We start from the raw sequence: 144,179 nt of genomic DNA, 5'->3' as shown, positions 1-144,179 counted from the left end.
GACTGAGTGTCCCAGCACTGACTGTGTGTATAACAGGACTGAGAGTCCCAGCGTTGACTGTGTGTATAACAGGACTGAGTGTTTCAGCACTGACTCTGTGCATAACAGGACTGAGTGTCCCAGCACTGACGGTGTGTATAACAGGACTGAGTGTCCCAGCACTGACTGTGTGTATAACAGGACTGGGTGTCCCAGCACTGACTGTGTGTATAACAGGACTGAGTGTCCCCGCACTGACTGTGTGTATAACAGGACTGACTGTCCCAGCATTCATTTTGTGAATAACAGGACTGGGTGTCCCAGCACTGACTGTGTGTATAACAGAACTGAGTGTCCCAGCACTGAATGTGTGTACAACAGGACTGGGTGTCCCAGCACTGACTGTGTGTAGAACAGGTCTGAGTGTCCCAGCATTGACTGTGTGTATAACAGAACTGAGTGTCTCAGCACTGACTGTGTGTATAACAGGATTGAGTGTCACAGCATTGACTGTGTGTACAACAGCACTGAGTGTCCCAGCACTGACTGTGTGTATAACAGGACTGAGTGTCCCGGCAATGAATGTGTGTATAACAGGACTGGTTGTCCCAGCACTGACTGTGTGTATAACAGGACTGAGTGTCCCAGCACTGACTGTGTGTGTAACAGGACGCAGTATCCCAGCACTGACTGTGTGTATAACAGGACTGAATGTCCCAGCACTGACTGTGTGTAGAACAGGTCTGAGTGTCCCAGCATTGACTGTGTGTATAACAGAACTGAGTGTCTCAGCACTGACTGTGTGTATAACAGGATTGAGTGTCACAGCATTGACTGTGTGTTTAACAGGACTGAGTGTCCCCGCACTGACTGTGTGTATAACAGGACTGACTGTCCCAGCATTCATTTTGTGAATAACAGGACTGGGTGTCCCAGCACTGACTGTGTGTATAACAGAACTGAGTGTCCCAGCACTGAATGTGTGTATAACAGGACTGGGTGTCCCAGCACTGACTGTGTGCAGAACAGGTCTGAGTGTCCCAGCATTGACTGTGTGTATAACAGGACTGAGTGTCCCAGCACTGACTGTGCGTATAACAGGATTGAGTGTCCCAGCACTGACTGTGCGCAGAGTGCAGATGGTGTGTGGGAGGAGATAAATGGGTGGGTTCGATTCCATGATAGGGTGGAGTGACATGGGGTTGTCGGTGGAGAATAAATCGGTTGGAGGAGGTTACAGAGATATGGAGAGGGTGAGGACCATCGAGGGATTTGAAAACGAGGACGAGGATCTTAAAATCGAGGCATTGCTGGACCGGGAGCCAATGTCGTCACACATGAACAGAAACTTGCGGTTCACTGCCCGGCAGACAGGTGGAGAAGACATTGATGTCCACGGGGGAACAGTCAGGGTCACAGCAGCAGTTGAGGTCGCAGACTCCGCCAGTCAGGTCACAGGTACAAATGGAAACGGCTGGAACAAGACACACACAGTGAGATCTTACAACAGAGCACGGACGGTCTCAAAGACCACCTCCCTCCCTCGTCTGAATCCACGATCACCGTCTTCGCCATCTCCCAAAATCAATCTGCAGACTTATCCTCCCTCTGCTTTCTACTCACCGAATTACAGCTTCCAGATACCCAGCACAACCCACTTAATAAATAATAATAATTATGAGGAGAGAATAGAGAAGCTGCGATTACTCTCTTTGGAGCAGAGAAGGTTCAGGGGAGATTTACCAGAATGGTCCCGGGGATGAGGGACTTCAGTTACCGGGAGAGACTGGAGAAGCTGGGATTGTTCTCCTCAGAGCAGAGACGGTTAAGGGGAGATTTAATGGAGGGGTTGAAAATGAGGAGGGGTTTTGATGGAGTCGATGGGGAGAAACTGTTGCCACTGGCGGGAGGGTCGGTAACCAGAGGACACAGATTGAAGGGAATTGGGAAAAGAGCCAGAGGGAGATGAGGAGAATGTTTTTCGGCAGCGAGTTGTTCTGATCTGGAATTCACTGCCTGAAAGGGCGGTGGGAGCAGATTCAATAATAACTTTCAAAAGGGAATCGGGTCAATCCTTGAAGGGGGGAAATTTGCGGGACTGTGGGGAAAGAGCAGGGGGAGTGGGACTAATGGGATCGCTCTTTCACAGGGCCGGCACAGGCGCGATGGGCCGAGCGGCCTCTCTCTGTGCTGTTTGATTCTCGCTCACTTTTGGGCTCCGACCCACGGCCCGTTTGACGGGGAGGCGGGAGAGTGACTCCCCCCCGAGCCCAGCTCGACACCGGCCGCTGCCAGAGTGGAGATTCACGGGGCCCGCAGGAGGACCCGAAGAACTCAGGCGGTCTCCCCCCCCCTCCCCTCTCAGGCCACTCCCGGGTGCGGGCCCTCCCTCTGTCGGCCTCGCCCCCGCCCACAGCAGCGCCGGCCCGAGGCCTGTTGCTGAGGGGAACGCGGCACAGTGACAGCGCGGAGCATTCGCGGCGTCCCTGCGGCCGGTGCAGCACGTACGCGTCGTGACATCAGCACGCAAATGTGAGTGACGCCGCAGCGTGTCACGTGATGTGAGTCAGCCCAGGAGCATGGGGGGAGGGGAGAGCTGTCAATCAAAGGACTCGGAGTCAACACTCACAGCGCACAGAATTTGTTTAAAAATGCAAAATCTGCAAGAATGAAATCAAAATAGAATTGAACAATAAAAGGAAAAAACTGTAAATGCAAAATTCGGAATTAAAAGCAGAAATGTCCAAACTCACGTAAGGCTGATGGTCTGGCCCCTCCCGCCACAATCAGTCTTCTTAACCTGAGGCATCGGATGAGCAGAATGTTTGAATGTAACTTTTTTAATGCAGAGGGTGCTGGATTTATGGAATGCACCAGCGAGGGAGGCAGTGGGGCCTGATTGTATCAGCAAATTCCAGAGAGTTGGCTAAGCACCTGAAAGCGGGTACTTTGGGATATGACAGCCGAGAAATTGGGATCTTTAATTTTTTTTTTGAACATGTGCACTAGTTTTTAGTGATTGGTGCACCTGGCCACCCAAATCCCTTTACTCTTCTACGGTCACTAGATTTTCACCATTAAGAAAATACTCCTATTTCTCACCTGGTGCCTGCAATAGATGCTCTTTGTATAACTCCCCACATCTTTACTGTCCGGCTGTATTTCCACTGTTCACTGTCCAGTACAAACAGCCACGGTGAGACAGTTTTTTTTTGATATTTCAAAATAGTCTTTATTGCATAAAATTTATGGATCCACACAGTTCAATGTAAATATCACAGTTACAATTCAAAACAATACAATACAGATCAGACACACTACCATTCCATCATTACAATTCAAAACAATACAATACAATACAGATCATACACACTACCATTCCATTATTACAATTCAACACAATACAATACAGATCGTACACACTACCATTCCATTATTACAATTCAAAACAACACAATACAAATCGTACACACTACGATCTCACCATTACAATCCGAAACACAATACATATCTTCAAATACGTGCTGTACGATACAAGGTGAAATGGCCTTACACAGTGGCCTTTCCCCATAGAGCCTTTGTTGAAGCCGGAGCGTGCCTCAATGCGTCCCACAGCTTGTCCTCCTGGACCTTGGAGTGTGCCAGTCGGCAACACTCGGTCGTGGATAGCTCCTGCAGTTGGAAGACCAGCAAGTTTCGGGCCGACAAAAGGGCCTCCTTCACCGAGTTGATGGTCTTCCAGCAGCAGTTGATATCTGTTTTGGTGTGCGTCCTGGGGAACTACTCATAGGGCACAGGGTCCTGTGTTACCAATCTGTTGGGGATGAACTGGGACAGATACCAACGCATCTCTCTCCACACCTTCTGCGCCAAGGGAAAGTCCACCAGGAGATGGACGATGGCCTTGTCTCTGCTGCAGCCTCGAGGGCAGTCCACGGTGGTGATGAGATGCTGTGCGCAGGAAAAACTGTATTGGGATGGCCCTTTTCACCATCATCCAAGCTACATTCTGGTGCCTGTTAGTCAGTTCCGGTGACGTGACGTTCCACTAAATGGTTTCGCCCGCCTTTTGGGGGAACTTCCCGATTGGATCCACCCTCTCATTTACCTGCAGGAGCCTCAGAACATTCCGTGCCGTCCACTGTCTGACGGCCTTATGATGGAAAGGGTTCCCCTTCAAGAACTTTTCCAAAGGTGGTGGGGTACGGGCCAACTGGGCGGGACGTCCTGCATCTGCTCGGCCAGCGTGGCCAGACACAACCTTCTCAGTGTGGGGACTGTCAGTACCTTTAGTATCAAACCCCAAACTTGCTCCATTTGATTACACGGTTTGTGGGTGTAACAGACAGAGCTGCAGCGTTTCGATTTACACTCATCTGAAGTTCCCTTGAACCACCCCTTTATATAACTATCTTGGCTCAAATTTAGAATCTGACTACTTTCTATGAGATTTAAACCTTTGTTGATCCGGGTCAGTAAAAATTCTCCGAACATCTTCTGCTGGTGGGAACTCGAGGGTCTCGGTGGACAAGGCGGCCAATCAGTGATTCGGGCCAATCAGTGATTCGGGCACGAGACACATTTCCCTCTTTAATTCGGTCTTTTGTTTGGAAGAGCCCTGGACTGTGATGGGCGTAAACCTTAACCTTCTGACCTCCAATGATGTGGAGGGACTTAGAGAGGGCGCAACACATTGGAAGTACCTGCCTCGCTCATTCTGTGTAGTTTTGCTCAGCTCCCTGGAAAGGAGTCGATGTAAACTTAATGGGATTGGTCTCAGCATGATGGACCCACCCAAGCATGGCGACGGAACTCGCAGATCGGGAACGGGGATAAAGGGCACAGTCCTTTGTATAATGGGGGCGGCAAGCATCGGACCAATAAGAAGTCTAGAATTAAGGGTGGGGATGATGTTGGGGTGGCTCTCTGTCACTGCCGTTCAACTCCCGCTCGAAGTAGCCCATACAGGGGAGCGGCAATTTCCATTTAGTCAGAGATAAAATCCCCACACAACCTGTCATACCCAGAAAAAAAGTGCAGGGAGGTCTCATCTGTGGGCCGTGCTAAGGAGGTGATAACCTTGACTTTATCCTGGTCCACAGACCCGGACCCTGCCTCTGGGATGACACCAAGTAACTTGATCTGAGATCCCAGAACCAGTTCCAGTGAGTAAACATTGCTGCACAGCAGCTCAGAGAGGGAACGATCTCCGGAATTCCCCACTGGAGTTTGAAATTACATTAATATTTTACCAGTTAGTAACGGTCCGGGTGTTGGTCCATTATTATTCTGTTCTGGTCAAAACAAATGTCCCAATGAACAGGACACTGTCTGACCCTGACAGCTCACCCTCAGTCCATCCCACCGGGCAGTGTGTGTGATTGGAAATAATCATCAACCGAAAAGGAGGATTTGATTTTATTCATTTCAGGATTAAACATTTAATGTTGAAATCATATTATTTCCAGACTAATAACAGCAAATAATTTCATGTTCGAGTCACATCTTGTATCATTTCACAACACCGCATTTGTCGGGTAAAATATAATTCCTGTCTGGTATTTCCAAATTTATTTAAATTATTGGATTGATATCAGTTACTTTAGTGAACACATTGATCTCAATGGATAGTAAAATCAATCGTAGTGAATAACACGCGTCAGATCAGCTACCGCCCGTATTACACCACCGCCAAACTGGAAAATCTACTCTAATTGAATCTTTATTTAATTTGGGTTGAAAAGTCTTGAGACGTTTCTATGATTTAACTAATGTAACAATTAGATTCAGTGGGTATTTCATCCCGTTCTTCAGCTCCTCTCTGAATTTAGTCTGGGTCACAGCATAAATACACGTGTTGGTGCAGGAACTGAGAAGTTGAAGCATGAATCCGACTGACTCAATGTCCGTGACCGTATAGAACTGGACGTTTGTGATACGTGGAGAGATAAAATGAAAAACTAATGTGCTCCATAACAATATAAAACTGCCTGATATACTGAAGAGTAAAATGATGGATTTCCTTCGGTTCTCCATCTCTGGATCCTTGTGATTCTCTCCATTGCTGCGGCCCTGGAGTCCCCTGCGGACTCTACTGGCCGCTAAAATGTGCCTGGCGGTGAGAACATTGGAGAGCAAAATCAGAATGAATGGGAGACAAGGCATTAACACAAGATGAAACAAGTCAAACGCTGCCCATGCGGGTGAAGTGAAAAAGGTCGGTTTCAAGACACAACCCCGGGGTACATTGTCCATTATATATTCCGGATCAAATAGAAAGTACAAGGGAATGTTTAGTAAACAGCTCAGCGCACTCACCACCCCGATAACAACAGCCGCCGTTTTCTGGTTGCAATATTTTGTTTTCAGCTTCTGACAACAAATGGCCACAAATCGATCAAAGGTGAAAACCACTGTGAACCAGACAGAGGCCACTGTGACTGCAAAACTCAGGGTGACAATGAGACGACACACGGGGGTAATGGTCAAGAATGAAACTGGGAAATAAATCTCAACAATGCGCCACATTACTACATTGGTAATAACGACCAGGAGATCGGCCGCCGCCATTCCCACCAGGTAGCGAGTGATACATTTGGAGAGTCCGCACTTTCCTCGGGACAGGATCACAATCGCCACCAAGTTAACTGTAAGAGAGAGAAAGGAAGGAGAGAAATTACTGATCAGACCTGGAGTCAAAGCAACAGTTTGAGAGGATCTGGGGTGAAATTTCCAGCTTTGTTGCTGCATCAAACGGTGGAAACTGATTCACTGACCTGGGCAGCGCTTTCGGGCAGAGAAATATTTTTAAACACAATGATCAATAATGACTTGGGAATTTGATACAGAAAGTGAATAAAGTGAGCACCGGATCAAATGGAAGGGCCGAGTTTGGGCGCATTGCCGGTGGAGACGGGACAAGGGTATTTTTCTGAGCGGATATCCAACGGGTTAAATCCAGGTTTGGGCTCCAGATGGAGGAGAAAGTGAGCGAGGGCCGGGAAGGTGAGGGGACAGGGGGAGGTGCTGCTGGCTTGTTGCTCTGGGTTAAGAGAGCCGACAGGGGCTGGCACAAAACGAAGAAGACCGTGATCTGCGGCGGTGAGCATGAGGCTTCCGATCGGTGTGTGTGTGTATGCATCTCTGTCTCTCGCTTTCTCGCGTTCCTTCTCCTCCCCCGCTCTCGTTTTGCATCTCATTTACTTTCTCTATCGCTCCTCTTTATCTGTCAGCACTGTCTCTACTCTCTTTCTCAATGCCCCATTTCAAATCCCAGTAAATCCTAACATCCTGCGCCTGCTTTCTCTCCACCAGCCCCGTGTTCGAACGAATGTATTCTTCGTGTCAATGTGTTAAAATGGTGAAGTATCTGTGAATAGTTCAATGTTGCGACAGATCATCCAATTCTCCACCTGCACACCTAGATTGGAATAAAATGAATCCAATACCTCATCCAGACAGCTCACAATAATTGAAATTCCTTCTCCTGTAATTACAAAGGACAGCGTTAAATGGCGACATTTTTCAATTAACAAAACGTCAAAATCACCGCTGCTGCTAAAAAAATCTACAGATAAATAGAAGGGCTCATGATTCCAACAGATAAAGTGCAAACTGATACAACATAACCTCAAAACATTGCATTTCACAGTGAATTCATCCACAGTGAATCAGAGAATGAGGTGTGAAAGAATCAGCAACAAACTCGGTTCAGTCGCTTGACATCTGAAGCGGTGTCAGATACACACACAATGAAATTATCTTTCATAACAGCGGTAACCAATAAATACATTGAAATCCCTGTTAAACCGTACCATGTTATCGGGGAGGGAGGACATTGCGCCGCCTCCTTGTGACACCGTGACCGTGAGCTGTCTCATTATCAATCACTGAAAACACATTGATGAAAAAATATTCCAGGACAGGTTAGTTCCACAACATGAAACTGTTCACAGCTCCTGATGGTCTGAGACCAGCTCTTAGTCCAGACACCTGATTCCAATACATTCAGTACAGAGAATAATCCAGTAACAATGCCAGGGTTGGATCAACAAGATCATAACGCGTATAATGCAGCTGCTACAAGACCAAAAGAGCATAGATTTAGGACAGTCGATCAACTGATAGAACAGAACAGTCCACTGTATAATACACGATGGGAGAAAAATAATGCCAAGTACAGCAGCAGAGTTAATACCGATTTACACCATGAACAGCTGAGATAATGGCTTACCTGGAACTCCAACGGTTGCTAGAACAGGATAATAAATACATTCTATCAGAGACATTAATGAATATCCCATTTCTGTGAGAAGCAATGATTTCTGTTGGCCTGGAAACCGCAGCTCCGGCAGGCAGTCTGTGTGGATTCATTACAGCGATCCCTGATTTATAAAGAGAGTGAATCTCCGCTGACACGGTTATACCCCTGATCATTGCTATTAGTTACAGTCATTTGAACTAACACATTACATCAGCAGCATTGCCTCCATTTAAATGATGACGTGGATAGATCACAAACATCTCAAAGTTCACAACCTTGTCTTAATGAGACCTCTCTCAGGAATAAAGTTAAAAGCTGTGCTCAGAAAGGACTGGTCCAACAATGATCGGCTTCATTTACAGTTTTCATATAATTGTATTGACCATGTTAACTCCTGCCCATTCATTGATAAATTTTACAGATTCCTCCACATTGTGCATTGAATCCAGGGACACAAGTAAACCCGTTTCACTCTGTTCCTGCAGTGTCCCAGTTAAAGTATGAATTTTGAGTCTCTGACACGAAGGCAGTCTCTAAAAGGGACTCCATCCTTTCAAGCAGTGCTTAACAACCCTCTGTGTAAAAAATATGCTCCTCATTTCCCCTCTTGCTATTTTGCCAATTATTTTAAACAATGACCTCTGGTTTCCAATCCAGTTCCAGAGAATGCAGTTTCCATTATTTGCTCTAAAAAATCCCTCATTATTTTGAACACCTCTATTAGGTTTCCCCTTAACCTTCTCTGATCTAAGGAGAACAATCCCAGCTTCTCCAATCCCTCCACATAATTGAATTCACTCATCCCTGGCATCACTCTAGTAAATCTCTTCTGTACCCTCTCCAAGGCCTTGACATCCTTCTTAACGTGTGGTGCCCAGAGTTGTACACAATACTCCAGCTGAGGCCTAACCAGTCTTTTGTAAAAGGTTTAACATGACTTCCCTATTTGTGTATTCAATGCCCCTCTTTACAAACCCATGTATCCCATCCGCTTGCTTAACCGCCTTGTCAACTTGCCCTGCCACCTTCAAAAATTTGTGAATATGCGCCCCCATGTCCATCTGCTCTTCCACCACCTTATTGGATTTATTATTGACTATCTGATATTTATGGCCTCTAATTTTGGACTCCCTTACAAGTGAAAACATTTTCTCTACGTCGACCCGACCAAACCCTATCATTATCTTAACAACCTCTATCAGGTCACCCATCAGCTTTGTCTTTCCAATAGAAAAGATATGCAGCCTGTTCAGCCTTTCCTGATGAGGATATCCTCTCAGTTCTGGTATCATCCTTGCACTCTCTCCAATGTCTTTATTTATTTCTGTAACATGGAGGCCAGAACGGTGTGCAATACTGCAAGTGTGGCCTAACCTAGGCTCCACACAAGTTTAACATAATTGCTTTGCTTATCAATTCTACGCCTCTAGATTTGAAACCCAGTGCTTGATTTGCCTTTTTTAACCTGTGTCGCTACTTTTCGTGATTTGTGTATCTGTGCCCCAAGATTTTGTTCTTCCGGTACATTCTGTACAATACAAGGTGAAATGACCTTACACGGTGGCCTTTCCACATTGACCCTTTGCAGAGGCTGCACCTCGCTTCATTACATCCCTCAGGACGTACTCCTGGACCTGGGAGTCTGCCAGTCGGCAACACTCGGTCATGGACAGCTCCATCATCTGGAAGACGAGCAGGTTTCGGGCGGACCAAAGGGCCTCCTTCACGGAGTTAATGGTCTTCCAGCAGCAGTTGATATCTTTCTTGGTGTGCGTCCCGGGGAACTGCCAGTTTAGGATAGTATTCTGTGTTACTGAGGTGTTGGGGATGAACTGGGACATATACAAACGGATCTGTCTCCACAGTTGCTGCATCAAGGCGCAGCCCACCAGGAGATGGGCGACGGTCTCCTCCCTGCCGCAGCCTCGAGGGAAGCTCACGGTGGTGCTGAAGACAGTGAACCTACTGCTGATCGGTGCAAACGTCGGTGACGTCGTCCATGTGTTGGGAGGCCTGAACCTGAGATCATCCGCTGCCTCGGATATTCACTCCCCTGATACCTGCATCCTACCTGATGAACGCAGCAAACTGCTCGATGCAACCTATGATCAAGGCCGCGGAGAGAGGACAGACCTGCCTGACTTCAGATCTGATCAGCGAGCTCTCCGACTCCTGCCCGTCGATTAGGACTGTGCTACGGATGTCTACTTAGAGCAGTCAGATCTAATCGCGGATTCCATCCCCAAAACACAATTTGGAGAGCACATCCATCAGGTACTTGTAGAATATTCAATCGAAGGCCTTCTCGTGGTTCAGGCTGATGAGGCAGGTGTTCAACCCCCTCTCCTGCACGTAGGCGATCGTAACCCTGAGTGCCGCAAGGCTATCAGAGATCTTCCTGCCGGGTACAGTACAGGTCTGATCCGGGTGGATCACCAGCTCCAGAGCAGACTTGAGCCTATTGGCGATGACATGACAGAATCTTGTAGTCGACATTTAGCAAGGAAATGGGTGGCCAATTTCTGATTTCTTCTCTCTCCCCCTTCTCCTTGTAGATAAGGGTGATGATGCCTTTCCTCGTGGACTCTGACACGCTGCCTGCTAGAAGCATACTCCCATACACTTCCAGCAGGTCTGGGCCTATCCAGTCCTTCAGAGTCGAGTGCAACTCAACCAGTTGTCCATCGCTCCCGGTAGTTCTACTCTTCTCGAAGGACCAGACAGCCTTTGTCAGCTCGTCCAATGTCAATGTTGGATCCATGCTCTCCCGCTTGCTGTCCTCTAAATCCTCCGTGATAGAGGCAGGAAGGACTTGGAGGCCGTGCTGTCTTTGGGCTTTGGGTCGTACAGCCCACCATAAAAGGATTTGCTGATCCTCAGTATGTCTGCCTGTGAAATCGTCACCGAGCCGTCTTCCTCCTTCAGGCTGCTGATCACAGAGGTCTCTCTGTGCAGCTTCTGGAAGAAGAAGCGCGAGCTCTTCTCGCCCTGCTCCACGGAGCGGACTCCTCGCCGGAAGATGATCTTTGAGGCCTCGGAGGTGAAGAGCGAGGTTTGCTGGCCCTTCACCTCTCTGAGAACCTCCCCTACATCGACCCCCATTGACTGCAGCTGAAGCAGATTCTGCATGCTTTTCTGGAGTTGTGACACTTCCCTCTGTCTCTCTCTCTCGCCTTCTAAACACCTTTGAGGATGAAGAACCTCTTGATATTGGCCTTGATCGCTTCCCACCAATGCATCGTGGAGCCGAAGAGGCGTTTCACCTCCAACCTGTATAATCCTTCTTTAGATCCTCGATGTTCTCCAGGGTCAACAGTGTCAAGTTCAGCTTCCATCGCCCTCTGCCCGCCCTCTGGTCCTCCTGCGATTTGCAGTCGGCCAGTAGGAGGCAGTGGTCAGAGAGAAACACCGGCTGGACGTCGGTGGATCTGACCTTGAGCGTTGGGGACACAAACAGGAAGTCTATCCTGGAATGGATGGTCCTGCCGACCCTGACCAGTTGTCAGGGTTGCGGAAGACGTTGCGAAGCTTTGCATCTTTCACCGCTTCGATCAGGAGTTTCGACGTGGTGTCCAGTATTCCGTAGCCCCCGCTGGATCGTCCAGCGGCATCGATGATGCAGTTGAAGTCTCTGTCGAGAACGACCGACCAAAAGGTCGCCAGCGGCATCGGGAAATGCTGAAAGTTCTCCAGCCGTTCGCTCCTGAGCTTTGGGGTGAACACTTTAGAATCACAGAAAGGTTACAGCATGGAAGGAGGCTATTCCCGATGCTACCGGGACTTGATGGTTTGACTTATAGGGAGAGGTTAGACAGACTGGGACTTTTTTCCCTGGAGAGTAGGAGGTTTAGGGGCGATCTTATAGAAGTCTATAAAATAATGAGGGGCATAGATAAGGTAGATAGTCAAAATCTTTTCCCAAAGGTAGGGGAGTCTATAACGAGGGGGCATAGATTTAAGGTGAGAGGGGAGAGATACAAAAGGGTCCAGAGGGGCAATTTTTTCACTCAAAGGGTGGTGAGTGTCTGGAACGAGCTGCCAGAGGCAGTAGTAGAGGCGGGTACAATTTTGTCTTTTAAAAAGCATTTGGACAGTTACATGGGTAAGATGGGTATAGAGGGATATGGGCCAAGTGCAGGAAATTGGGACTAGCTTAGTGGTATAAACTGGGCGACATGGACATGTTGGGCCAAAGGGCCTGTTTCCATGTTGTAACTTCTATGATTCTATGATTCTATTCGGCCCATCGAGTCCACGCACATGCTATGCAAGAGCAATCAAGCTAGTCCCATCCCCCGCCCTATTCCGTAGCCATGCACATTTTTTCCTTTCATGTACTTATCCAGTTCGCTTTTCAAGGCCATGATTGAATCTGCCTCCACCACGCCCTCTGGCAGTGCATTCCAGATCCTAACCATTCGCGGTGTAGAAAGGTTTTTCCTCATGTCACCTTTGGTTCTTTTGCCAGTCACCTTAAATCTATGCCTTCTGGTTCTTGACTCTTCCGCCAATGGGAACAGTTTATCTCTATCTACTCTGTCTAGGCCCTTCATGATTTTGAATACCTCTATCAAATCTCCTCTCGACCTTCCCTGTTCCAAGGAGAACAACCCCAGCTTCTCCAGTCTATCCACGTAACTAAAGTCCCTCATCCCTGGAATCATTCTAATAAATCTCTTCTACACCCTCTGTAAGGCCTTCACATCTTTCCTCAAAGTGCAGTGCCCAGAACTGGACACAATACTCCAGTTGTGCCCGAACCAGTGTTTTATAAAGGTTCATCATGACTTCCTTGCTTTTGTACTCCATGCCTCTATTTATAAAGCACAGGATCTCGTATGCTTTTTTAACCACTTTCTCAAATTGCCATGTTACCTTCAACGATTTGCGCACATATACCCTCAGATCTCTCTGCTCTTGTGCCCTATTAGAATTGTGCCCTCTAATTTAAATTGCATCTCCTCGTTCTTCCTACCGAAATGTATCACTTCGCATTTTTCGTGTGTTCACTTTCATCTGCCACGTGTCCGCCCATGCCACCAGTTTGTCTATATCATCTTGAAGTCGATCATTATCCACCTCACTGTTCACTACAGTTCTAAATTTCGTTTCATCTGTAAATTTTGAAATTGTGCCCTGTACACACAAGTCCAAGTCATTATTATGTATCAAGAAAAGCAGTGGTCCCAGCACCGACCCCTGGGGAACACCACTGTACACCTCCCTCCAGTCTGAAAAACAACCCTTCACCACTACTCGCTGTTTCCTGTCACTCAGCCAATTCTGTATCCATTTTGCTACTGCCCCCTTTATTCCATGGGCCGCAATCTTGATGACAAGCCTACCATGCGGTACTTTATCAAACGCCTTTTGAAAAGCCATGTACACCACATCAACTGCATTGACCTCATCTACCCTCTCTGTTACCTCATCAAAAAACTCTATCAGGTTAGTTCAATACGATTTGCATATAACAAATCCGTGCTGGCTTTCCCCAATGAATCCACGTTCGTTCTAGTGACTGTTAATTCTCTCCCAGGTTATCGTTTCTAAAAGTTCTCCACCACTGAGGTTAAACTGACTGGACTGTAGTTGCTGGGTTTATCCTTACACCCTTTTTTGAACAAGGGTGTAATATTTCCGAATTCTCCAATCCTCTGGCCCCATATCTACGGATGTTTGGAAGATTACGGCCAGTACCTCCACAATTTCCACCCTTACTTCCCTCAGCAACCTAGGATGCATCACATCCGGACCGAGTGTCTTATCTACTTTAAGTACAGCTAGCATTTCTAGTACCTCTTCTTTATCATTGTTTAGCCCATCCAGTATCTCAACAATATCTTCCTTTACCGAGACTCTGGCAGCATCTTCTTCCTTGGTAAAGTCAGAAGTAAAGTATTCATTTAGTACCTCGTCCATTCCACTGCCTCCATTAGTGGGTCTCTTTTATGGTCCCTAATCGGCCCACCCCTCCTCTTACCACCCGTTTAATTTTTACATGCTTGAAGATGACGTTTGGATTCCCTTTTATGTTGGCCGCAGTCGGAGCGGGGCGTTCTTGTACAGAACGTCTGCTGCGAGCAGGCGGCAATCCACCACCTCTCTAACCTCGGTGATGGTGAATTGGTCACCTCACAGCAGAATCCCCAGGCCCGAGGAATGGCTATTGTTGATTCCAGACCAGTTCGATTGCTACTGGGTCCACATGCGTGACCACTGCCAGTATTTGCTGAGGTTCAGGATCCCGCACTCCTGCAGGAACAGCAGGTCCCTCTTGACCCTGGACAGGTACTTCAGGGTCACAGCACATCGTGTAGTCGCTTTAACACTACGCACGTTTATGGATGCAATTCTGAAAGCCGTTTTAAAAATACAAAGGACAACCATTAACGTTTTCTAATTGCATCAGTCCAGGTTCTACGTTACTGTCCATTTCCAACCCGCGGTCCAGACTTTGCATTGGTGTCGTGTGCTGGAACTTTTCAACGGTCCTTGGGATGAGGAGGGAGGCCTGTCCTCCGTTGATGGAGGGTCAGCGTTTGTTCCTTCTCCAGTGGGAGTATGAAGAGCGGCTCCTCAGTGAGAAGTGATAGCGGCCCTCCCTTCCCTTTCTCCTTGAAGGCCTGGGGCATCGTTTGCCATCCTGAGACATCCCTAACGGCCACTTCCACGTATCTGCTCCTCGGGAAACCCTCATCCATGCTTTTGCTACCTCCAGACTCGAAAATTCCAATGCTCGCCTGGCCGCCCTCCCATCATGCAGGCAAAAGATGTCCGCGGTTTTCAAACCTTAGGTTTCGAGAAGAACCTTCTTCAGGAAAATATTTCGTTGCCATGACGAGGTTCCTTCACCCGCCCTCGCAGTCAGTCTGACAGTATTTCACACCCCGGGCCCAGGTGCTCGGGGAGCCCTTGTCACCACGTCCGATGCAAATTCGTTTTCACTTTCCTGGAGAAAGGTGTTTTACCGGGCTCCGGCCAGCATGAGGATCCATCAGTTCATCAGCAAAGCTTAAACTGGTAATAGCTGATTCTACTTGATCTGGCGCCTTCTTCATAATGGGATCTCCCCTGCCAGGTAAGTAGTTTATAAAGCACCTTTCACTACCTCAGGACGTCCCAAAGCGCTTTACAGCCAAAGAAGTACTTTTTGAAGTGAAGTCACCTCTCCTCTTCTCCATTGTCCAGCTGGGTGGGACCGCCCTCACCTGGTTTATTTCGTATCTATCCAGTCGTAGCCAGAGAATCACATGCAATGGCTTCTCTTCCCATTCCCCCAAGGATCTATCCTTGCCCCCCTCCTATTTCTAATCTACATGTTGCCCCTTGGCTACATCATCCGAAAACATGTCGGATTCCACATGTACGCTGCCGACACTCAGCTCCACCTCACCACCACCTCTCTCCACACCTCCATTTCCTCTGATTCATCACACTGCCTGTCTGACATCTAATAGCAGATGAGCAGAAATTTCCTCCAATTAAATATTGGGAAGACCAAAGCCTTTATTTTCGGTCCCTGCTATAAACTCCCTCCCCCTCCCTGGCCAATGTCTCAGGCTGAACCAGCTGGAGCTGCGGGTGGACTCACTGTGGAGCATCCGCGATGCTGAGACGATCGTGGATAGCACGTTCAGTGAGGTGGTCACACCGCAGGTAAAGACTACGCAGGCAGAAAGGAAATGGGTGACCGCCAGGCAGAGTAAAAGGACTAGGCAGGTAGAGCAGGAGTCCCCTGGGGCCATCTCCCTCTCAAACAGATATTCTGCTTTAGATACTGTTGGGGGAGATGGCTTATCAGGGGAAAGCAGCAAGAGCCAGGTTTGTGGCACCACGGGTGGCTCTGCTGCACAGGAGGCGAGGAAGAAGAGTGGCAGGGCTATAGTGATAGGGGATTCGATTGTAAGGGGAACAGATAGGTGTTTCTGAGGCCACAAACGTGACTCCAGGATGGTATGTTGCCTCCCTGGTGCTAGGGTCAAGGATGTCACGCAACGGCTGCAGGGCATTCTGGAGGGGGAGGGTGAACAGCCAGTTGTCGTGGTCCATATTGGTACCAACGACATAGGTAAAAAAAGGGATGAGGTCCTGCAAGGTGAAATTAAGGAGTTAGGAGATAAATTAAAAAGCAGGACTTCAAAGGTAGTGATCTCAGGATTACTACCGGTGCCACGTGCTGGTGAGTATAGGAACAGGAGAATAGACAGGATGAATGCGTGGCTGCAGGGATGGTGTAGGAGGGAGGGATTTAGATTGCTGGGGCATTGGGACCGGTTCTGGGGAAGGTGGGACCTGTACAAGCGAGACGGGTTACACCCGAGCAGGACCGGGACCAATGTCCTCGCGGGGGTGTTTGCTAGTGCTGTTGGGGAAGGTTTAAACTAGAGTGGCAGGGGGATGGGAACCTGAGCGGGGAGTCAGAAGGGAATAAAATTGAGAGCAGCAAGAGAGGGGAAGACCCAGGGGAAATCTACAATACAAATAGTACAAACAGTTGTTCAAGAACAAGTGAAAGGGAAAAGCGTAGAGCAGCGGAAAGAAAGTGTACTTTAGGCACGAGAGATAAAATAAAAACTAGAAGGAGCAAGGCGATTAACTCAGCATCAAAGCTGTGGCAGGGGGTTGGGAACCTGAGCAGGGAGACAGAGGAAAGCGTGTCAGGAAGGGACAGAAGGTATGGAGTAAAAGGTAAAGTGTTAAAAAAGGAAAAAGCAGGAACTAAGTGTCACAAAACATATTTGAAAGTTCTTGATCTGAATGCACGTAGCATTCGTAACAAAATGGAGGAGTTAACGGCACAAACAACGACGTATGGGTATGATCTTGTGGCCATTACAGAAACATGGCTGCAGGTTGAAAACGACTGGGAATTAAATATGCCAGGGTATTTAACAATCAGGAAGGACAGGCAGGAAGGAAGGGGAGGTGGGCTGGCTATGTTAATAAGGGAAGGAATCACTGTAATACAGAGAAAAGATATTGGGATAAAGGATCAGGATAACGAAACAGTTTGGGTAGAGATAAGGAATAATAAGGGGAAAAAAACACTCGTGGGCGTAGTATATAGGCCTCCTAATAGTTGCAACTCTGCTGGAAGAAGTATTAATCAGGAAATAGTCGGGGCATGTAATAAGGGAACAGCTATAATTATGGGGGATTTTAACTATCATATTAACTGGACAAATCAAATTGGGCAGGGCAGCCTTGAGGAAGAGTTTATTGAGTGTATTCGGGATGGATTTCTTGAGCAGTATGTAACTGATCCTACAAGGGGGCAGGCAACCTTGGACCTGGTCCTGTGTAATGAGCCAGGATTAATTAATAATGTCCTAGTTAAGGATCCCCTTGGAATGAGTGACCATAACATGGTTACATTCCATATCCAATTAGAGGGTGAGAAGGTTGGTTCTCAAACAAGCGTACTGAGCTTGAATAAAGGAGACCATGATGGTTTGAGAGCGGAATTGATTAAAGTGGACTGGGAAAATGGATTAAAGGGTAGGACGGTACATGAACAGTGGTGTTCATTTAAGGAGTTATTTTACAACTTTCAAAAAATATATATTCCACTGAGGAAAAAAGGGTGTAAAAGAAATGACAGCCATCCGTGGCTAAGTAAAGAAATTAAGGATAGTATCCGACTAAAAACAAGGACATATAAGGTAGCCAAACTTAGTGGGAGGATAGAAGATTGGTAAGTCTTCAAACGACAGCAAAAAGTAACGAAAGGATTGATTAAGAAAGGGAAGATAGATTATGAAAAGAAATTACCAAAAAATATAAAAACAGATAGCAAGAGTTTCTACAGTTATATAAAAAGAAAAAGGGTGGCTGAGGCAAACCTAGGTCCCTTAGAGGATGAGACCGGGAAATTAATGGTGGGAAACATGGAGATGGCAAAAATGCTGAACAAATATTTTGTTTCAGTCTTTACGGTACAGGACACTAAGAATATCCCAACAGTGGACAAACGGGGGGCTCTAGGGGGGGAGGAGCTAAATACGATTAAAATCACTAAGGAATTGGTACTCAGTAAATTAATGGGACTCAAGGCGGATAGATCCCCTGGACCTCATGGCTTACATCCCAGGGTCTTGAGGGAAGTGGCAGTAGGGATTGTGGATGATTTGGTAATAATTTTCCAAAATTCTCTGGACTCGGCAAAGGTCCCGGCAGATTGGAAAACTGCTAATGTAACACCGTTATTTAAAAAGGGTAGTAGGCAGAAGGCTGGAAATTATAGACCAGTTAGCCTAACATCTGTGGTGGGTAAAATTTTGGAGTCTATTATTAAGGAGACAGTAGCGGAACATTTGGATAAACATAATTTAATTGGACAAAGTCAGCATGGCTTTATGAAGTGGAAGTCATGTCTGACAAATATGCTTGAGTTCTTTGAGGATATAACGTACAGAGTGGATAAAGGGGAACCAGTGGATGTAGTGTATTTAGACTTCCAGAAGGCATTCGACAAGGGGCCACATAAAAGATTATTGCTCAAGATAAAGAATCATTGGATTGGGGGTAATATTCTGGCATGGGTGGAGGATTGGTTATCTAACAGGAAGCAGAGAGTTGGGATAAATGGTACATTCTCGGACTGGCAACCAGTAGCTAGTGGTGTTCCGCAGGGGTCGGTGCTGGGTCCCCAACTCTTTACAATCTATATTAACGATTTGGAGGAGGGGACCGAGTGTAACATATCAAAGTTTGCAGATGATATAAAGATGGGAGGGAAAGTAGAGAGTGAGGAGGACATAAAAAACCTACAAGGGGATATAGACAGGCTGGGTGAGTGGGCAGAGATTTGGCAGATGCAATACAATGTTGGAAAATGTGAGGTTATGCACTTTGGCAGGAAAAATCGGAGAGCAAGTTATTATCTCAATGGCGAGAAACTGGAAAGTACTGCAGTACAAAGGGATCTGGGGGTCCTAGTGCAAGAAAATCAAAAGGTTAGTATGCAGGTGCAGCAGGTGATCAAGAAGGCCAACGGAATGTTGGCTTTTATTGCTAGGGGGATAGAATATAAAAACAGGGAGGTATTGCTGCAGTTATATAAGGTATTAGTGAGACCGCACCTGGAATACTGCATACAGTTTTGGTGTCCATACTTAAGAAAATACATCCTTGCTCTCGAGGCAGTACAAAGAAGGTTCACTCGGTTAATCCCGGGGATGAGGGGGCGGACATATGAGGAGAGGTTGAGTAGATTGGGACTCTACTCATTGGAGTTCAGAAGAATGAGAGGCGATCTTATTGAAACATATAAGATTGTGAAGGGTCTTGATCGGGTGGATGCAGTAAGGATGTTCCCAAAGATGGGTGAAACTAGAACTAGGGGGCATTATCTTAGAATAAGGGGCTGCTCTTTCAAAACTGAGATGAGGAGAAACTTCTTCACTCAGAGGGTGGTAGGTCTGTGGAATTTGCTGCCCCAGGAAGCTGTGGAAGCTACATCATTAAATAAATTTAAAACAGAAATAGACAGTTTCCTGGAAGTAAAGGGAATTAGGGGTTACGGGGAGCGGGCAGGAAATTGGACATGATTTTAGATTTGAGGTTAGGACCAGATCAGCCATGATCTTATTGAATGGCGGAACAGGCTCGAGGGGCCGATTGGCCTACTCCTGCTCCTTTTTCTTATGTTCTTATGTTATGTTCTTATTACCTCGGCGTCTTTTTTCACCTTGAGCTGAGCTTCAGACCCCAGATCCTCTCCATCACCAAGACCGCCTACTTCCACCTCCGTAATATCACCCGTCTCCGCCTCAGCCCATCTGCTACTGAAACCCTCATCCATGCTTTTTTACCTCCAAACTCGACAATTCCAAGGCTCTCCTGGCTGCCCTCCCGTCATGCACTCTCCATAATCTTCAGCATATCAAAACTCTGCTGCCCATATCTTAACTAACACAAAGTCCCATTCCACAATCCTTCCAGCTACTGAAGAAAGAACTCGCATTAATATAGCGCCTTTCATGACCGAAGGACATCCTAATGCAGTTTTGAAGTGTAGCCACTGTTGTAATGTAGGAACCAGTTTGCAGCCAATTTGCTCACAGCAAGGTCCACAAACAGTAATGGTGTATTAGGCAGATAACCTGTTTTAGTGATGTTGGTTGAGGGCTAAACATTGACCAGGAGACCTGGGAGAATTCCCCTCATGTTCTTCGAAATAGTGTCATGCGATCTTTTACATCCACCTGAGATGGCAGGCGGGGCATCGTTTTAATCAGTACTGCAAGCCTAGATTTTGTGCTCCATTAACTACGTTATTTCAGCGACTATGCCGAATCAGTTCAGTGCAAACTCTTACTGATGAGTTCAAAACCGACAAAAGGAGGGGAAAGCAACAGATAGCAGCACGAGTTCGGTTGAGATGGCAAAGATTTACACTCTCGCTAGAGAGAAACACCTGCCAATACAAAATAATTGATGGATAAATATTGCTATATTTGAGCTTTGAAAAGACTAACCACTCAGAATGTGCTTCCTTCTTCCACACTAAGAGATAGGAACGGTCATCAATGGTTACAAGCGTTGGTATAAAGCAACACTTACAATCAACTTCACGCTCAGAAGGAAAAACTCTATCGCCTCATCGTGGCTTGTGAGACCAAACACTTCAAGAACACATTTCTCAAGCTGACAAATTATAAAGATGATCCCTAAAAGTATAGCCATACAGAAGAAACGCCGCAACACAGCTCTCGAACCTCAGCGAGCCCCCTTTAATATAGGCTTGCCCATTTCTTGACCATTCACAGCACCGGGTAGGGACTCGAATATTAACACAATTAATTTACGCTTCACCCTTTGTAAACTTATAATTGTTTGGAAAAGAAAAACCGTTTCTGTCGGACTGCCATTACCCAGCAGGTACTAATTTGCATAAAGTAGATACCAGTCTCCAGCAACTGTCCTGATCATAAGAACATAAGAATATATGAAATAGGAGCAGAAGTAGGCCATCCGGCCCCGCGAGCCTGCTCTGCCATTCAATCACATCATAGCTGATATTCGACCTCAACTCCACTTTCCAGCCCGATCCCCATATCCCTCGATTCCCCTCGAGTCTAAAAATCTATCCATCTCATCCTTGAATATATTCAACGACTGAGCATCCACAGCCCTCTGGGATAGAGAATGCCAAAGATTCACCACCCTCTGAATGAAGAAATTCTTCCTCATCTCAATCTTAAATGGCCGACCCATTATCCTGAGACGATGCCCTCCAGTTCTAAATTCTCCAGCCAGGGGAAACAACCTCTCAGCATCAAAACTATCAAGGCCAAATGATGCACACAGTGGTTGGATGACCCAGCAATGTGATTGTTGATTCACACAGTGGGTGGATGACCCAGCAATGTGATTGTTGATTCACACAGTGGATGGATGACCAAGCACTGTGATCATTGATTCACACTGTGTGTGGATGACCCAGCACTTTTATCATTGATCCACACAGTGAGTGGGTGTCCCAGCACTTTTATCATTGATCCACACAGCTAGTGGGTGTCCCAGCACTTTGATCATTGATCCACACAGTGAGTGGGTGTCCCAGCACTGTGATCATTGATTCACACATTGGGAAGGTGACCCAGCACTGTGATCATTGATTCACATAGTGGGTGGGTGACCAGGTACTGTGATCATTGATTCAGACAGTGTGTGGGTGACCCAGCACTGTGATAATTGATTCAGACAGTGTGTGGGTGTCCCAGCACTGTGATCATTGATTCACACAGTGGGTGAGTGTCCCAGCACTGTGATCATTGATTCACACAATGTGTGGGTGTCCCAGCACTGTGATCATTGATTCACACAGTAGGTGGGTGACCCAGCACTGTGATCATTGATTCACACAGTGGGTCGGTGTCCCAGCACTGTGATCATTGATTCACACAGTGGGAAGGTGACCCAGCACTGTGATCATTGATTCACACAGTAGGTGGGTGATCATGTACTGTGATCAATGATACACACAGTGTGTGGGTGACCCAGCACAGTGATCATTGATTCACACAGTGGGTGGGTGACCCAGCACTGTGATCATTGATTCACACAGTAGGTGGGTGATCAGGTACTGTGATCAATGATTCAGACAGTGGGTGCGTATCCCAGCACTGTGATCATTGATTCACACAGTGAGTGGGTGACCAGTTACTGTGATCATTGATTCAGACAGTGGGTGGGTGTCCCTTCACAGTGATCATTGATTCACACAGTGAGTGGGTGCCCCAGCACTGTGATCATTGATTCAGACAGTGGGTGGTTGTCCCTTCACAGTGATCATTGATTCACACAGTGAGTGGGTGTCCCAGCACTGTGATCATTGATTCACACAGTGAGTGGGTGACCAGGTTCTGTGAGCATTGATCCACACAGTGGGTGGGTGTCCCAGCACTGTGATCATTGCTTCACACAGTGAGTGGGTGACCAGGTGCTGTGATCATTGATCCACACAGTGGGTGGGTGATCCAGCACTGTGATCATTGCTTCACATAGTGAGTTTATGAACCTGAAACTGTGATCATTGATTTACAGTTAACTTCTGTCCCACCGGCAGGACAGACGAACCTGGGCTTCGAGCACACTTGTATATTGTCAGGGGAATGGCTCTGGGAGCCATTTCCATTGACTCTGGACCCCAAGAAGTCTCATGCCATCAGGTCAAACATGGATAAGGAAGCCTCCGATTGATTACCACCTACCACTCTCCCTCAGCTAATCAATCACTCCTCCTCCAGGTTGCGCACCACTTGGAGGAAGCACTGAGGGTAGTAAGGGCACAAAATGTACTCTGGGTGTGGGACTTCAATGTCCATCACCAAGAGTGGCTCGGTAGCACCATGACTGACCGAAGTGGCCGAGTCCTGAAGGAGATAGATGCCAGACTGGGCCTGTGGCAGGTCGTGAGCAAACCAACACGAGGGAAAAACTTACTTGACTTCGTCCTCAACATTCTACCTGTCGCAGACGCACCTGTCCATGACAGTATTGGTAGGAGTGACCACCACACAGTCCTTGTGGAGACGAAGTCCTGTCTTGACACTGAGGACACTGTCCAACGTGTTGTGTAGTACTACCTCCGTGCTTAATGGAATAGATTTCGAACTGACATAGCAGCTAAAAACTGAGCATCCATGAGGCGCTGTGGGCCATCAGCAGCAGCAGAATTGTATTCCAGCACAATCTGTAACCCCATGGCCCGGCATATTCCTCACTCTACCAATACCAGCAAGCCATGTGATCAAACCTGGTTCAATGAGGAGTGTAGAAAAGCATGCCAGGAACAGCACCAGGCGTACCTAAAAATGAGGTACCAACCTGGAGAAGCTACAACACAGCACTGCATGCATGTTAAACAGCGGAACCACCATGCTATAGACTAGAGTTTAGCGATTACATATCCAACGGATCAGATCAAAGCTCTGCAGTCCTGCTACAATCATTGTGAATGGTGGTGGACAATTAAATAACTAACGGGAGGAGGAGGCTCCGTTAACATGCTCATCCTCAATGATGGCAGAGTCCAGCACGTAAGGGCAAAAGACAAGGCTGAAGCGTTTGCAACCATCTTCAACTAAAGTGCCGAGTGGGTGAACTATCTCGGCCTCCTCCCAATATCCCCATCATCACAGAAGCCAGTCTTCAGCCAATTCGATTCAAACCACGTGATTTCATGAAACGGATGAATGTACTGGATATAACTAAGGCTATGGGCCCCGACAACATCCCGGCTGTAGTGCTGAAGACTTGTGCTCCAGAACTAGCCACGCCTCTTGTCAAACTGTTCCAGTACAGCTACAACACTGGCATCTAGCCGACAATGTGAAAAATTGACCAGGTATGTCCTGTTTACAAAACGCAGGACAAATCCAATCCGGTCAATTACCGCCCCATCAGTCTACTCTCAATCATCAGCAAAGTGATGGAAGGTGTCGTCGACAGTGCCATCAAGCGGCACTTGCTCACCAATAACCTGCTCACCGATGCTCAGTTTGGGTTCTGCCAGGACCACTCGGCTCCAGATGCCATTACAGCCTTGGCCCAAACATGGACAAAAGAGCTGAATTCCAGAGGTGAGGTGAGAGTGATTGCCCTTGACATCAAGGCAGCATTTGACCGAGTGTGGCACCAAGGAGCCCTAGTAAAATTTAAGACAATGGGAATCAGGGGTAAACTCTGCAGTGGCTGGAGTCATACCTAGCACAAAGGAAGATGGCAGTCGTTGTTGGAGGCCAATCATCTCAGCCCCAGGGCATTGCTGCAGCAGCTCCTCGGGGCAGTGTCCTAGGCCCAACCATCTTCAGCTGCTTCATCAATGACCTTCCTTCCATCATAAGGTCAGAAATGGGGATGTTCGCTGATGACTGCACAGTGTTCAGTTCCATTCTCAACCCCTCAGATAATGAAGCATTCGGTGCCCGCATGCAGCAATACCTATGCTGAGTTGTGGCAAGTAACATTCGTGCCAGACAAGTGCCAGGCAATGACCATCTCCAACAAGGGAGAGTCTAACCACATCCCCTTGACGTTTAACGGCATTACCATCGCCGAATCCCCCACCATCAACACGAAACTTAGAGCAGCCACATAAATACTGTGGCTACAAGAGCAGGTCAGAGGCTGGATATTCTGCGGCGAGTGACTCACCTCCTGACTCCCCAAAGCATTTCCACCATCGACAAGGCACAAGTCAGGAGTGTGATGGAATACTCTCCACTTGCCTGGATGAGTGCAGCTCCAACAACACTCAAGAAGATCGACACCATCCAGAACAAAGCAGCCCGCTTGATTGGCACCCCATCCACCACCCTAAATATTCATTCCCTTCACCACCGGCGAACAGTGGCTGCAGTGTGGACCATCCACAGGATGCACTGCAGCAATTCGCCAAGGGTTCTTCGACAGCTCATCTCAAACCCACGACCGCTACCACCTAGAAGGACAAGAGCAGCAGGCACATGTGAACAACACCAACTGCACGTACCCCTCCAAGTCACACACCATCCCCACTTGGAAATATATCGCCGTTCCTTCATCGTCGCTGGTTCAAAATCCTGGAACTCCCTTCCTAACAGCACTGTGGGAGAACCTTCACCACACGGACTGCAGCGGTTCAAGAAGGCGGCTCACCACGACCACCTTCTCAAGGGCAATTAGGGATGGGCAATAAAAGCCTGCCTTGCCAGAGACGCCCACATCGCATGAACGAATAAGAAATACTATCAGAGAATTAGCACAGACCAGGGTTCAGGGCCTTTACTGATTAATCCCTCAGAGAATCAGCACAGACCAGGGATCAGGGCCTGTACCTAATAATCACTCAGAGAATCGGCACTGATCAGGGATCAGGGCCTTAACCCAGTAAACTATCGGAGAATCATCACAAACCAGGGATCAGGGCCTTAACCCAGTAAACTATCAGTGAATCAGCACAGACCAGGGATCAGGGTCTTTACCCAGTAAACTATCAGTGAATCAGCACAGACCAGTGATCAGGGCATTTACCCAGTTAACTATCGGAGAATCAGCACAGATCAGGGATCAGGGCCTTTACCACGTAAACTATCAGTGAATCAGCACAGACCGGGGATCAGGGCCTTTACCACGTAAACTATCAAAGAATCAGCACAGACCAGGGATCAGGGCCTTTTCCCAGTTAACCATGAAAGAATCAGCACAGACCAGGGATCAGGGCCTTTACCACGTAAACTCTCAATGGATCAGCACAGACCAGTGATCAGGGCCTTTACCCAGTTAACCATGAAAGAATCAGCACAGACCAGGGATCAGGTCCTCCCAATTTTCCAGTAAAATTTATTTGCATCAACATAAACATGAAATCTTCAATAAAGCAGCGTGATCGGTCAGCATGATACAATGCATTAATTTTTTAAAATGTTCTTTCCATTAAAAAGTATTGCTTGACGTTTTTAGGAGTAGTAACCTGGTGCAGTTTTATTAATAAAATTAATAATGGGGATTATCACCAAAAATAAGCATTTTTAATAATAAGTTGCGTCCTTCACCTGTGAGTAACCTGGCTTATAATAAATGAAAAGGACTTTAAACAGCTAAACCATTTACTTGATTCATTGGTGTACATCAGTCAATTCCCTAGTAACAACATTTTTGACGTGAAGAACATTTTAAACAGTGCCCACTAATTTCTATGTGTCTAAGAAAATGAGAACAATTTGAAGAGCTTCCCGAACCAACGCAATTGGTGGAGTCTCACAATGTCGACGTGGGGATCTGGTCATTTCTGTGGGCGAGACGTGATCCTGGACAATTGAATCTTCAACCAGCTTAAAAGATGGCTGAAAATACCAACCGAAGTGGTTTTGGGTGCAACTCCCTGACGTTTAAAATTCCCCCAATCTTTTGCCCAGATTCTGACGATTCCACCCGGATTGAACTGATATTACTTCAGTAAAGAAACGCAAACCCGACCCCTACATTTCATATTCTCCTTTGTAATCTACCCTAACAATCCCTCTCTCCCACGGTATCTCTCTTCCTGTCTGCATGCTTGATTCTCTCTGTTTTATTCTCTCTTTTACTCTCATGTTTTCTCTCTCTCACTATCACCCTCTCTCTCTATCACCCTCTCTCACACTCTTTCACTCTCTCTCTATCACCTTGTCTGACGCTGTCTCATTCCCTCTCTCCCTTTATAAACCTCTCTCAATCTCTCATTCTCTCTCTGTCTATCACCTCTCTCACTCCCTCTTATTCTCTCTCTGCCTCTCTCTCTATCTCCCTCTCTCACTCTCATTCTCTCCCTCTCTATCACCCCATCACCCACTCTGAATCTGTTCATCACCCTCTCTCACTCTCGCTCATTATCTCTCTCTCTCTCTATCACCCTCTCTCCCTCTCTTTCAGTCTCTCTCTCTCTCTCTACCACCCTCTCTCACTCTCTCCCATTCCCTCTCGCTCTCTCTCTATCATCCTCTCCCAATCTCTCCTATTTTCTCTCTCTCTCCATCAACGTCTCTCACTCACCCTCATTGTGTCTTTCGCTCTCTCAACCTCTCTCACTCTCCCTCATTCTCTCACTCTTTCTGTCTCTCTATCACCCTCTCGCACTGTCTCTCATTATCTCTCTCTCTTATTCTCTCTCCGTCTCTCTAACACCCTCTCACACTCTCTCTCATTATGTCTCTCTCTTTCCCTCTAACTCTCACCGTCTTTCACTCTCTCTCATTCTATCCACTTCTGACAAGGCATATTGAAGCAAAGTTATGAAGCTCTGGAGAAAACTGATTTGAATTGAATATTTAATCCCGTATTAATTTGTGGCACAGTTCAGCTCAATTCAACATCAATGTGCGTACAAGAGACACGTTTCTCCTGACTGTACAGTCTGTGTGTGTGTGTGTGTGTGTCTCAGTGTCACTGGTCCCATAATGTAACCAAAGGCTCCCCCTCATAGCCTGTCTCCCGCTCCCCCTGTGCCCCATGTGTCTCAGGCTCTCCTGGTTCAATAACGTAACCCTGTCTTCTGTCTCTCTGTCTGTCTTTTTATCGCTGTCATTCTGTCTCTCCATTTATATAGCGTGAAACCATTCTGATCAGATGCACAGCAGTGACTGTGATTTCCAGGTTTGCCCATTTTGTTATCGGTGAAGGGCGGCCATTTAGTTGAAGTCCAGCTGAGCTCTTTGGAGTGGTCTTTTTGAACAAAAATTCAAGTGTCGCCCGCAGAACAAACCCTGCCTAAATAGGTCAGATTATCAATAAAATATAATACCAAAATCAGATTTAAGATCATTTCCCGGCTCAGTGCTGCTAATATAAAATGTATTTTCCGTCTAGTGGGAAGTGTAGGGGAAAGAATATGAAATGGGATTTAGTTCCAGTGCTTGAAACCCTGCAGCACTTACTATAATTTAACTAATTTAACAATTAGAATCAGTGGGTATTTCACCGCGTTCTTCAGCTCCGCTCTGAATTTAGTCTGAGTCAGGACATAAATACACGTGTTTGTGCAGGAACTGAGAATCTGCAGCATTCCTGCTATGTGTACTGTGATATAAAGAGGGTCAGTGGGGGAGTAAGAATAACTGTTTGTAATTCGCTGATAGATGGAAATTACAACCAGTGTCACCCATAACAATAAAAAACTGCCCGATATACTGAAGAGTAAAATGATGGATTTCTTTCGGTTCTCCATCTCTGGATCCTTGTGATTCTCTCCATTGCTGTGACCCCGGAGTCCCCTGCGGACTCGGCTAGACACTAAAATACGTCTGACCGTCAGAACATTGAGCAGCAAAATCAGACAGAACGGGACACAAGGGGTTAAAATGCGGTGAAACAACTCAAATGCGACCCATGCGGGGGAAGTATTGAAGCACACAAAACCAGGGAACATTATCAATTATAAATTTAGGTTTATATATAAAGTACCAGGGGAGACTCTCCAAACAGCTCAGCACACTCACTGTTCCCAGAACCACAGCCGCCGTTTTCTCGGTGCAATATTTAGTTTTCAGCTTCTCACAACAAATGGCCACAAATCGATCAAAGGTGAAAGCGACTGTGAGCCAGACAGAAACGCCGGTGGTTGCAAAAAACAGGAAGTCAACGAGACTACACACGGGAGTAATGTCCAGGAATGAACCTGGGAAATAAATCATACTCGTTTCCCTCAATATCGGATCAGTGATAACGACCAGGAGATCGGCCGCCGCCATTCCCACCAGGTAGCGAGTGATACATTTGGAGAGTCCGCACTTTCCTCGGGACAGGATCACAATCGCCACCAAGTTAACTGTAAGAGAGAGAAAAGGAAGGAGAGAAATTACTGAACAGATCTGGAGCCAAAGCAGCAGTTTGAGAGGATCTGGGGTGAAATTTCCAGCTTTGTTGCTGCATCGAAGCGTGGAAAGTGATTCACTGACCTGGGCAGCACTTTCGGGTAGAGAGATGTTTTTAAATACAATGATCAATAATGAATTGGGAAATCGATATAGAAAGTGAATAAGGTGAGCGCCGTAACGCCTGGAAGGGCTGAGCGAGGGCGCAGTGCCGATGGGGAAAGAGAAGGGGTTTTACCGATCGGGATTCCAGCGGATTAAAGCCAGATTTGGGCTCCAGATGTACATGGAATGAGAGCGAAATGTCGGGAAGTTGAGCGGACGGGGGAGTGGGGGTGCAACTGGTTTGTTCCTCTGGGTGAAGAGAGCCGACAGGGATTGGCACTAATCAGGGAAAGGCAGCTGGAGACCGAGCCAGTAAGTGAGATTGGGAGGGAGACAAGGAAAAGGACATGTAGGAGGTGGAGGGGAGTGAGGAGCAGATGGTTTGTGAAAGCGGATCAAATGAAGCAACGGATGACGAGACAGAGGATTCATTGCAGTGGGAGGAGAGGCTGGGATTCACAGGGAGAGACTGCAGCAGAGTGTTAGAGGAAATCTAATCTATAGGTCCCAATCACACAATCCAAACAATAAATTCAACCATTGATTTCTGTCGTTATTGGTGTCAGGGAACAGCTCGTTTGTTATAAAATGGGTTCAATAAATTTACTTTGCACATTCAATTAAATTAAAATTTAAAAATGTATTAATTAAATCAACCTCGTTGTTTATTAGATTAATCTGACAGACAGCTTTTAGAATACAATATCGTAGTAATTCATAACGGTTAAAAAATGACTGAGTCTATTCTTTAAATACATTTCAATTCATGTTTACTTATTCAGTAAATAAGTAAAAGGAATATTCACCTAAACAGACTGAGGATCTGATAGCGATAAACACACCCGGAGGGAGTACAATAAAACTCTTACATTCTGACAACATCCTAATAAAACATTCCAGTCACATTTCCTATTCATAATTGTACTGAAAGTTTCAGCAGTTCATTCCGAACAATTGTTCACCCTGCTGTTTCTTTCGCTCGCTCTCAGTCTCTCCCTCTCTCTCTGTCTCTCCCCTCTCCATGTGTCTCTCGCTGTTTCTCTCTCTATCCATCTCTCTGTGCCTCTCACTCTTCTCTCACCTCTCTCTCCCTCTCTCTCTTTGTCTCTCCTTTTCACCCTCCCTCTGTGTTTATCGCACTCTCTTTCTCGCGTTTCTTCTCTCCCTTCCCTCTCGTTTTTCGTCTCAGTCCCTTCCTCTATCTCTCCTCTCCATCTCTCCGCACAGTCTCTACTCTCTTTCTCAATGCCCCCTTTCACATCCGATTCAATCCTAACAGCCTTTGCCTACATTCTCTTCACCTGCCCCGTGTTCCAACGATCCTATTCTCAGTGTCAGTTTATTAAATGATGAAGCCTCTGTGAACAGTTTAATGTTTCTACAGATCATCCAAGTCTCCACCTGTTAACCTACACTGTTCGTTTCATCTACAATGCGTGAAATAAACAGAATCGAATGCCTGTTCCAGATACACCTCAAAATAATTCAAATTCTTTCTCCTGTAATTATAAAGTACAGCGTTAGATGGCGGCATTGTTCAATTAACAAAACGCCAACATCACCGCTGCTTCTCATCTTATTTTCTTATCTTCTCATCTTACAGATAAATAGAAGGGCTCATGATTCCAACAGATACAATGCAAACTGATACAACATAACCTCAAAACATTGGATTTTACAGTGAATTCATCCACAGTGAAGCCGAGAATGAGATGTGAAAGAATCAGCAATAAACTCAGTTCAATAGCCAGACCGCTGGAGATGCGTCAGATACACACACACACAATGAAATAATCATTCATAACAGTGATAACCAATAAATACATTGAAATCCCTGTTAAACTGAAGCATGTTATTATGGAGGGAGGACATTACGCTGCCTTCTTGTTGCACTGAGACCGTGAGCTGTCTCATTATCAATCACTGAAAACACATTGATAGAAAAATATTCCAGGACAGGTTAGTTCCACAACAGGAAACTGTTAACAGCTCCTGATGATCTTATACCAGCTCTCAGCCCAGACACCTGATTCCAATACAATCAGCACAATAATCCAGTGACAATTCCAGGGTTGGATGTACAAAGTTCATTAAAGATATAATACAATTGCTGCACCCTCGAACGTTTAGAAGTTAAGGACATCCCATTATTCAACAATACATTCAATACAGAGAATAATCTAGCAACAATCCCAGGGTTGGATACACAAAGTACATTACATATATAATGTAACTCCGACAAGACCGAAAGAGCTGAGACAGGACATTCCATCAATTGACAGAACAGAACAGGCAGCTGTGCAAAACACATTGGAAGAAATGAAGTGCCCAGTACAGCAGCACAGTCAACACCGATTTACACCATTAACAGCTGAGATAACGGCTTACCCGAAATTCCAAGGGCCGCAAGAACAGGATAATAAATATCTTCTATCTGATATATTACTGGATATCCCATTTCAGTGAGAAGTAGTGGTTTCTTTTGGCTTGGAAACCGCAGCTCCGTCAGGTACTGTGAGATGATTCATTCCAACAAGCCCTGATTTATACAGTGGTTAAATCTTCACTGACACGGATATACCCCTGATCATTGCTATTAGTTACAGTCACTTGAACAAACATATTACATCAGCAGCTTTGAATCCCATGTAAAGAATGACTTGGATATAACAGAAACATCTCAAAGTCCAGGACATTATTGAATCAGACCTCTCTCAGGAATAAAGTTACGTGCTGTGCTCATACAGGACTGATCCAAAAATAATGAGCGGCTTCATTTAGAATTTTCGTATAATTGAATTGACCGTATTCACTTCTTTCGATTCATTTATCAATGTTAACGATTTCACTGCAGTATACAGAATCATAGAATCATAGAAGTTTACAACATGGAAACAGGCCCTTCGACCCAACATGTCCATGTCGCCCAGTTTATACCACTAAGCTAGTCCCAATTGCCTGCACTTGGCCCATATCCCTCTGTACCCATCTTACCCATGTAACTGTCCAAATGCTATTTAAAAGACAAAATTGTACCCGCCTCTACTACTTCCTCTGGCAGCTCGTTCCAGACACTCACCATCCTATGAGTGAAAAAATTGCCCCTCTGGACCCTTTTGTATCTCTCCCCTCTCACCTTAAATCTATGCCCCCTCGTTATAGACTCCCCAACCTTTTGGAAAAGATTTTGACTATCTACCTTATCTATGCCCCTCATTATTTTATAGACTTCTAAAGATCACCCCTAAACCTCCTACTCTCCAGGGAAAAAAGTCTCAGTCTATCCAACCTCTCCCTATAAGTCAAACCATCAAGTCCCGGTAGCATCCTAGTAAATCTTTTCTGCACTCTTTCTAGTTTAATAATATCCTTTCTATAACAGGGTGACCAGAACTGTACACAGTATTCCAAGTGTGGCCGTACTAATGTCTTGTACAACTTCAACAAGACATCCCAACTCCTGTATTCAATGTTCTGACCAATGAAACCAAGCACGCTGAATGTACACTGAATCCAAGGACACAAGCAGACCCATTTCTCTCTGTTCCTGCAGTTTCCCAGTTAAAATATGAATTTTGTGTCTCTTTCAGAGTTAACGGACATTTTCAGGATTGTAGCCGAGAAATGACTGTGGGTGATATTAGGGGTCGGATACTGAACGAGCTTGATTGCCATTCCTCTCTCCGTTGTTTTACTGCAGATGTTTCCCCGTTTATTCTGCATTTGATTCATGGCTCCAGTAAAATTGGTCCTGTGTAACTGAGCCAAGCTCACGACCCGATTTGACCCCCGTGCTTCCATCACCCGCCTTCATTCCTTCCTCAGCCCATTGCCATTGAAACCCTCATCCATGGCTCTGTCCCCACAGACTCCATTCCTCCAGTTCACTCCTGGCCGGGCACCCATTCTCCACCTTCGGACCAGCACCAGGTCCTGTTTGCCATCACTGAACCTCACTGTCTCTCAGTTCCACATCGCCTTACAGATGAAATTCTCAGTCTTGGGTTTAAATCGTTCCATGGCCTACCATCCGCACCCTCCCCCGACACATAAAATGATAGAATTATACTGCACAGAAGGCCATTCGACCCATCGCACCTGAACTGGCTCTTTGAAAGAGCTGTCCAATTGGTCGCTCTCCCCTGCTCTTGCCCCATAGCCCTGCAAATTTCCCCATACACCTGCAGTAAACCCACCCGTGACCTCCTCATTCGCCTGACTCTGGCCTCTTTTGGTAGGACTACCCTCACTTGGTTCCACTCACCTATCCAATCATAGCCAGGAGAAGCTTCTCTTCCCACCCTATCACCGTTATCTCTGATGTCTCTAAAGGTTCAATCCTTGGCTCTCTCCTCTTCCTCATCTACATGATGCCCTTTGGTGACATTGTCCGCAGACATGGACCAGCTTTCAGATTTACGCTGACAAAACCACCGCCTCTCTTGACCCTTCCAATGTCTTTATGCTGTCAGGCCGACATCCGGATTTAAATGAGACACAATTTCCTCCAGTTACCATTCGAAAGTCATGATCTTTGTTCCCATGATCTTCACATCCTTGCACTGATTGCATCCCCATCCCGGGCTTTTATCTGAGGCTAATCCTGACTGTTCGTAACTTCGACGACCGATTCAACCTCGAGCTGAGCTTCTGAAACTCTCTCCTCTCCATCGCAAAGACCGTCTACTTCCGTGTCCATAATAATAACCGTCCCACTGTCCTGCCCATCTACTACTGAAACCCTCAGACATGCCTTTGTAACCTCTCCAGTAACCATACACGGATCGTACATGACCAGACAGGAATGATTCGTTCCCTTTTACCCGCTGTGTTTAGCTCCAGTGCAGGAGCTGACACTGAGACAGAGATGTGATCTGCAGTACCTGACAGGAATGAATCGTTCCCATTTACCCACTGTCTACTGTACATGTATACGAGTTGACACTGACACGCACACATGGGCCGTAGAGTACAGAGAGTGCGATACGGACTGAGAGAGACATTTTATTTCAATGTAAATGCAGCGATTTTGATTCAAGTGTCGACCACCATTTTGTGTTAACACAGCACTGGGACATTTTTACAGAGAACCACTCCTCACTGGGAAGGGCACACACTGTACAGAGGACCACGAAATAAACAAAATCATTGAATGATTGAATCATCCAGCACAGAAGGAGGCCATTCCGTTCACCGTGCCTATGCCGGCTCTTTGAAAGAGCTGTTCCATTTAGTCCGACACCACAAGATTTTCCCCATAAACCTGCAAATTAGTCCTCTTCAAGTCCAATTGTCCAAATGCCTTTTGAAAGTTCCGATGGAATCTGATTCCACCACCCTTTCAGGTAGTGCGTTCCAGATCTTAACAACACTCTGTGTGAAAAAATTTCTCTTCATTTCCACTCTTGTTCTTTTTTCAATTATTTTAAATCTGTGACCTCTGGTTACCGACCCACTTGTCACAGGAAACAGTTTATCCCTATTTTCTTCATCAAATCCCCTCATTATTTTGACTACCACTATAATGTCTCCCCTTAACCTTTTCTGTTGTATGGAGAACAATCCCAGCTTTCCCAATCTCTCCACATAACTCATTCCGGGTATCTTTGTAAATCCCATTTGTACCCTCTCCAAAACCTTGGAATCCTTCCTGAGTTGTGCTGCCCAGAATTGACTACAATACTCCAGCTGAGGCCGAACTTGTGTTTTGTAAGGTCGAGCATGACTTCCTTGTTTTTGTATTCAATGCCACTATTTACAAATCCAATATCCCATACGCATTCTTAGCCACCTTAACAACTTGTCCTGCCACCTTTAAAGATTTGTAAATATGCACCCTCCCCCTCCACCGCCGGTCCCTCTGCTCTTCCACCACACTGAAAATAGTACCATTTAGATTATACTGCTTCTCCGTGTTGTTCCTCTCAAAGTACATCATCTCTCACGGATCTGCATTCATTACATTTGCCAGGTCAGAAGTTGCAGAAGTAAAACAGGGATGCAGATCGTGTTGTGTTTAAAAACTGGTGTCTTATTTTAAAATATTGAATAAATGTTTCTCAAAACTACATCCCACATCCTCCAATCTGAAAGCCATCCAACCAATCTACCGATCCGAGTTTGTACCAGTCCATTTCTGTTTCTCTTTCAGTGTCTCTCTAACTCTCATACAAACATAAGAACATAAGAATAGGAGCAGGAGTAGGCCATACGGCCCCTCAAGCCTGCTCTATCATTCAATCAGATCATGGCTGATCTTATTTCTCAATTCCACTTTCCCATCCGATCCCTTTATCCCTTGTTTCCCTTAGTGCCCAAAAATCTATTGATGGGTTAGAGAATTCCAAACATTCACTACCCTCTGAGTGAAGAAATCTTTCCTTATCTTGGTCCTAAATGGCCGACCCCTTATCTTGAGACTATGACCTCTAGTTCTGGACTCTCCAGACAGAGGAACAGCCTCTCAGCATCTATCCTTTCAAGCCCCATCAGAATCCAATATGTTTCAATGAGATCCCCTATCATTCTTCTAAACTCCAGGTAATATAGGCCTATTCTATTCAATCTCCCCTCATGGGACAACCCTCTCATCCAAGGATTCAAACTAGTGAATCTTCGTTGCACCGCCTCTAAGGCAAGTATATCCTTCCTTAGATAAGGAGACCAAAACTGTGCACAATACTCCAGTTGTAGTCTCATAAGAGCCCAATATCATTGCAGCACGTCCTCCTTACTCTCATACTCCACCCACCGTGCAATAGAGGCCAACATACCGTTTGCTTTCCAAATTGCTTGCTGTCCCTGCATGTCAATTTTTCTGTGATTCATGTGCAATGACACCTAAGTCCTTCTACATACCAACATTTCTTAGTCTCTCACCTTCTAAAAAGTATTCCGTTTTTCAATTCTTACTATAATAGTGGATAATTTCACAGTTCCTCACATTATACTCCAGCCGCCAACTTCTCGCCCACTCACTTAACCTGCCTATATCCATTTGCAGCCACTTTGCGTCCTCCTCACAGTTTACTCCCAACCACCCAACCCCCCCCCCCCCTTCGTATCATCAGCATACGTGGATACATTACACTCGGCCTCCTCATCTAGGTCATTGTTATGTATTGTAAACAGCTGAAGCCCAAGCACTGACCCTTGCCGCACCCCACTAGATACAACCTGACAAACCAAATATGAACCATTTATTCCTACTCTCTGTTTTCTGTCCGTTAACCAATCCTCAATCCATGCTAATATATTACCCCCCAATCCCATGAGCCCTTATCTTGTGTAACCGCCTCTTGTGTGGCACCTTATCGAATGCCTTTTGAAAATTCAAATAAACATCCATTGGTTCCCCCTTATGTACCCTGCTAGTTACACCCTAACAAAACTCCAATAGATTTGCAAAACACCTTTCATAAAACCGTATTGACTCTGCCTAATCATATCATGATTTTCTAAGTGCCCTGTTACTACGCCCTTATAATAGAATCTAGCATTCTCCTTACTACTGATGTCAGGTTAACTAGCCTGTAGTTCCCTGTTTTCTCTGTCCCTCCTTTCGTGTATGGCGGGGTTACATCTGCTACCTTCCAATCCACCGGGACTTTTATAGAATCTAGGAAATTCTGGAAGATCAAAACCAATGCATCCACTAACTCTGCAGCCACCTCTTCTAAAACTCAATATATAGGCTATCAGGTCTACGGGATTTGTTGGTTTTTAGTCCCATTATTTTCTCCAGTACTTTTTCGTTACTAATCTTAATTACTTTGAGATCTTCACCCTCATTAGACCCTCGCCTCCCCAGATATTTCCGGTATGTTTTTTGTGCATGCTACTGTGAAGACGAATGCAAAATATTTGTTTAACGTGTTTGCCATTTCCTTGTATTTATCCTGCCTCTGCCTCTAAGTACCCACGTTTACTTTCGCCAATTGCTTCCTTTTTAAAAGCTTGTAACAGCTCTTACAGTCTGTTTTAAATACCTTGCTGGTTAACTCTTATATTCAATTTTCTTCCTCTTAATCAATTTCTTGGTCATCCTTTGCTGATTTCTAAAAGCCTCCCAATCTACGGGCTTACTAATCTTTTTGGCAACATTGTAAGCCTCTTATTTTAATCGAAAGCTACCCTTAGCTTCTCTCGTTAGCCACGCATGCATCACTTTACCTTTGGAGTTTTTATTCCTCAAGGGAATGTATATTTGTTGAGAATTAAGAATCATTTCTTTAAATATTCACCATTGCTTATCAACATTCTTTTCTTTTAATCTAATTTCCGAATCTACCTTAGCCAACTAGCCCTTGATACCTGATAAGTGTCCTTGTTTAATTTTCAGACGTTAGTTTCGGATTTAAATATATGACTGCCAAACTCAATATGAAATTCTATCATATTATGATCACTCTTCCCCAGAGGATCCTTTATTATAAGATTACGAAGTAACCCTGACTCATTACACAATACTAGATCTAAAATTGCCTGTTCCCTAGTTTGTTCCTCGAAATGTTGTTCTAGAAAACTGTCTTGAATGCATTCCATGAACTCTTCCTCCAAATTACGTTTGCCAATTTGGTTTTCCCAGTCTATATGAGGATTGAAGTCCCACACGATTATTGCATTACCCTTGTTACATGCTCCTCCAATTTTCTGATTCATACTCTGTATAATACTATAAGTGTTAAGGCGCGAGAAACTACCTCCACCAGTGGTTTCAGCCCATAGTTATTTAATCTGAACTAGACAATTGTGTATCTGTATTGTACAATATCTAAAAATGCGACAGTGTAACCAAGGGATGCAACAACAATTCCCCCTTATAATCCGAAATGGATACTCGTGTTTTTGCGTTGTCCAATATTTAATAGTGCGATCGTGTAACCCAGGGGTGTAACAGGAAATGGATATTCATGTTTCTGTACATGAGTCACACGCCTCACCAATCTTTCAATATTCGGACACAGGAAACACTTGTTAAGATGAAACTGATCCCAATCGATAAACTGCTTCATTTCACACCAATAAACTCACAAACCAATCGGTATTATTGGCTTCACAAATTCAATCAGCATGACTTAACTGTACTTATTAATAACAAATAAAGTATATGCAGCACTTCGTTTTTAATATTTGTTCATGGGATATGGGCGTCGCTGGCGAGGCCAGTATTTATTGCACATCCCGAATTGGCCTTGAGAAGGTGGTGGTGAGCCGCCTTCTTGAACCGCTGCAGTCCGTGTGGTGAAGGTTCTCCCACAGTGCTGTTAGGTAGGGAGTTCCAGGATTTTGACCCAGCGACGATAAAGGAACAATGATATATTTCCAAGTCGGGATGGTGTGTGAGTTGGAGGGGGAACGTGCAGGTGGTGTTGTTCCCATGTGCCTGCTGCCCTTGACCTGCTAGGTAGTAGAGGTCGCGGGTTTCCCCTGGCTTGTTGGTAATGGTAGAGTGAGGAATATGCCAGGCCATGAGGTTACAGATTGTGCTGGAATACAATTCTGCTGCTGATGGCCTACAGCGCCTCGTGGATGCCCAGTTTTGAGCTGCTAGATCTGTTCTGAATCTATCCCATTTACCACGGTGATAGTGCTACACATACCCGTTGGATGGTGTCCTCAGTGCGAAGACGGGAATTCGTCTCCACGAGGACTGCGATGGTGGTCACTCCTACCAGTACTGTCATGGACAGATGCATCTACGACAGGTAGATTGGTGAGGACGAGATCAAGTAGGTTTTTCCCTCGTGTTGGTTCACTCAACATCTGCTGCAGTCTCAGTCTGGCAGCTACGTCCTTCAGGACTCGGCCAGCAATGGTGCGACCGAGCACCAGAGCTACTGATTGGTGACGGACAATGAAGTCCCCCACCCAGTGTACATTCTGTGCCTCTTGCTACCCTCAATGCTTCCTCCAAGTGGTGCTCAACATGGAGGAGGACTGGTGCATTACCTGAGGGAGGACGGTAGGTGGTAATCAGCAGGCGGTTTCCTTGCCCTTGTTTGACCTGATGCCATGAGATTTCATGGATCCAGAGTCAATGTTGAGGACTCCCAGGGCCACTCCCTCCTGATTGTATATCACTGTACCGCCACCTCTGGTGGGTCTGTCCTGCCGGTGGGACAGGACATACCCAGGGATGGTGATGGAAGAATCTGGGACGTTGGCTGAAAGTTATGGCTATGTCAGGCTGTTGCTTGACTAGTCCGTGGGACAGCTCTCCCAATTTGTGCACAAGTCCCCAGATGTTAGTGAGGAGGAATTTGCACGGTGGAACTGGACTTGGTTTGTCTTTGTCGTGTCAGGTGCCTCGTGGTCCGACCGGTTTTATTCTTATTATGACTTTTTTAAAAACTGCTGAGTAGCTTGCTCGGCCATTTCAGAGGGCAATTAAGAATCAACCACATTGCTGTGGGTCTGAAGTCACATATAGGCCAGACCGGGTAAGGACGGTAGGTTTTCTTCCCTGAAGGATATTAGTGACCCAGATGGGTTTTTACAACAATCCGGTAGTTTCATGGCCACTTTTATTGATACTACATTTTTTATTCAGGATTTTATCTAATTAATTGAATTTAAATTCCGCAGCTGCTGTGGAGGGATTTGAACTCATAACCGCGGATTATTAGTCCAGACCTCTGGATTATTAGTCCAGTAACATAACCATTATGATACCGTACCTGCCATGAATTGTTTTGATTGACCTCAACAAACTGTCTTCTGCCTGTCATCCTGTTGTCTAAACTTCAGAATCTGTGAAAGCTTGTCCTCCCCGTAGATCACTCTGACCCTGATAATTCAATGCAGTACATACCTTTTGTACGAGGTGATCTCCGCCCCAGCCAGAAACAGTTCCAGCTCTCGCTTGAAGGAATTCAGCGAATCGGCGTCCACTACACGAGCCGACAGCCTGTTCCAGATGTTCACTATTGTCCGTGAAAAGAATCACTTCCTGACGTCTTACCTAGATCTGGATTTGTACAGCTTAAAAATTTGACCCATGTTCCTACTTAACCTATGTTTTTTTTTATTCGTTCACGGGATGTGGGCGTCGCTGGCAAGGCCGGCATTTATTGCCCATCCCTAATTGCCCTTGAGAAGGTGGTGGTGAGCCGCCTTCTTGAACCGCTGCAGTCCGTGTGGTGACGGTTCTCCCACAGTGCTGTTAGGAAGGGAGTTCCAGGATTTTGACCCAGCGACAATGAAGGAACGGCGATATATTTCCAAGTCGGGATGGTGTGTGACTTGGAGGGGAACGTGCAGGTGGTGTTGTTCCCATGCGCCTGCTGCCCTTGTCCTTCTAGGTGGTAGAGGTCGTGGGTTTGGGAGGTGCTGTCGAAGAAGCCTTGGCACAAACTGTCTACTCGAGCACAATCTTTTCCTTCATCATCTTATACACTTTGATCAAATCACCCCCTAATCTACGGCTCTCTAACGTGTAGAGTCCCAGCTGTTTTAGCCTATCTTGATAAATAAGAAGTTTCAAACTGGGAATGAATCGAAAGGTTTCCCCTGCACCCTATCCAACGCCTCAGTATCACCAACCATGTGGGGAGACCAAAACTAGGCAAAGTATTAAAACTGAGTCATGACCAAGGTCTTGTACAAGGACAAAATAGTGGGTGATGTTTAATAATCAATTGGAGTTCAATGTGGGAAAGTGTGAGATCATCCACTTTATACCTAAGAAAGATTGATCAGAGTAGGTTCTAAATGGTGAGAAGCTAGGAACTGTGGAGGAACAGAGAGATTTAGGGCTCCAAGTACAGGAATCAATAAAAGCTAGTGGACAGGTACAAAAAATAATTTAAAAGGCTAATGGAATGATGGCCTTTATTTCAAGAGGTCTGGAATGCAAAGGGGTGGAAGTTATGTTATAGCTGTACGGAGCTGTGGTGAGACCCCATCTGAAGATATTGCTTTCAGTTCATTGACCCTCAGGAAGGATATATTGGCCTTGCAGGGGGTGCAGCACAAATTCACCAGAATGATACCGTGGATAAAAGAGTTAAATTATGAGGACAGGTTGCATAGACCAGGCTTGTAATCCCGTGAATATCGGAGATTAAGGGGAGATCTAATTGAGGTGTTTAAGATGATTAAATAGTGTAATAAGATAGATCGGCAGGAACTATTTCCTCTGGTGTGGGAGTCCAGAACAAAGCGGCATAACCTTAAAGTTAGAGCTCGACCATTCAGGAGTGATGTCAGGAAACACTTCTTTACACAAAGGGTAGCGGAAATCTGGAAACTCTCCCCCATAGAGCTGTTGAGGAATGGGAGTCAATTGAAAATGTCAAAACTGAGATTGACAGAATTTTGTTATGCAAGGGTGTTAAGGGTTATAAAACCAATGCGGGTAGGTGGGATTAAGATACAGATCAGTGATGATCTAATTGAATGGCGGAAAAGGCTCGCCAGGCTAAATGGCCTACTTTGGTTCCTCTGTTCTTCTGTTCCTATTAATAGACCCCAGCTTCCTATTCTCTTTAGCTATCACATCACGGCATTGCTCATGAACCTTTAACGCTCTATTTAGAGCCAGTCACGAGCCCAATCCCGCAACGCATCAAGATTCGCCTGAAAGAGTCGGTATTTGTCTACAGTCCTGACAACTCGTACAAATGTTAGAATCATCCTGCCCCCCCCCCAACACCTACACCTAGATCATTAATAATAATAATAAATAGCAAATGGTCCTAACACTAATCCCTGCTGGAAACCACTGCTGACGGGTCTCCCAACAGATCCAAATCCATCTATAACTATTTTCTGCCTACGGCCTTCCAGCCAGTTCTCAATCCAGCTCAGTATACAAAAAATACAATTAAATTTATAAGACATGACCACCTTTTTTTGAAGCCATGTTGGGTGGCCTCAATGTATCCTTCTCGATCCGAATAGTATTAGATTGCATCGGTAATGATTCCCTCAATACTGACGACAAACAATTGGGTATTTTAGTTACACAGGCCCGTCTTAGCTATATTCTTTAAGATGGGGACTACATCAGGCTCCTTTCAGTTTAAGAAAACCGTTCCATGGTGCAGCGAGCTATTAAAGACAGGGTATAAGGGGTTCGCACAGCTCTTGCCCCATCTCCCTTATATCTCGAGGGTGGCTATCATCCGGACGAGCTAGAAATGCTATTTTAAGCTTCGTAATTCTTTCCAAAACAAAACGTTCATCTGTGTTAAATTGTTCAGTTTTATTATGATCATCATTAAATTATGTCAGACGAGTATCTCCTTCAAGTGAGCAGATGGATGCAAAGTGCTCATTTAATATTTCCGCCATACCCAGCGAGTCCTTCTTAACCTGTCCTTGATCATCCTTCAGTGATCCCATATAGTCTTTGACAGTTCTCTGATTCTTCACAAAACTGAAAACGCTTTTCCCAAAACATCCACAATTCTCTCTGATCCTCTTTTCCATTATCCCTTTATCTGATCTAAAGCAGCTTCAGTTTCCTTGATCTATTCCCGGTACCTAACTCTGTTTAATTGAGTATTCGATGCCTTTAGTTTGTCGAAACGCTTTTGTTTACATCTCATTTCTCTTTGCACATGACCGGTCAGCCAACTTTCCCTCTCGTACCACATTCCTTTTTTTAGAATGTGGACACATATTTTTCTTCCACATTTTTGATCTTGTTTTAAGAAACTTCCCACATATATTCCACATCGGTTTCATCACCACTCAGTTGTGTTAGCCAATTAATTTGTTCCAAATCTTCTGCCATTTTAGTGAAGTTTGCCATAATGAAATCTGGAATGAGTTGTACATTTTCACTACCTTTGGTTCTACCTGTCACTCGAAGCCTTATGACACTGTGGTCACTGTTGCCCAGGTGCTCCCCCAACTTGGAGGCCTGATACGAGCTTAGGCTCAGTATTAAACGCTCGTTTAAATGTATGATTACACCTTGAAGGATTTTGGACCTTTTAATATGGATCTTTCACTTGCTAAAGGAGCAGAGTTTGGTTCAGCTCAGTATGGAACACAGAACTATTAGACTTGTCTGTTCAAGACTGCATTCCGGGGAGGCAAGTTTGAAAGGTTTTATTATTGCTTCAGATTGTTTAGAAGCCTCAATGAGACGGTGTACTTGAACTGAGGTAAGCGGCGAGGTTAAAGTTAAGACAGCTGCCGAGATAGACCGAAAAAGTCTGTGGGATACTGTCGTAAACATCAGATGCTGCTGGATCAATTTGTTTGAACCATGGGAAAGAAACAGAGCGAAAAGTTCCAGCAACTTGTTTTTGTCAGCGAGGATGGGAAAATATGTCTCCTCATTTCCCCTCTACTTCCTTTATCAATTATTTTAAATCTCTGACCCCTGGTTTCCGACCCACTTGCCAGTGGAAACAGTTTCTCCCCATTTGCTCTACCAAAACCCCTCATTATTTTGAACACCTCTATTAGGTCTCCCATTAATCTTCTCTGCTCTAAGGAGAACAATCATAGATTCTCCAATCTCTCCACATAACTGAAGTCCCTCATCCCTGGTATCCTCCTGGTAAACCTCCTCGGTACCCCCTCCAAGCCCTCGACATCCTTCCTTAAGTGGAGTGCCCAATATTGTACACAATAATCAAGCTGAGGCCTAACCAGCGATTTGTAAAGGTTCAGCGTGTCTTCGTGGTGTTTGTATTCATTGCCCCTATTTAGAAAGGCAAGGGTCCCATTCACTTTCATAACCGAGTTCCCAACTTGCCTTGCCACTTTCAAAGATTTGTCAATATGCACTTCCAGATTCCTCCGCTCTTGCGCCCCCTCAAAATAGTACCATTTAGATTCTACTGCCTCGACATGTGGCTCCTCCTAATGTGCATCAATTCAGACTTATCCACGTTAATTTGCAACTGCCATGTGTCTGCCCATTTCAACAGTCTGTCTATGTCCTCCTGAAGTGTGCTACTATCCTGCTCACTATTTATGTTCCGAATTTTGGAAACGATTGTGGAAAGAGCCTCACCTTTAAACACAAGGACAAGCAAGACTTTCGTTACCTCGAGAAAAACCTAATGCTCGGCAGAGGATAGCATTCAATGGTTCCGAACCCAGGGCTGGATTACGGGCCCAGTGAGAGATTATTCCACTTTGACAGATTGGGGAGGACCTGGGACAAGAGTTTAGACTACACGGAGGTTGGAATAGGCTGGAGGTTAGGCGGTTCTTCTTTTCGCAGTGAGTAGCGAGCCTCTGGAATGCGTTGCTGGCTGGTGCGGTGCGTGCTGACTCTCTGTCTGCCTTCTCCAGGGAGCTGGACCGGTTTTTGGCTGGGGCAGAGGTTACAACATATAAAAGGTAAGAGGGTTCACAGTTAGTGTACGTACATTCCATGTGATCCCCTGGACTGCTTTCGATCACCTGAGGCGGTCAGGGAGGAATTTTCCAGTGTATTCTATCCCTTAAAGGCCCTGGATTTTTCTCAGGATCTTTGCCTCTCCCAGGAGATTCCACGGCTGCGGGCGGGGTGAGGGGGAGTAAGTGTCAGTAATGAAGCTCCAGCCATCGCGAGTGAGGGGCAGGCTTGATGGACCAGCTGGTCTTTTACTGCCCGTCATTTCCGTATGATCGTCTACATCCCCAGCTCGTCAAGATATTTTCAACGAAACGATCTTCACACAAACCCACTCCTGGGGCATGTCCTGCGTCTGTCTTTAGTGAAACGAGACTCAATGTCTCTGTGTCTCACGTTATTCTCCTCTGAAGCTCAAGGGCGCGAAATATTATTGCAGGCCTCTGCTATAATGCGCCTGAGAATTTCTAGTCCCGTCCAACCGTCCGCAACGGGACAACGTGGCTGTTGTACGCTTGGCGCACAAGAGGAGATGATTTTCAGCCCAGTAAATCATTGGGTGGTCTTAAGACAGTGAACACTCAGTCCTTCTACCCTTGGTTATAGTTCTATTGGATTCGGTGTTGTAGCTCAGTGGTATAGCGCCTGCTTTGCGTGTACTTATTTCTGGGTTCAATATCTAACACCTCCACCATTTATTTTCACCAGAATGTCCCACAGAAAGACGAATCGTGCTTTCAGAGCGAAGCGAGTTCCAACTTCTGAGACAAACATTCAATTGTCCCGGAGCAGGACTTCATTTCACGGTCCCCTCAGCAGCTCAGCTCATAACAGCCGCCGACTGACCAGAATTCAAAATGTAAAGTGTTTGGGCATAGAACCTGAGACCTCACACACGCGAAGCATGCGGTTTATCACTGAGCTCCATCACCAGATAATAACGACCTCGAACCAAGTGTAAAAGGACTGAGTGCCTCACTTTCCGAAGGAAACCCGAGGATTTACTGTGCTGAAAAGCATTTCCTCTTTTTAGATACTTGAGGTCTGCGGACCTGATACTAGTATTTTAATTCCAGATTTTATTTAATTAATTCAATTTTTAATTAGTTGAAATTGAATTCCGCAGCTGCCGTGGCGGGATTTGAATTCATGACGCGAGATTATTAATCGAGGATTTCTGGATTACGAGTCCAGTAACCTAACCACGATACTACCGTAACCGGTGGGTGAACAGAAGAAACCAGGTCTTTATTGGGATTTGATGAAAACTCCAGCCGGAAGATATTATTGTTTTGGATCCCTGGGGGAAGTGTTTTCCTTCCACTGGGTCACGAGGAAAAATGTTTGTGAAACACTGTTCCACATTGTACGGTCAGTGTCTGTTCAGCAAACCGACCCTCAATTCCTCAGTCCGTATTTCGAGAAACGCTTCTGTGCGCGACGCCGGCAAAAAAACACTGACCGACTCCCGGTGACTAATGGCGGCCGGAGGCCCCACAATCCCCCGCGCCCCAGAAACCCGTCCATCTCTCCAAGGCGCTGATTTCGCGATCAGACTGCGCATGCTCCCCGGGCCCGCCCTGCATTCTGGGAGCGCTTCGGTCCTGCAGTTTGTCGCGAGTCGGACTCGGTGGAAACAGGAGAAGAAACCGGGAAGCGGCGGGTGGGACGAGGGAGGCGCTGGATGAGGGGTTTAATGGAATGGTGCTAAGGGCACCCGGGCCGCCCGTCCGCCGGGCCCCCCGGCTCTGATTCGGGTTCTGAGCCGCACTCGGTGTTGCTGAGACTCCGCTCGGCCCCGCTCACTGTCTCCGACCAGCACCGCGCATGCTCTGGCCATGGGCCCTTCCCGCGCCTGCGCGCTGCTGACCTTTGAATTGAGATAGAACGTATTCTACCGCGCGGGGCATTTTGGGTAAGATTATCGCCATTGTAAAACCCTCTTGCCGATATTTCTGTGATGGGGTGTCAAAGGGCGAGGTTTACCAATCAAAAGCAAAATACTACGGATGCTGGAAATGTGAAACATAAAGAGAAAATGCTGGAAATCCTCAGCAAGTCAGGCAGCATCCGCGGAGAATGAAACAGAGTTAACGTTTCAGATTAGTGTTAAGGTTTTGTCAGAACTTGAAGAAGTGAAAGAATTAACAGTTTTTGAGCAAGTCGAGAGGCAGGGAAAGAGGGGACGGGGAGGGAAAGAACAAAAGGGAAGGTCTGTGATAGGGTGGAGGGCAGGAGTGATAAACCAAAAAAAGGGATGATGCTGCAAGGCAAGGTGGGTGGTAATGGGTCAAGTAAATAAACAAAGGATGACTCCAGTGGAGCTTCAAAGGACTGCAGTCAGCTGGATGTGTGAATGAGGCCGTGAGCCAAAGGAAGCGAATTTGAAGCGGAGAGAGAGGGACAAGCTGTGTAACCGGGCGCAGAAACTCATCCGCAGCCCAGACATCACTTCTTTCCCACTCGGCGTGAATGGACTATATTAATTACAATAATCCATGTTATTTGATTTTGAATAGTTTAGTTTCTAAATTGAATCATGTTTCTCCAATTATATTTCCCAACTCAGATTCAAGGCCTCCAACCCAACCCAAATGTTGGAGATGGTGCAGAGGGTTTGGGTTTCAGCAGAGGTAGGAGGGTGAGTGTGTGAGACTGGGATTTACTGTCTGGGGGAATGAGCAGGAAGAATGTTCCATATAAACTAGAATTGCCTGTTCTGAATTTCTATTCTGTATTCACAGTGAGGACTTTTGTAAACTCCAGTGCACTGATTGCGGAAAGAGCTTTAACCAGTTCCACAACCTGAAAAAAACATCGCACCATTCATAGCGGGGAGAAACCGTACACGTGTTCTGTGTGTGGACGGGGCTTCAAGTGATCGTCCAACCTGGAGAGACACAAGGACACCCGTACGATGGAGAAACCATGGAAATGTGGGGACTGTGGGAAGGGATTCAATTACCCGTCCCAGCTGGAAACTCATCGACGCAGACACACTGGGGAGAGGCCGTTCACCTGCTCCGTGTGTGGGAAGGGATTCACTCAGTCATCCCACCTGCTGACGCACCAGCGAGTTCACACTGGGGAGAGGCCATTCACCTGCTCCATGTGTGGGAAGAGATTCACTCATTCATCCAGCCTCATTGAACATCAACTTGTTCACACTGATAAGAGACCTATCAAATATTTTCACTGTGACAAGAGTTTTAAAAGCAGAAATGAACTGCTGACACACCAACGCACTCACACTGGGGAGAGGCCGTTCACCTGCACTGAGTGTGGGAAGGGATTCACTCAGTCATCCAACCTGCTGACACACCAGCGAGTTCACACTGGGGAGAGGCCGTTCACCTGCGCCGTGTGTGGGAAGGGATTCACTCAGTCATCCAGCCTTATTGAACATCAGCTTGTTCACACTGATAAGAGACTTTTCAAATGTTCTGTCTGTGAGAAGAGCTTGAAAAGAAAAAGTGATCTGCTGACACACCAACGCACTCACACTGGGGAGAGGCCGTTCACCTGCTCTGTTTGTGGGAAGGGATTCACTCAGTCATCCAGTCTACTGATACACCAGCGAGTTCACACTGGGGAGAGGCCATTCACCTGCTCCGTGTGTGGGAAGAGATTCACTCGATCATCCCACCGGCTGAGACACCAGCGAATTCACACTGGCCAGAGGCCGTTCACCTGCTCCGTGTGTGGGAAGGGATTCACTCAGTCATCCAGCCTTCTGACACATCAACTCGTTCACACTGATAAGAGACCTTTTAAATGTTCTGACTGTGAGAAGAGCTTTAAAAGAAAAAAGGATCTACTGACACACCAACGTACTCACACTGGGGAGAGGCCGTTCACCTGCTCTGTGTGTGGGAAAGGATTCACTCTGTCATCCAGCCTACTAATACACCAGCGAGTTCACATCTGACTGCAGGGTTCTGCTGTTATGACTGCTGTTAATCACATGCAGGACTCAACCCTGTTCATTCTGGCAGTTGGGGATTGTTTCTGATGTTAATAATCCATTTAACAGGATTGCAGTATTAGAATTCTGTAAAAGTGTCAAATAAATCAGCTTTCTTTTAAACACAGTCTTTCTCGTCCTTGATATCTCGATGATAAGACAAGGTGATTGAGGAATTATGATGAAATAAGTGGAATCCATCTTAGAACTGAGTTCCTCCACCTTTTTGAAAGATGGATCTACAAGATGTCCAAGTCTGACAGGACAGAAAATTCTATTATATCACAGGGTCCACTTCAATCAGCCTGCGCAGATTTCCACTACCCTTGTGTGGGAAAGAGTTTCCTGATTTCACTCCTGGACGCCCGAACTCTAAATTTAAGTTTATGACCTCTTGTTGTGGATTCCCCCACCAGAGAAAATAGTTTGTATTTCTACCCTATCGAATCCCTTTATAATTTTAAATATCTGGATCAGGTCACCTCTCAACCTTCTAAACTCAAGGGAATGCAAACCAAGGGAATACAACCGGTCCTCATTAATTTGACCCTTCAAGCCTCAGTGTCATTCTGGTGAATTCGCACTGTCCCCCCTCCAAGGCCAATATATCCTTGGTGAGGATCAGTACTGCAGATGGGCTCTGACCAAGGCTCTGTGGAACTGAAGCGTCACTTCCTCCCCTTTGTATTTCAGGCCTCGAGATAAAGGCCAACATTCCTTTCGTCTGTGATTATTTTTGTATCTGTGCACTAGCTTTTAGTGATTTGTGTACATGGACACACAAATCCCTTTGCTCCTCCACCGTTCCCAATCTCTCACTTCAAGAAAATACTCCAATGTTTCCTTCTTGCTTCCAAAGTGAATGATCTCACTCTTCCCCACATTGAACTCCACCTGCCACAGTTTGTCCATTCACTTAAACTGTCTCTTTGTAACTTCCTGCTCCCATCTACACCACTTACTGTGCCTCCTAACTTCGTGTCACCTGGAAACTTGGATCTACAACTCTCTATTCCTTCATCCAAGTTATTGGTAAATATGGTGAAAAGCTGAGGCTCCAGTTCAGATCCCTGGGGTCACCACTTGTCACATCCCGCCAATCAACGAACGTTCCCTTTATCCCTTCTCTCTTCTCCGACCTCCCAACCAATTCCAACACAAGTCACAAGGTCACTTTCAATTCTGTGCATTTTTATTGATTCTATTAATCTCTTGTGCTGAACGTTATCAAATGCCTTCTGGAAGTCCATACAGACAACATCCATAGACGCTCCCCTGTCCACCTTGTTAATCACCTCAAAAAATCCAACTGGATTAGTCAGACATGACCTGCCCTTCACAAATCCATGTTGACTCTCTTTGATCAGCTCAGACTTGATGAAGTGCTCAACCATTTTGTCTCTGATGATTGATTCCAGTAACTTCCCCACAACTGACCTTAAATGGACAGGTCTGTATTTTCCTGGTTTCTTCCTCCCTCCTTTCTTAGATAACGGAGTGACGTTTTCAATTTTCATCTCCAAGGGCACAATTTCTGACGAAGGAGGAAGCCTCCGAAAGCTTGTGAATTTAAAATAAAATTGCTGGACTATAACTTGGTGTTGTAAAATTGTTTACAATTGTCAACCCCAGTCCATCACCGGCATCTCCACATCATATATAACAGGACTGAGCGTCCCAGCTCTGACGATATAACAGGAATCTGTATCCCAGCATTGACTGTGAGGATCAGAGGACTGAGTGTCCCAGCACTGATTATGTGTCTTACAGGACTGACTGTCCCGGCACCGACTGTGTAGATGACAGGATTGACTGTCCCAGCACTGTCTATTCTTCCTGTCTACATGGGCTGTGGAGGAGATAAATGGGTGGGTTAGAATCCATAATAGGGTGGAATGACATGGGGTTGTCCGTGGAGATCAAATCGGTTGGAAGAGATGACAGAGATATGGAGGGGGAGAGGACAATGGTGGGACTTGAACACGAGGATGAGGATTTTAAAATCGAGGCTTTGCCGGACCGGGAGCCAATGTAGTAACACACGAACAGAAACTTACGGTTCACTGCCAGGCAGACAGGTGGAGAAGACATTGATGTCCACGGGGGAACAGTCAGGTTAACAGCAGCAGTCGAGTTCGGAGAAACCGCCAGTCAGGTCACAGGTTCAAATGGGAACTGCTGGAAGCAGACACACACAGTGAGATCTTACAACAGAGCACGGACGCTCTCAAAGACCACCTCCCTCCCTTGTCTGAATCCACGATCACCGTCTTCACCATCTCCCAAAATCAATCTGCAGACTTATCCTCCCACTGCTTTCTACTCACCGAATTACAGCTTCCAGATACCCAGCACAACCCACTTAATAAATAATAATAATTATACGGAGAGAATAGAGAAGCTGGGATTACTCCCTTTGGAGCAGAGAAGGTTCAGGGGAGATTTACCAGAATGGTTCCGGGGATGAGAGACTTCAGTTACCGGGAGAGACTGGAGAAACTGGGGTTGTTCTCCTTCGAGCAGAGAGGGTTAAGGGAAGATTTAATAGAGGGGTTGAAAATGAGGAGGGGTTTTGATGGAGTCGATGGGGAGAAAGTGTTGTCACTGGCGGGAGGGTCGGTAACCAGAGGACACAGATTGAAGGGAATTGGGAAAAGTGCCAGAGGGAGATGAGGAGAATGTTTTTAGGCAGCGAGTTGTTCTGATCTGGAATTCACTGCCTGAAAGGGCGGTGGGAGCAGATTCAATAATAACTTTCAAAAGGGAATCGGGTCAATCCTTGAAGGGGGGAAATTTGCGGGACTGTGGGGAAAGAGCAGGGGGGAGTGGGAATAATGGGATCGCTCTTTCACAGGGCCGGCACAGGCATGATGGGCCGAGCGGCCTCTTTCACAGAGCCGGCACAGGCGCGATGGGCCGAGCGGCCTCTCTCTGTGCTGTTTGATTCTCGCTCACTTTTGGGCTCCGACCCACGGCCCGTTTGACGGGGAGGCGGGAGAGTGACTCCCCCCCGAGCCCAGCTCGACACCGGGCGCTGCCAGAGTGGAGATTCACGGGGCCCGCAGGAGGCCCCCAGTAACTTCCCCCGTCACCCCCCCCCCCTCCCACCACCCCGCTCTCCCCTCTCAGGCCACTCCCGGTGCCGGCCCTCCCTCTGTGGGCTTCGCCCCCGCCCACAGCACCGCCCGCAGGGAACGCGGCAGAGGGACCGCGCTGCGCATGCGGTACGTACGCGTCGTGACATCAACGCGCAAAGATGAGAGACGCTGCCGCGTGTCACGTGATGGGAGGAGTCAGCCCAGGAGGCGTTTGGCGGGGGTGGAGTGATGGCCGGGTGCGGGGGTGGGTGGGGGGGCGGGCGCGGGGGGGGGGGTGAAGGTGAGAGCTGTCAATCAAAGGGCCCGGAGTCAGCACTCACTGCGCACAGGTTTTGGAGAATTTGTTCAAAAATGCAAAATCTGCAACCATGAAATAAAAATAGAAATGTAGAAAAAAGAGAAAAAATTGCAAATGCAATCAGCTGAATTAAAACTGAAATGTCCAAACTCACATCAGGCTGATGATCTGGGTCCTCCTGATTTATTAGTCTTCTCTCCCTGAGGCACAGGATGAGCACAGTGCTTGAATGCATCTTAAGGCAGATGGTGCTGGATGTATGGAATGGACCAGCAAGGGAGGCAGTGGGGCCTGATTGTATCAGCAAACTCCAGAGAGTTGGCTCAGAATCTGATAGCGATACCTTGGGATATGACAGACTAGAAATTGGGATTTTTTTTTTGTGCATGTGCACTAACTCTTAGTGATTGCTGTACCTGGACACCCAAACCCCTTTGCTCCTCTGCAGTCCCTAGTTTCTCACCATTAAGAAAATACTCCTATTTCTCACATGTTGCCTGCAATAGATGTTCTTTGTACAGCTCCCACATCTTTACTGTCCGTCAATATTTCCACTGTTCACTGTCAAATAACAACAGTCACGTCGAGACTGGAACATGTTTTTAATATTTCAAGATATACTTTATTTCATAAAATTCATGAAAGCACACAGCTCAATGTAAATATCACAGTTGCAATTCAAAGCAATAGAATAGATATCGTACACGCTACGATTCCATTATTACAATTGAAAACACAGAACATATTTTCTAATACATGCTGCATAATACAAGGTAAAATGGCCTGACACGGTGGCCTTTCCCCAGAGATCCTTTGCACCTCGCTTCAGTGCGTCCCACAGCATGTACCCCTGGACCTTGGAGTGTGCCAGGTGGCAATACTCGGTCGTGAACAGCTCCTTCAGCTGGAAGACCAGTTGGTTTCGGGTGGACCATAGGGCGTCCTTCACCGAGTTGATGGTCTTCCAGTAGCAGTTGATATCTGTCTTGCTGTTCGTCCCTGGGAACTGCCCGTAGAGAACAGCGTCCTGTCTATCCGGGATGTTGGGGTGAACCCCTCTTCACCTCAATGGTATAGGGGTCTTGTCTCTATGGAGGGGGGTTATCAACTTTTACCCGAATATTCTGATTCATGAACCCACATTCATGTTAATGTTTGGCAAACACTGTCTGATTTCTTTGACACACCTTTCGAACATTGGGATCAGCGACATAGGGGGTAATTTCAACTTCACTGCCTGGGCGGTAAACTGAAAGAGCAGAAATTAAAATCGGGCTGGTTCCATTAGGGGCGGTTGATCCGCTCTACCAGTTCTGCGATAGTGAAAATTTCCCTTCATGTGTTGTGAACCGGTGCAGTTTGAGAAAATGGACCAGCCTGTGGGCTTCGAAGATTGATACTAAGGCGTAGGTCAGGGAAGGTGTGGCCGATTTTAAGCATCCCAGCCTGGCGGAAATGGGTTTGTAGAGGCGAGTAAATGGTGTCAGGTCACTTACCGCCCCTTTAACGTTGGAGTTCCTGCCTCCGCCATCGGCGGTCGGGTCCTGAGAAGAGCGGCCGGAGCAACACCCACCTGTTTCCGGTCAGGTCACGTGTAATATGTAAATCAGAGTATTATGACGTACACGGGACACCATTTAATGTTAGTTACAAATGGGAGGAGGAGCCGCCCTTTCGATGGGCATTGAGTGGTCCGGAACACTGAGAAGTTTCTTTTTAACTTATATTTTGTGGGGCAAGGAGGAGCAGGAGAGCTTTCCCTTGGCCTGCTGCGGCCATGACAATTCTCCCGCCTCCTGATCAACTCAGAAAGATCTCCTTATAGATCGGTGCAACCAGGCAAACCCTAACTTCCCATTAAACTCCATGCTGAGGAAAAATTGCTGCCCAGCAGCTCAGAGAGGAAACGATCTCCGGAACTCCCCACTGGAGTTTGAAATTACATTAATATTTTACCAGTCAGTAACGGTCCGGGTGTTGGTCCATTATTATTCTGTTCTGGTCAAAACAAATGTCCCAATGAACAGGACGCTGTCTGACCCTGACAGCTCACCCTCAGTCCATCCCACCGGGCAGTGTGTGTGATGGGAAATAATCAACAACCGAAAAGGAAGATTTGTTTTTATACATTTCAGGATTAAACATTTAATATTGAAATCATATTATTTCCAGACTAATAACAGCGAACCATTTCATGTTAGAATCACATCTTGTATCATTTCACAACACCGCATTTGTCGGGTAAAATATAATTCCTGTCTGCTATTTCCAAATTTATTTAAAGTATTCGATTGATATCAGTTACTTTAGTGAACTCATTGATGTCAATAGATAGTAAAATCAGGCGCGGTGAATAACGGGCGCCCGATCCGCTACCGCCCGTCTTAGGCCACCGCCAAACGTGAAACTCTAATTGACTTTTTATGTAATTTCGGATGGAAAGTCTTGAGACGTTTCTATGATTTAACTAATGTAACAATTAGATTCAGTGGGTATTTCACACCGTTCTTCAGCTCCTCTAAGAATTTAGTCTGGGTCACAGCATAAATACACGTGTTGGTGCAGGAACTGAGAAGTTGAAGCATGAATCCGGCTGACTCGATGTCACTGGCCGGATAGTACTGGGCGTTTGTTACACGCAGAGAGATAACATAAAAAACTTCTGCGCTCCATAACAATATAAAACTGCCTGATATACTGAAGAGTAAAATGATGGATTTCCTTCTGTTCTCCATCTCTGGATCCTTGTGATTCTCTCCATTGCTGCGGCCCCGGAGTCCCCTGCGGACTTCAATGGCCGTTAAAATGTGCCTGGCGGTGAGAACATTGAACAGCAAAATCAGAATGAATGGAAGACACGGCATTAACACAAGATTAAACAAGTCAAACGCTGCCCATGCGGGTGAAGTGAAAAAGGTCGGTTTCACGACACAACCCCGGGGTACCTTCTCCATTATATATTCCGGGTCAATTACAAAGTACCAGGGAATGTTTTGTAAACAGCTCAGCGCACTCACCACCCCGATAACAACAGCCGCCGTTTTCTCGGTGCAATATTTTGTTTTCAGCTTCTGACAACAAATGGCCACAAATCGATCAAAGGTGAAAATCACTGTAAACCAGACAGAGGCCGCTGTGACTGCAAAACTCAGGGTGACAATGAGACGGCACACGGGGGTAATGGTCAAGAATGAAACTGGGAAATAAATATCAACAATGCGCCACATTATGACATCAGTGATAACGACGAGGAGATCGGCCGCCGCCATTCCCACCAGGTAGCGAGTGATACATTTGGAGAGTCCGCACTTTCCTCGGGACAGGATCACAATCGCCACCAAGTTAACTGTAAGAGAGAGAAACGGAAGGAGAGAAATTACTGATCAGACCTGGAGACAAAGCGGCAGTTTGACAGGATCTGGGGTGAAATTTCCAGCTTTGATGCTGAATCAAACGGTTGAAACTGATTCACTGACCTTGGCAGCGCTTTCGGGCACAGAAATGCTTTTAAACACAATGATCAATAATGAATTGGGAAATTGATACAGAAAGTGAGTAAAGTGAGCACCAGATCCACTGGAAGGGCCGAGTGAGGGGGCAGTGCCAGTGGGGAAGGAAGGAGGGATTTAAACACCGGGAATTCAACGGGTTAAATCCGGATTTGGGCTCCAGATGGACGGGAAAGTGAGCGAGGGCCGGGAAGGTGAGGGGACAGAGGCGGGTCCTGCTGGTTTGTTGATGTGGGTGGAGAGAGTCGACAGGGGCCGGCACAAAACGGGAAAGACCGTGATCCGTGGCGGTGAGTTGGAGGCTTCGGATTGGATTAGAAGAGGCAACTGGAGGCCGAGCGAGCGAGTGAGATTGGGAGGGAGACCAAGGAAAAGGACATCTTTGAGCTGGAGGGGAATCAGTAGCAGATAGTTTGTGAAAGCGAATGAACTGAAGGAACGGATGAGGAGACGGAGGATTCGATGCAGTGGGAGGAGAGGCTGGGATTCACAGGGAGAGACTGCAGCAGAGTGTTAGAGGAAATCAAATCTATAGGTTCAACTCACACAATCCAATTCATGAATTCAACCATTAATTTCTGTGGTTATTGGTGTCAATAAACTGCTCGTTGTTTCCATAATGTGTTCAATAAATTTTCTTTGCAAATTCAATTAAAATTACATTAAAATACAATCATTGAATTCTCCTCGTTCTTCATTGAATAAAGCTGACACATAGCTTCTAGAATGCAATATCCCCATAATTCAATGCGATCAAGGAAGCACTGATTTTATTCTTTAAATACATTTCAATTATGTTTATATATTCAATCAGTGAACAAGTAAAAGGAACATTCACATAAACAGACTGAGGATCTGATAGTGATAAACACACCCGGAGAGAGTATAATAAAACTCTCACAATCTGACAACATCCTAATAACACCTTCAAGTGACATTTCCTCTTCATAATTATACAGGAAGTTTTAGCAGTTCATTCCAATGGATTATTCACACCGCTGCTGCTCTGTCTCTCCCCCCTCTCTCGTTCTCTGTGTGTGTATCTCTCTCTCTGTCTCTCTTTTTCTATCGTTCCTTCTCCCCCTATCCCTCGTTTTCCTTCTCAGTTTCATTCTCGATCGCTCCTCTCTATCTCTCCGCACTCTCTCTACTCTCTTTCTCAATGCCCCTTTTCAGATCCGACTAAATCCTAACATCCTGCGCCTGCTTTCTTTTCACCAGCCCCTTGTTCCAATGATCCTATTCTTAGTGCCAGTTTATGAAATAGTGAAGCCTCTGTGAATATTTTAATGTTTCCACAAATCATCCAACTCTCCAGCTGTTCACCTACACTGTTCACTTCATCTGCAATCCATGGAATAAACAGAATCGAATGCCTCTGCCAGACACACCTCACAATAATTGAAATTCCTTCTCCTGTAATTACAAAGTACAGCGTTAGATGGCGGCATTGATTCAATTAACAAAACGCCAACATCACCGCTGCTGCTTCCAATCTATCGATAAATAGAACGGCTCATGATCTCAACAGAAACAGTGCAAACTGACAAAACGTAACCTCAAAATATTGCTGATGTGGAGATGCCGGTGATGGACTGGGGTTGACAATTGTAAACAATTTTACAACACCAAGTTATAGTCCAGCAATTTTATTTTAAATTCACAAGCTTTCGGAGACTTCCTCCTTCCTCAGGTAAATGTAAACATTTACCTGAGGAAGGAGGAAGTCTCCGAAAGCTTGTGAATTTAAAATAAAATTGCTGGACTATAACTTGGTGTTGTAAAATTGTTTACAATTGTCAAAATATTGTATTTTACATTGAATTCATCCACAGCGAATCAGAGAACGAGATGTGAAAGAATCAGCAGCAAACGCAGTTCAGTAGTCAAACATCTGAAGCGGTGTCAGATACACACACAATGAAATCATCTTCCATAACAGTGATAACCAACGAATACATTAAAATCCCCGTTAAACTGTACCATGTTATAGGGGAGGGAGGACATTGCGCCGCCTCCTTGTAACACAGAGACCGTGAGCTGTCTCATTATCAATCACTGAAAACACATTGATGAAAAAATATTCCAGGACAGGTTAGTTCCACAACATGAAACTGTTCACAGCTCCTGATGGTCTGAGACCAGCTCTTAGCCCAGACACCTGATTTCAATACATGCAGTACAGAGAATAATCCAGTAACAATGCCAAGGTTGGATATACAAGATCATAACGCATACAATGCAGCTGCTATAAGACAACAATAGCAGAGACTTAGGACAATCGATCAACTGATAGAACAGAACAGTCCACTGTGTAATACACGATGGGAGAAAAATAATGCCAAGTACAGCAGCAGAGTTAATACCGATTTAGACCATGAACAGCTGAGATAATGGCTTACCTGGAACTCCAACGGCTGCAAGAACAGGATAATAAATACATTCTATCAGATACATTACTGAATATCCCATTTCTGTGAGAAGCAATGATTTCCGTTGGCCTGGAAACCGCAGCTCCGGCAGGCACTCTGTGTTGATTCATTACAGCGATCCCTGATTTATACAGGGGGTAAATCTCCACTGACACGGCTATACCCCTGATCATTGCTATTAGTTACAGTCATTTGAACAAACACATTACATCAGCAGCTTTGCCTCCTTGTAAATGATGACGTGGATATATCACAAACATCTCAAAGTTCAGAACCTTGTCTTAATGAGACCTCTCTCAGGAATAAAGTTAAAAGCTTTGCTCAGAAAGGACTGGTCCAACAATGAGCGGCTTCATTTAGAGTTTTCATATAATTGTATTGACCATGTTCACTCCTGCCGATTCAATTATAAATTTTACAGATTTCTCCACATTGTGCATTGAATCCAGGGACACAAGCAGACCCGTTTCACTCTGTTCCTGCAGTTTCCCAGTTAAAGTATGAATTTTGAGTCTCTGACACGAAGACAGTCTCTAAAAGGGACTCCAACCTTTCAGGCAGTGCTTAACAACCCTCTGTGTAAAAAATATGCTCCACATTTCCCCTCTAGTTGTTTTGGCAATTATTTTAAACCTATGACCTCTAGTTACCAATCCAGTTGCCAGAGTATGCAGTTTCCACTATTTGCTCTATAAAAAACCCTCATTATTTTGAACACCACTAATGGTCTCCCCTGAGCCTTCTCTGATCTAAGGAGGACAATCCCAGCTTCTCCAATCCCTCCACTTAACTGAAGTCACTCATCCCTGGCATCACCCAGGTAAGTCTCCTCTGTACCCTCTCCAATGCCTTGACATCCTTCTTAAAGTGTGATGCCCAGTGTTGCACACAATACTCCAGCTGAGGCCTAACCAGTCTTTTTGTGAAGGTTTAACATGACTTCCCTATTTGTGTATTCAATGCCCCTATGTAAAAACCCGTGTATCCCATACGCTTGCTTAACCACCTTATCAACTTGCCCTGCCACTTTCAAAGATTTGTGAATATGCACCCCCAGGTCCGACTTCTCTTCCGCCGCCCTCAAAACAGTACATTGAGTTACATCGAAACCACAGCACAGAAACAGGCCATTCGGCCCAACTGGTTTATGCCAGCTTTTAGGCTCCACACGAGCCTCCTCCCTCCCTACTTCATCTATCCCTATCAGGACACCATATTTCTTTCTCCCTCTTCTCCTCATCTAGCTTCCCTTTCAATGCATCTACGTTATTTGCCTCAACTACTCCCTGTGGTAGCGCGTTCCACATTCTAACCACTCTTTAGGGAAAGACGTTTAACCTGAATTCCTGGATTTATTAGTGACTATCTAATATTTATGACCTCTAATTTTGGTCTCCCTCACAAGTGGAAACATTTTCTCTACATCTACCCTCCCAAAACCTATCATTATCTTAAAGACCTCTGTCAGGTCACCCCTCAGTCTTCTCTTTTCTACAGAAAAGAGATCCATCCTGTTCAGCCTTTCCTGATAAGGATAACCTCTCAGTTATGGCATCATCCTTGTGAATCTTTTTTGCACCATCTCCAATGCCTTTATATCCTTCCTATAATATGGCGACCAGACTGTGCACAATACTCCAAGTGTGGCCTAACCAAGGCTTCATACAGGTTTAACGTAACTTCTTTGCTTATCAATTCTATTTCTCTAGATTTGAAACCCAGTGCTTGATTTGCCTTTTTTTCACCTGCGTCGCTACTTTTCGTGATTTGTGTATTTGTGCCCGAAGATTTTATTAAAATTTCAAAATATACTTTATTTCTTAAAATTTAAGGATATACACATTTCAATGTAAATCACAATTACCGTTCAAAACAATACAGATCGTTCACACAATGACCTCATTATTATAATTCAAATCACAGAACATATCTTCTAATGCATGCTGTACAATCCAATGTGAAATGGCCTTATACAGTGGCCTTTCCCCATAGAGCATTTATGTAGGCCGCACCTCATTTCATTACATCCCTCAGCACGTACTCCTGGAACTTGGAGTGTGCCAGTCGGCAACACTCGATCATGGACAGCTCCTTCAGCTGGAAGACCAGCAGGTTTCGGGCGGACCAAAGGGCCAACTTCACCGACTTGATGGTTTTCCAGAAGCAGTTGATTTCTGTCTTGGTGTGCGTCCTGGGGAACTGCCCGTAGAGCACAATGTCCTGTGTTACTGAGGTGTTGGGGATGAACCCGGACAGATAAAAATACATCTGTCTCCACATCTTCTGCACCAAGGGTCAGCCCACCAGGAGATGGACGATGGTCTCCTCCTTGCTGCAGTCTCGAGGGCAGCTCGCGGTGGTTCTGAGATTGCGTGAGTTTTGGAAGGACCGCAGTGGCAGGGCCCTTCTCACCATCATCCAGGCTACATCCTGGCGCCGGTTGGTCAGTTCTGGCAATGAGTCATTCTGCCAAATGGCATCGACCGTCTGGTCGGGGAACTGCTGGATCAGATCCGCCCTCTCCTTTACCTGGAGGACTCCCACTGTCTGGCGGCCTTGTGGTCGTCAGGATCCTCTCCACCTGGGACAGGTGGGGTTGGGGGATTACGGTTCAGTTGGCCGAGACGTCTTGCGTCTGCTCGGCCAGCGTGGCCAGACCCAGCCTTCTCAGTGTGGGGGACAGGTAAAAACGCAGCACGTAGTGACACTTGGTGTTTGCCTACTGGGGCTCTACACATATCCCCAGGCAGCCACACACAAAGGTGGCAATCAGCATCAGAGTAGTTTTGGGGACAGTCTTCCCCCCTTTGTCTGGGGTCTTGGACGTGGTGTCCCTGCGGACAAGTTCTGCCTTGGACCTCGAGACAAAGTGCAAGATAGCTCGGGTGACTGTGACGGCGGATCAGCGGGGTATGGGCCAGACCCTGGCCACGTGGAGCAAAACTGCGAGTACCTCACACCTTATCACCAGGTCCCTGCCGGTTATGGAGAGGGAGAGCCCCACCTACATAACAAGCTTCTGTTTGGACTTGGCGACCCGCTCTCCCCGTTTCATGGTGCAGGCCAGGGACCCCCGAACCACATGCCCAGCACTTTCATATAGTCGAACCTAACAGTGAAGGGGACAAAGGACTTGGCCTCCACTTGCCAAATAACATGGCCTCGCTTTTATTTCGGTTCACTCTAGCCCCCGAGGGCAGCTCGAAACAGTCGCAGATGCCCATCAGTCTGTGAACCGACCGCTGATCAGAGCAGAAGACGGTGACGTCGTCCATGTAGCGGAAACCTTTAACCTGAGAGCCTCCACTGCCTGGGATCGTCACCAACCCCACCCCCCCCCCTCCCCCATGCCTGCGACCTTCCTGATGGATGCAGCGACCGGATCGATACAACACACAAACAAGACCACAGAGAGAAACAGCCCTGCCTGACTCCAGATGTGAATGGAAAGCTCTCGGACTCCCAACCATTGATTAGGACTGCGCTATAGATTTCCGTGTAGAGCGGTCGGATCCAATCGCAGATTGCCTCCTCAAACTACATTTTAAAGAGCACGTCCATCATGTACATGTGGGATATTCAGTCGAAGTCCTTCTGCTGGTCCAGGCTGATGAGCCAGGTGTTCACCCCGCATCCTGCACGTCGGCGATCGTATCACTGAGTAGTGCCAGGCTATCAGGCATCTTCCTGCCAGGTACAGTACAGGTTTGATCCGGGTGGATCAGCAGCTCCAGAGCAGAGCCGGTTGGGAGGACCTCAGACAGAATCTTGTAGTCAACATTTAGCATGGAAACGGGTGCCTAATTTCTGATTTCTTCCCTCTCGCCCTTCCGCTTGTAGATTAGGATGATGATGCCTTTCCTCATGGACTCTGACATGTTGCCTGTCAGAAGCATACCCCCGGACACTTCCACTTCTTTGAAACTGGAAATAATCTACCACCTGGCATACCCACCTTGGATGGTCTCATAAAATGAGAACAATCAGTTCTTCTTTCCCTGTTTAAAAAAGCATTTTATCTGGGGATATCGCTCAGTGGTGGAGCGCAAGGTCCTGTGTTCAATCCCCAGCATCTCCAAAAAAAGTTTCAACAGAATGACGCACGGAAAGGCGAATCGCGCTTTCTGAGCGCAGCGAGTTCCAACTTCTGAGGCTCCACAAGCATGAAATTGCCCCGGAGCAGGACTTCATCTCACGGTCCCCTCAGCAGCTCAGCTCATCGCCGCCGCCGACTGACTGGAATGTGTGACAGTGCAATGTCGATCGAGCAGTCCCAGCTCTTGTTTGACACTGTGTCATTCATCCATCTCACTTTATGATTCAGAGGTTGGATGTCAACCTCGTCACTGACGATTGGCAATTGTAATTTTTTTATTTCCGCTGACTTTTTTTTTGGAAAGTTCAAAGTAAAGAGGAGCAGAAACCCCGTGAACTGAAACGGAGCTTGAACATTTGGAGCACGTGTGAGGACTGGGCCTCTCGTTGTCCGGGAGAGACAGAGCGGAAAGCCGACTTTTTTATTCTAAAGTTGAAGCGATTTTTCCTGAGGGGATGTAGCTCAGTGGAAGAGCGCATGCTTTGCATGTATGAGGTCCCGGGTTCAATCCCCGACATCTCCAAGCGCTTTATGTTTCGAATTTTGAAAAGGCCCTCTTGTCCTCACCTCACCTTCACACACAAGGACAGGAAAGGGTTTCTTCACCTCGAGAAAAACCGAACGCTCTGCACACGATAAAATTCAATGGAAGCACGCACGCGCTTTTGAAATGGCTCCCATCCGGGGCTGGAGAGCGGGCCCAGTAATAATAACAGAGAAAATAGGATCACGAGTCGGATATTCAGCCCTTCGAGCCAGCTCCGCCATTGGATATGATCATGGCTGATCCTCGATCTCAATCCCCCATATTCCCGCTCTCTCTCAATACGCCTTGATGCCTTCTGTGTCTGGAAATCTATCTATCGCCGCCTTAAGTAGATTCAGTGACTTGGCCTCCACAGCCTTCCGTGGGTCAGAATTCCACAGGTTCACCACCCTCTGAGTGAAAAAATAGATTATTCCCAGTTTCACAGATCGGGGAGGAGCAGCGGACAGGCGTTCAGACGACACAGAGGTAGGAATAGGGTGGGAGAGGGGGAGAGTCTCCTTTGGATGTGCTGTCACCATCCTCCCGATTTCAGGGCACATTTTTCGAACGCTCCCGTTATCAGTCACTTTGCTTACGGTTGGACGGGACTAGAAATCCTCAGACACATTGTGGCAGAGGCCGGCAAGAATATTTCAATTCCCTGAGCATCAGAGGAGGGTAAGGTGAGACACAGACAGCATTGAGGATAATTTCGCTGCAGACGGATGCAGGACTTGCCCCAGGTGTGGTTTTGTGTTTAACGATCACTTCACTGAAAACACCTTGACGGTCTGGGGCTACAGACGGACATGATGGTCAGGAAAAGACCAGTTGGTTCATCAATGCTGCCCCACATGCCTGGAGCATCGTGACCAGACACTTCCTACCGACACCACCCGCCCCTCCCACCGGAAACATGTAATCTCCTGGGAGCGGCGACAAACTAGAAACAAATCCAGCGCCAATAAGGAGGGGAAATTCTGGGAAATTCCTCCCCGAATCTCTCAGGCGATCGAATCGAGTTCAGTGGATCACACTGACCATGTGTAGTTTAACTGTAAAACCACTCACCTTCTATGTGATGCGATCTCTGCACCAGTCAAGAACTGGTCCAGATCCATCCAGAAGGCAAAGAGAGAGTCAGCACCCACCACACCAGCCGGCAATGCATTCCAGAGACTCAGTACTCTCTGGGAAAAGAAGAACCGCCCAACATCCAGACTATTCCTACCTCTGTGTAGTCTGAACGCCTGTCCGCTGCTCCTCCCCGATCTGTGAAAGTGGGAATAATCTATTTCTTCACTCAGAGGGTGGTGAACCTGTGGAATTCTCTACCATAGGATACTGTGGAGGCCAAGTCACTGAATATATTTAAGAAAGACAGATTTCTGCACACAGAAGGCATCAAAGCGTATGGAGAGAGAGCGGGAATGTGGCATTGAGATAGAGGATCAGCCATGATCATATATAATGGCGGAGCAGGCTCGAAGGGCCCAATGGCCGACTCGTGATCCTATTTTCTCTGTTATTATTACTGGGCCCGCTCTCCAGCCCCGGGATGGGAGCCATTTCAAAGGCGCGTGCGTGCTTCCATTGAATTTTATCGTGTGCAGAGCGTTCGGTTTTTCTCGAGGTGAAGAAACCCTTTCCTGTCCTTGTGTGTGAAGGTGAGGTGAGGACAAGAGGGTCTTTTCAAAATATAAAGTGTTTGGAGATACCGGGTATTGAACCCGGGACCTCACACATGCAAAGCATGCGCTCTACCACTGAGCTACATCCCCTCACCAACACCGTTTCAAATTTAGAATAAAAAAGTGGGCTTTCCGCTCTGTCTCTCCCGGACAACGAGATGCCCAGTCATCACACATGCTCACAATGTTCAACCTCTGCTTCAGTTCACGGGGTTTCTGCTCCTCTTTACTTTGAACTTTCCAAGAACAATGTCAGCGGAAATTAAAAAAATATATAATTGCCACTACTCAGTGACGAGGTTCACATCCAAATTCTGAATCATAAAGTGAGACGGATGAATGACACAGCGTCAAACAAGAGCTGGGACTGCTCGCTCGACATTGCACTGTCACACATTCCAGTCAGTCGGCGGCGGCTATGAGCTGAGCTGCTGAGGGGACCGTGAGATGAAGTCCTGCGACGGGACAATTGTGGAGCCTCAAAAGTTGGAACTTGCTGCGCTCAGAAAGCGCGATTCGCCTTTCCGTGCGGAATTCTGATGAAAAAAGATTTTTTGGAGATGCTGGGGATTGAACCCAGGACCTCATACATGCGAAGCATACGCTCTACCACTGAGCTACATCCCCATATGCAATACATCGCTAACCAAGGAAAGAAGAACTGACCGTTCTCATTTTCTGAGCACGTCCAAGGTGGGTCTGCCACGTGATAGATTATTTGCAGTTTCAAAGATTGGGGCGGAGCACGGGACAGGCGTTTAGACGACACAGAGGTCAGAATAGGCTGGGTGTTAGTCGGATCTTCATTTCCCAGAGAGTAGTGAGTCTCTAGAATGCATCAGCTCTTCTTTCCCTGGTTAGACTGTTTTCTTATGTGGGGATGTAGCTCACTGGTAGAGCGCATGCTTCGCATGTATGAGGTCCTGGGTTCAATCCCCAGCATCTCCAAAAATATTTTTCATCAGAATTACGCACGGAAAGGCGAATCGCGCTTTCGAAGCGCAGCGAGTTCCAACTTTTGAGGCTCCACAAGCATTAAATTATCCCGGAGCAGGACTTCATCTCACGGTCCCCTCAGCAGCTCAGCTCATAGCAGCCGCCGACTGACTGGAATGTGTGACAGTGCAATGTCGAGCGAGCATTCCCAGCTCTTGTTTGACGCTGTGTCATTCATCCATCTCACTTTATGATTCAGAATTTGGATGTGAACCTCGTCACTGAGTAGTGGCAATTATATATTTTTTTTATTTCCGCTGACATTGTTTTTGGAAAGTTCAAAGTAAAGAGGAGCAGAAACCCCGTGAACTGAAGCAAAGGTTGAACATTGTGAGCACGTGTGACGACTGGGCATCGCGTTGTCCGGGAGAGACAGAGCGGGAAGCCCACTTTTGTTATTCTAAATTTAAAGTAGTTGTGGGTAGGGGATGTAGCTCAGTGGAAGACCGCATGCTTTGCATGTATGAGGTCCCGGGTTCAATCCCCGGCATCTCCAAACGCTTTATGTTTCGAATTTTGAAAAGACCCTCTTGTCCTCACCTCACCTTCACACACAAGGACAGGAAAGGGTTTCTTCACCTCGAGAAAAACCGAACGCTCTGCACACGATAAAATTCAATGGAAGCACGCACGCGCCTTTGAAATGGCTCCCATCCCGGGGCTGGAGAGCGGGCCCAGTAATAATAACAGAGAAAATAGGATCACGAGTCGGCCATTGGGCCCTTCGAGCCTGCTCCGCCATTATATATGATCATGGCTGATCCTCTATCTCAATACCACATTTCCGCTCTCTCTCCATACGCTTTGTTGCCTTCTGTGTGTACAAATCTGTCTTTCTTAAATATATTCAGTGACTTGGCCTCCACAGTATCCTATGGTGGAGAATTCGACACGTTCACCACCCTCTGAGTGAAGAAATAGATTATTCCCAGTTTCACAGATCGGGGAGGAGCAGCGGACAGGCGTTCAGACTACACAGAGGTAGGAATAGTCTGGATGTTCGGCGGTTCTTCTTTTCCCAGAGAGTACTGAGTCTCTGGAATGCAGTGCAGGCTGGTGTGGTGGGTGTTGACTCTCTCTTTGCCTTCTGGATGGATCTTGACCAGTTCTTGACTGAGGCAGAGATCGCATCATATCGAAGGTGAGTGGTTTTAAGTTAACCTACACATGGTCAGTGTGATCCACTGAACTCGATTCGATCGCCGGAGGGATTCGGGGAGGAATTTGCCAGAATTTCCCCTCCTTATTGGCGCTGGATTTGTTTCTGGTTTGTCGCCGCTCCCAGGAGATTACATGTTTCCGTTGGGAGGGGCGGGTGGTGTCGGTAGGAAGTGTCTGGTCACGATGCTCCAGGCATGTGGGGCAGGATTGATGAACCAACTGGTCTTTTCTTGACCATCATGTCCGTCTGTAACCTCAGCTGGTCAAGGTGTTTTCAGTGAAGTGATCTTTAAACACAAAACCACACCAGGGGCAAGTCCTGCATCCGTCTGTAGTGAAATTATACTCAATGCTGTCTGTGTCTCACCTTACCCTCCTCTGAAGCTCGGGGACTCGACGTATTCTTGCCGAACTCTGCCACAATGTGCCTGAGGGTTTCTAGTCCCGTCCAACCGTAAGCAAAGTGACTGATAACGGGAGCGTTCGAAAAATGTGCCCTGAAATCGGAATGATGGTGACAGCACAGCCAAAGGAGGCTCTCCCCCTCTCCCAGCCCCCTTTCTCATTGCTCTGAGTGCCGAGGCCTGGTTTCTTCCGTTCACCCACAATTATATCAGGTCCGCAAACTTCATGTTTAATTGTCTGTTTGGAGCAGAAAAGGAGATGAATTAAAGCCCAAAAAAAACCCTTTGTGGTCTCATAAAATGAAGGAGATCAGCTCTTCGTTGGAATGTGCTCCTATCTGGGGATGTAGCTCAGTGGTAGAGTGCGTGCTTTGCATGTATGAGGTCCTGGGTTCAATCCCCAGCATCTCCAAAGCTATTTTCTCACCAGAATTACCCACAGAAAGGCGAAGCTTGATTTTGGTGTGCCGCGAATTCCAACCTCTGAGGCTCCACAAGCATCAAATTGCCCCTGAGCAGGATTTCATCTCACGGTCTCCTCAGCAACTCAGCTCAAAACAGCCGCCGACTGATCGGAATGTGTGACGGTGCAATGTCCAGCGAGCAGTTGGAAGAACAGCGACCTGAAACAGAAATGCTGGTCGGCACAGCCCGAGGAGACTCTCCTCTCTCCCAGACTTTCTTCGCAACACTCCCTTTCTCATTTCTTTGAGTGAGGAGTCCTGGTTTCTTCTATTCACCCACCGGGTACGGTGGTATAGTGGTTAGGTTACTGGACTAGCAATCGAGAGACCTGAACGAATAAGGTGGCGTCATGAATTCGAATCCCGCCACGGCAGCTGCGGAATTTAACATTAATTAATTAAATAAAATCTGGAATTAAAATACTTGTATCAGGTCCGCATACCTTTTCAGCACATTAAATCCTCGGGTTTCCTTCGGAAAGTGAGGCACTCAGTCCTTTTACACTTGGTTAGAGGTCGTTATTATCTGGTGATGGAGCTCAGTGAATGACCGCATGCTTCGCGTGTGTGAGGTCTCAGGTTCCATGCCCAAACACTTTACCTTTTGAATTCTGGTCAGTCGGCGGCTGTTATGAGCTGAGCTGCTGAGGGGACCGTGAGATGAAGTCCTGCTTCGGGACAATTAAATGTTTGTCTCAGAAGTTGGAACTCGCTTCCCTCTGAAAGCACGATTCGTCTTTCTGTTGGACATTCTGGTGAAAATAAATGGTGGAGATGTTAGATATTGAACCCAGAAATTTATACACGCAAAGCAGGCGCTATACCACTGAGCTACAACCCCGAATCCAATAGACCTATAACCAAGGGTCGAAGAACTGGGTGTTCACTGTCTTAAGACCACCCAATGATTTACTGGGCTTAAAATCATCTCCTCTTGTGCTCCAAGCAGACAACAGCCAGCTAGTCACGGAGCGGACGGTTGGACGGGACTAGAAATTCTCAGGCACATTATAGCAGAGGCCTGAAAGAATATTTCGAGCCCTTGAGCTTCAGAGGAGAATAACGTGAGACGCAGAGATATTGAGTCTCGTTTCACTAAAGACAGACGCAGGACATGCCGCAGGAGTGGGTTTGTGTGACGATCGCTTCATTGAAAATACCTTGACGAGCTGGGGACGCACACGAACAAACGGAAATGACGGGCAGTAAAAGACCAGCTGGCCCATCAAGCCTGCCCCTCACTCGGGATGGCTGGAGCATCATTACTGACACTTACTCCCCCTCCCCCCGCCCGCAGCCATGGAATCTCCCGGAAGAGGCAAAGATCCTGAGAAAAAATCCTGTGCCTTTAGGGAATAGAATACACTGGAAAATTCCTCCCCGACCCCTCAAGTGATCGAAATCAGTCCAGGAGATCATATGGATCAGAAGCACGTGAATAGTAAATCCTCTTACGTTTTATATGTTGCGACCTCTTCCCCAGCCAAAAACCGGTCCAGTTCCCTGGAGAAGGCAGACAGAGAGTCAGCACCCACTACATCAGCCAGCAACGCATTGCAGAGGCTCACTACTCACTGGGAAAAGAAGAGCCGCCTCTCCTCATTCTTCCTGCCAAAATGATTCACTTCACACTTCTGTGACTCTATTTCATCTGCCATGTATTTCCCATTTCGCCAGTCTGTCCATGTCCTCCTGAAGACTGTTACTATCCTCCACATTATTTGCTACTTTTGCGAGTTTTGTGTCATCTGCAAACTTTGAAATAATACCCTCTATATCCAAGTCCAGGTCATTAATATATATCATATCGAGCAGTGGTCCTAATACTGACCCCTGGGGAACACCACTCTATACTTCTTTTCCAGTCTGAAAAAACACCATTCACCATTACTCTCTGCTTTCTGTCTCCTAGTCAATTTTGTATCCGCGCTGCCACTGTCCGTTTAATCCTATGGGTGACTACTGTTAGATCCGTGGGTTAAACTATCGCATAGTTAGATATTGGGCAGTGCAGAACACGAATATCCAGTTCAGATTATATGGGGAATTACTGTCACATCCCTGGGTTATACTGTGTTATTATTAGTTATGTGGCAGTCCAGAAACACGAATGTACAGTTCAGTTTAAAAAGGAATCTGTTGATGCATCCATGCGTAACACTGTCGTATTGTTAGAAAGTGGACAGTGCAGAATATGATTATCTAGTTCAGATTACACGGGGGAACTATAATTACATCCCTGGGTTACACGGTCGTGTTGTGAGATATTGGATAGTGCAGAAACACGAATATTCAGGCCAGAATAGAGGGAGAACTATTGTTACATCCCTGTGTTACACTGTCGTGTTGTGAGATATTGGATAGTGCAGAAACACGAATATTCAGGCCAGATTAAAAGCGGAACTATTGTTACATTCGTGGATTACATTATAGTATTGTGAGGTATTGGAGAGTGCAGAAACATGAATATCCTGTTCAGATTATAAAGGGATACTATTGTTACATTAATGGGCTACACTATCATGTTGTTAGGTATTCGGTAGTGCAGAAACATGAATGTTCAGCTCAGATTATAAGGAGGGAACTATTGTTACAGCCCTGGCTTACACTGTCATATTGTTAGATATTCGACAGTGCAGAAACATGAATATCCAGTTCCAATCATAAGGGGAACTATTGTTACATCCTTGAATTACACGATCATATTGTTAGACATTGGGCAGTGCAGGAACATGAATATCCAGTTTAGATTAGAAGGGGGAACTATTGTTACATCCTTGAATTACACGGTCATATTGTTAGACATTGGGCAGTGCAGGAACATGAATATCCAGTTTAGATTAGAAGGGGGAACTATTGTTACATCCCTGGGTTACACCGTCATATTGTTAGACACGGGGCAGCACACCAGCCTCCAGGATCATTCAAGCACGTCACAAATCACAATCTAGGAGAAACATGAAGCTTAGAGGATTACAGAACAGGGGCCCATCGTGTCAGTGCCAGTTCATGGTTAAAGCAATTCAAAATGTATGCAATGGCAAACTTTCTCCCAAGTGCCCTTTATCTTCATCAATTTCAAATATGTATTCAATTTTCTCTTAAATGATACAATGGTAAAAATTGCTATTGTACCTTTTCTGGTTATTCCATTCCCGATGGTAAAATATTCCATGCTCCAAAAAATCTCTGCGTGAAGAATTTAAAATTAAACTCTTTCATGATGAGCTGGAATTCTTGACCTCTTGTCACTGATACTAACAACAAGAGGATACAGTAATTCTCTATTACTATATCACTGATCCTCACAACCAGAGGATACAGTAATTCTCTATTACTCGATCACTGATCCTCACAACCAGAAGATACAGTAATTCTCTATTTCTCTATCACTGATCCTCACAACCAGAGGATACAGTAATTCTCTATTACTATATCACTGATCCTCACAACCAGAGGATACAGTAATTCTCTATTACTCGATCACTGATCCTCACAACCAGAAGATACAGTAATTCTCTATTACTCGATCACTGATCCTCACAACCAGAGGATACAGTAATTCTCTATTACTCGATCACTGATCCTCACAACCAGAAGATACAGTAATTCTCTATTACTCTATCACTGATCCTCACAACCAGAGGATACAGTAATTCTCTATTACTCTATCACTGATCCTTATACCAGAGGATACAGGAATTCCCGATTACTCTATCACTGATCCACATATCAGAGGATACAGTAATTCTCTATTATTCCATCACTGATCCACATACCAGAGGATACAGTAATTCTCTATTATTCTATCACTGATCCTCGCAACCAGAGGATACAGTAATTCTCTATTACTCTATCACTGATCCTCACAACCAGAGGATACAGTAATTCTCTATTACTCTATCAAACAACTTCATGATTTGAAATTTAAGTTTCCTCTCCTCCATTTCCACAGAAAAAATCCCGGAATTTCACGTCTTCCCTCATACAGCTTCCCTTCCGTTGCCTCGTTCGAGATAATCAACATTGTGCTTTCTATGGGTTGAGTGCAGTTTCTATAATGGCCGTCAAAACTGCAAACTGTACTCTGGATCTACGGGCTTTAACCAAAGAGAGTCACTCATAAACCTGCATCATATTAAAAGAGTAGGAATAAATCGTCTTTTGAAACGGAACGTATGAATAAATGGGTCTTTTTCGGGGTGGCAGGCGGTGACTAGTGGGATACCCCAGGGATCAGTGCTTAGGCCCCAACTATTCACAATATATATCAATGATTTGGATGAGGAAACCAAATGTAATATTTCCAAGTTTTCTGACGACACAAAACTTGGTGGGATTGTGAGTTGTGAGGAGGATGCACAGAGGCTTCAAGGCGATGTAGGCAAGTTGAATGAATGTGCAAATACATGGCAGATGCAATATAACGTGGCAGAAAGAAAAATAGAAAGGCACAGTATTATTTAAATGATGATAAATTGGGAAATGTTGATGTACAAAGGGACATGGGTGTCCTTGTACAACAGTCACTGAAAGCAAACATGCAGGTGCAGCAAGCAGTTCGGAAGGCGAATGGTATGTTGGCCTTCATTGCAAGAGGATTTGAGTACAGGAGCGAGGATGTCTTACTGCAGTTTTACCCGTCCTTGGTGAGACCACAACTGGAGTATACTGTGCAGTTTTGGTTTCCTTACCTAAGAAAGGATATACTTGCCATAGAGGGAGTGCAGAGAAGGTTCACCAGACTGGTTCCTGGGATGGCAGGACCGTCGCATGAGGAGAGATTTGGTGAACTAGGCCTGTATTCACGAGCGTTTCGAAGAATGAGAGGGGATCTCATTGAAAGGTATGAAGTTCTGATTGAATGCAGGGAGGATGTTTCCTCTGGCTGAGGGGTCACAGTCTCAGGATACGGGGTAGGACATTTAGGACTGAGATGAGGAGAAATTTATTCACTCAGAGGCTGGTGAACATGCAGAATTCTCTACCACAGAAGGCTGTGGAGGCCAAGTCACTGAATATATTAAAGAAGGAGCTCGATAGATTTCTAGACACAAAAGGCATCAAGGGGTATGGGGAGAGAGCGGGTATATGGTATTGAGAGAGAGGATCAGCCATGATCATATTGAATGGCGGAGCAGGCTCGAAGGGCCCAATGGCCTACTCCTGCTCCTGTTTTCTATGTTTATATGTTCCTATCAGCCCGAGCCAGAAGTAAACCAGGTTTTACCAAAGAGAGAAAAGGCAAATAACTAATAAACCTTCACCCTGGTCACTGTAACTGGTCTCATTATACATAGACGACTCCCTAAAGGCTGCCTCCGCAGTCCATTTGTCCCATTTTTGACAGCCCTGCCTTCAGCGATATCCATGCACTAGAATGCCCTCTATTGCAATGCGATGGTTGTAGATAAACCGAGTTATGTTGTTCGAACAATACAGTGTCCACAAGTAATGGCCAATGTTAATTTATCTCAACAAGTCCGTCTATTATATAAATCTTTTTCTGGTACAAAAATATTAGCCCAGAAATTACATTTGTTCATTCAGTGGACAACTAATGAACACAGTCCAATGAAAGTTAACAACAACTCGCATTCACAGACCGCCTTTAATGTGATAAACATTCCCAGGGGGCTTCACGGAGGGGTGGGTAAAAACGGGCACTAAAGGAATAAGAAGATATCAGGAGGACTGGTGAAAAAACCTTGGTCAAAGAGTGGGTGTAAGGAGGGTGTAAAATGAAGAGAAGCAAATGGACAGACGGAGGGAATAAGGTTGGTTTTTGAAAGTAGAATTTAGTTGTCTGAAGGAATGGCCGCCAATGGTGAGATGAAGAGAGTGGAGGATGGTAAAATATAACAATAACTACTTGTATTTATACAGCGGATTTAACATAGATTAATATCCGAAGGCGATTTACTGAAGTATAATCGGACAAAAATGGACCCCCGGCCAAAGAAGGAGATATTAGGAGGGATAACAAAATCATGAAGCAAGGGATTAGTAATGTTGGTTAAGGGATAAATATTATCCAGGAAAGCAGGATAACTCCCCTGTTCTTTTTCCAATACTTCTGTGGAATCTTTTACATCTACTTGAGAGGGCAGATAGGTTTTCCGTTTAACATGTCCTAAGAAAGTGAACACCTGCGACAGTCCAGTGCTCCCTCAGTGATGCACTGCAATGTCAGCCTGAATTATGTGTTCAAGTCTCTGTGACTGAACTCATAACCTTCTAACTCAGAAGCGAGACTGCTGCCAGTGAACCACGGCTGAAACCTGAAAGGTGGAGAGGGAGATAGAGTGGCATAGAGTGGGAATCCTGGAGCGTGGATATGGCTGAAGGCACGGCTGTCAAAAGTAGGGCAAATGGACTGAGGCTGCACAAGCGGCCACAGGTGGAGGAGCAGAGTCTTTGGCAGGGGCTGCGGGGCTGGATGAGGTTACAGAGATAGGGATGGGTGAGGCCCCGGTGGATTTAAGTGTATGAAAGAATAAAAATAAACTACAGGCTTTGGAGACTGGAAGCAATTGAGGATTTGGATGATTAGTGATGGACTCTCCAATCAAAAAGAGAGGAGAATGGATGAAATCAGTCGAAATGATGTGGAGATTGTGGGGTCAAAGATCATGACTTCCCAATTTTTTACTGGCTGAATTCGTGGCTCATCTAAACAGAATGTCGCTCTGACAACACAAAGAAGTTGGAAGTCCAGCTGAAAACTGGTCCATGTCTGTGGACAATGTCACCAAAGGGCAGCATGTAGATGAGGAAGAGGAGGGAGCAAAGGATTGAACCTTTGGAGACATCAGATATAACGGTGATAGGGTGGGAAGAGAAGCTCCTCCTGGCTATGATCAGATAGGTGAGTGGAACCAAGCGAGGGTAGTCCCACCAAAAGAGGCCAACGATCGATGAATGAGGAGGTGACGGGTGGGTTTCCTGTAGGTGTTGAGGAGAGGGCGGAGATTGGGAGAGGTGGGCCATGGATGAAAATGTGAACTATTGGGCGATCAGGAACTAGGAGTCAGTGAGGGTCAGTGAGGCCGAGCAGGACCTGCTGCTGGTTGGAAGGTGGAGGGTGGCTGGCCGTCAGGAGTGAACTGGAGGAATGGGGTCTGGAGGGGACAGAGGCATTGATGAGGGTTTCAATGACAATTGGCTGAGGAATGAATGAAGGCGGGTGAGGGAAGCGGGTTTACACCGGACCAATGTACTGGAGCCATCAACCAATGTAAAATAAACGGGTAAACATCTGCAGTAAAATAACGGAGAGAGGAATGGCAATAAAGCTCGTTCAGTGTCCAACCCCCAATATCACCCACTGTCATTTCTCGGCTACAATCCTCAACGTGCCCTTTAATTGTCCCTGTGCCAGAGACACAAAATTCATATTTTGACCGAGAATCTGCAGGAACAGTGAAACGGGTCTGTTTGTGCCCCTGGATTCAGTGTACATTCAGAGAAATCGGTAAAATTTATAGATGAATCGTCAGGAGTGAACATGATCAATACAATTATATGAAAACTGTAAATGTAGCCGCTCATTGTTGTTGGACCAATCCTTTCTGAGCACAGCTTTTAACTTTATTCCTGAGAGAGGTCTCATTAAGATAATGTTCTGGACATTGAGATGTTTGCGATATATCCACGTCATTATTTACATTGGAGACAAAGCTGCTGATGCAATGTATTTGTTTCGGCGACTGTAAGTAATAGCAATGATCCAGGGTATAACCGTTTCAGTGGAGATTCATCCTCTGTATAAATCAGGGCTTGTTGCAATGTATCAGTTCAGAGTGCCTGCCGGAGCTGCGGTTTTCAGTTCAACAGAAGTCACTGCTTCTCACAGAAATGGGATATTCAGCAATTTTTCAGATTGAACGCATTTACTATCCTGTTCTTGCAGCCATTGGAGTTCCAGGTAAGCCGTTATCTCATCTGTGAATATTGTAAATCGGTGTTAACTGTGCTGCTGTACTTGGTTAATTATTTTTTCTCCCACCATATTTTACGCAGCCAGCCGTTCTCTTATTTCAGTTGAATGATAGATTGTTTAAAGTCTCTGCTCTTTTGGTCTTGTCGGAGCTGCATTATATCTGTAATGAACATTGTATTTCCAACCCTGGCACTGTTACTGAACTCTTCTTTGTACTCAATATACTGTTGATTAATGGTATGTCCTTAACTTCAAAACGTTCAGTCTTGTAACAGCTGAATTATATCTGTTATGATCTTTACATATCCAACACAGTCATTGTTACTGGATTATTCTCTGCACTGAATTTATTGTGGAATAACGGTCCATCCTTCGGTCCTGTAGCAATTGCATTATTTCTGCCGTGAACACTGTTTATCCAACCCTGGCATTGTTACTGGATTATTCTCTGTACTGAATGCATTGGAATCAGGTGTGTGGGTTAAGAGATGGTATCAGACCATCAGGAACTGGAACAGTTTCATGTTGTGAAATATATTTCCATAAATGTGTTTTCAGTGATTGATAATGAGACAGCTCACGGTCTCAGTGTTACAAGGAGGCAGCGCAATGTCCTCCCTCCACAATAACATGGTTCAGTTTAACTGGGATTTCAATCTACTTATTGGTTCTCACTGTTATGAAATATTTCGTTATGTGTGTGTCTGTCACAGCTCCAGAAGTCTGGCTGCTGAACTGAGTTTGCTGCTGATTCTTTCACATCTCATTCTCTGCTTCACTGTGGATGAATTCACTGTAAAATGCAATGTTTTGAAGTTATGTTGTATCAGTTTGAACTTTATCTGTTGGAATCAGGAGCCTTTCTATTTATCTGTAGATGATAAGTTGCAGCGGTGATGTTGGTGTTTTGTTAATTGAACAATGCCGCCATCTAACGCTGTACTTTGTAATTACAGGAGAAGGAATTTCAATCATTGTGAGGTGTGTCTGGAACAGGCATTCGATTCTGTTTATTCCATACATTGTAGATGAAGTGAACAGTGCAGGTGAACAGGTGGCGACTTGGATGGTCTGAAGAAACATTCACAGAGACTTCACCATTTAACAAACTGACACTAAGAATAGGATCGTTGGAACACGGGGCTGGTGAAGAGAAAGCAGGCGCAGGATGTTAGGATTTACTCGGATGTGAAAAGCGGCATAGAGAGAGAGTAGAGAGAGTGCGGAGAGCTGGAGATGGGCGTTAGAGAACGCGAATGAGATGGAAAACGAAAGGGGGAGAGAAGGATCGAGAGGAATAGAGAGAGACAGAGAGAGACGCATGGAGAATGAGGGAGAGAGAGAGAGATACACACAAACAGAATGGGACAGAGGGGGAGAGAGACAGAGCGACAGCGATGTGAATAATTCACCGGAATGAATTACTGAAACATCCAGTACAATTATGAAAATGAAATGTGAATTGAAGGTGTTATTATGATGTTGTCAGATTGTGAGAGTTTTATTGTACTCTCTCCGGGTGTGTTTATCACTATCAGGTCCTCAGTCTGTTTATGTGAATATTCCGTTCACTTGTTTACTGACTGAATAAATAAACAAAACTGAAATGTATTTTATGAATAAAATCAGTGATTTCTTGATAGCATTGAATTATTAGGATGCTGTATTCTAGAAGCCATGTGTCAGCTTCAAAGAACGAGGTTAATTTAATAATTGGATTTTATTTTAATTTTAATTGAATGTGCGAAGTGAATTTATTGGAAATATTATGCAACCAATAACCACAAAAAATAAAATTTGAATTCATTAATTGCCTTGTGTTACTGGGACGAGTAGATTAGATTTCCTCCAACTGCAGTCTCTCCCGGTGAATCCCAGCCTCTCCTCCCGCTTCATTGAATTCTCTGCCTCCTTATTCATTCTTTCATTTGATCCGCTTTTCCAAACCACGTGCTCCTGTCTCCCCTCCAGTTCTTATGCCATTTTCCTTGTCTCCCTCCGAATCTCACTTACTGCCTCGGCCTCCAACAGCCTCTTCCAATCCGATCCGAAGCCTCAAACTCACCGCCATGGATGTCAGTCTTCCTCGACTTGTGCCAGCCCCTGTCGGCTCTCTTCACCCAGAGTAACAAACCAGCAGCACCTCCCCCTGTCCCATCACCTTCCAGGCTCTCAGTCACTTTCCCGTCCATCTGGAGCCCAAATTCGGATTTAATCTATTGGATTCACTGTCCGTAAAACCCCTTCTCCCTTGCCCACCGGCTCTGCGCCCTCTCTCGTCTCTTTGAGTGGATCCGGTGCTCACTTTATTCACTTTCTGTATCAATTTCCCAATTCATTGTTTATAATTGTGTTTAAAAACATTTCTCTGCCCGAAAGCGCTGCCCAGGTCAGTGAATCAGTTTCCACCGTTTGATGCAGCAACAAAGCTGGAAATTTCACCCTGATCCTCTCAAACTGCCGCTTTGTCTCCAGGTCTGATCAGTAATTTCTCTGCTTCCGTTTCTCTCTCTTACAGTTAACTTGGTGGCGATTGTGATCCTGTCCCGAGGAAAGTGCGGCCTCTCCAAATGTATCACTCGCTACCTGGTGGGAATGGCGGCGGCCGATCTCCTGGTCATTATCACTGATGTGATATTGAGGGTGACTGGTAGGATATATTTCCCAGTTTCATTCTTGACCATTACCCCCGTGTGCCGTCTTATTGTCACCATGACTTTTTCAGCCACAGTGGCCTCTGTCTGGTTCACAGTGGTTTTCACCTTTGATCGATTTGTGGCCATTTGTTGTCAGAAGCTGAAAACAAAATATTGCACCGAGAAAACGGCGGCTGTTGTTATCGGGGTGGTGAGTGCGCTGAGCTGTTTACTAAACATTCCCTGGTACTTTGTATTTGATCCGGAATATATAATGGACAATGTACCCCGGGGTTGTGTCTGGAAACCGACCTTTTTCACTTCACCCACATGGACAGCGTTTGACTTGTTTCATCTTGTGTTAATGCCTTGTCTCCCATTCATTCTGATTTTGCTGTTCAATGTTCTCACCGCCAGGCACATTTTAGCGGCCAGTAGAGTCCGCAGGGGACTCCGGGGCCGCAGCAATGGAGAGAATCACAAGGATCCAGAGATGGAGAACCGAAGGAAATCCATCATTTTACTCTTCAGTATATCAGGCAGTTTTATATTGTTATGGAGCACATTCGTTTTTTATGTTATCTCTCTGCATACAAAAAACGCCCAGTACTATACGGCCAGTGACATTGAGTCAGCCGGATTCATGCTTCAACTTCTCAGTTCCTGCACCAACACGTGTATTTATGCTGTGACCCAGACTAAATTCAGAGAGGAGCTGAAGAACGGGGTGAAATACCCACTGAATCTAATTGTTACATTAGTTAAATCATAGAAACGTCTCAAGACTTTTCATCCGAAATTGCATAAAAAGTCAATGAGAGTGGATTTTCCGGTTTGGCGGTGGTGTAAGTCGGCGGTAGCTGATCGGCCGCCTGTTATTCACTGCGCCTGATTTTACTATCTATTGACATCAATGAGCTCACTAAAGTAACTGATATCAATCCAATACTTCAAATAAATTTGGAAACAGCGGACAGGAATTATATTTTACCCGACAAATGCGGTGTTGTGAAATGATACAAGATGTGATTCTAACATGAAATGGTTTGCTGTTATTAGTCTGTAAATAATACAATTTCAATATTAAATGTTTAATCCTGAAATGAATAAAATATGAATTTCCCATCACACACACTGCCCGGTGGGATGGACTGAGGTTGAGCTGTCAGGGTCCTGTTCATTGGGACATTTGTTTTGACCAGAACAGAATAATAATGGACCAACACCCGGACCGTTACTAACTGGTAAAATATTAATGTAATTTCAAACTCCAGTGGGGAGTTCCGGATATCGTTTCCTCTCTGAGCTGCTGTGCAGCAATGTTTACTCACTGCAGGGAGTTTAATGGGACATGAGGCTGGGCCTGGTTACACAGATCTATAAGGAAACCTCCTGATATATTTCTGAGACGATCAGGAGGCGGGAGATTTCTCACGGCCGCAGCAGGCCAATGGAAAGCTCTCCTGCTCCTCCTCGCCACACAAAATATATGTTAAAAAAAACTTCTCAGTGTTCTGGATCACTCAATGCCCATCGATAGGGCGGCTCCTCCTCCCATTTGTAACTGACATTAAATGGTGTCCCGTGTCGGTCATAATACACTGATTTACATATTACACGTGGTCTGACCCGGAAACAGGTGGGTGTTGCTCCGGCCGCTCTTCTCAGGACCCAACCCACGGTGGTGGAGGCAGGAACTCCAACGTTAAAGGGGCGGTAAGTGACCTGACACCATTTACTCGCCTCTACCGCCCCATTTCCGCCCGGCGGGGATGCATAAAATCGGCCACACCTTTCCTGACCTCCGCCCTCGTATCAATCCTCGATGCCCATAAGCTGGTCCATTGTCTCAAACTGCACCGGTTCACAACACGTGGAGGGAAATTTTCATCATCGCTGGGGGCTGAACCGATGGAGTGGATCACCTCCCCCCCCCTTAACGAACCGGCCCGATTTTAATTTCTGCTCCGTCAGTTTACCGCCCAAGCAGTGAAGGTGAAATTACCCCCTACGTCTCTGACCCCAAGCTTCTACAGGTGTGTGAAAGACATCAGACAGTGTTTGCCAAACACTAACATGAATGTGGGCGAATGGATCCATGTATTCGGGTAAAAGGTGACAACCTCCATCCACAGAGACAGGATCACTATACAATGGAGTAGAAGAGGGGTTCACCCCCGACAGCAGTGGGACACACTGAAGCGAGGTGCGGCCCAGGTAAAGGCTCTATGGGGAAAGGCCACAGTGTGAGGCTATTTCACCTTGTATTGTACATCATGTCCGAGAAAATATATACTGTGTGTTGAATTGTAAAAATAGAATCGTAGTGTGCACGATCTGTATTGATTGTTTTGAATTGTAACTGGAATATTTACATTGATCTGTGTGTATTCATTGTTTTTATGAAATAAACTATATTTTGAAATACAAAAAAAAGTTCCAATCTCGCCGTCTCTGTTGTTATTGGACAGTGAAGAGAGTAAACACTGCCAGACTGTAAAGATGCGGGGAGTAATACAAAGAGCATCTGTCGGGACTGTCGAGGAGCAAAGCGGCTTTGGTGTCCAGGTGCACCAATCAGTAAAAGTCTGTTATTATTGGATGGCGAAGATTGGAAATCTAGTGCACATGTATCAAAAATAACATTGAAGATCCCAATTTCGAGGCTGTCATATCCCAAGGAATAGAAAGATATGCTCTTAGGGTTAGATGAAGAAGGGTGACAGGAGGCTCATGCAGAGCATAAACACCAGCCTTCTGTACATTCACTTGGCACCAAGTGAGAAATAGGAGACTTTTCTTAACGGTGAGAAACTAGGGACTGTAGAGGAGCAAAGGGGTTTAAGTGTCCAGGTACATCAATCACAAAAAGCGAGTGCACATGCACCAAAATAATTTTAAATTTCGAGGCTGTCGTATCCCAAGGTACCACTATCAGGTACTTCGCCAACTCTCTGGAAATTGCTGATACAATCAGGCCCCACAGTCTCCCTCGCTGGTCCATTCCATACATCTGCATTAAAAAAAGGTACATTCAAGCATTCTGCTCATCCTATGCCCCAGGTCGAGAAGACTGATAGTGGCGGGAGGACCCAGACCATCAGCCTTATGTGAGTTTAGACATTTCTGTTTTAAATTCAGATTATTGTATTTGCAGTTTTTTTCCCTTTTTGGTACATTTCTAATTTTATTTCATTCATGAACATTTAGCATTTTAAACAAATTCTCCAAACCCTGTGCGCAGTGAGTGCTGAATCCGGGCCCTTTGATTGACAGCTCTCTCCTCCCCCGACTCCTGGGCTGACACCTTCCACCACGTGACACTCTGAAGCGTCACTCACCTTTGCGCGCTGACGTCACGAGGCGTATGTGCCGCTCGGGCCAGAGGGATGCCGCGCATGCGCCGCGCGGTTCCTGTGACGCGTTCCCTTAGCAACAGGCCGGCGCCGGGAAGATGACGGCGGGCGGGCGGTGCTGTGGGCGGGGGCGAGGCCGACAGAGGGAGGGCCCGCACCCGGGAGTGGCCTGAGAGGGGAGGGTGGGGTGACGGGGAACGTTACTCGGGGCCTCCTGCGGGCCCCGTGAATCTCCACTCTGTCAGCGCCCGGTGTCGAGCTGGGCTCGGGGGGGAGTCACTCTCCCGCCTCCCCGTCAAACGGGCCGTGGGTCGGAGCCCAAAAGTGAGCGAGAATCAAACAGCACAGAGAGAGGCCGCTCAGCCCATCGCGCCTGTGCCGGCCCTGTAAAAGAGCGATCCCATTAGTCCCACTCCCCCCTGCTCTTTCCCCACAGTCCCGCAAATTTCCCCCCTTCAAGGATTGAGCCGATTCCCTTTTGAAAGTTATTATTGAATCTGCTCCCACCGCCCTTTCAGGCAGTGAATTCCAGATCAGAACAACTCGCTGCCAAAAAACATTCTCCTCATCTCCCTCTGGCTCTTTTCCCAATTCCCTTCAATCTGTGTCCTCTGGTTACCGATCCTCCCGCCAGTGGCAACAGTTTCTCCCCATCGACTCCATCAAAACCCCTCCTCATTTTGAACCCCTCTATTAAATCTCCCCTTAACCGTCTCTGCTCCAAGGAGAACAATCCCAGCTTCTCCAGTCTCTCCCGGTAACTGAAGTCCCTCATCCCCGGGACCATTCTGGTAAATCTCCCCTGAACCTTCTCTGCTCCAAAGAGAGTAATCCCAGCTTCTCTATTCTCTCCGTATAATTATTATTATTTATTAAGTGGGTTGTGCTGGGTATCTGGAAGCTGTAATCCGGTGAGTAGAAAGCAGTGGGAGGATAAGTCTGCAGATTGATTTTGGGAGATGGTGAAGACGGCGATCGTGGATTCAGACAAGGGAGGGAGGTGGTCTTTGAAACCGTCCGTGCTCTGTTGTAAGATCTCACTGTGTGTGTCTTGTTCCAGCCGTTCCCATTTGTACCTGTGACCTGACTGGCGGAGTCTGCGAACTCGACTGCTGCTGTGACCCTGACTGTTCTTCCGCGGACATCAATGTCTTCCCCACCTGTCTGCCGGGCAGTGAACCGTGAGTTTCTGTTCATGTGTTACGACATTGGCACCCGGCCCGGCAAAGCTTCGATTTTAAGACCCTCGTCCTCATTTTCAAATCCCTCCATGGTCCTCGCCCTCTCCATATCTCTGTAACCTCCTCCAACCGATTTATTCTCCACCGACAACCCCATGTCACTCCAACCTATCATGGAATCGAACCCACCCATTTATCTCCTCCCACACACCATCCACACTCTGCGCTCAGTCAGTGCTGGGACACTCAATCCTGTTATACACAGTCAATGCTGGGACACCCTGTCCTGCTATCAACACATTCAGTGCTGGGACACCCAGTCCTGTTATACACATTCAGTGCTGAAACACTCAGTCCTGTTTGCACACAGTCCATGCTGGGACACTCAGTCCTGTTATACACACAGTCAGTGCTGGGACACTCAGTCCTGTTAAACACACAGTCAGTGCTGGGACACTCAGTCCTGTTAAACACACAGTCAGTGCTGGGACACCCAGTCCTGTTATACACACAGTCAGTGCTGGGACATATTGGATATATTGACCTTGGAGGGGGTACAGTGCAAATTCACCAGAATGACACTGGGGCTTGAAGGGTTCAATTATAAGGACCGGTTGCATAAACTTGGTTTGCATTCCCTTGAGTTTAAAAGGTTGAGGGGTGATCTGATCCAGATATTTAAAATTATAAAGGGATTCGATAGGGTAGAAATAGAAACTATTTTCTCTAGTCGGTGAATCCAGAACAAGAGGACATAAACTTAACTTTAGAGCTAGGGTGTCTTGGATTGAAATCAGGAAACTCTTTCCCACACAAGGGTAGTGGAAATCTGCTCAGCCTGATTGAAGTGGACCGTGTGATATAATAGAATTTTCTGTCCTGTCAGAGTTGGACATTTGTAGATCCATCTTTTAAAATGGTGGAGGAACTCAGTTCTAAGATGGATTCCACTCACTTCATCATGAGTCCTCAAACTGCTTCTCTTATCATCAAGATATCAAGGACTGGACACACTGTGTTTGAAAGAAAGCTGATTAATTTGACACTTGTACAGAATATTAATAATCCCTTTAACTGGGCTGGAGTTTAACATCAGAAACAAACCCCAACTGTCAGAATGAACATGGTTCAGTCCTGGATGTGATTAACATCAGCAATAACAGCAGCATCCAACCCCTGCAGTCACATGTGAACTCGCTGGTGACTCAGCAGGTGGGAAGACTGAGTGAATCCCATCCCACACACGGAGCAGGTGATCGGCCTCTCCCCAGTGTGAATACGTTCATGTCTCAGCAGATCCCAAGTTCTTTTAAAGCTCTTCTCACAGTTAGAACATTTAAAGGGTCTCTTATCAGTGTGAACAAGTTGGTGTTCATTGAGGTGGGAAGATTGAGTGAATCCGCTCCCACACATGGAGCAGGTGAACGGCCTCTCCCCAGTGTGAATTCGCTGGTGTGTCAGCAGGTTGGATGACTGAGTGAATCCCTTCCCGCACTTAGTGCAGGTGAACGGCGTCTCCCCAGTGTGAGTGCGTTGGTGTGTCAGCAGATCACTTTTTCTTTTAAAGCTCTTCTCACAGACAGAAAATTTAAAAAGTCTCTTATCAGTGTGAACAAGTTGATGTTCAGTGAGGTGGGATGACTGAGTTAATCCCTTCCCACACACGGAGCAGGTGAACGGCCTCTCTCCAGTGTGTCTGCATCGATGTGTTTCCAGCCGGGATGAGTAACTGAATCCCCGCCCACAGTCCCCACATTTCCACGGTTTCTCCATGGTGCGGGTGTCCTTCTCTCTCTCCACGTTGGAGATCAGTAGAAGTCTCGTCTGCACAGAGAACACGTGTCTCGTTTCTCTCCACTGTGAATGGTGTGATGTTTCTTCAGGCTGTGTAACTGGTGAAAGCTCTTCCCACAGTCAGTGCACTGGAACACTCTCAATCGGGTGTGTGTGTCTCGCTGCTATTCCAGTCACAGTGATGTTTGAAATCTTTTCCCACAGATAGAACAGATCAACATTTCTCCTATATTTTAAGGCCGATAATCTTCAGGTGCTGGTGAATGGAGTCAGATCTTGATGTGATGTTTGGTTTGAGTTTCTCGTCTGCAAATCCTCCCCTTGTAATACCCTGTAAAAGGAGATAACAAAAGTCCTCACTGTGAATACAGGATAGAAATGCAGAACAGGCAATTCCAGTTCCTATGGAACATTCTTCCCGCTCATTCCCCCAGACTGTAAATCCCCGTCCACACACTCACCCTCCTCCCTCTGCTGAAACCCAAACCCATCACACCATCTCCAACATTTTTCCTTCTATTTAAGTTTTCTCTCTCTCCTGAAGATCCTGACTGTGACTGGGTTCAGTTCTGCACCAACTGGTTCCCCTCCCTCTCCTCCCCTGAAGTTGCTGACTCTGGTTGGCATCAGTTCTACACTCACTGATTCCCCTCTCCTCTCCTGAATATGCTGACTCCGGCTGTGTGTATATGCTCTGCCCCTCATTTCCACACAATGTCCCTCCCTATAGCTGCCTGTAAGCCGTCCATCTGTGATATCTCCCAATTTTGGCGACAGACTGTCTCTGACCAGTTACCATTTCTCCTTCATTTAAAGAATATCCTTGACCTGTCACAATTTCCCCTTCATTTTCAGACACTCCCTGATCAAACACCATTTCTCCTACATTTATAGATGCTCTCTTTTCCTTCAGATTTCTCCTTCATTTACAAACTCTCCCTGACCCGTCAGCATTTCCCTTCATTATTAGACGCTCCCTGACCCATCACTGTTTCTCCTTCAGATATGGACACTACCTGACCTGTCAACAATTCTCCTGCATTTACAGACACTCCCGGACCAATCACCGTTCCTCCTTCATTTACAGACACCCCCTGACCAGTCACCATTTTGCCTTCATTTACAGACAATCCCAGAACAAACACCATTTCTCCTTCATTTGCAGACACTGCCTGACAAGTCACCATTTCTCCATCATTTACAGACACTGCCTCATCTGTCACCATTTCTCCCTCCTTTATAGACACTCCGTCACCCGTAACCATTTCGCCTTCATTTTTAGACACTCCCTGACCTGTCACCATGTCTTTTCCCATTTATAATACTCCCTTACCAGACACCATTTCAAATTCATTTATAGACACTCCCTGACACGTCACCATTTCTCTTTCATTTATAGATATTCCCTGACCCTTCACCGTTTTTCCTTCATGTATAGACACTCCCTTACCAGACACCATGTTTCCTTCATTTACAGACACTCCCTAACCAAACAATTTTTCCTGGCACTTTACATGATTGTGAGGTTTATTCTGTATCTGTCAGTCTCTGATAATGTGTGTGAGTATGAGATTCATTCTGTTCCTGTCAGTCTCTGGTATTGTATGTGATTGTGGGGTTTATTCTGTATCTGTCAGTCTCTGATACTGTATATGAGTGTGGTGTTTATTCTGTAGATGTCTGTCTCTGGTACTGTGTGTCAGTGTGGAATTTATTCTGTGTCCGTCTGTCTCCGATACTGTAGATATGTTTGGGGTTTATTCTGTATTTGTCTGTCTCTGGTACTGTATATGAGTGGGGGGTATATACTGTATCTGTCTGTCCCTGGTACTGTATATGAGTGGGTGGTACATATTGTATCTGTCTGTCTCTGACACTGTATGTGAATGTGGGGATTATTCAGTATCTGTCTGTCTCTGATACTGGAAATGAGTGTGGTTTTTGTTCTGTATCTCTCTGTCTCTGGTACTGTTTGAATGTGGGGTTTATTCTGCATTTGTCAGTCTCTGGTACTGTATATGAGTGTGGGGTTTATTCTGCATCTGTCAGTCTCTGGTACTGTGTGAGAGTGTGGGATTCATTCTGTGCCTGTCAGTCTGTGGTACTGTACCTGTGTGGGGTTTATTCTGTATTTTTCAGTCTCTGATACTGTACATGAGTTTGGGGTTTATTCAGTATCTGTCTGTCTCTGATACTGGAAATGATTGTGGTTTTTGTTCTGTATCTGTCAGTCTCTGGTGCTGTATTTGAATGTGAGATTCATTCTGTATCTGTCAGTCTCTGGTACTGTGTGTGAATTTGGGATTCATTCTGTATCTGTCAGTCTCGGGTACTGTGTGTGAGTTTGGGATTCATTCTGTATCTGTCTGTCTCTGGTACTGAAAATGAGTGTGGGGTTTATTCTGCATCTGTCTGTCTCTGGTACTGTTTGAATGTGGGGTTTATTCTGTATCTGTCAGTCTCTGCTGCTGTATGTGAGTGTGGGGTTTATTCAGTATTCTGTCAGACTCTGGTACTGTATATGAATGTGGGGTTTATTCTGTATCTGTCAGTCTCTGGTACTGTGTGTGAATTTGGGATTCATTCTGTATCTGTCTGTCTCTGGTACTGCAAATGAGTGTGGGGCTCATTCTTTATTTGTCTGTGTCTGGTACTGAATATAAATGTGAGGAATATTCTGTATCTGTCAGTCTCTGGTACTGTGTGTGAGTGTGGGATACATTCTGTGCCTGTCAGTCTGTGGTACTGTACATGTGTGGGGTTTATTCTGTATCTGTCTGTAACGGGTACTGTATGCGAGTGTCAGGTTTATTCTGCTTCTGACTGTCTCTGGTGCTGTCTATGAGTGTGTGGTTTATTCTGTACTTCTCAGTCTCTGACACTGTATATAAGTGTGGGGTTTATAATGTATCTGGTACTGTACATGAGTGTGTGGTTTATTCTGTATCTGTCTGTCTCTGGTACTGTGTATGAGTGTGGGATTCATTCTGTATCTGTCTGTCTCTGGTGCTGTATGCAAATGTGGGGTTTCTCCTGTATCTGTCAGTCTCTGATACTGTATATGAGTTTAGGATACATTCTGTATCTGTCAGTCTCAGCTAATTTATCTCAGTCTGGGTTTCATTCTATAATTCAGTCTCTGAGACCATGTGCAAGTCTGGATTCATTCTATATTCTTATTTCAGTTTACATTATTGTATTTGAAACGATATCTTTAATAATTTAAAGTATATGCAGTATTTATCGAGTGTTTAATTTGTAAATATTGATACACTTTTGGATTTTCTTTAATCAAACAACGTGTGTGAGTTTTGGAGTAGTATTACATCTTCATCTCTGAACTCTGTTGTGAATGATAATGTACCTTTCAATCTGTTCATGGTGAAATTATTTAACTGGTATATAATGTGTAGCTCAGTCGATAATAATGGAATTAATTCTGTATCTCAGTCTGACACTGTGAGATTTTTGGACTGGAATGTAATATATAGCTCAGCCTGCACTAATAGAATTGATAATGTATCAATCAGTCTGTTACTGTATGAGATTTTTGGACTGGTGTGTAACATGTAGCTCAGTCTGTGCTAATGGAATTGATGTATCTTTGAGTCTGGTGTGGTCTGACAGTGTTGGACTGCTATATAATGTTTGGCTCAGTCTGCACAAATGGAATTGATACATTATCATTCAATCTGACACTAAGATTTTTGGACTGGCATGTTATGTGTAACTCAGTCTGCAGTCATTTGACTTAGAGATTCATTCTGTATTTGTCTGACTGTTACTTTGTGATTCATTCTGTATCTGTCAGCCTGTTGTACTGTGTGTGAGTGTAGGATTCATTCTCTATATGTCAGTCCCTGGTATTGTATCTGAATGAGGTTCATTCTGTTCCTGTCAGTCTGTGGCACCGTGTGTGAATTTGGGATTCGTTCCATATCTGTCAGTGTCTGGTGCTGTATGTGAGTGAGACATTCATTCCATTTCCATCAATCTCTGATACTGTATATGAGTGATATATATACTGTATCTGTCAGTCTGTGCTACTGTATGTGAGTGTGGGATTCGTTCTGTATCTGTCAGTCACTTGTACATTGTGTGAGTGAGGGATTCATTTTATATGTCAGTCTCTGGCACTGGATCTGAGTATGAGATTCATTATTTATCTGTATCTAATTTGTATCTCAATTTACAGCATGGTGCTCAAAACTGTATCTTTAATACCTAAATGTATTAATAATTTTTCCCAGTATTTAAGTGGTAGATAATCATATCCTTTAAAATCTGATGCTGTAGGTCATAATCAGAGAATGAGTGCACTTTTTGGGCTACTACTAAATCTGCATCGATGTGAACATAATTGTGATTTAGTGTATCTTCCAAACTGATATGGTGACATTTTTGAACTTGTTTACAATGTGTAGCTCAGTCTGCATAAATGGAATACTGTATATTTCAGTCTGAATCTGCATTGGTCTTTTGTATTGGTATATAATATGTAGCTCAGTCTGCACTAATGGAATTGATACTGTATCTTTCAATCTGACACTAAGATTTGTGGACTGGTCCCTAATTTGTAACTCAGCCTGCACTAATATAGGTGACTGTGAGATTCATTTTGTATCTCTCAGTCCGTGATACTGTGTGGGATTCATTGTGTATCTTGTGAGTAGTGTGTTTGAGTTTGCGATTCATTCGATATATACAGTCTCTGATGCTGTGTGAGTGTGGGATTCATACTTTATCTGCCAGTCTCTGCTACATTATGAGATATTTGGGATTCATTATATGTCAACTTTGGTACCATAAATGAGTGTGGGATTTATTCTGCATCTGTCTATAATTATTCTCTCTGATTACATTATAGTGTTCAATACTGTAGCTTTAATATCTTCATGTTTAAATAGTTTTTTCTCATTTAATTGGTAAATATGGATAAACTTTAGAATTTCGTGCTGGAGGTTTTTAATCAGATAATTTGTGTATCTTTGGACTACTTTTAAATCAATATCTCTGTGTACTATTGTGAATGGTCATATATATTTCAAACTGATAATGATTTTTGAATTGGTATATAATGTGTATTTCAGTCTGTACTATTGTAATCGATACTGTGTTTTTCAGTCTAATATTGTATGAGATTTTTGGACTGGTATGTAATATGTATCTCAGTCTGCACTAATAGAATTGATACTGTATCTTTAACTCTCATACTATGAGTGTATTATAAACTGGTATCTAATTTCTTTCTCAGGTTACACTGTCACAGCATTTCTCGGTCTGATACTGCAGATGAGTTTTGGACTTGTCTGCAATTTGTATCTCATGATACACTATTCAAATGGATACTGCATGTATTAAACTCACATGTGCGAGTTGTGGGGTGGTATTCAATTGGAATCTCGGGGTACATTATTGGGGTTCATTCTGTCCCTTTCAATTGAGTACCATGTGTGATTTCTATCTGGTATTTAATGTTGCCCTATTGTGAGATTGACACAGTGCCTTTCAATCTGAGAGTGTGAATTTGGACTGGGCTTTTTGTATCCACCTGTCAGCGAGACTGAGTTAGGGGGAAATGGAACAGTGTCTGCCTCACCTGCTCTGTTTGACAGTTAGATTGAAAATGTGTCTCTGGGTCTTGGGATCAGTGTGGGACTGACGACTTCTGCTGTCTGAGACTGTGGATCTGATGAGCTGACTGTGTCTCTGTGCTCTGTGTGTGTGATAATGTACTTACTGTGTGTGAGGAGCTGGCTGCACTGTTCCTTGTGCCTCGGTGGAGGAAACATCACATTCATTGTGGATCCTTCAAGGATTTGCCTGTGGAAAGAAAATTATCTCTTGTTACTCAGGAACAGGTGAGGTAGAAAATACAAAAGTGATCAGTTTAATATCTCTGTTAATGATTATTATGAATATCCACAAATGAAAACCAGTGATACAAACAGTGTATGTGTCTGACTCCACTGCAGTACTGCACCACTCAGCTTCTGCACACCAGGTGTGTTCGACGATTTTAAAACAATTTATTGACATCCAGACACAACACAACCCCTGCACTGGTCCGTGAATGGGACCACCCGATGGGGCAGGGACGTTTTTACCGGTCAGGTTTCTCAACTCCTCTAACATGGGACTAACCGTTCACCCGAAACCAAGCAACCGCTGTTTAAAATGTGTCCTTCACACTTCTCACCTGATGCCTGCAATAGATGCTCTTTGAAAAACTCCCCACATCCTGATTGTTCACTGTCCAGTAACAGGGTGAGACTGGAACTAAACCAGGAACATTCACGACTGATTTGGGGAGAGAAAGCAGCAATTATTTTAAATAGCAGGTTCTTCCCATTCTCTCTCCCTTCCCCTGGACAAACCCTGGACACACACAGCCCGAGAATGACCTCTCCCTTCCCCCGCTCACTCCATGTTCCGGGACCAGTTCCTGATCCACTCCGCCTCTTACAAACAGCCCCCGGACTCCCCCTGACCTTCCCCCGGACTCAATGCCGATCTCTGAGCCCATCTGCGGACACGGTCCCGAAGCGATGAGCTGCTGTAACGAGGCTGCTCTTTGCTCCCTTCCCCCGGGGGCCGTGATCTCTCCATTCCCGGCTGTTTTAAACCATCTTCTTCCGCTCACTGAGGGAATGGCGCCCACAGGCCGAGCTGGGGGAGGGGAGCGCGCATGCGCTCTTCTGCTCACCAACAACCAGCGCTGGGGGCGGGGCTGAGTCACGCATGCGCAGATATCTGGTTTAATTCCCAATACAAAAATCGATGGAAACTTTCCCCAATTGGAATTTTTCCGAGTCTGAGCAAAGGAAGTGGGTCTGGGGGAAAGGTCAGAGGGAATGGGGTCCACAGGCAGTGCAGGAACAGGCACCAGAATGGGAAACAGATGGGATTCCACCAGTGCCTAACGCTGGAATCCAGACTGACTTTACAATCTCTAACTATTAAACTAGATGTTTCCATCCCTGCTGTTTCTCTCGGTATCTTTTGATGGTAATGAGCCTTTCAGTGATAAAGTGGGCGGCTCTGAAATGAGCCAATGGGCTCTGTTCATTCTTGGACTCTTTGCTGATAAAACTGACGCGTGAGGAAGAAACTGGAGGAAGGATTTCTCAAACCAATCCTGGAGAAACATGGAGGAAAGAGTGAGTCGGTGTGTTTGTCGGGACCATGTAGGATTAATATCCGATAGCAGAAGTCCCAGATTAATTTAATCAGAGTGATACTCTCGATGACTGAGAGTAATACCGAACGTCCCTCTGCTGCAAAACAGAATATAGTACAACAGGCAAGAGAGAGTCAAATGTGGCCCATTGTTTTTTCACTCTCTGAACTGAGGGTGGGATTAATAGTGTGTCTGCCTCTGGTCCAATATCAGTGAGAGATGAGATTGCATCTTTTGTCTCTCCAATGGGATCTTTCTGGATAACACTTAGCTTTGCAGCTCAGTCTGCAACTGATACTCTGGCACTGTGTCTCTCCGCGCTATCTCTCACCGTATCTGTCTCGCTTTATCTCGCTTTCTGGTGCTGGAGATGAACACACTGATAGGAAGTGTAAGACTGACAGTGTATGTTTGTCTTTCTCTAATGCTGGACATGAAGGTGTGATATTGTCTGATATAAAACAGAGGGAATGGGATGTCCGGGCCGGGCCTCACTGTAGCTGGGGATGTGTTCGGCTCCAGTCCCAGTTCAAGGTCATCATCTTTTCACAGATTGAGGGCAAGTGTCTCTGTGAGAAGGTAACACTGGTGGAGAAACTCCGCGTCATAACTCAAACCCCAACAGATGAGATTCTCAACATCAGCTGGAATAAAGTGTTTGTGAACTGCTGAACCCGTCTGGGAGGGAATGTGTGGGGAGATAGAATCGGGTCTGGGACTGAAATGGAAGGAGGCGGGTTGACTTGTTAACGAAGGGACTGTATTTCGGCAGGAATATTACTGACTGTTAATTGCAACGGGGCTTATTTAAAAGCTCCGGATTTCTGGAAATCTTTGAATATGAAGCCCGAGTCTGTAAGGGTTTGTGCGGAGCGCTGTGTTTCGGTTCTATTATCGATAAACGGTTTGAAATTGGCGGATGGAGAAAGCTGGAGGTGGAGCTGGAAGATCAGAGGCCGCTCTCTGCTCTGTTTTTCACTGTCTCCTCCGCTCCCTCCCTCTCTGTTCAATCCCCCATATGGAACCAAAGCGGATAGCTGGACTCTAAACTCGGTTCATTAGTCAACAAGACGAAAGGCGAGTAATTTTTCTGATCTCCTGAGCACCAGGCAATTCACTGTTATTTGTTTCTGTGCAGAGTTACATTTCAATGATTCCCCAGTGTGTTTAATGCGTTATGTAAATAATCTAACAAAATAGAACAGAAAGGGAGCGAAGCGCTGAATCCCACAGATGTAGAAAGGTTAGTCGAGCAGTTCTGGTGATGCTTTACGAGCCCAGCATGGCAAGTATTTCAAATAAACACAAGAAATATGGTGATGTGTGGTCGGTGCCCTGACTCCAGTCCCATTAATACCTCATCTCGGCTACAACGAGAATAAAGCAGCTCAAAGCCACGCTGGTAGCATGATATCAGCGTCTCCCTTCAGACAGTAACCAGCCCTTTCACAGATACAGTGGGTGGCTCTGAAAAGAGCCTTTACATCGAGTTACATCGAAACTACGGCACAGAAACAGGCCATTCGGCCCAACTGGTCTGTGTTGCCGTTTATGCTCCACACGAGGCTGCTCCCTCCCTACTTCATCCAACTCTATCAGAATACCCTTCGATTCCTTCCTTCCTCATGTGTTTCTCTAGCTTCCCCTTAAATGCACCTGTGCTATTTGCCTGAGCTGCTCCTTGTGGTAGCATTTTCCACATTCTAACCACTCTTTGGGTAAAGCAGTTTCTCCTGAATTCCCTATTGGATTTATTAGCGACTATTTTATATTTATTACCTTTAGTTTTGGACTCCCCACAAGTGGAAACATTTTCTCTATGTCTACCCTATGAAACCCTATCATAAGACCTCTATCAAGTCACCCCTCAGCCTTCTCTTTTCGAGTGAAAAGACCCCCAGTCTGTTCAGCATTTCCCAATAAGAATATCCTCTCATTTCTCGTATCATGAGAATCTTTTTTGCACCTTCTAAGTCCTTTATATAATATGGAGACCAGAACTGTGCACAGTACTCCAAGTGTGGTCGAACCAAAGTTCCATACTATTTTAACATAACTTCTTTGATTTTCAATTCTATCTCTCTAGATTGAATCTCAGTGTTTGATTTGCCTTTTTGTGACCTTATTAACTTGCGTCGCTACTTTCAGTAATTTTTATATCTGTACCACGAGATCCATTTGCTACTCTAGCCCGTTTCGACTCTTATTATCCAAGCAGTGTGTGACCTCCTTATTCTTCATTCTGCAACTTTATTAATGTCCTCTTGCATTTTGATGCATTCTTCCTTTGTATTAACTACATCGCCCAATTTGTTGTCGTCCACAAATTTTGAAATTGTACTTCCGATTCTCGAGTCCCGAATTGTTCATGTAAATTGTGAACGGTGGTCCTAACACCGATCCCTGTGGAACTCCACTTCCCACCTTTTTGACAATCTGAGTAACTACCCTTAACCTCTATTCTCTGTTTTCTGTTTTGATGCCAGCTTGCAAACCATTCTATCACCTGTCCCTGAACCCACGTGCTCTGAACTTAGCCATGAGTGGACAATGCATTACCTTATCGAAGGCCTTCGGAAAATCCAAACATATTGCATCAACTACATGAACCTTGCTCTCCTTGGGTCTCTCTCAGAGTGTTTACACTGCCCGCTCACCCTCACTGACATTCTATCTTTGAACTGCTGTAATATTGTCCTTTAGTAATATTGCTGTTCCTCCTCCTTTCCCTATTTCTCTGTCCTTTCTAACGATCTTATAGACTTGAATATGAAGCTGCCATTCGTTCCCAGCTGGTAGTCAGGTCTCCATAATGATTTAATGTAATTATCTAACTTTACTCAATGGCTGATGTGAGCTGCGGCAAAATGTATTTCCAGCCGGTCAAGTATTGCAGGTATCGACTGTCTCTTCAGTCCGATATCAGGTGAAGAATTACTGGCTGTTGTGTAATTTCCATTGATTGGGGGTTGGCGTCATCGACTGTGCGGAAACGGGAACTGCAACAGAGTGAGAAAGGATCCGTCAGAATCCAGTTGAAATGAAGAACAAAATCCAACAGCCTGCAGTGTCTGTTCAGGGTCTGATGTTTGAGAGCAATTTGATCATCCCTGATTGTCAGCGATGGTGGTATAGTGGTGAGCATAGCTGCCTTCCAAGCAGTTGACCCGGGTTCGATTCCCAGCCATCGCATTTTAGTATTCTTATTAAATTATTTCCATCATTAAGTTTGCCATCGAATTTGTTGCAGTTCAGCTGGATATTGTTTCCAAAACATAAACTGGTATAATTACAGCAAAATGTTTACAACGTTAATTTATTTTTCCTATAGAAGGAATAGATGACAAATATACTGGAAATAGTGAGCCACCAAGGGTCGAACGAGAGTGAGGAAGGCAAATGATATGTTAGCTTTTATTGCAACGGTGTTGCAATATAAGAGTAATAAGGACTTGCTGCAATTGTACAATGAGGAGATATTGTGTAAAATTGGCCGATATTTCTGGAGTTTAGAAGAATGAGAGATGATCGCATTGAAACGTGTCAATTTTTTAGACAGCTCGACAGGGTAGATGCGGAGAGGCTGATTCCCCTGGCTGGAGAGTCAAGAACTTGAGGTCAGAGTATCAAGATCAGGGGTCGGCCATTTAGCATCGACATGAGGAAAAAAATCTTCACTCAAAGGGTTGTGAATCTTTGGAATTCTTCCCCCAGAGGGCTGTGGATGCTCAGTCGTTGAATATATTGAAAGCTGAGATCGATAGATTTTTGGAGGCTAATGGCATCAAGGTGTATGGGGATGGGGCGAGAAAGTGGAGTTGAGGTCGAAGATCAGCCATGATCTGATTGAATGGCGGAGCAGGCTCGCGTATCGTATGGCCGACTCCTGCTCCTATTTCTTATATTCTTATGCAGAGAGCCTTATATCCAAGTGTGCGGATGACACTAAGTTAGGTAGCACCGTAAACATTATAGATGGGAGCAGAAAGTTGCAAAGGGACATTGATAGATTCAGTGAGTGGGCAAAACTGTGGCAGATGGAGTTCAACGTGGGGAAGTGTGAGGTCATCCACTTTGGACCATAAAAAGATCGATCAGAGTATTTTCTAAAGGGCAAGAAACTAGGAACTGTGGATGAGCAGAGGGTTAATGAAACCAAGTACAGAATTCACTAAAAGGTGCAAAAATAAGTTTAAATGGTAATGGTATTTTGATGTTTATTTCAAGGGACAGGAAATAAAAATGAGTGGAAGTTATGTCACAGTTATTCAGAGCTCTGGTTAGAGCTTATTTAGAGTATTGTGTTCGGTTCTGGGCACCGCACCTCTGGCAGGATAAGAACATAAGGAATATGAGCAGGAGTAGGCCTTACGGCCCTTCGAGCCTGCTCCGCCATTCAATAGATCATCTGCTCTTAACTGCCCGATCCCCATATCCCTTGATTGTCTTGTCCAAAAATCTATCAAACTCAATCTTGAATACACTAAACGACTGAACATCCACAACCCTCTGGGGTGGAGAGAACTGTATCGACCAAGATAAAGGGAATGAAATGAACTGTGTCATACAGTTACATTTCGCTGCTCTGTCTGACCATTTTAGTCACTACTTCCCTGCAGAGGGATTTGAAAATTCGATGGAAAAGCGTTGGGTGAAAGATCCTTTTGCTTTCGAAAATCCTGAATCTATAATGAAGCTAAATTTGATGCCTGATCAAGAAAACGGGCTGGTGCGACTCACCTGTGACAGCGCAGTGAAAACACGCCTCAAGTCATTCAGTTTGTCTTATTTTTGGATCAGTGCTTTCAAAGATTATCCACTGTAAGTAAGATTAGTGTTCTGTTGTTCCTGTCGTTCACAAAAACCTACATCTGCGAACTGGGATTTTCGACTTTGAGAAGGTTAAAAACAAGAGAAAGAAACCGACTCAACCGTGCCTGATATGCGTGGAGCGCTTTCATCTTGTGATCCAGATTGGAACGAGATCATAAACAACAGGCAGACACATCCGTCACATCAAGTAAGTGAAACTCAACCTGAACTTTTATTTACCAAATTGACACAATATTTCAAATGTTTTTCAAGTAACGTCGATGTCTAATTTTAGTTATTACTTGAAATGAAGTGAAGAGCATGGACTGACCTTTATTGGGATTTGATGAAAACTCCAGCCGGAAGATATTATTGTTTTGGATCCCTGGGGGAAGTGTTTTCCTTCCACTGGGTCACGAGGAAAAATGTTTGTGAAACACTGTTCCACATTGTACGGTCAGTGTCTGTTCAGCAAACCGACCCTCAATTCCTCAGTCCGTATTTCGAGAAACGCTTCTGTGCGCGACGCCGGCAAAAAAACACTGACCGACTCCCGGTGACTAATGGCGGCCGGAAGCCCCACAATCCCCCGCGCCCCAGAAACCCGTCCATCTCTCCAAGGCGCTGATTTCGCGATCAGACTGCGCATGCTCCCCAGGCCCGCCCTGCATTCTGGGAGCGCTTCGGTCCTGCAGTTTGTCGCGAGTCGGACTCGGTGGAAACAGGAGAAGAAACCGGGAAGCGGAGGGTGGGACGAGGGAGGCGCTGGATGAGGGGTTTAATGGTGCTAAGGGCACCCGGGCCGCCCGTCCGCCGGGCCCCCCGGCTCTGATTCGGGTTCTGAGCCGCACTCGGTGTTGCTGAGACTCCTCTCGGCCCCGCTCAGTGTCTCGGACCAGAACCGCGCATGCTCTGGCCATGGGACTTCCCGCGCCTGCGCGCTGATCCCCTTCGAATTCAGGTAGAACGTATTCTACCGCGCGGGGCATTTTGGGTAAGATTATCGCCATTGTAAAACCCTCTTACCGATATTTCTGTGGTGGTGTGTCAAAGGGCGAGGTTTACCAATCAAAAGCAAAATACTGCGGATGCTGGAAATGTGAAACATAAAGAGAAAATGCTGGAAATCCTCAGCAAGTCGGGCAGCATCCGCGGAGAATGAAACAGTTAACGTTTCAGATTAGTGTTAAGGTTTTGTCAGAACTTGAAGAAGTGAAAGAATTAACAGTTTTTAAGCAAGGAGAGAGGCAGGGAAAGAGGGGGCGGGGAGGGAAAGAACAAAAGGGAAGGTCTGTGATAGGGTGGAGGGCAGGAGTGATAAAGCAAAAAAAGGGATGAAGGTGCAAGGCAAGGTGGGTGGTAATGGGTCAAGTAAATAAACAAAGGATGACTCCAGAGGAGCTTTAAAGGGCTGCAGTCAGCTGGATGCGTGAATGAGGCCGTGAGCCAAAGGAAGCGAATTTGAAGCGGAGAGAGAGGGACACGCTGTGTAACCGGGCGCAAACACTCATCCGCAGCCCAGACATCACTTCTTTCCCACGAGGCGTGAAAGGACTACATTAATTACAATAATCCATGTTATTTGATTTTGAATAGTTTACTTTCTAAATTGAATCATGTTTCTCCAATTATATTTCCCAACTCAGATTCAAGGCCTCCAACCCAACCCAAATGTTGGAGATGGTGCGATGGGTTTGGGTTTCAGCAGAGGGAGGAGGGTGAGTGTGTGAGACTGGGATTTACAGTCTGGGGGAATGAGCAGGAAGAATGTTCCATAGAAACTAGAATTGCCTGTTCTGAATTTCTATTCTGTATTCACAGTGAGGACTTTTGTAAACTCCAGTGCACTGAAAGAGCTTTAACCAGTTCCACAACCTGAAAAAAACATCGCACCATTCACAGCGGGGAGAAACCGTACACGTGTTCTGTGTGTGGACGAGGCTTCAACTGATCGTCCAACCTGGAGAGACACAAGGACACCCGTAGGATGGAGAAACCGTGGAAATGTGGGGACTGTGGGAAGGGATTCAATTACCCGTCCCAGCTAGAAACTCATCGACGCAGACACACTGGGGAGAGGCCGTTCACCTGCACTGAGTGTGGGAAGGGATTCACTCAGTCTTCCAACCTGCTGACGCACCAGCGAGTTCACACTGGAGAGAGGCCGTTCACCTGCTCCGTGTGTGGGAAGGGATTCACTCTGTCATGCAGCCTTATTGAACATCAGCTTGTTCACACTGATAAGAGACTTTTCAAATGTTCTGTCTGTGAGAAGAGCTTTAAAAGAAAAAGTGATCTGCTGACACACCAACGCACTCACACTGGGGAGAGGCCGTTCACCTGTTCCGTGTGTGGGAAGAGATTCACTCAGTCATCGAGCCTACTGATACACCAGCGAGTACACACTGGGGAGAGGCCGTTCACCTTCTCCGTGTGTGGGAAGGGATTCACTCGATCATCCCACCGGCTGAGACAGCAGCGAATTCACACTGGCGAGAGGCCGTTCGCCTGCTCCGTGTGTGGGAAGGGATTCACTCATTCATCCAGCCTTCTGACACATCAACTCGTTCACATTGATAAGAGACCTTTTAAATGTTCTGACTGTGAGAAGAGCTTTCAAAGAAAAAAGGATCTCCTGACACACCAACACACTTACACTGGGGAGAGGCCGTTCACCTGCACTGAGTGTGGGAAGAGATTCAGTCAGTCATCCAACCTGCAAACACACCAACATATTCACAATGGGGAGAGGCTGTTCACCTGCTCCGTGTGTGGGAAGAGATTCACTCGTTCATCCTACCTCATTGAACATCAACATGTTCACACTGATAAGAGACCTTTTGAATGCTCTGACTGTGAGAAGAGCTTTAAAAGAACAAGGGATCTACTGAGACACCAACGTATTCACACTGGGGAGAGGCCGTTCACCTGCTCCGTGTGTGGGAAGGGATTCACTCTGTCATCCAGTCTACTTATACACCAGCGGGTTCACATGTGACTGCAGGGGTTGGATTCTGCTGTTATTACTGCTGTTAATCACATCCAGGACTGAACCGTGTTCATTCTGGCAGTTGGGGGTTGTTTCTGATGTTAATAATCCATTTCACTGGACAGCAGTATTAGAATTCTGTACAAGTGTCAAATAAATCAGCTTTCCTTGAAACACAGTGTTTCTAGTCCTTGATAGCTCGATGATAAGACAAGGTGATTGAGGACTTGTGATGAAGTGAGTGGAATCCATCTTAGAACTGAGTTCCTCCACCTTTTTAAAAGATGGATCAACAAGATGTCCAAGTCTGACAGGACAGAAAATTCTATTATATCACAGGGTCCACTTCAATCAGCCTGCGCAGATTTCCACTACCCTTGTGTGGGAAAGAGATTCCTGATTTCACTCCTGGACGCCCTAACTCTAAATTTAAGTTTATGCCCTCTTGTTATGGATTCCCCCACCAGAGAAAATAGTTTGTATTTCTACCCTATCGAATCCCTTTATAATTTTAAATATCTGGATCAGATCACCTCTCAACCTTCTAAACTCAAGGGAATGCAAACCAAGGGAATACAACCGGTCCTCATTAATTTGACCCTTCAAGCCTCAGTGTCATTCTGGTGAATCCGCACTGTCCCCCCTCCAAGGCCAATATATCCTTGGTGAGGATCAGTACTCCAGATGGGCTCTGACCAAGGCTCTGTAGAACTGAAGCGTCACTTCCTCCCCTTTGTATTCCAGGCCTCGAGATAAAGGCCAACATTCCATTAGTCTGCGATTATTTTTGTATCTGTGCACTAGCTTTTAGTGATTTGTGTGCATGGACACACAAATCCCTTTGCTCCTCCACCGTTCCCAATCTCTCACTTCAAGAAAATACTCCAATGTTTCCTTCTTGCTTCCAAAGTGAATGATCTCACTCTTCCCCACATTGAACTCCATCTGCCACAGTTTGTCCATTCACTTAAACTGTCTCTTTGTAACTTCCTGCTCCCATCTACACCACTTACTGTGCCTCCTAACTTAGTGTCACCTGGAAACTTGGATCTACAACTCTCTATTCCTTCATCCAAGTTATTGGTAAATATGGTGAAAAGCTGAGGCTCCAGTTCAGATCCCTGGGGTCACCACTTGTCACATCCCGCCAATCAACGAACGTTCCCTTTATCCCTTCTCTCTTCTCCGACCTCCCAACCAATTCCAACACAAGTCACAAGGTCACTTTCAATTCTGTGCATTTTTATTGATTCTATTAATCTCTTGTGCTGAACGTTATCAAATGCCTTCTGGAAGTCCATACAGACAACATCCATAGACGCTCCCCTGTCCACCTTGTTAATCACCTCAAAAAATCCAACTGGATTAGTCAGACATGACCTGCCCTTCACAAATCCATGTTGACTCTCTTTGATCAGCTCAGACTTGATGAAGTGCTCAACCATTTTGTCTCTGATGATTGATTCCAGTAACTTCCCCACAACTGACCTTAAATGGACAGGTCTGTATTTTCCTGGTTTCTTCCTCCCTCCTTTCTTAGATAACGGAGTGACGTTTTCAATTTTCATCTCCAAGGGCACAATTTCTGACGAAGGAGGAAGCCTCCGAAAGCTTGTGAATTTAAAATAAAATTGCTGGACTATAACTTGGTGTTGTAAAATTGTTTACAATTGTCAACCCCAGTCCATCACCGGCATCTCCACATCATATATAACAGGACTGAGCGTCCCGGCTCTGACGATATAACAGGAATCTGTATCCCAGCATTGACTGTAAGGATCAGAGGACTGAGTGTCCCAGCACTGACTGTGTGTGTATCAGAGGACCGACTGTCCCAGCACTGATTATGTGTCTTACAGGACTGACTGTCCCGGCACCGACTGTGTAGATAACAGGATTGACTGTCCCAGCACTGTCTATTCTTCCAGTCTACATGGGCTGTGGAGGAGATAAATGGGTGGGTTAGAATCCATAATAGGGTGGAATGACATGGGGTTGTCCGTGGAGATCAAATCGGTTGGAAGAGATTACAGAGATATGGAGGGGGAGAGGACAATGGTGGGACTTGAACACGAGGATGAGGATTTTAAAATCGAGGCTTTGCCGGACCGGGAGCCAATGTAGTAACACACGAACAGAAACTTACGGTTCACTTCCTTGGCAGACAGGTGGAGAAGACATTGATGTCCACGGGGGAACAGTCAGGTTCACAGCAGCAGTCGAGTTCGGAGAAACCGCCAGTCAGGTCACAGGTTCAAATGGGAACTGCTGGAAGCAGACACACACAGTGAGATCTTACAACAGAGCACGGACGGTCTCAAAGACCACCTCCCTCCCTTGTCTGAATCCACGATCACCGTTTTCACCATCTCCCAAAATCAATCTGCAGACTTATCCTCTCACTGCTTTCTACTCACCGAATTACAGCTTCCAGATACCCAGCACAACCCACTTAATAATAATAATTATACGGAGAGAATAGAGAAGCTGGGATTACTCCCTTTGGAACAGAGAAGGTTCAGGGGAGATTTACCAGAATGATTCCGGTGATGAGGGACTTCAGTTACCGGGAGAGACTGGAGAAACTGGGGTTGTTCTCCTTGGAGCAGAGACGGTTAAGGGGAGATTTAATGGAAGGGTTGAAAATGAGGAGGGGTTTTGATGGAGTCGATGGGGAGAAACTGTTGCCACTGGCGGGAGGGTCGGTAACCAGAGGACACAGATTGAAGGGAATTGGGAAAAGAGCCAGAGGGAGATGAGGAGAATATTTTTAGGCAGCGAGTTGTTCTGATCTGGAATTCACTGCCTGAAAGGGCGGTGGGAGCAGATTCAATAATAACTTTCAAAAAGGAATCAGGTCAATCCTTGAAGGGGGGAAATTTGCGGGACTGTGGGGAAAGAGCAGGGGAGTGGGACTAATGGGATCGCTCTTTCACAGGGCCGGCACAGGCACGATGGGCCGAGCGGTCTCTTCCACAGAACCGGCACAGGCGCGATGGACCGAGCGGCCTCTCTCTGTGCTGTTTGATTCTCGCTCACTTTTGGGCTCCGACCCACGGCCCGTTTGACGGGGAGGCGGGAGAGTGACTCCCCCCCGAGCCCAGCTCGACACCGGGCGCTGCCAGAGTGGAGATTCACGGGGCCCGCAGGATGCCCCGAGTAACTTCCCCCCGTCACCCCCCCCCCTCCCCCACCACCCCGCTCTCCCCTCTCAGGCCACTCCCGGTGCCGGCCCTCCCTCTGTGGGCTTCGCCCCCGCCCACAGCACCGCCCGCAGGGAACGCGGCAGAGGGACCGCGCTGCGCATGCGGCACGTACGCGTCGTGACATCAACGCGCAAAGATGAGAGACGCTGCCGCGTGTCACGTGATGGGAGGAGTCAGCCCAGGAGGCGTTTGGCGGGGGTGGAGTGATGGCCGGGTGCGGGGTTGGGTGGGGGGGCGGGGGGGTGAAGGTGAGAGCTGTCAATCAAAGGGCCCGGAGTCAGCACTCACTGCGCACAGGTTTTGGAGAATTTGTTCAAAAATGCAAAATCTGCAACCATGAAATAAAAATTGAAATGTACAAAAAAGAGAAAAAATTGCAAATGCAATAAGCTGAATTAAAACTGAAATGTCCAAACTCACATAAGGCTGATGATCTGGGTCCTCCTGATTTATTAGTCTTCTCTCCCTGAGGCACAGGATGAGCACAGTGCTTGAATGCATTTTAAGGCAGATGGTGCTGGATGTATGGAATGGACCAGCAAGGGAGGCAGTGGGGCCTGATTGTATCAGCAAACTCCAGAGAGTTGGCTCAGTATCTGATAGCGATACCTTGGGATATGACAGACTAGAAATTGGGATTTTTTTTTTGTGGATGTGCGCGAACTCTTTGTGATTGGTGTCCCTGGACACCCAAACCACTTTGCTCCTCTGCAGTCCCTAGTTTCTCACCATTAAGAAAATACTCCTATTTCTCACATGTTGCCTGCAATAGATGTTCTTTGTACAGCTCCCACATCTTTACTGTCCGTCAATATTTCCACTGTTCACTGTCCAATAATAACAGGCACGGTGAGACTGGAACATGTTCTTAATATTTCAAGATATACTTTATTTCATAAAATTCATGAAAGCACACAGCTCAATGTAAATATCACAGTTGCAATTCAAAGCAATAGAAGAGATATCGTACACGCTACGATTCCATTATTACAATTGAAAACACAGAACATATTTTCTAATACATGCTGCACAATACAAGGTAAAATAGCCTTACACGGTGGCCTTTCCCCAGAGATCCTTTGCACCTCGCTTCAGTGCGTCCCACAGCATGTACTCCTGGACCTTGGAGTGTGCCAGGTGGCAATACTCGGTCGTGAACAGCTCCTTCAGCTTGAAGACCAGTTGGTTTCCGGCGGAACAAAGGGCCTCCTTCGCCGAGTTGATGGTCTTCCAGTAGCAGTTGATATCTGTCTTGCTGTTCGTCCCTGGGAACTGCCCGGAGAGAACAGCGTCCTGTCTATCCGGGATGTTGGGGTGAACCCCTCTTCACCTCAATTGTATAGGGGTCTTGTCTCTATGGAGGGGGGTTATCACCTTTTACCCGAATATACCCCATGAACCCACATTCATGTTAATGTTTGGCAAACACTGTCTGATTTCTTTGACGCACCTGTCGAACATTGGGATCAGCGACATAGGGGGTAATTTCAACTTCACTGCCTGGGCGGTAAACTGAAAGAGCAGAAATTAAAATCGGGCTGGTTCTATTAGGGGCGGTTGATCCGCTCTACCAGTTCTGCGATGGTGAAAATTTCCCTTCATGTGTTGTGAACCGGTGCAGTTTGAGAAAATGGACCAGCTTGTGGGCTTCGAAGATTGATACTAAGGCGGAGGTCAGGGAAGGTGTGGCCGATTTTAAGCATCCCAGCCTGGCGGAAATGGGTTTGTGGAGGCTAGTAAATGGTGTCAGGTCACTTACCGCCCCTTTAACACTGGCGTTCCTGCCTCCGTCATCGGCGGTGGGGTCCTGAGGAGAGCGGCTGGAACAACACTCACCTGTTTCCGGTCAGGTCACGTGCAATATGTAAATCAGTGTATTATGACGTACACGGGACACTATTTAATGTTAGCTCCAAATGGGAGGAGGAGCCGCCCTTTCGATGGGCATTGAGTGATCCGGAACACTGAGAAGTTTCTTTTTAACTTATATCTTGTGGGGCAAGGAGGAGCAGGAGAGCTTTCCCTTGGCCTGCTGCGGCCATGACAAATCTACCGCCTCCTGATCATCTCAGAAAGATCTCCTTATAGATCGGTGTAACCAGGCAAACCCTCACTTCCCATTAAACTCCATGCTCAGGAAAAATTGCTGCACAGCAGCTCAGAGAGGAAACGATCTCCGGAACTCCCCACTGGAGTTTGAAATTACATTAATATTTTACCGGTTATTAACGGTCCGGGTGTTGGTCCATTATTATTCTGTTCTGGTCATCACAAATGTTCCAATGAACAGGACGCTGTCTGACCCTGACAGCTCACCCTCAGTCCATCCCACCGGGCAGTGTATGTGATGGGAAATAATCAACAACCGAAAAAGAAGGTTTGATTTTATTCATTTCAGGATTGAACATTTAATATTGAAATCATATTATTTCCAGACTAGTAACAGCGAACCATTTCATGTTAGAATCACATCTTGTATCATTTCACAACACCACATTTGTCGGTTGGAACATAATTCCTGTCTCGTATTTCCAAATTTATTTAAAGTATTGGATTGAAATCAGTTACTTTAGTGAACTCATTGATGTCAATGGATAGTAAAATCAGACGCAGTGAATAAAGGGCGCATGATCCGCTTCCGCCCGTCTTATGCCACCGCCAAAGGCGAAAATCGACTCTAATTGTCTTTTTATTTAATTTCAGGTGAAAAGTCTTCAGACGTTTCTATGATTTAACTAATGTAGCAATTAGATTCAGTGGGTATTTCAGCCCGTTCTTCAGCTCCTCTCTGAATTTAGTCTGGGTCACAGCATAAATACACGTGTTGGTGCAGGAACTGAGAAGTTGAAGCATGAATCCGGTTGACTCAATGTCACCGGCCATATCGTACTGAGTGTTTCTTATACGCGCAGAAATAACATAAAAAGCGAGTGCACTCCATAACAATATAAAACTGCCTGATATACTGAAAAGTAAAATGATGGATTTCCTTCGGTTCTCCATCTCTGGATCCTTATGATTCTCTCCATTGCTGCGGCCCCGGAGTCCCCTGCGGACTCGACTGGCCGCTAAAATGTGCCTGGCGGTGAGAACATTGAACAGTAAAATCAGAATGAATGGGAGACAAGGCATCAAAACAAGGTTAATCAAGTCAAACGCTGCCCATGCGGGTAAAGTAAAAAAGGTCGGTTTAAAGACACAACCCCGGGGTACATTGTCCATTATATATTCCGGGCCAATTACAAAGTACCAAGGAATGTTTAGTAAACAGCTCAGCGCACTCACCACCCCGATAACAACAGCCGCCGTTTTCTCGTTGCAATATTTTGTTTTCAGCTTCTGACAACAAATGGCCACAAATCGATCAAAGGTGAAAACCACCGTAAACCAGACAGAGGCCGCCGTGGCTGTTAGAATCAGGAAGTAAATGAGACGACACACGGGGGTAATGGTCAAGAATGAAACTGGGAAATAAATATCAACAATGCGCCACATTATGACATCAGTGATAACGACCAGGAGATCGGCCGCCGCCATTCCCACCAGGTAGCGAGTGATACATTTGGAGAGACCGCACTTTCCTCGGGACAGGATCACAATCGCCACCAAGTTAACTGTAAGAGAGAGAAACGGAAGGACAGAAATTACTGATCGGACCTGGAGACAAAGCAGCAGTTTGAGAGGATCTGGGGTGAAATTTCCAGCTTTGTTGCTGCATAAAACGGTGGGAACTGATTTACTGACCTGGGCAGCGCTTTCGGGCAGAGAAATGATTTTAAATACAATGATCAACAATGAATTGGGAAAATGATACAGAAAGTTCACGAAGAGCCGAGTGAGGGGGCAGTGCCGGTGGGAAAGGGGGAGGTGTTTTACTGAGTGGGAATCCAACGGGTGAAATCCAGATTTGGGCTCCTGATGGACGGGAAAGTGAGCGAGGGTCGGGAAGGTGAGGAGACAGGGGGAGGTGCTGCTGATTTGTTGCTCTGGGTTGAGAGAGCTGACAGGGGCCAGCTCAAAACGGGAAAGACCGAGATCCGAGTCGGTGAGTTTGAAACTTCGAGTACGCATGGAAGAGGCAGCTGTCGGCGGAGCCAGTAATTGAAATTGGGAGGGAGACAAAGAAAAATGACATGTCGGAGGGTAGGGGAGTCAGGAGCAGTTGGTTTGGGAAAGAGGATAAACTGAAGCAACAGATGAGATGAGAGTGAGAGGAGAGGCGGGGATTCGCAAGGACAGACTGCAACAGACTGTTAGAGGAAATCAAGTCTACAGGTCTCAGTAACACAAAGCAATTAATAAATTCAACTTTTAACGTCCGTGGTTAATGGTGTCAGGGAACAGCTCGTTGGTTACATAATGTTTCAATAAATTTACTTTGCACATTCAATTGCAATTAAACTCGAATGTATTCTTTAAGTTAGCCTCGTTCTTTATTGAACTAAGTTGACATATAGCTTCTCGAGTACAATATCCTAATAAATCAATGCGATCAAGAAATCACTGATTTTATTATTTAAATACATTTCAATTATGTTTATATATTCAATCAGTAAACAAGTAAAAGGAACATTCACATAAACAGACTGAGGACCTGATAGCGATAAACACACCCGGAGAGAGTACAATAAAACTCTCACAATCTGACAACATCCTGATAACACTTTCAATTCACATTTCATCTTCATAATTATACTGGAAGTTTCAGCAGTTCATTCCGATGAATTATTCTCAACGCTGCCGTTCCCCCTCTCTCCACATCTCATTCTCTGTGTTTGTGTGTCTCTCTCTGTCTCTTTCTCTCCCGTCCCTTCTCCACCTCCCTTCTCGTTTTCCTTCTCAGTCGCGTTCTCGATCGTTCCGCTCTGTCTCTCCGCACTCTCTCTACTCTCTTTCTCAATGTCGCTTTTCACACCCGAGTAAATCCTAACTTCCTGCGCCTGCTTTCTCTTCACCAGCCCCGTGTTCCAACGATCCTATTCTTAATGTCAGTTTGTTCAATGGTGAAGCCTCTGTGAAAAGTTTAATGTTTCTACAGATCATTCAAGTCTCCACCTGTTCACCTACACTGTTCACTTCATCTGCAATGTAAGGAATAAAGAGAATCGAATGCCTCTTCCAGACACACCTCACAATAATTGAAATTCCTTCTCCTGAATTATAAAGTAAAGCGTTAGATGGCGGCATTGTTCAATTAACAAAACGCCAACATCACCGCTGCTGCAAAAAATCTACAGATAAATAGAAGGACTCATGATTCCAACAGATAAAGTGCAAACTGATACAAAATAACCTCAAAACATTGCATTTTACAGTGAATTCATCGACAGTGAAGCAGAGAATGAGATGTGAAAGAATCAGCAGCAAACTCAGTTCAGTAACCAGAACTCTGGAGCTTCTTCAGATACACACACAATGAAATAATATTTCATAAGAGTGATAACCAATAAATACATTGAAATCCCAGTTAAACTGAACCATATTATTGTGGAGGGAAGGCATTGCGCTGCCTCCTTCTAACACTGAGACCGTGAGCTGTCTCATTACCAATCACTGAAAACACATTGATGAAAAAAATTCCAGGTCAGATTAGTTCCACAACATGAAACTGTTAACAGCTCCTGATGGTCTGATACCAGCTCTTAGCCCAGACATCTGATTCCAATGCTTCAAGTGCAGAGAATAATCGAGTAACAAAGCCAGGGTTGGATAAACAACGTTCACTATAGATAAAATGCAATTGCTACAGGTCCGACCGTTTGAAGGGTAGACCATTATTCCACAATAAATTCAGTGCACAGAATAATCCAGTAACAATGCCAGGGTTGGATATGCAAAGATAATAAAATCATGCAGAACCCTGGTTAGAGCACACCTGGAGTACTGTGAGCAATTCTGGGCACCGCACCTTCGGAAGGACATATTGGCCTTGGAGGGAGTGCAGCGTAGGTTTACTGGAATGATACCCGGACTCCAAGGGTTAAATTACGAGGAGAGATTACACAAATTGGGGTTGTATTCTCTAGAGTTTAGAAGGTTAAGGGGTGATCTGATCGAAGTTTATAAGATAATATGGGGAACGGATAGGGTGGATAGAGAGAAACTATTTCCGCTGGTTGGGGTTTCTCGGAGTAGGGGGCACAGTCTAAAAATTAGAGCCAGACCTTTCAGGAGCGAGATTAGAAAACATTGCGACACACAAAGGGTGGTAGAGATTTGGAACTCTCTTCCGCAAACGGCAATTGATACTAGCTCAATTGCTAAATTTAAATGTGAAATAGATAGCTTTTTGGCAACCAAAGGTATTAAGGGATATGGGCCAAAGGCAGGTATATGGAGCTAGATCATAGATCAGCCATGATCTGATCGAATGGCGGAGCAGGCACGAGGGACTGAATGGCCTACTCCTGCTCCTATGTTCCTATAATAGATATAATGCAGCTCCTACAAGACCAAGCGTTTTGAATTTAATGACATACCATTATTCAACAATATATTCAGTACAGAGAACAATCCAGTAACAGTGCAAGGGTTGGATATACAATGTTCATTACAGATATAATGCAGCTCCTGCAAGACTGAAAGAGCAGAGACTTTAAACCTTCCATCATTCAACTGATACAAGAGAAGAGGTGACTGCGCAAAACATAGTGGGAGAAAGAATAATTAGCCAAATACAGCAGCACAGTTAACACCGATTTGCAATATTCACAGATGAGATGACGGCTTACCTGGAACTCCAATGGCTGCAAGAACAGGATAGTAAATGCGTTCGATCTGCAACAATACTGGATATTCCATTTCTGTGAGAAGCGGTGACTTCTGTTGATCTGAAAACCGCAGCTCCAGAAGGCACTCTGGGCTGATACATTGCAACGAGCTTAATTTATACAGGGGATTAATCTCCACTGACACGGTTATACCCCTGATCATTGCTATTAGTTACAGTCACCTGAACAAACACATGACATCAGCAGCTTTGTCTCCCATGTAAATAGTAACGGAACATTTAGAGAAGCATAATTTAATAGGACAAAGTCAGCATGGCTTTATGAAGGGGAAGTCATGTCTGACAAATTTGCTTGAGTTCTTCGAGGATATAACGTATAGGGTGGATAAAGGGGAACCAGTGGACATAGTGTATTTAGACTTCCAGAAGGCATTCGACAAGGTGCCACATAAAAGATTATTACTTAAGATAAAAAATCACGGGATTGGGGGTAATATTCTGGCATGGGTGGAGGATTGGTTATCGAACAGGAAGCAGAGAGTTGGGATAAATGGTTCATTTTCGGACTGGCAACCAGTAACCAGTGGTGTTCCACAGGGGTCGGTGCTGGGTCCCCAACTCTTTACAATCTATATTAACGATTTGGAGGAGGGGACCGAGTGCAACATATCAAAATTTGCAGATGATACAAAGATGGGAGGGAAAGTAGAGAGTGAGGAGGACATAAAAAACCTGCAAGGGGATATAGACAGGCTGGGTGAGTGGGCGGAGATTTGGCAGATGCAATATAATATTGGAAAATGTGAGGTTATGCACTTTGGCAGGAAAAATCAGAGAGCAAGTTATTTTCTTAATGGCGAGAGACTGGAAAGTACTGCAGTACAAAGGGATCTGGGGGTCCTAGTGCAAGAAAATCAAAAAGTTGGTATGCAGGTGCAGCAGGTGGTCAAGAAAGCCAACGGAATGTTGGCTTTTATTGCTAGGGGGATAGAATATAAAAACAAGGAGGTATTGCTGCAGTTATATAAGGTATTGGTGAGACCGCACCTGGAATACTGCATACAGTTTTGGTCTCCATACTTAAGAAAAGACATACTTGCTCTCGAGGCAGTACAAAGAAGGTTCACTCGGTTAATCCCGGGGATGAGGGGGCGGACATATGAGGAGAGGTTGAGTAGATTGGGACTCTACTCATTGGAGTTCAGAAGAATGAGAGGCGATCTTATTGAAACATATAAGATTGTGAAGGGTCTTGATCGGGTGGATGCAGTAAGGATGTTCCCAAAGATGGGTGAAACTAGAACTAGGGGGCATAATCTTAGAATAAGGGGCTGCTCTTTCAAAACTGAGATGAGGAGAAACTTCTTCACTCAGAGGGTAGTAGGTCTGTGGAATTTGCTGCCCCAGGAAGCTGTGGAAGCTACATCATTAGATAAATTTAAAACAGAAATAGACAGTTTCCTAGAAGTAAAGGGAATTAGGGGTTATGGGGAGCGGGCAGGAAATTGGACATGAAGCTGAGTTCGGATCGGTCAATGCCCTGTGGGTGGCGGAGAGGGCCCAGGGGCTGTTTGGCCGGGTCCTGCTCCGACTTCTTGTGTTCTTTAGATTTGTGGTTGGGATCAGATCAGCCATGATCTTATTGAATGGCGGAGCAGGCTCGAGGGGCCGATTGGCCTACTCCTGCTCCAATTTCTTATGTTCTTATGTTCTTATGTTCTTATGTTCACTCCTGCCCATTCATTTATAAATTTTACAGATTTCACCGCGTCTACACTGAATCCAAGGACAAAAGCAAACCCGTTTCACTATGTACCTGCAGTTTCCCAGTTAAAATATGTATTTTGAGTCTCTGACACGGGGACAGTTCAAGGTCACGCTTAGGACTGTGCGTGATTTCAGGGGTCACTGAAAGAGTTTCATTGCCATTCCTCTCTCCGTTATTTTCCTGCAGATATTTACCCGTTTATTTTATATTGGTTGAAGGCTGCAGTAAAATTGTTCCCGTGCAACCCCGAGCTGAGCTCATGACCCGATTTGACCTCCATCACAAAGGCCCCGTGCTTCCCTCACCCGCCTCCATTCCTTCCTCAGCATATTGCCATTCAAACCCTCATTAATGTCTCTGACCCTCCAGACTCCATTCCTCCAATGCACGCCTGTCCGGTCATTCAGCCTTCTCCTTCCAACCAGCACCAGGTCCTGCTTGGCCCCATTACCCTCACTGCCTCCCACTTCCCGATTGCCTGACGTTTAACATTTTCAGCATGGGGTTTAAATCCCTCCATGGCCCACCCCTCCCCATCTCCGCCCTCTCCTCCACACCTACAGGAAACCCACCCGTGACCTCCTCATTCATCGATCATTGGCCTCTTTTGGTCGGATATCCCTCGCTTGGTTCCACTCACCTATCTGATCATAGCCAGGAGAAGCTTCTCTTCCCACCCTATCACCGTTATATCTGATGTCTCTAAAGGTTCAATCCTTTGCTCCCTCCTCTTCCTCATCTGCATGATGCCCTTTGGTGACATTGTCCGCAGACATGGACCAGCTTTCAGCTTTACGCTGACAAAACCACCGCCTCTCTTGACCCTTCCAATGTCTTTGTGTTGTCATAGCAGCATTCTGTTTTGGAGGAGCCATAATTTACACCAGTTAAAAATTGTGAAGTCAAGATCTTTGACCCCCTCCCAATCTCCACATCCTTGCCACTGATTCCATCTCCAACCCTCTCTTTTTGATTGGTGAGTCCCTCACCAATCATCCAGTCCTTACTGACCTGCATTGGCTTCCAGTCTCCGAAGCCTGTAGTTTATTTTTTATTGTTCCTTGCACTTAAATCCACTAGGGCCTCAACCCTCCCTATCTCTGTAACCTCCTCCAGCCCTGCAGCCAATGCCAAATACCTCCCTATCTCTGTAACCTCCTCCAGCCGTGCAGCCATTCCCCCACCTCACGCGCTTGTGCATCCACAGTTAATTTGCTCTACTTTTGACAGCCGTGCCTTCAGCCATATCCACGCTCCAGAATGCCCTCCCTATGCCCCTCCATCTCCCTCTCCCCCTTTCTGGTATCAGGCATGGCTCAGTGGTAGCGGTCTCGCTTCTGAGTTGGAAAGTTGTGAGTTTTAGTCCCACTCCAGAGACTTGAACACATAATCCAAGCTGACACTACAGTGCAGTACTGAGGCAGCACTGCACTGTCGGAGATATCGACTGACGTAAGACGCGTTAAACGGAAGGCCCATCTACCTTCTCAGGTAGATATAACAGATCACACGGCAATATTCGAGAATAAACAGAGGAGTTCTCCCCAGTGACCTGGGCAATATTTATCCCTCAACTCATATAACTGAAACCGATTTTTTGGTCATTTATCTCATTGCAGTTTGTATGAGCTTGCTGTGTGCAAATTTGCTGGCGCGTTTCCCACATTACCACAGTGACTACACTTCAAAGTGCACTTCATTGACTGTAAAGCATTTTGGGACGTCTGGGGGTCTTGAAAGGCGCTGTATAAACGCAAGTCCTTTCCTTCTTTCAGACCTTCCATGAAAGCCATCTCTTGTGTCATGATTTTCTCATGGCGCCAAATATCTCCTTCTTCAGCTGGAGTTCCATATTTGTCTGATTATACCTCAGTAAATCGGATTGGTCTATTTATCTATGGGGGGTTAAATGCGCTGTTTAAATGCAAGTAGTTATTTCTATGAGCTGTAAATTTTCAGTGCATTTGCTTCTAACAGCCAATCGAAACCTTATAGTAGTGTCGTCACTGTTGCCCACGTGTTCCCCCACACAGAAGCCTGATACGAGCTCAGGCTCATAATAAACACTGGATTAAATATATGGTTACCGCGTGAAGGATTTTGGACTTTTCAATATGGATCTTTCACTTGCTAAAGGAGCAGAGTTTGGTTCAACACAGGATGGAACACAGAATTGCTAGACTTGACTATTCAAGACTGCATTCTGGGAAGATTGAACAAGTTCAAAAGGTTTTATTATTGCTTCAGATTGTTTAGAAGTCTAACTGAGACGATGTACTTGCGCTGAGGTAAGCGGCGAGGTTAAAGTTAAGACAGCTGCCGAGCTCGGAATTGAAGTCTGTGGGAAACTGTCGTAAACTTCAGATGCTGCAGCAACAGTTTGTTTGAACCATGGGAAAGAGAGAGAGGGAAAGGAGAGAGAGTGAAAAGTTCCAGCAGCTTGTTTTTACCAGCGAGGATGGGAAAACATTTCTCCTCATTTCCCCTCCAGTTCTTTTGCCAATTATTTTGAATCTCTGTCCTTTGGTTATTGACCCACTTGCCGGTGGAAACAGTTTCTCCCTTTTTGGCTGCCCAAACCCCTCATTATTTTGAATACCTCTATTAGGTCTCCCCTCAAGCTTCTCTGCTCCAAGGAGAACAAACCCAAATTCTCCAATCTCTCCACATAACGGAAGTCCCTCTTCCCTGGCATCATCCTAATCAAGCTCCTCCGTACCCTCTCCAAGGCCTTGCCATCTTTCCTTAAGTGTACTGTCCAGAATTGTACACAACACTCAAGCTGAGGCCTAACCAGTGCAGCGTGACTTCCTTGTGTTTGTTTTCAATGCCACTATTTAGAAAGCCAAGTGTCCCATTCACTTTCATAGCCGCCTGTTCAACTGGCCCTGTCGCCTTCAACGATTTGTAAATATGCACACCCAGGCCCCTCTGCTCTTGGATCTACTGAAAATAGTACCATTTATAAACTTGCCCTGTCACCTTCAAAGATTGGTGAATATACACCCCCAGGTCCCACTGCTCTTCCACCCCCTCAAAATAGTACCATTTAGATGCTACTGGCTCTACACGTGGTTCCTCCAAAAGTGCATGAATTCACTCTTATCCGCATTAAATTTCAACTGCCATGTGTCTGCCCATTTTGTCAGTCTGTCTATGTACTCCTGAAGTCGGCTGCTATCCTGCTCACTGTTTATGTTTCGAATTTTGGCTACAATTGTGAAAAGATCCTCTGAGGCTCGCCTCACCTTTAAACACAAGGACAGGCAAGACTTCCGCTACCTCGTGAAAAACCTAATGCTCGGCACAGGATAGCATTCAATGGAAGAGCGCACGCACCGTATCAATGGTTTCGAACCCAGGGCTGGATTGCGGGCCCAGTGAGAGATTATTCCACTTTGACAGATTGGGGAGGACCTGGGACAAGAGTTTAGACTACGCAGAGGTAGGAATAGGGTGGATTTTAGGCGGTTCTCCTTTTCCCAGTGAGTAGTGAGCCTCTGGAATGCGTTGCTGGCTGGTGCGGTGCGTTCTGACTCTCTGCCTGCCTTCTCCAGGGAGCTGGACCGGTTTTTGGCTGGGGCAGAGGTCACAATATATAAAAGGTAAGAGGATTTACAGTTAGTGTCCCTACGATCCATGTGATCTCCTGGACTGGTTTCGATCACCTGAGGAGGTGGGGGAGGAATTTTCCAGTGTATGCTATCCCTTAAAGGCCCTGGATTTTTCTCAGGATCTTTGTCTCTCCCAGGAGATTACATGTCTGCGGGCGGGTGAGGGGGAGTAAGTGTCAGTAATGATGCTCCAGCAATCCCGAGTGAGGGGCAGGCCTGATGGACCAGCTGGTCTTTTACTGCCCGTCATTTCCGTATGTTCGTCTACATCCCCAGCTCGTCATGGTGTTTTCAACGAAACGATCTTCACACAAACCCACACCTGGGGCATGTGCTGCGTCTGTCTTTAGTGAAACGAGACTCAATGTCTCTGCGTCTCACGTTATTCTCCTCTGAAGTTCAAGGGCTCGAAATATTCTTGCAGGCCTCTGCTACAATGTGCCTGAGAATTTCTAGTCCCGTCCAGCCGTCTGCTACGTGTCTAGGTGGCTGTTGTCCGCTTGGAGCACAAGAGGAGATGACTTTCAACCCAGTAAATCATTGGGTGGTCTTAAGACAGTGAACACTCAGTCCTTGTACCCTTGGTTATAGTTCTATTAGATTCGGGGTTGTAGCTCAGTGGTATAGCGCCTGCTTTGCGTGTATATATTTCTGGGTTCAATATCTAACATCTCCAACATTTATCTTCACCAGAATGTCCCACAGAAAGATGAATCGTGCTTTCAGAGGGAAGCGAGTTCCAACTTCTGAGACAAACATTCAATTGTCCCGGAGCAGGACTTCATCTCACGGTCCCCTCAGCAGCTCAGCTCATACTAGCCGCCGACTGACCAGAATTTAAAACTCGAACCATAAAGTGCTTGGAGAGAGAACCCGGGACCTCATACACGCGAAGCACGCGATCTATCACTGAGCTACATCACCAGATAGGGAAGACCTCTAACCAAATATAAAAGGACTCAGTGCCTCACTTTCCTAAGGCCATCCGAGGATTTACTGGGTTGAAAAGCATCACCTTTTGTACTCCAAGCAGACAACTATACCGAGGTATGCGGACCTGATATACTCAGAGACTCTGAGTAATGAGAAAGGGGGCGTTGAGAAGTAAGACTGGGAGAGGGGGAGAGCCACCATGGGCTCTGCTGTAAAGCATCCTTCCTATTCGAGGGCGCAATTTTCGTACGTTATCAGTCACTTTGCCTCTGATTGGACGGGACTAGAAATGCTCAGGCACATTGTAGCAGAGGCCGGCAAGAATATTTCGAGTCCTTGAGCTTCAGAGGAGGGCAACTTAAGGCCTGGAGAGTATTGCGTCTCATTTCACTATAGACGGATGCAGGACTTGCCCCAGGTGTAGGTTTGTGTTTAAAGATCACTTCACTGAAAACACCTTGACGATCTGGGGTTATAGACCGGCATGACGGGCGGGAAAACAGTTGGTTCATCAATCCTGCCCCACATGCCTAGAGCATCGTGACCAGACATTTCCTCCCTACAAAACCCGCCCCACCCACCGGAAACATGTAATCTCCTGGGAGCGGTTACAAATCAGAAAAACAATCAAAAGCCGATAATGAGGGCGAATTCTGGGAAATTCCTCCCCGACTCCCTCAGGCGATCGAATCGAGTTCAGTGGATCACACTGACCATGTGCAGGTTAACTGTAAAACCACTCACCTTCTATATGATGCGATCTCTGCCCCAGTCAAGAAATGGCCCAGATCCCTCGAGAACGCGGAGGGAGTCAGCACCCACCACACCAGCCAGAATTGCATTCCAGAGACTCACTACTCTCTGGGAAAAGAAGAATCACCGAACATTAAGAATATTTTTACCTCTGTGTGGTCTGAACGCCTGTCAGCTGCTCCTCCCCAATCTGTGAAACTGGATGGTGGTGAACCTGTGGAATTCTCTACCACAGAAGGCTGTGGAGGCGAAGTCACTGAATATATTTGAATATAGATAGAGAGATTTCGACACACACAAGGCATCAAGGGGTATGGGGAGAGCGCGGAATTATGGTATTGAGGTAGCGGATCAGCCATGATCCGATTGAATGGCGGAGCAGGCTCGAAGGGCCGAATGGCCGACTCGTGATCCTATTTTCGATGTTTTAACAACTCCGCACGCAATCCAGCCCCAGGACGGCAGCCATTTCAAAGGCGCGTGCGCGCTTCCATTGAATTTTATCCTGTGCAGAGCATTTGCCTTTTCTCGAGGTGAAGAAACCCTTTCCTGTCCTTGTGTGTGAAGGTGAGGTGAGGACAAGAGGGTCTTTTCAAAATTTCAAACATAAATAATTTGGAAATGCCGGGGATTGAACCCGGGACCTCATACATGCAAAGCATGCGCTCTACCACTGAGCTACATCCCCTCTGCAAAGCTAGGGATGTAGACGAACATACGGAAATGACGGGCAGTAAAAGACCAGCTGGTCCATCAAGCCTGCTCCTCACTCGTGATTGCTGGAGCATCATTACTGACACTTGCTCCCCCTCAAGTGGAATTTCAGCTCCGTCTCTCCCGGACAACGAGATGCCCAGTCCTCACACGTGCTCCAAATGTTCAACCTCTGCTTCAGTTCACGGGGTTTCTGCTCCGCTTTACTTTGAACTTTCCAAAAAAAAGTCAGCGGAAATAAAAAAATACAATTGCCAATAGTCAGTGACGAGGCTGACATCCAACCTCTGAATCATAAAGTGAGATGGATGAATGACACAGCGTCAAACAAGAGCTGGGACTGCTCGCTAGACATTGCACTGTCACATATTCCGGTCAGTCGGCGGCTGTTATGAGCTGAGCTGCTGAGGGGACCGTGAGATGAAGTCCTGCTCAGGGATAATTTAATGCTTGTGGAGCCTCAGAAGTTGGAACTCGCTGAGCTCAGAAAGCGCGATTCGCCTTTCCGTGCGTAATTCTGATGAAAAATATTTTTGGAGATGCTGGGGATTGAACCCAGGACCTCATACATGCGAAGCATGCGCTCTACCACTGAGCTACATCCCCCGATGAAATAAATAGCTACCCAACGAAAGAAGAACGGATTATCCTCATTTTATGAGACCACCCATGGTGGGTCTGCCACGTGATAGATTATTTCCAGTTTCAAAGATTGGGGAGGAGCGGGGAACAGGCGTCTGGATGTTGGGCGGTTCTTTATTTCCCAGAGTGTGGTGAGTCTCTGGAATGCATTGCCGGCTGGTCTGGTGGGTGCTGACACTTTGTATACTTGGCTTAAAATCATCGAGTTTTCTGTTCCAAGCAGACAATTAAAGATGAAGTTTGCGGAACTGATACAACTGTGGGTGAACGGAAGAAACCAGGCCTCGGCACTTAGTCTAATGAGAAAGGGGGAGTTGAGAAGAAAGGCCGGGAAAGTGGGGAGAGACTCCTTGAACTGTGCTGTAACCATCCTTCCTATTTGAGGGCGCATTTTTCGAACGCTCCCGTTATCAGTCACTTTACTTACGGTTGGACGGGACTAGAAATGCTCAGGCACATTGTAGCAGAGGCCGGCAAGAATATTTCGAGTCCTCCTGCTTCAGAGGAGGGCAAGGTGATGCACAGGCAGCATTGAGTCTCATTTCACTATAAAGGGCCAGGTGTGAGTTTGTGTTTAAAGATCACTTCACAAAAACACCTTGACGAGCTGAGGTTACTGACGGACATGATGGTCAGGAAAAGACCAGCTGGTTCATCAATCCTGTCCCACATGCCCGGAGCATCGTGACTGGACACTTCCTACTGACACCACCCGCCCCACCCACCGGAAACATGTAATCTCCTGGGAGCGGTTACAAACCAGAAAAAAATACAGGGCCAATTGATGGAAAGTTCCTTCCCGACATCTTCAGGCGATTGAAACCAGTCCAGGACATGACAGTGACCATGTGTAGGTTAACTGTAAAACCACTCACCTTCTATATGATGCGATCTCTGTCCCAGTCAAGAACAGATCCAGATCCCTCGAGAAGGCAGAAAGAGAGTCAGCACCCACCACACCAGCCGGCAATGCATTCCAGAGTCTCACTACTCTCTGGGAAATGAAGAACCGCCTGACATCCAGACAATTCTTACCTCTGTGTAGTCGAAACGCCTGTTCCCTGCTCCGCCCCAATCTTTGAATCTGCAAATAATCTATCAAGTGGCAGACCCACCTTGGACGGGCTCATAAAATGAGAACGATCAGTTCTTCTTTCCTTGGGTAGCTATTGATTTTATCTGGGGATGTAGCTCAGTGGTAGAGCGCATGCTTCGCATGTATGAGGTCCTGGGTTCAATCCCCAGCTTCTCCAAAAATGTTTTTTCATCAGAATTACGCACAGAAAGGCGAATTTTGCTTTCTGAGCGCAGTGAGTTCCAACTTCTGAGGCTCCACAAACATTAAATTGTCCCGGAGCAGGACTTCATCTCACGGTCCCCTCAGCAGCTCAGCTCATAACAGCCGCCGACTGACCAGAATTCAAAATGTAAAGTGCTTGGGCATAGAAACTGAGACCTCATACACGCAAAGCATGCGGTCTATCACTGAGCTCCAACACCAGATAATAACGACCTCTAACCAAGTGTGAAAGGACTGAGTGCCTCACTTTCCTAAGGTCATCCGAGGATTTACTGTGCTGAAAAGCATTTCCTCTTTTAAGCATAGGAGATACCTGAGGTCTGCGGACCTGATACTAGTATTTTAATTCCAGATTTTATTCAATTAATTCAATTTTTAAATAATTTAAATTGAATTCCCCAGCTGCCGTGGCGGGATTATTATTCCAGGCCTCTGGATTACCAGTCCAGTAAACTAACCACAATAATACCGTACCCGCTGGGTAAACAGAAGAAACCAGGTCTCGTCACTCAGAGAAATGAGAAAGGGAGCGTTGCGAAGAAAGTCTGGGGGAGAGGCGAGTCTCCTCGGGCTGTGCCGACCAGCATTTTTGTTTCAGGTCGCTGTTGTTCCAACTGCTCGCTGGACATTGCACCGTCACACATTCCGATCAGTCGGCGGCTGCTGTGAACTGAGCTGCTGAGGAGACCGTGAGATGAAATCCTGCTCAGGGGCAATTTAATGATTGTGGAGCCTCAGAGGATGGAATGAGCGGCACATCGAAATCAAGATTCGCCTTTCTGTGGGTAATTGTGGTGAAAAAATAGCTGCGAAGATGCTGGGGATTGAACCCAGGATCTCATGCATGCGAAGCCACGCGCTCTACCACTGAGCTACATCCCCAGATAGGAGCACATTCCAAAGAAGAGCTGATCGCCTTCATTTTATGAGGTCACATAAGGTTTTTTGGGGGGCTTCAATTCATCTCCTTTTCTGCTTCAACCATAAAATTAAACATGAAGTTTGCGGACCTGATATAATTGTGGGTGAACGGAAGAAACCAGATCTCGGCACTCAGAGTAATGAGAAAGGGGGCATTGAGAAGAAAGGGTGGGAGAGGGGGAGAGTCTCCTTTGGCTGTGCTGAAACCATCCTTCCGATTTCAGGGCACATTTATCGAACGCTCCCGTTATCAGTCACTTTGCTTCCGGTTGGACGGGACTAGAAATCCTCAGGCACATTGTAGCAGAGGCCGGCAAGAATATTTCGAGTCCCCGAGCTTCAGAGGAGGGTAAGGTGAGACACAGACAGCATTGAGGATAATTTCACTATAGACGGATGCAGGATTTGCCCCAGGTGTGGTTTTGTGTTTAAAGATCACTTCACTGAAAACACCTTGACGGTCTGGGGCTACAGACGGACATGATCGTCAGGAAAAGACCAGTTGGTTCATCAATCCTGCCCCACATGCCTGGAGCATCGTGACTGGAAACTCCCTACCGACACCACCCGCCCCACCCACCGGAAACATGTAATCTCCTGCGAGTGGCGACAAACTAGAAACAAATCCAGCGTCAATAAGGAGGGGAAATTCTGGGAAATTCCTCCCCGACTTCTTCGGGCGATCGAATCGAGTCCAGTGGATCACACTGACCATGTGCAGGTTAACTGTAAAACCACTCACCTTCTCTATGATGCGATCTCTGCCCCAGTCAAGAACTGGTCCAGATCCATCCAGAAGGCAAAGAGAGAGTCAGCACCCACCACACCAGCCGGCAATGCATTCCAGAGACTCAGTACTCTCTGCGAAAAGATAAACCGCCTAACATCCAGCCTATTCCCACCTCTGTGTAGTCTGAACGCCTGTCCGCTGCTCCTCCCCAATCTGTGAAACTGGGAATAATCTATTTCTTCACTCAGATGGTGGTGAACCTGTGGAATTCTCTGTCAAAGAAGGCTGTGGAGGCCAAGTCACTGAATATATTTACGAAAGAGAGATTTCTCCACACAGAAGGCATCAAAGCGTATGGAGAGAGAGCGGGAATATGGCATTGAGATGGAGGATCAGCCATGATCATATATCGTGGCGGAGCAGGTTCGAAGAGCCGAATGTCCGACTCGTGATCCTATTTTCTCTGTCATTATTACTGGGCCCGCTCTCCAGCCCCGGGATGGGAGCCATTTCAAATGCGCGTGCGTGCTTCCATTGAATTTTATCGTGTGCAGAGCGTTCGGTTTTTCTCGAGGTGAAGAAACCCTTTCCTGTCCTTGTGTGTGAAGGTGAGGTGAGGACAAGAGGGTCTTTTCAAAATTCGAAATATAAAGCGTTTGGAGAGGCTGGGGATTGAACCCGGGACCTCATACATGCAAAGCATGCGCTCTACCACTGAGCTACATCCCCACGGGCACAAGCCCTCCACTTTAGAGTAAAAGTGGGCTTTCCGCTCTGTCTCTCCCGGACAATGCGATGCCCAGTCGTTCCACGTGCTCACCATGTTCAACCTCTGCTTCAGTTCACGGGGTTTCTGCTCCTCTTTACTTTGAACCTTCCAAAAAAAAAGTCAGCGGAATTTTAAAAAATACAATTGCCAATAGTCAGTGACGAGGCTGACATCCAACCTCTGAATCATAAAGTGAGATGGATGAATAACACAGTGTCAAACAAGAGCTGGGACTGCTCGCTCGACATTGCACCGTCACACATTCCGGTCAGTCGGCGGCTGCTGTGAGCTGAGCTGCTGAGGGGACCGTGAGATGAATTCCTGCGACGGGACAATTGTGGAGCCTCAGAAGTTGGAACTTGCTGTGCTCAGAAAGCGCGATTCGCCTTTCCGTGCGTAATTCTGATGAAAAAAGATTTTTTGGAGATGCTGGGGATTGAACCCAGGACCTCATACATGCGAAGCATGCGCTCTACCACTGAGCTACATCCCCATATGCATTAAATAGCTAACCAAGGAAAGAAGAACTGACCGTTCTCATTTTCTGAGCCCGTCCAAGGTGGATCTGCAACGTGATAGATTATTTGCAGTTTCAAAGATTGGGGCGGAGCACGGGACAGGCGTTTAGACGACACAGAGGTAAGAATAGGCTGGATGTTAGTCGGATCTTCATTTCCCAGAGAGTAGTGAATCTCTGGAATGCATCAGCTCTTCTTTCCCTGGTTAGACTGATTCCTTGTGTGGGGATGTAGCTCAGTGGTAGAGCGCATGCTTCGCATGTATGAAGTCCTGGGTTCAATCCCCAGCATCTCCAAAAATATTTTTCATCAGAATTACGCACGGAAAGGCGAATCGCGCTTTCGAAGCGCAGCGAGTTCCAACTTTTGAGGCTCCACAAGCATTAAATTATCCCGGAGCAGGACTTCATCTCACGGTCCCCTCAGCAGCTCAGCTCATAGCAGCCGCCGACATGACTGGAATGTGTGACAGTGCAATGTCGAGCGAGCAGTCCCAGCTCTTGTTTGACGCTGTGTCATTCATCCGTCTCACTTTATGATTCAGATTTTGGATGTGAACCTCGTCACTGAGTAGTGGCAATTATATATTTTTTTTATTTCCGCTGACATTGTTCTTGGAAAGTTCAAAGTAAAGAGGAGCAGAAACCCCGTGAACTGAAGCAGAGGTTGAACATTGTGAGCACGTGTGACGACTGGGCATCTCGTTGTCCGGGAGAGACAGAGCGGAAAGCCCAATTTTTTATTCTAAATTTGAAACGGTGTTGGTGAGGGGATGTTGCTCAGTGGAAGAGCGCATGCGTTGCATGTATGAGGTCCCGGGTTCAATCCCCGGCATCTCCAAATGCTTTATATTTCGAATTTTGAAAAGACCCTCTTGTCCTCACCTCACCTTCACACACAAGGACAGGAAAGGGTTTCTTCACCTCGAGAAAAACCGAACGCTCTGCACACGATGAAATTCAATGGAAGCACGCACGCGCCTTTGAAATGGCTCCCATCCCGGGGCTGGAGAGCGGGCCCAGTAATAATAACAGAGAAAATAGGATCACGAGTCGGACATTGGGCCCTTCGAGCCTGCTCCGCCATTATATATGATCATGGCTGATCCTCTATCTCAATACCACATTCCCGCTCTCTCTCCATACGCTTTGATGCCTTCTGTGTGTAGAAATCTCTTTCTTAAATATATTCAGTTACATGGCCTCCACAGCCTTCTGTGGTAGAGAATTCTACAGGTTCACCTCTCTCTGAGTGAAGAAATAGATTATTCCCAGTTTCACAGATCGGGGAGGATCAGCGGACAGGCGTTCAGACCACACAGAGGTCGGAATAGTCTGGATGTTCGGCGGTTCTTCTTTTCCCAGAGAGTACTGAGTCTCTGGAATGCATTGCAGGTTTGTGTCGTGGGTGTTGACTCTCTCTGGGCCTTCTGGATGGATCTTGACCAGTTCTTGACTGGGGCAGAGATCGTATCATATAGAAGGTGAGTGGTTTTACAGTTAACCCACGCATGATCAGTGTGATCCACTGAACTCGATTCGATCGCCGGAGGGAGTCGGGGAGGAATTTCCCAGAATTTCCCCTCCTTATTGGCGCTGGATTTGTTTCTAGTTTGTCGCCGCTCCCAGGAGATTACATGTTTCCGGTGGGCGGGGCGGGTGGTGTCGGGAGGAAGTGTCCGGTCACGATGCTTCGGGCATGTGGGGCAGGATTGATGAACCAACTGGTCTTTTCCTGACCATCATGTCCGTCTGTAACCTCAGCTGGTCAAGGTGTTTTCAGTGAAGTGATCTTTAAACACAAAACCACACCAGGGGCAAGTCCTGCATCCGTCTGCAGTGAAATTATCCTCAATGCTGTCTGTGTCTCACCTTACCCTCCTCTGAAGCTCGGGGACTCGAAATATTCTTGCCGAACTCTGCCACAATGTGCCTGAGGATTTCTAGTCCCGTCCAACCGTAAGCAAAGTGACTGATAACGGGAGCGTTCGAAAAATGTGCCCTGAAATCGGAATGATGGTTACAGCACAGCCAAAGGAGGCTCTCCCCCTCTCCCAGCCTTTCTTCTCAACGCCCCCTTTCTCATTGCTCTGAGTGCCGAGGCCTGGTTTCTTCCGTTCACCCACAATTATATCAGGTCCGCAAACTTCATGTTTAATTGTCTGTTTGGAGCAGAAAAGGAGATGAATTGAAGCCCAAAAAAAAATCTTTTGTGGTCACATAAAATGAAGGAGATCAGCTCTTCGTTGGAATGTGCTCCTATCTGGGGATGTAGCTCAGTGGTAGAGCGCGTGCTTTGCATGTATGAGGTCCTGGGTTCAATCCCCAGCATCTCCAAAGCTATTTTCTCACCAGAATTACCCACAGAAAGGCGAATCTTGATTTCGGTGTGCCGCGAATTCCAACCTCTGAGGCTCCACAAGCATCAAATTGCCCCTGAGCAGGATTTCATCTCACGGTCTCCTCAGCAACTCAGCTCAAAACAGCCGCCGACTGATGGGAATGTGTGACGGTGCAATGTCCAGCGAGCAGTTCGAAGAACGGCGACCTGAAACAGAAATGATGGTCGGAACAGCCCGAGGAGACTCTCCTCTCTCCCAGACTTTCTTCGCAACGCTCCCTTTCTCATTTCTCTGAGTGACGAGACCTGGTTTCTTCTATTCACCCACCGGGTACGGTAGAATAGTGGTTAGGTTACTGGACTAGCAATCGAGAGAGCTGAACTAATAATGTGGCGTCATGAATTCGAATCCCGCCACGGCAGCTGGGGAATTTAACATTAATTAATTAAATAAAATCTGGAATTAAAATACTAGTATCAGATCCGCATACCTCAAAGCAGCTGAAAAGAGGAAATGCTTTTCAGCACATTAAATCCTCGGGTTTCCTTAGGAAAGTGAGGCACTCAGTCCTTTTACACTTGGTTGGAGGTCGTTATTATCTGGTGATGGAGCTCAGTGAATGACCGCATGCTTCGCGTGCATGAGGTCTCAGGTTCTATCCCCAAACACTTTACCTTTTGAATTCTGGTCAGTCGGCGGCTGTTATGAGCTGAGCTGCTGAGGGGACCGTGAGATGAAGTCCTGCTTCGGGACAATTGAATGTTTGTCTCAGAAGTTGGAACTCGCTTCCCTCTGAAAGCACGATTCGTCTTTCTGTTGGACATTCTGGTGAAAATAAATGGTGGAGATGTTAGATATTGAACCCAGAAATTTATGCACGCAAAGCAGGCGCTATACCACTGAGCTACAACCCCGAATCCAATAGACCTATAACCAAGGGTAGAAGAACTGGGTGTTCACTGTATTAAGACCACCCAATGACTTACTGGGCTTAAAATCATCTCCTCTTGTGCTCCAAGCAGACAACAGCCAGCTAGTCACGGAGCGGACGGTTGGACGGGACTAGAAATTCTGAGGCACATTATAGCAGAGGCCTGAAAGAATATTTCGAGCCCTTGAGCTTCAGAGGAGAATAACGTGAGACGCAGAGACATTGAGTCTCGTTTCACTAAAGACAGACGCAGGACATGCCGCAGGAGTGGGTTTGTGTGACGATCGCTTCATTGAAAATACCTTGACGAGCTGGGGACGCACACGAACAAACGGAAATGACGGGCAGTAAAAGACCAGCTGGCCCATCAAGCCTGCCCCTCACTCGGGATGGCTGGAACATCGTTACTGACACTTACTCCCCCTCCCCCCGCCCGCAGCCATGGAATCTCCCGGAAGAGGCAAAGATCCTGAGAAAAAATCCTGTGCCTTTAGGGGATAGAATACACTGGAAAATTCATCCCCGATCCCCTCAAGTGATCGAAATCAGTCCAGGAGATCATATGGATCAGAAGCACGTTAATAGTAAATCCTCTTACTTTTTATATGTTGCGACCTCTTCCCCAGCCAAAAACCGGTCCAGTTCCCTGGAGAAGGCAGACAGAGAGTCAGCACCCACTACATCAGCCAGCAACGCATTGCAGAGGCTCACTACTCACTGGGAAAAGAAGAGCCGCCTCTCCACATTCTTCCTACCAAAATGCATCACTTTACACTTCTGTGATTCTATTTCATCTGCCATGTATTTCCCATTTCGCCAGTCTGTCCATATCCTCCTGAAGACTGTTACTATCCTCCACATTATTTACTACTTTTGCGAGTTTTGTGTCATCTGCAAACTTTGAAATGTTACCCTCTATATCCAAGTCCAGGATATTAATATATATCATATAGAGCAGTGGTCCTAATAGTGACCCCTGGGGAACACCACTGTATACTTCCCTCCAGTCTGAAAAAACACCGTTCACCATTACTCTCTGCTTTCTGTCTCCTCGTCAATTTTGTATCCGCGCTGCCATTGTCCGTTTAATCCCATGGGTGACTACTGTTAGATCCGTGGGTTAAACTATCGCATCATTAGATATTGGGCAGTGCAGAACACGAATATCCAGTTCAGATTATATGGGGAATTACTGTCACATCCCTGGGTTATACTGTGTTATTATTAGTTATGTGGCAGTCCAGAAACACGAATGTACAGTTCAGTTTAAAAAGGAATCTGTTGATGCATCCTTGCGTTAGACTGTCGTATTGTTAGAAAGTGGACAGTGCAGAATATGATTATGTAGTTCAGATTACACGGGGGAACTATAATTACATCCCTGGGTTACACGGTCGTGTTGTGAGATATTGGATAGTGCAGAAACACGAATAATCAGGCCAGAATAGAGGGAGAACTATTGTTACATCCCTGGGTTACACTGTCGTGTTGTGAGATATTGGATAGTGCAGAAACACGAATATTCAGGCCAGATTAAAAGCGGAACTATTGTTACATTCGTGGATTACATTATAGTATTGTGGGGTATTGGAGAGTGCAGAAACATGAATATCCTGTTCAGATTATAAAGAGATATTATTGTTACATTACTGGGCTACACTATCATGTTGTTAGGTATTCAGTAGTGCAGAAACATGAATGTTCAGCTCAGATTATAAGGAGGGAACTATTGTTACAGCCCTGGCTTACACTGTCATATTGTTAGATATTCGACAGTGCAGAAACATGAATATCCAGTTCCAATCATAAGGGGAACTATTGTTACATCCTTGAATTACACGATCATATTGTTAGACATTGGGCAGTGCAGGAAAATGACTATCCAGTTTAGATTAGAAGGGGGAACTATTGTTACATCCCTGGGTTACACCGTCATATTGTTAGACACGGGGCAGCACACCGGCCTCCAGGATCATTCAAGCACGTCACAAATCACAATCTCAGAGAAACATGAAGCTTAGAGGTTTACAGAACAGGGGCCCATCGTGTCAGTGCCTGTTCATGGTTAAAGCAATTGAAAATGTATGCAATGGCAAACTTTCTCCCAAGTGCCCTTTATCTTCATCAATTTCAAATATGTATTCAATTTTCTCTTAAATGATACAATGGTAAAAATTGCTATTGTACCTGTTCTGGTTATTCCATTCCCGATGGTAAAATATTCCATGCTCCAAAAAATCTCTGCGTGAAGAATTTAAAATTAAATTCTTTCATGATGAGCTGAAATTGTTGACCTCTTGTAACTGATACTAACAACCAGAGGATACAGTAATTCTCTATTACTCTATCACTGATCCTCACAACCAGAGGATACAGTAATTCTCTATTCCCCCATCACTGATACTAACAACCAGAGGATACAGTAATTCTCTATTACTCTATCACTGATACTAACAACCAGAGGATACAGTAATTCTCTATTACTCTATCACTGATCCTCACAACCAGAGGATACAGTAATTCTCTATTACCCCATCACTGATACTAACAACCAGAGGATACAGTAATTCTCTATTACTCTATCACTGATCCTCACAACCAGAGGATACAGTAATTCTCTATTACTCTATCACTGATCCTCACAACCAGAGGATACAGTAATTCTCTATTACCCCATCACTGATACTAACAACCAGAGGATACAGTAATTCTCTATTACTCTATCACTGATCCTCACAACCAGAGGATACAGTAATTCTCGATTACTCTATCACTGATCCTCACAACCAGGTGATACAGTTATTCTCTATTACTCTATCACTGATCCTCACAACCAGAGGATACAGGAATTCTCGATTACTCTATCACTGATCCTCACAACCAGAGGATACAGTAATTCTCGATTACTCTATCACTGACCCTCACAACCAGAGGATACAGTAATTCCCTATTACTCTATCACTGATCCTCACAACCAGAGGATACAGTAATTCTCCATTACTCTATCACTGACCCTCACAACCAGAGGATACAGTAATTCCCTATTACTCTATCACTGATCCTCACAACCAGAGGATACAGTAATTCTCGATTACTCTATCACTGATCCTCACAACCAGAGGATACAGTAATTCTCTATTGCTCTATCACTGACCCTCACAACCAGAGGATACAGTAATTCTCTATTACTCTATCACTGACCCTCACAACCAGAGGATACAGTAATTCTCTATTACTCTATCACTGACCCTCACAACCAGAGGATACAGTAATTCTCTATTACTCTATCACTGACCCTCACAACCAGAGGATACAGTAATTCTCTATTACTGTATCACTGATCCTCACAACCAGAGGATACAATCATTCTCTATTAGTCTATCAAACAACTTCATGATTTGAAATTTAAGTTTCCTCTCCTCCATTTCCTTAGAAAAAAATCCCGGAATTTCACGTCTTTCCTCATACAGCTTCCCTTCCCTTGCCTCGTTCGAGATAATTAACATTGTGCTTTCTATGCGTTGAGTGCAGTTTCTATAATGGCCGTCAAAACCGCAGGCTGTACTCTGGATCTACGGGCTTCAACCAAAGAGAGTCACTCATAAAGCTACATCACATTAAGAGAGTAGGAATAAATGGGTCTTTTGAAACAGAGCGTAGGAATAAATGGGTCTTTTTCGGGGTGGCAGGCGGTGATTAGTGGGGTACCCCATGGATCAGTGCTTAGGCCCCAACTATTCACAATATATATCAATGATTTCGATGAGGAAACCAAATGTAATATTTCCAAGTTTTCTGACGACACAAAACTTGGTGGGATTGTGAGTTGTGAGGAGGATGCAAAGCGGCTTCAAGGCGAATTAGGCAAGTTGAATGAATGGGCAAATACATGGCAGATGCAATATAACGTGGCAGAAACAAAAAAAGAAAGGAAAAGTATTATTTAAATGATGATCAATTGGGAAATGTTGATGTACAAAGGGACATGGGTGTCCTTGTACAACAGTCACTGAAAGCAAACATGCAGGTGCAGCAAGCAGTTCGGAAGGCAAATGGTATGTTGGCCTTCATTGCAAGAGGATTTGAGTACAGGAGCGAGGATGTCTTACTGCAGTTTTAACCGTCCTTGGTGAGACCACACCTGGAGTATACTGTGCAGTTTTGTTCTCCTTACCTGAGAAAGGATATACTTGCCATAGAGGGAGTGCAGCGAATGTTCACCAGACTGATTCCTGGGATGGCAGGACCGTCGCATGAGGAGAGATTGGGTGAACTAGGCCTGTATTCACTAGCGTTTCGAAGAATGAGAGGAGATCTCATTGAAACGTATAAAGTTCTGACTGGATGCAGGGAGGATGTTTCCCCTGGCTGAGGGGTCACAGTCTCAGGATACGGGGTAGGACATTTACGACTGAGATGAGGAGAAATTTATTCACTCAGAGGCTGGTGAACCTGTGGAATTCTCTACCACAGAAGGCTGTGGAGGCCAAGTCACTGAGTATATTAAAGAAGGAGCTGGATAGATTTCTAGACACAAAAGGCATCAAGGGGTATGGGGAGAGAGCGGGTATATGGTATTGAGAGAGAGGATCAGCCATGATCATATTGAATGGCGGAGCAGGCTCGAAGGGCCCAATGGCCTACTCCTGCTCCTGTTTTCTATGTTTATATGTTCCTATCAGCCCGAGCCAGAAGTAAACCAGGTTTTACCAAAGAGAAAAAAGGCGAATAACTAATAAACCTTCTCCACAGTCCATTTGTCCCATTTTTGACAGCCCTGCCTTCAGCGATATCCATGCACTAGAATGTCCTCTATTGCAATGCGATGGTTGTAGATAAACCGAGTTATGTTGTTCGAACAAAACAGTGTCCAGAAGTAATGGCCAATGTTAATTTATCTCGACAAGTCCGTCTATTATATAAATCTCTTTCTGGTACAAATATGTTAGCCCAGAAATTACATTTGTTCATTCAGTGGACAACTAATGAACACATTCCAATGAAAGTTATCAACAACTTGCATTCGCAGACCGCCTTTAATGTAATAAACATTCCCAGGGGGCTTCACGGAGGGGTGGGTAAAAACGGGCACTAAAGGAATAAGAAGATATCAGGAGGACTGGTGAAAACCTTGGTCAAAGAGTGGGTTTAAGGAGGGTGTAAAAGGAGGAGAAGCAAATGGAGAGACGAAGGGGATAAGGTTGGTTTTTGAATGTAGAATTTAGTTGTCTGAAGGAATGGCCGCCAATGGTGGGATGAAGAGAGTGGAGGATGGTAAAATATAACAATAACTACTTGTATTTATATAGCGGATTTAACATAGATAAATATCCTAAGGCGATTTACTGAAGTATAATCGGACAAAAATGGACCCCGGCCAAAGAAGGCGATGTTACGAGGGATGACAAAATCATGAAGCAAGGGATGTCTTTCATAGAAAGTCTGAAAGAAGGAAAAAACTTGCCTTCATATCGCACCTTTCAAGACCTCAGGACATCCCAAAACGCTTTACAGTTGATGACGTACGTTTTGAAGTGCAGTGACTGTGGTGATGTAGAAAACGTGGCATCCAATTCGCACGCAGCAAGCTCCCACAAACTGCAATGAGATAAATGACCAGAAAATCGGTTTTAGTAAAGTTGGTTAAGGGAGAAATATTATCCAGGAAAGCAGGATAACTCCTCTGTTCTTTTTCCAATACTTCCGTAGAATCTTTTACATCTACTTGAGATGGCAGATGGGTTTTCCGTTTAACTTGTCCTAAGAAAGTGAACACCTGCGACAGTCCAGTGCTCCCTCAGTGATGCACTGCAATGTCAGCCTGAATTATGTGTTCAAGTCTCTGGACTGTGACTGAACTCAAAACCTTCTAACTCAGAAGCGAGACTGCTGCCAGTGAACCACGGCTGAAACCTGAAAGGTGGAGAGGGAGACAGAGTGGCATAGAGTGGGAATTCTGGAGCGTGGATATGGCTGAAGGCACGGCTGTCAAAAGTAGGGCAAATGGACTGAGGCTGCACAAGCGGCCACAGGTGGAGGAGCAGAGTCTTTGGCAGGGGCTGCGGGGCTGGATGAGGTTACAGAGATAGGGAGGGGTGAGGCCCCGGTGGATTTAAGTGTATGAAAGAATAAAAATAAACTACAGGCTTAGGAGACTGGAAGCAATTGAGGATTTGGATGATTAGTGATGGACTCTCCAATCAAAAAGCGAGGAGAATGGATGAAATCAGTCGAAATGATGTGGAGATTGTGGGGTCAAAGATCATGACTTCCCAATTTTTTACTGGCTGAATTCATGGCTCATTTGAACAGAATGTCGCTCTGACAACACAAAGACTTTGGAAGTGTAAAGAGAGGCGGTGGTTTTGTCAGCGTCCATCTGAAAGCTGGTCCATGTCTGCGGACAATGTCACCAAAGGGCAGCATGTAGATGAGGAAGAGGAGGGAGCAAAGGATTGAACCTTTGGAGACATCAGATATAACGGTGGTGGGGTGGGAAGAGAAGCTCCTCCTGTCTATGATCAGAGAGGTGAGTGGAAACAAGCGAGGGATGTCCCACCAAAAGAGGCCAACGATCGATGAATGAGGAGGTGACGGGTGGGTTTCCTGTAGGTGTTGAGGAGAGGGCGGAGATTGGGAGAGGTGGGCCATGGATGAAAATGTGAACTATTGGGCGATCGGGAACTAGGAGTCAGTGAGGGTCAGTGAGGCCGAGCAGGACCTGCTGCTGGTTGGAAGGTGGAGGGTGGCTGGCCGTCAGGAGTGAACTGGAGGAATGGGGTCTGGAGGGGACAGAGACATTGATGAGGGTTTCAATGACAATTGGCTGAGGAATGAATGAAGGCGGGTGAGGGAAGCGGGTTTACACCGGACCAATTTACTGGAGCCATCAACCAATGTAAAATAAACGGGTAAACATCTGCAGTAAAATAACGGAGAGAGGAATGGCAATAAAGCTCGTTCAGTGTCCAACCCCCAATATCACTCACAGTCATTTCTCGGCTACAATCCTCAACGTGGCTTTTAACTGTCCCTGTGCCAGAGACACAAAATTCATATTTTGACTGAGAATCTGCAGGAACAGTGAAACGGGTCTGTTTGTGCCCTTGGATTCAGTGTACATTCAGAGAAATCGGTAACATTTATAAATGAATCGTCAGGAGTGAACATGATCAATACAATTATATGAAAACTGTAAATGAAGCCGTTCATTGTTGTTGGACCAGTCCTTTCTGGGCACAGCTTTTCACTTTATTGCTGAGAGGTCTCATTAAGATAATGTTCTGGACTTTGAGATGTTTGTGATATATTCACGTCATTATTTACATTGGAGACAAAGCTGCTGATGCAATGTATTTGTTCAGGCGACTGTATGTAACAGCAATGATCCAGGGTATAACCGAGTCAGTGGAGATTCATCCTCTGTATAAATCAGGGCTTGTTGCAATGTATCAGCGCAGAGTGCCTGCCGGAGCTGCGGTTTTCAGTTCAACAGAAGTCGCTGCTTCTCACAGAAATGGGATATTCAGTAATTTTTCAGATAGAACGCATTTACTATCCTGTTCTTGCAGCCATTGGAGTTCCAGGTAAGCTGTTATCTCATCTGTGAATATTGTAAATCGGTGTTAACTGTGCTGCTGTACTTGGCAAATTATTTTTTCTCCCACCATATTTTACGCAGCCAGCCGTTTTCTTATTTCAGTTGAATGATGGAATGTTTAAAGTCTCTGCTATTTCAGTCTTGTTGGAGCTGTGTTATATCTGTAATGAACATTGTATATCCAACCCTGGCACTGTTACTGGACTGTTCTTTGTACTGAATATACTGTTGATTAATGGCATGTCCTTAACTTCAAAACTTTCAGTCTTGTAACAGCTGCATTATATCTGTTATGATCTTTCCATATCCAACACAAGTGTTGCTACTGGATTATTCTTTGCACTGAATTTATGCTCGAACAATGGTCTACCCTTCGGTCCTGTAGCAATTGCATTATTTCTGCCGTGAACATTGTTTATCCAACCCTGGCATTGTTACTGGATTATTCTCTGTACTGAATGTATTGGAATCAGGTGTGTAGGTTAAGAGCTGGTATCAGACCATCAGGAACTGGAACAGTTTCATGTTGTGAAATATATTTCCATAAATGTGTTTTCAGTGATTGATAATGAGACAGCTCACGGTCTCAGTGTTACAAGGAGGCGGCGCAATGTCCTCCCTCCACAATAACATGGTTCAGTTTAACTGGGATTTCAATCCACTTATTGGTTCTCACTGTTATGAAATATTTCGTGATGTGTGTGTCTGTCGCAGCTCCAGAAGTCTGGCTGCTGAACTGAGTTTGTTGCTGATTCTTTCATATCTCAATATCTGCTTCACTGTGGATGAATTCACTGTAAAATGCAATGTTTTGAAGTTATGTTGTATCAGTTTGAACTTTATCTGTTGGAATCAGGAGACTTTCTATTTATCTGTAGATTATCCGTTGCAGCGGTGATGTTGGCGTTTTGTTAATTGAACAATGCCGCCATCTAACGCTGTACTTTGTAATTACAGGAGAAGGAATTTCAATCATTGTGAGGTGTGTCTGGAACAGGCATTCGATTGTGTTTGTTCCATGAATTGTAGATGAAGTGAACAGTGTAGTTGAACAGGTGGAGAACGGGATGATCTGTAGAAACATTAAACTGTTCACAGAGGGTTCACTATTCAACAAACTGACACTAAGAATAGGATCTTTGGAACACGGGGCTGGTGAGGAGAAAGCAGGCGCAGGATGTTAGGATTTACTCGGATGTGAAAAGCGGCATTGAGAAAGAGAGGAGAGAGTGCGGAGAGATAGAGAGGAGAGTTAGAGAACGCGACTTAGATGGAAAAGGAAAGGGAGGGGGAGAAGGAACGAGAGGAATAGAGAGAGACAGAGAGAGATACATAGACAATGAGCGGGAGAGAGATCGAGAGAGACACGCACAGAATGGGACAGAGGGGAAGAGAGAGAGCGACAGCGATGTGAATAATTCACCGGAATGAATTACTGAAACTTCCAGTAAAATTATGAAGAGGAAATGTGACTTGAAAATGTTATTAGGATGTTGTCAGATTGTGAGAGTTTTATTGTACTCTCTCCGGGTGTGTTTATCACTATCAGATCCTCAGTCTGTTTATGTGAATGTTCATTTCACTTGTTTACTGACTGAATAAATAAACAAAACTGAAATGTATTTCATGAATAAAATCAGTGATTTCTTGATAGCATTGAATTATTAGGATCCTGTATTCTAGAAGCCATGTTTCAGCTTCAAAGAACGAGGTTAATTTAATAATGGCATTGAAATTTAATTTTAATTGAATGTGCAAAGTGAATTTATTGGAAACATTATGCAACCAATAACCACAAAAATTAAAATTTGAATTCTTTAATTGGATTGTGTTACTGGGACCAATAGATTAGATTTCCTCCAACACTCTGCTGCAGTCTCTCCCGGTGAATCCCAGCCTCTCCTCCCGCTTCATTGAATTCTCTGCCTCCTTATGCATTCTTTCATTTGATCCGCTTTTCCAAACCACGTGCTCCTGGATCCCCTCCAATTCTTCTGTCATTTTCCTTGTCTCCCTCCGAATCTCACTTACTGGCTCGGCCTCCAGCGGCCTCTTCCAATCCGATCCGAAGCCTCAAACTCACCGCCATGGATGTCAATCTTCCCCGTCTTGTGCCAGCCCCTGTCGGCTCTCTTCACCCAGAGTAACAAACCAGCAGCACCTCCTCCTGTCCCATCACCTTCCCGGCTCTCGGTCACTTTCCCATCCATCTGGAGCCCAAATTCGGATTTAACCTTTTGGATTCACGGTCCGTAAAACCCCTTCTCCCTTCCCCAACGGCTCTGCGCTCTCTCTCGTCTCCCAGTGGATCCGGTGCTCATTTGATTCACTTTCTGTATCAATTTCCAAATTCATCGTTTACAATTGTGTTTAAAAACATTTCTCTGCCCGAAAGCGCTGCCCAGGTCAGTGAATGAGTTCCCACCGTTTGATGCAGCAAAAAAGCTGGAAATTTTACACTGATCCTGTCAAACTGCTGCCTTGTCTCCAGGTCTGATCAGTAATTTCTCTGCATCCTTTTCTCTCTCTTACAGTTAACTTGGTGGCGATTGTGATCCTGTCCCGAGGAAAGTGCGGACTCTCCAAATGTATCACTCGCTACCTGGTGGGAATGGCGGCGGCCGATCTCCTGGTCGTTATCACTGATATTATATTGATGGGGATTGGTGAGATTTATTTCCCAGTTTCATTCTTGACCATTACCCCCGTGTGCCGTCTCATTGTCATCCTGAGTTTAGCAGTCACAGCGGCCTCTGTCTGGTTCACAGTGGTTTTCACCTTTGATCGATTTGTGGCCATTTGTTGTCAGAAGCTGAAAACAAAATATTGCACCAAGAAAACGGCGGCTGCTGTTATCGGGGCGGTGAGTGCGCTGAGCTGTTTACTAAACATTCCCGGGTACTTTGTATTTGACCCGGAATATATAATGGACAATGTACCCCGGGGTTGTGTCTTGAAACCGACATTTTTCACTTCACCCACATGGGCAGCGTTTGACTTGTTTAATCTTGTGTTAATGCCTTGTCTCCCATTCATTCTGATTTTGCTGTTCAATGTTCTCACCGCCAGGCACATTTTAGCGGCCAGTAGAGTCCGCAGGGGACTCCGGGGCCGCAGCAATGGAGAGAATCACAAGGATCCAGAGATGGAGAACCGAAGGAAATCCATCATTTTACTCTTCAGTATATCAGGCAGTTTTATATTGTTATGGAGCGCAGAAGTTTTTTATTTTATCTCTCTGCGTGTAACAAACGCCCAGTTCTATACGGTCAGTGACATTGAGTCAGCCGGATTCATGCTTCAACTTCTCAGTTCCTGCACCAACACGTGTATTTATGCTGTGACCCAGACTAAATTCAGAGAGGAGCTGAAGATCGGGCTGAAATACCCACTGAATCTAATTGTTACATTAGTGAAATCATAGAAACATCTCAAGACTTTTCATCCAAAATTAAATAAAAGGTAAATTAGAGTAGTTTTTCACGTTTGGCGGTGGCGTAAGACGGGCGGGAGCGGATCGAGCGCCCGTTATTCACTGCGCCATTATTTACTGTCCATTGACTTCAATGAGTTCACTAAAGTAACTGATATCAATCCAATACTTTAATTAAATTTGGAAATAACAGACAGGAATTATATTTTACCCGACAAATGCGGTGTTGTGAAATGATACAAGATGTGATTCTAACATGAAACGGTTTGCTGTTTTTTATTCTGGAAATAATATAATTTCAATATTAAACGTTTAATCCTGAAATGAATAAAATCAAATCCTCCTTTTCGGTTGATGATTATTTCCCATCATACAGACTGCCCGGTGGGATGGACTGAGGGTGAGCTGTCAGGGTCAGACAGCGTCCTGTTCATTGGGACATTTGTTTTGACCAGAACAGAATAATAATGGACCAACACCCGGACCGTTACTAACTGGTAAAATATTAATTTAATTTCAAACTCCAGTGGGGAGTTCCGGAGATCGGTTCCTCTCTGAGCTGCTGTTCAGCAATGTTTACTCACTGCAGGGAGTTTAATGGGACATGAGGCTGGGCCTGGTTACACAGATCTATAAGGAAACCTCCTGATACATTTCTGAGTGGATCAGAGGCCGGGACATATCTCACGGCCGCATCAAGCCAAGGGAAAGCTCTCCTGCTCCTCCTTGCCCCGTAAAATATATGTTAAAAAGGAACTTCTCAGTGTTCTGGACCACTCAATGCCCATCGAAAGGGCGGCTCCTCCACCCATTTGTAACCAAAATTAAATGATGTCTCGTGCACATCATAATACTCTGATTTAGATATTACACGTGACCTGACCGGAAACAGGTGGGTGTTGCTCCGGCCGCTCTTCCCAGGACCTTACCCACGATATCGGAGGCAGGAACGCCCGTGTGAAAAGGTCGGGAAGTGACCTGACACAAATTGCAAACCTTTACGACCCCATTTCCACCAGGCGGGGATAAGTAAAATCGGCCACACCTTTTATTGACCGACGCCCTAGTATCAATCTTTGATGCCCACAAGCTGGTCCATTTTATGAAACTGCATCGGTTCACAACACGTGGGGGGGAAATTGTCACCATCGCTGGGGGCTGAACTGGTGGAGCGAATCACCCGCCCCTTATAGAGGAAGCACTGAGGGTAGCAAGGGCACAAAATGTACTCTGGAAGGGGGACTTCAATGTCCATCACCAAGAGTGGCTCGGTAGCACCACTACTGACCGAGCTGGCCGAGTCCTGAAGGACATAGCTGCTAGACTGGGCCTGCGGCAGGTTGTGAGCGAACCAAAACGAGGGAAAAACTTACTTGACCTCGTCCTCACCAATCTCACTGTCGCAAATGCATCTGTCCATGACAGTATTGGTAGGAGTGACCACCGCACAGTCCTCGTGGAGATGAAGTCCCGTCTTCGCACTGAGGACACCATCCAACGTGTTGTGTGGCACTACCACCGTGCTAAATGGGATAGATTCAGAACGGATCTAGCAGATCAAAATTGGGCATCCATGAGGCGCTGTGGGCCATCAGCAGCAGCAGAATTGTATTCCACCACAATCTGTAACCTCATGGCCCGGCATATTCTTCACTCTACCATTACCAACAAGCCAGGGGATCAACCCTGGTTCAATGAGGAGTGTAGAAGAGCATGCCAGGAGCAGCACCAGGCGTACCTAAAAATGAGGTGCCAACCTGGTGAAGCTACAACTCAGGACTACATGCATGCTAAACAGCGGAAGCAACATGCTATAGACAGAGCTAAGCGATTCCACAACCAACGGATCAGATCAAAGCTCTGCAGTCCTGCCACATCCAGTCGTGAATGGTGGTGGACAATTAAACAACTAACGGGAGGAGGAGGCTCTGCAAACATCCCCATTCTCAATGATGGCGGAGTCCAGCATGTGAGTGCAAAAGACAAGGCTGAAGCGTTTGCAACCATCTTCAGCCAAAAGTGCCGAGTGGATGATCCATCTCAGCCTCCTCCCGATATCCCCACCATCACGGAAGCCAGTCTTCGGCCAATTCGATTCACTCCACGTGATATCAAGAAACGGCTGAGTGCACTGGATACAGCAAAGGCTATGGGCCCCGACAACATCCCAGCTGTAGTGCTGAAGACTTGTGCTCCAGAACTAGCTGCGCCTCTAGCCAAGCTGTTCCAGTACAGCTACAACACTGGCATCTACCCGACAATGTGGAAAATTGCCCAGGTATGTCCTGTCCACAAAAAGCAGGACAAATCCAATCCGGCCAATTACCGCCCCATCAGTCTACTCTCAATCATCAGCAAAGTGATGGAAGGTGTCGTCGACAGTGCTATCAAGCGGCACTTACTCACCAATAACCTGCTCACCGATGCTCAGTTTGGGTTCCGCCAGGACCACTCGGCTACAGACCTCATTACAGCCTTGGTCCAAACATGGACAAAAGAGCTGAATTCCAGAGGTGAGGTGAGAGTGACTGCCCTTGACATCAAGGCAGCATTTGACCGAGTGTGGCACCAAGGAGCCCTAGTAAAATTGAAGTCCATGGGAATCAGGGTGAAAATTCTCCAGTGGCTGGAGTCATACCTAGCACAAAGGAAGATGGTAGTGGTTGTTGGAGGCCAATCATCTCAGCCCCAGGGCATTGCTGCAGGAGTTCCTCAGGGCAGTGTCCTAGGCCCAACCATCTTCAGCTGCTTCATCAATGACCTTCCCTCCATCATAAGGTCAGAAATAGGGATGTTCGCTGATGACTGCACAGTGTTCAGTTCCATTCGCAACCCCTCAGATAATGAAGCAGTCCGAGCCCGCATGCAGCAAGACCTGGACAACATCCAGGCTTTGACTCATAAGTGGCAAGTAACATTCGCGCCAGGTAAGTGCCAGGCAATGACCATCTCCAACAAGAGAAAGTCTAACCACCTCCCCTTGACATTCAACGGCATTACCATCGCCGAATCCCCCACCATCAACATCCTGGTGGTCACCATTGACCAGAAACTGAACTGGACCAGCCATATAAATACTGTGGCTACGAGAGCAGCTCAGAGGCTGGGTGTTCTGCGGCGAGTGACTCACCTCCTGACTCCCCAAAGCCTTTCCACCATCTACAAGGCACAAGTCAGGAGTGTGATGGAATACTCTCCACTTGCCTGTATGAGTGCAGCTCCAACAACACTCAAGAAGCTCGACACCATCCAAGATAAAGCAGCCCGCTTGATTGGCACCCCATCCATCACCCTAAACATTCACTCCCTTCACCACCGGCGCACTGTGGCTGCAGTGTGTACCGTCCACAGGATGCACTGCAGCAACTCGCCAAGGCTTCTTCGACAGCACCTCCCAAACCCGCGACCTCTACCACCTAGAAGGACAAGAGCAGCAGGCACATGGGAACAACACCACCTGCACGTTCCCCTCCAAGTCACACACCATCCCGACTTGGAAATATATCGCCGTTCCTTCATCGTCGCTGGGTCAAAATCCTGGAACTCCCTTCCTAACAGCACTGTGGGAGAACCGTCACCACACGGACTGCAGCGGTTCAAGAAGGCGGCTCACCACCACCTTCTAGAGGGCAATTAGGGATGGGCAATAAATGCTGGCCTCGCCAGCGACGCCCACATCCCGTGAACGAATAAAAAAAAAGAACCGCCCCGATTTTAATTTCTGCTCCGTCAGTTTACCGCCCAAGCAGTGAAGGTGAAATTACCCCCTACGTCTCTGACCCCAAGGTTCGACAGGTGTGTGAAAGACATCGGACAGTGTTTGCAAAACACTAACATAAATGTGGGTAAATGGATCGATGATTTCGAGTAAAAGGTGATAACCCCTCCACAGAGGCAGGACCTCTATACCGTGGAGTCGAAGAGGGTTTCACCCCCAACAGCTTGGTAACAGAGGACGCTGTGCTATCCGGGCAGTTGCTCGGAGCTCATACCGAGACAGATATTAACTGCTGCTGGAAAACAATCAACTCGGTGAAGGAGGCCCTTTGGTCCGCCCGAAACCTGCTGGCCTTCCAGTTGAAGGAGCTGTTCATGACCGAGTGTTGCCACCTGGCAAAGTCCAAGGTCCAGGAATACGTGCTGTGGGACGCAAGGAAGCGAGGTGCGGCCTGTGAAAAGTCTGTATGTTGGAAATGCCACCGAGTAAGGCCATCCCATCTTGTATTGTACAGCATATATTAGAAAATATATTCTGTGTTTTCAATTGTAATAATGGAATCGGGATGTGTACGATATCTATTCTAATGTTTTGAATTGTAATTGTGATATTTACATCGAACTTTGTATACCCATGAATTTTATGAAATAAAGTATATTTTCAAATAGTGCAAACATTTTCTACTCTCACCGCACCTGTTGTTATTGGTCCGTGAACATAGGAAACATTGGTGGAGAGTAAAGATGTGGGGATCTGTAAAAAGAGCATCTATTGCAGGCACCAGGTGAGAAATAGGAGTATTTTCTTAATGGTGAGAAACTAGCGACTGTAGAGGAGCAAAGGGACTTAGGTGTCAAGGTACAGCAATCACTAAGAGTTAGTGCACATGTACAAAATAAATCCCAATGTCTGGGCTGTCATATCCCAAGGTACCTCTGTCAGATACTTAGCCAACTCTCTGGAATTTGCTGCTACAATCAGGCCCCACTGCCTCCCTCGCTGGTCCATTCTATAGATCCAGCACCCTCAGCATTAAAATGCATTCAAGCATTGTGCTCACCCTGTGCCCAGGCAGAGAAGACTAACAGTGGCAGGAGGACCCAATACATCAGCCTTATGTGAGTTTGGACATTTCTGTTTTTAATTCCGAATATTGCAATTGCAATTTTTCTCTCTTTCTGTACATTTCTAATTTCATTTCATTCTTGCAGATTTTGCATTTCGAAACAAATTCTCCAAACCCTGTGCGCAGTGAGTCCTGAATCCGGGCCCTTTGATTGACAGCTCTCACATCCCCGCCATCCTCCTGGGCTGACACTTCCCATCACGTGACACGGGGCAGCGTCAAAAATCTTTGCGCGCTAACGTCACGACGCGTACGTGCCGCTCCGGCCCGATGGACGCCGCACATGCGCCGCGCTGTCCCTGTGCCGAGTTCCCTTCGCAACAGGCCGACGCCGGGAGCATGATGATTGCGACCTCGGGCCGGCGGGCAGGCGGGCGCTGCTGTGGGCGGGGGCGAGGCCGACAGAGGGAGGGCCCGCACCCGGGAGTGGCCTGAGAGGGGAGAGCAGGTGTGGTGGAGGGGAGACGGGGCTGTTATTCGGGGCCTCCTGCGGGCCCCGTGAATCTCCACTCTGTCAGCGCCCGGTGTCGAGCTGGGCTCGGGGGGGAGTCACTCTCCCGCCTCCCAGTCAAACGGGCCGTGGGTCGGAGCCCAAAAGTGAGCGAGAATCAAACAGCACAGAGAGAGGCCGCTCGGCCCATCGCGCCTGTGCCCGCCCTGTGAAAGAGGCCGCTCGGCCCATCGCGCCTGTGCCCACCCTGTGAAAGAGCGATCCCATTAGTCCCACTCCCCCTGCTCTTTCCCCAAAGTCCCGCAAATTTCCGCCCTTCAAGGATTGACCCGATTCTCTTTTGAAAGTTATTATTGAATCTGCTCCCACCGCCCTTTCAGGCAGTGAATTCGAGATCAGAACAACTCGCTGCCTAAAAACATTCTCCTCATCTCCCTCTGGCTCTTTTCCCAATTCCCTTCAATCTGTGTCCTCTGGATACCGACCCTCCCGCCAGTGGCAACAGTTTCTCCCCATCGACTCCATCAAATCCCCTCCTCATTTTGAACCTCTCTATTAAATCTCCCCGAAACCGTCTCTGCTCGAAGGAGAACAATCCCAGCTTCTCCAGTCTCTCCCGGTAACTGAAGTCATTCATCCCCGGCACCATTCTGGTAAATCTCCCCTGAACCTTCTCTGCTCCAAAGAGAGTAATCCCAGCTTCTCTATTCTCTCCACATAATTATTATTATTTATTAAGTGGGTTGTGCTGGGTATCTGGAAACTGTAATTCGGTGAGTAGAAAGCAGTGGGAGGATAAGTCTGCAGATTGATTTTGGGAGATGGTGAAGACGGTGATCGTGGATTCAGACAAGGGAGGGAGGTGGTCTTTGAGACCGTCCGTGCTCTGTTGTAAGATCTCACTGTGTGTCTTGTTCCAGCCGTTCCCATTTGTACCTGTGACCTGACTGGCGGAGTCTGAGACCTCAACTGCTGCTGTGACCCTGACTGTTCCCCCGCGGACATCAATGTCTTCTCCACCTGTCTGCCGGGCAGTGAACCGTAAGTTTCTGTTCGTGTGTTACTACATTGGAACCCGGTCCGGCAAAGCCTCGATTTTAAGGTCCTCATCCTCGTGTTCAAGTCCCACCATTGTCCTCGCCCCCTCCCTATCTCTGTAACCTCCTCCAACCGATTTGATCTCCACGGACAACCCCATGTTATTCCACCCTATCATGGATCCTAACCGACCCATTTATCTCCTCCACAGCCCATGGAGACTGGAAGAACAGTCAGTGCTGGGACACTCAGTCCTGTTATGTACACAGTCAGTGCTGGGACACTCAGTCCTGTTCTGCACAGTCAGTGCTGGGACACACAGTCCTGTTATGCACACAGCCAGTGCTGGGACACACATTCCTGTTATGCACACAGCCAGTGCTGGGACACACAGTCCTGTTATGCACACAGTCAGTGCTGGGACACTCAGTCCTGTTCTGCACAGTCAGTGCTGGGACACACAGTCCTGTTATGCACACAGTCAGTGCTGGGACACACAGTCCTGTTATGCACACAGCCAGTGCTGGGACACACAGTCCTGTTATGCACACAGCCAGTGCTGGGACACACAGTCCTGTTATGCACACAGCCAGTGCTGGGACACACAGTCCTGTTATGCACACAGCCAGTGCTGGGACACTCATTCCTGTTACAAACACAGTCAGTGCTGGGACACTCAGTCCTGTTACAAACACAGTCAGTGCTGGGACATTTAGTCCTTTTCCATGCACAGTCGTGCTGGGACACTCAGTCTTCTTATGCACACAGTCAGTGCTGGGACACTCAGTCCTGTTACAAAAACAGTCAGTGCTGGGACACTCAGTCCTGTTACAAACACAGTCAGTGCTGGGACACTCAGTCCTGTTACAAACACAGTCAGTGCTGGGACATTTAGTCCTTTTCCATACACAGTCAGTGCTGGGACACTCAGTCTTGTTCGACACAATCGGGTGAATAAATAACTGCAAACAATGAATAAAATCTCCAGGACCTGATGGTTTCCACCCCAGGATATTAAAGGAAACGGGTGGGGAAATTGCAGATACATGAGTCATAATTTTCCAAATCTCTCTAGACTGAAGAATTGTGCCTTTGGAGATGAAAATTGAAAACCTCACTCCGTTATTTCAGAAAGGCGGGATGAAGAAACCAGGAAAATACAGATCTGTCAGTTTAAGGTCAGTTGTGGGGAAGTTACTGGAATCTATCATCAGAGAAAAAACGATTGAGCACTTGAACAAGTCTTAGCTGATTCAAGAGAGTCAACATGGATTTGTGAAGGGCAGGTCATGTCTGACTAATCTAGTTGGATTTTTTGAGGTAATTAACAAGGTGGACAGGGGAGCGTCTATGGATGTTGTCTGTATGGACTTCCAGAAGGCATTTGATAACGTCCAGCACAAGAGATTAAAAGAAAAGGAGACTATGATGGTATGAGAGCGGAATTGATTAAAGTGGACTGGGAAAATAGATTAAAGGGTAAGACGGTACATGAGCAGTGGTGTTCATTTAGGGAGTTATTTTACAACTTTCAAAATAAATATATTCCACTGAGGAAAAAAGGGTGTAAAAGAAATGACAGCCATCCGTGGCTAAGTAAAGAAATCAAGGATCGTATCCGACTAAAAACAAGGACATATAAGGTAGCCAAACTTAGTGGGAGGATAGAAAATTGGGAATTCTTCAAAAGACAGCAAAAAGTAACTAAAGGATTGATTAAGAAAGGGAAGTTAGATTATGAAAAGAAATTAGCAAAAAATATAAAAACAGATAGCAAGAGTTTCTATAGTTATATAAAAAGAAAAAGGGTGGCTAAGGCAAACATAGGTCCCTTAGAGGATGAGACCGGGAAATTAATGGTGGGAAACATGGAGATGGCAAAAATGCTGAACAAATATTTTGTTTCAGTCTTTACAGTAG

At 45.9% G+C, this 144,179-nt stretch overlaps 1 long non-coding RNA gene and 17 other non-coding genes across 19 annotated transcripts; 9 read left to right on the top strand and 9 right to left on the bottom strand.

Moving 5' to 3' along the window:
• Positions 1 to 20,722: 20,722 nt before the first annotated feature.
• On the bottom strand, positions 20,723 to 20,932 carry LOC137316857 (small nucleolar RNA U3). Its single transcript, XR_010961633.1, has one exon. It is a non-coding gene; the product is annotated as a small nucleolar RNA U3 (small nucleolar RNA).
• A 41,407-nt stretch (positions 20,933 to 62,339) lies between these two features.
• Positions 62,340 to 62,411, top strand: trnaa-ugc (transfer RNA alanine (anticodon UGC)). Its single transcript has one exon. It is a non-coding gene; the product is annotated as a tRNA-Ala (tRNA).
• Positions 62,412 to 64,126: 1,715 nt separating this feature from the next.
• trnaa-ugc (transfer RNA alanine (anticodon UGC)) lies at positions 64,127 to 64,198 on the bottom strand. The gene has a single exon. It is a non-coding gene; the product is annotated as a tRNA-Ala (tRNA).
• A 465-nt stretch (positions 64,199 to 64,663) lies between these two features.
• On the bottom strand, positions 64,664 to 64,735 carry trnaa-cgc (transfer RNA alanine (anticodon CGC)). Its single transcript has one exon. It is a non-coding gene; the product is annotated as a tRNA-Ala (tRNA).
• Positions 64,736 to 64,984: 249 nt separating this feature from the next.
• Positions 64,985 to 65,056, top strand: trnaa-cgc (transfer RNA alanine (anticodon CGC)). Its single transcript has one exon. It is a non-coding gene; the product is annotated as a tRNA-Ala (tRNA).
• A 472-nt stretch (positions 65,057 to 65,528) lies between these two features.
• Positions 65,529 to 65,600, top strand: trnaa-ugc (transfer RNA alanine (anticodon UGC)). The gene has a single exon. It is a non-coding gene; the product is annotated as a tRNA-Ala (tRNA).
• Positions 65,601 to 67,009: 1,409 nt separating this feature from the next.
• On the top strand, positions 67,010 to 67,081 carry trnaa-ugc (transfer RNA alanine (anticodon UGC)). Its single transcript has one exon. It is a non-coding gene; the product is annotated as a tRNA-Ala (tRNA).
• Positions 67,082 to 83,266: 16,185 nt separating this feature from the next.
• Positions 83,267 to 90,711, bottom strand: LOC137316761 (uncharacterized). Of its 2 annotated transcripts, none has more exons than XR_010961583.1 (3): positions 90,242 to 90,711; positions 89,783 to 89,865; positions 83,267 to 84,373 (listed from the first exon to the last, which is right to left on the bottom strand). It is a non-coding gene; the product is annotated as an uncharacterized lncRNA (long non-coding RNA). The 2 variants fall into 2 exon arrangements; XR_010961584.1 differs by lacking the exon at positions 90,242 to 90,711 and adding an exon at positions 89,992 to 90,223.
• A 3,631-nt stretch (positions 90,712 to 94,342) lies between these two features.
• trnag-ucc (transfer RNA glycine (anticodon UCC)) lies at positions 94,343 to 94,414 on the top strand. Its single transcript has one exon. It is a non-coding gene; the product is annotated as a tRNA-Gly (tRNA).
• Positions 94,415 to 116,643: 22,229 nt separating this feature from the next.
• Positions 116,644 to 116,715, bottom strand: trnaa-ugc (transfer RNA alanine (anticodon UGC)). Its single transcript has one exon. It is a non-coding gene; the product is annotated as a tRNA-Ala (tRNA).
• Positions 116,716 to 117,275: 560 nt separating this feature from the next.
• Positions 117,276 to 117,347, bottom strand: trnaa-cgc (transfer RNA alanine (anticodon CGC)). Its single transcript has one exon. It is a non-coding gene; the product is annotated as a tRNA-Ala (tRNA).
• Positions 117,348 to 118,564: 1,217 nt separating this feature from the next.
• On the top strand, positions 118,565 to 118,636 carry trnaa-cgc (transfer RNA alanine (anticodon CGC)). The gene has a single exon. It is a non-coding gene; the product is annotated as a tRNA-Ala (tRNA).
• An 856-nt stretch (positions 118,637 to 119,492) lies between these two features.
• Positions 119,493 to 119,565, bottom strand: trnaa-cgc (transfer RNA alanine (anticodon CGC)). The gene has a single exon. It is a non-coding gene; the product is annotated as a tRNA-Ala (tRNA).
• Positions 119,566 to 120,991: 1,426 nt separating this feature from the next.
• trnaa-ugc (transfer RNA alanine (anticodon UGC)) lies at positions 120,992 to 121,063 on the bottom strand. Its single transcript has one exon. It is a non-coding gene; the product is annotated as a tRNA-Ala (tRNA).
• Positions 121,064 to 121,524: 461 nt separating this feature from the next.
• trnaa-cgc (transfer RNA alanine (anticodon CGC)) lies at positions 121,525 to 121,596 on the bottom strand. Its single transcript has one exon. It is a non-coding gene; the product is annotated as a tRNA-Ala (tRNA).
• Positions 121,597 to 121,845: 249 nt separating this feature from the next.
• Positions 121,846 to 121,917, top strand: trnaa-cgc (transfer RNA alanine (anticodon CGC)). The gene has a single exon. It is a non-coding gene; the product is annotated as a tRNA-Ala (tRNA).
• Positions 121,918 to 122,389: 472 nt separating this feature from the next.
• trnaa-ugc (transfer RNA alanine (anticodon UGC)) lies at positions 122,390 to 122,461 on the top strand. Its single transcript has one exon. It is a non-coding gene; the product is annotated as a tRNA-Ala (tRNA).
• A 1,424-nt stretch (positions 122,462 to 123,885) lies between these two features.
• Positions 123,886 to 123,957, top strand: trnaa-ugc (transfer RNA alanine (anticodon UGC)). Its single transcript has one exon. It is a non-coding gene; the product is annotated as a tRNA-Ala (tRNA).
• The last annotated feature ends 20,222 nt before the right edge of the window (positions 123,958 to 144,179 follow it).

This window comes from Heptranchias perlo, unplaced genomic scaffold, assembly GCF_035084215.1.
Source record: "Heptranchias perlo isolate sHepPer1 unplaced genomic scaffold, sHepPer1.hap1 HAP1_SCAFFOLD_60, whole genome shotgun sequence".
Classification (NCBI taxonomy): Eukaryota; Metazoa; Chordata; class Chondrichthyes; order Hexanchiformes; family Hexanchidae; genus Heptranchias; species Heptranchias perlo.
Note: the sequence above shows the minus strand (reverse complement) of the source record. Positions and strands in the feature narration are given on the sequence as shown.